The following is a 144,179-nucleotide window of genomic DNA, read 5'->3' as shown; positions in this document are numbered from 1 at the left end:
AGGGAAGTAGAGCAGTCAATGGGAGCAGAGGGAAACCTTCCCGTAGTTGGGACCCTCCTTCCAGATGGTGCTGGGGTTGCCTCTCGCACTGAGGTTGCCTCTCCGGGGGAGGGAACTCCAGTTTCTAGGAAAAGGCAGGTGTTAGTAATGGGAGATTCGATTATTAGAAATGTAGATAGCTGGGTCTGTGATGACCGGGAGAACCGTATGGTGACTTGCCTGCCTGGTGCGAAGGCTGCGGATCTCTCGAGGCATCTAGATAGACTTATGTGTAGTGCTGGGGAGGAGCCGGCGGTCGTGGTACATGTAGGTACCAATGACATAGGGAAGGGTAGGAGAGATGTCCTGGAAGCCAAATTTAGGCTGCTAGGGAAGAGACTGAAATCCAGGACCTCTATGGTGGCATTTTCAGAAATGCTCCCAGTTCCACGCGCAGGGCCAGGTAGGCAGGCAGAGCTTCAGAGTCTCAATGCGTGGATGAGACGATGGTGTAGAGAGGAGGGGTTCACGTTCATTAGGAACTGGGGAAACTTCTGGGATGGGAGGAGCCTATACAGGAAAGATGAGCTCCACCTAAACCAAAGTGGAACCAGACTGCTGGCACTAAACATTAAAAAGGTTGTAGAGCAGTTTTTAAACTAGGAGATGGGGGAAAGCCGACTGCTGCAGAGGAGCGTGTGGATCGGACACAGACTTCTCTTAGGGGAGAGTCTGATGATAGAGAATCTCCAGGTTATAGTCAGGAGCAGAGGAATGAGAAGTATAATGTAAGGGCCGGATCAGATGATAAACAGTCACATAAAAAAGAATCTGGCACATCAGAAAAAGGCAGGCTAATAAACAGAGACAAGTTTTTAAAGTGCTTGTACACAAATGCCAGAAGTCTAAATAATAAGATGGGTGAACTAGAGTGCCTTGTGATAAAGGAGGATATAGATATAATAGACATCACAGAAACCTGGTGGACTGAGAGCAATCAATGGGACACAATCATTCTGGGGTACAAAATATATCGGAAGGACAGAACAGGCCGTGCAGGGGGAGGAGTGGCACTATATGTTAAAGAAAGTGTAGATTCAAATGAAGTAAAAATCTTAAGCGAATCCACAGGTTCCATAGAGTCTCTATGGATAGAAATTTCATGCTCTAGTAAAAATATAACAGTAGGGCTCTATTATCGACCACCTGACCAGGACAGTAATAGTGATGATGAAATGCTAAGGGAAATTAGAGAGGCTATCAAAATTAAGAACCCAATAATAGTGGGGGATTTCAATTATCCCCATATTGACTGGGAACATTTCACCTCTGGACGAAATGCAGAGATAAAATTTCTCGATACTTTAAATGACTGCTTCATGGAGCAGCTGGTACGGGAACCCACAAGGGGAGAGGCGACTCTAGATTTAATCCTGAGTGGAGCGCAGGAGCTGGTCCAAGAGGTAACTATAGCAGGACCGCTTGGAAATAGTGACCATAATACAATAGCATTCAACATCCCTGTGGTGGGAAGAACATCTCAACTGCCCAACACTGTGGCCTTTAATTTCAAAAGGGGGAACTATACAAAAATGAGGGGGTTAGTTAGACAAAAGTTAAAAGGTACAGTGACTAAAGTGAAATCCCTGCAAGTTGCGTGGGCCCTTTTTAAAGACACCATAATAGAGGCCCAACTTCAATGTATACCCCAAATTAAGAAAAACAGCAAAAGAATTAAAAAAGAGCCACCGTGGCTTAACAACCATGTAAAAGAAGCAGTGAGAGATAAAAAGACTTCCTTTAAAAAGTGGAAGTCAAATCCTAGTGAGGCAAATAGAAAGGAGCACAAACACTGCCAACTTAAGTGCAAGAGTGTAATAAGAAAAGCCAAAGAGGAGTTTGAAGAACGGCTAGCCAAAAACTCCAAAGGTAATAACAAAATGTTTTTTAAGTACATCAGAAGCAGGAAGCCTGCTAAACAACCAGTGGGGCCCCTTGACGATGAAAATACAAAAGGAGCGCTTAAAGATGATAAAGTCATTGCGGAGAAACTAAATGGATTCTTTGCTTCAGTCTTCACGGCTGAGGATGTTAGGGAGATTCCCAAACCTGAGCCGGCTTTTGTAGGTGACAAATCTGAGGAACTGTCACAGATTGAAGTATCACTAGAGGAGGTTTTGGAATTAATTGATAAACTCAACATTAACAAGTCACCGGGACCAGATGGCATTCACCCAAGAGTTCTGAAAGAACGCAAATGTGAAGTTGCGGAACTATTAACTAAGGTTTGTAACCTGTCCTTTAAATCGGCTTCGGTACCCAATGACTGGAAGTTAGCTAATGTAACGCCAATATTTAAAAAGGGCTCTAGGGGTGATCCTGGCAATTACAGACCGGTAAGTTTAACGTCGGTACCGGGCAAATTAGTTGAAACAATAGTAAAGAATAAAATTGTCAGACACATAGAAAAACATAAACTCTTGAGCAATAGTCAACATGGTTTCTGTAAAGGGAAATCGTGTCTTACTAATCTATTAGAGTTCTTTGAAGGGGTCAACAAACATGTGGACAAGGGGGATCCGGTGGACATAGCGTACTTAGATTTCCAGAAAGCCTTTGACAAGGTCCCTCACCAAAGGCTCTTACGTAAATTAAGCTGTCATGGGATAAAAGGAAAGGTCCTTTCATGGATTGAGAACTGGTTAAAGGACAGGGAACAAAGGGTAGGAATTAATGGTAAATTCTCAGAATGGAGAGGTGTAACTAGTGGTGTTCCCCAAGGGTCAGTCCTCGGACCAATCCTATTCAATTTATTCATAAATGATCTGGAGAAATGGGTAAACAGTGAGGTGGCCAAGTTTGCAGATGATACTAAACTTCTCAAGATAGTTAAGACCAAAGCAGATTGTGAAGAACTTCAAAAAGATCTCACAAAACTAAGTGATTGGGCAACAAAATGGCAAATGAAATTTAATGTGGATAAATGTAAAGTAATGCACATTGGAAAAAATAACCCCAACTATACATACAACATGATGGGGGCTAATTTAGCTACAACGAGTCAGGAAAAAGATCTTGGAGTTATCGTGGATAGTTCTCTGAAGATGTCCACGCAGTGTGCAGAGGCGGTCAAAAAAGCAAACAGGATGTTAGGAATCATTAAAAAGGGGATAGAGAATAAGACTGAGGATATATTATTGCCCTTATATAAATCCATGGTACGCCCACATCTCGAATACTGTGTACAGATGTGGTCTCCTCACCTCAAAAAAGATATTCTAGCACTAGAAAAGGTTCAGAAAAGAGCAACTAAAATGATTAGGGGTTTAGAGAGGGTCCCATATGAGGAAAGATTAAAGAGGCTAGGACTCTTCAGTTTGGAAAAGAGAAGACTAAGGGGGGACATGATAGAGGTATATAAAATCATGAGTGATGTTGAGAAAGTGGATAAGGAAAAGTTATTTACTTATTCCCATAATACAAGAACTAGGGGTCACCAAATGAAATTAATAGGCAGCAGCTTTAAAACAAATAAAAGGAAGTTTCACGCAGCGCACAGTCAACTTGTGGAACTCCTTACCTGAGGAGGTTGTGAAGGCTAGGACTATAACAATGTTTAAAAGGGGACTGGATAAATTCATGGTGGCTAAGTCCATAAATGGCTATTAGCCAGAATGGGTAAGAATGGTGTCCCTAGCCTCTGTTCATCAGAGGATGGAGATGGATGGCAGGAGAGAGATCACTTGATCATTGCCTGTTAGGTTCACTCCCTCAGGGGCACCTGGCATTGGCCACTGTCGGTAGACAGATACTGGGCTAGATGGACCTTTGGTCTGACCCGGTACGGCCTTTCTTATGTTCTTATGTTGCTTAACGTATAAAAAAGAAAGTGAACAGGAAAAAGTGCAGGAGACTAAAAGGAATCACTCAGCACTTCTGACAGCTTTTAGGGCAGATGTTTTCTTCAATGCAGGAAGCCTTTTTGAAACTGGAGATAACTAGCCATGAAATAGTCTGTTTCTCCTTTGAACAGCTGCTCTAAGTGTTGAGGCTATGCACATTTCTCTTTGAACGTAAACATGCCAGTCTTGAAAGATTTTCTTGAATTAAATTTCTTTGACAACTTGGTCGCTAAATCCTTTGTAACAGAAAATATTGGAGAAAGGAAAACGAATATGTTTAATACATATAAATAGCAATGGGTAGAGCGATGCTGTAGCACTTACAACCAGAACATAGGTTTGAACTAGTTCTAACTCAAACCCAGCCCAATCCTAGAATCCCCTTTCAAGTAAGTGCCAGCCTTAGTTTTTTCCCCATCTTTGCCTTTTCCACTTTAAAAGCAGGAAGGGGATCCTTAATCGTTTCCGGTGTGGACCATTTCTTAATAGAAAGATTAACTTGTGGAACTAAAAGAACCTTCCAGGCATGAACCTGTGAAGGGAATGATCAGGGCACAGAGCTGAAGTGAAATTGAACTATTAACATGATACACTTTTAATTAATGCTGTTAATTTTATTACAGCAGGACCTAGAAACGCCACCTGAGACTGAAAAGCCATTGGACTGGTATTGTATAAACACACAGTGAGAGACTCTCCCTGCCCTGAAGAGTTTACAAACAAGGCAAAGAGAGAGAAGAGAAACAGGCACAGAGTGGCTAAGTATTTGCCTGAGGTCACACTGCAGGTTATTGGCAGAGCTGGGATTAAAATCCAGATCTCCTAACTCTTGGTTCAGTGTTCTACCCACTAGACCATGCTGTCTCTCTGAAACTCGAAGAAATAATCGAACTCTGATCCCTCTAAACGTGGGTAAGTTCAGCATGAGATCAAAACCACAATGCACAAGGAGAGAGTAGATCAAATAGATTAGATTGTTTATGCCAAGAGCGTGCATGGTTTTGCCTTATACGCTACTTTGAGCATCAGTGATTCTCTTTTTAAATGCCTGCCCTTCTCACCTACAACTGTCTCTGCTTTGCTTGCCACCGAGGCATTTCCAGTTTATCAGAGACTGATCCTGTCCACTGTGACTGTACTATCTGAGATATTGCACCCCAGAGTCTCTGCACAGTTCATGTAGGCTCCGTGCTCTAGCAGGCAAGTGTCTAAAGAATGCATCGCATGCCCATAGAGTCCAATCTGATTTTCATTGAAGTCAGTGGAGGACTTTCAACATGGGGGTCGGAGTGAAATCAGTCTCATGTTAGTTCATTTCTCAGCCTGTGGTGCGGTTTGTGAATTCAAATAATTTCATGTCAGTCAAATCCTTCTGCCTTTTCTCCTCAGGTCTCCTCGCTATTTTCCCATACAGAATCCATCTACCTTTCTTCAAAGACTCAGACTCTAAGTCATTGTTTTCTAAGTTTGTTAATGTTTTCCTGCCCATATCACAGAAGAACCTGCCAAGAGAAATATCTCAGCTGGAAAACAAAGAGGCAGAACTTGGCATGCATTCGTCCCAGTTTGGGTGGATAAATAAACAGTAGATCAAATATTGATGGGGGGGGGGGGAAACAGTGTTTATTCCTAGCGGGTTCATTTCTTACGCACACATCTCTCCCACAGCATGGGGACAAGCACGTCCTGTGGAAGTGTGCGCCACTGTACCTGGGAAAGGGCTATTGCTGTAAACTAGACAACACATTCTTACAAAGTGTGTCAGCCTCTTGGGGAAACGCTATTAGTTTGTATAGTATGGTTAAAATAGATTTAAGAAATTAAGCCAGCCAAAACACACCCTTTCAGAGTGGCATGGTGTGAGCACAAACATTACTGTATCATATGAGATAAGTAGGCCATCTATCCTTGTATCCTATCTCCAAAAGTGGCCATTGTGCCAGACATTTAACAAACACGTAACAGATAGATAGCCCCTGCCCTACACAGTCTACAATCCAAGTATAAGACAACAGGTGGATGGTGGCTTCAGACAGACAGACAGGGAGCACAAGGAAACAACGTGTGAGATAAGGAAGCAATAGCTGAGATGCTTTTACTATGCTGATGACATGTACCTCATTGGATACAGACAGTGCTATTGAATGTCATACCCAAAGGACAAGTGAGAACAAAACATTGGGGGGAGGGATAGCTCAGTGGTTTGAGCATTTGCCTGCTAAACCCAGGGTTGTGAATTCAATCCTTGAGGGGGCTATTTAGGAATTTGGGGATTGGTCCTGCTTTGAGCAGGGGGGTGGACTAGATGATTTCTTGAGGTCCCTTCCAACCCTAATGATCTATGATCCTATGGACAAGGCTAGAGGTAGCTGGCTGAAGCTCTATGCAGATGAGTCTGAGGTGATGCTGGTTGGCTGACAGTAGTAAATGGAAGATACACTGAGGAGGATGTCTTCCCTTTCTGTTGAGTGTGTGCTCCTGCCATTTGTTGCTAGCGGTCACTATCTAGGGATGGTTTGGGATTCCCAGCTGCTGATTGATTGATCATATGACAGAAGTTTCTATGAAAGCCCCCCTCCACCCACCCTCTAGAGTGTAGCCATTTCTTTCAGAAGCAGACTTTGCTACTATAATCTATGTCTTTGTCTCCTTAAACTAGACTATATTCTACTCTGCATGGGCCTACAACTTAAATCTACCTGGAAACTGCAGCTGATACAGAAAGTGACAACCCAGGGGAGAAAAATAAATCCATCCATTCTCTGAAGGGCCCTATAAGTTGACATTTCATGTAAGTCCCAGAGGAGGCCTCAGATCTGCTTGCCTAGGCAGAGGTAGGATAGCAACTTTTATCTTATTTTATACTTATGTGTAAAAGAGGTCCAAGCCCAAATTCTCAGCACACCTTTAACATGGACTTTAAAAATCATACAAAAAACTTATCCATACCGAACATCAGCTTTTCCTCACTGCCTGGCCCAAATGAAAGTTAAACTGGGACATTTTAAAAAGCAAAAGATACGCTACCAAACTCAAAAATCACTGCCCCATCTCCATTCCATAAAGGTCTGAGACACACCTCCCGTTCCAGAACCAGTTCTGGTTCCATTCCAGGCAGTGTTCTCCTCCATGTCTCTGAAACTATTTCCTTAAGCTGCTCCTCACTAGCTGAGGCATTTTCCTGCCAATGCACTTCTGACCGTGGGATGATCGAGATGTACTCACCCCTCCCCGTCCTGGGTGAGAGAAACTGCCAACTCTTTTATCCTCCAGAATCAATGATTGTTATGTGATATTTAAGAGGAGACTTCACACAACATCAGAAGGGAAGCATTTAACTTTACCATGAAGCAGCATGCTATTTGCCATGGAACTAACTACAGAGAAAGATATTGGTTAGAAAATTTAAAACCTAGTGAATGACATTATCAATTTAGAAAAACAACATAGCATGTGCCAAGCCATATATAAAACAGAAACTGCTGACAAACATGAGATCATAACAACAAATCCAGTTTAATAGATGCTAACAGCTCAATCCTGCAAGGTGCTGAATACTATGGCCTAGATCCAGTAAAACACTTAAGTGTGTTTAATTGTAAGCATAGGACTAGACCCATTGACTTAAATTGAGTCATGTGCTTAAAGATAATCACATGCTTAAGTGCTTTTCTGAATAGCCCCCAGAGGGCTCAGCTCCTTGTAGGACTTAGCAGCAGATTTTTTTGGTGCCAGATACCATGTTACAATGATGAAGACCTTAGAAATACATATATCATGTAATACTTGAGAACATACAAAGAGTATCTGAGCCATCAGCTGAGACTAGGACCTAGTAGGTATCCAGGGCCATTCAGGGTACAAAAACAGAATAGGGAGTAGTTACTCATGAGTCTTAAATCATTAGTTGAGCTTTTGAAAAATTCTGTACCTCCTTATATATGTCAAGAACTATAAATAATTAGGGGAAAAAAATCTTTTTTCAGTCAATGCTTTTACATAACTTGACCAAGGAATAATCTACAAAGCTTGACCACCCTTTCATAAAGGAGGAGATTTTGGATGTGCTAATACATTGCGGGTCTGAGAATCACCTGACCCAATGGCTGCCACTTACTATTTATATGCCATTTCCCTGGAAATGTTTAATTTTGCTATGCAGGAGGGAAAATGGCCCCAATTATTGAATGATGCTACTATTACTTTATTATGTGGTGCTCATTAGAAATCCACTGAAGGGCATCTCAAATGGAGCAAAGGCTTTGTTCATTTCAAATCTCAAGGGTCTTGCAGGACTAAAGGGTGGACATACATCACATTCATCAGGACCAGCCCAGTTATGTCTCTGGCTGCTCCACTAAAGATAGTCTTTGAAGGGAGATATTTAGCTGCCCAGTCCCACATCATTTTTTAAGGATACTGCAACTGCCACTTAATTCCTGGATTAGAAGCTATTCTACTTCTATTTGGATTCTTACCATGGTAGCTAAGTACCTCCCAGAATTAGAAAAATCAAACAACTATCTAGGCGTAGGCCAACAACAGCTGAAGATTTTCAAGGACTTCTTCTCCAGAAAGTTGAAACAGGAGGAAAGACTGAGGAATTTGATTTACTCTGAGAGCTATTTATTGGCCACTCATTTGAGAAGAACACATAACTGACCTGACCGTGGTCCACTCCATTATGTATAAAGCAGGCTGCATGCGGTAAGTAAAACTGTTGGATTGATTTTAATAAAAAGGCAGGAAAGAAACCACAAAAGGGATTTCGGTTTAGATAATCAGAATGTAATTACCCAAAATATAATACAGGCAGGGCAATAGAGTTATAATACGTGTTGTTTAATGATGTAAGTTGGTCAGGCCCTCCAGATCCAGACTTTGGGCCTGCAAAACATATGGCCGAGGGACTCCAGATTTCATTTGACAAAAGCTTCTAGGCTCTTTTATGGTGAAGCTAACCTTCAAAGCTAAATCATAAGGTTAGACGTTTGTCCAGGTGATTTCCCTTTAAATATAGTTATTCATAGTCTCTGCCGCAGTCGCCCTGCAGTCCCCCAAGTTTGCTGGACCAATTTACATGTGGGGGTGAGCCACCAACAAAGCAAGAACTGCCCTGGACTTTCTCCTGGGCAACCACCTGCTGCTAAGCCAGCATGCTGCGGAGGGAATGCAGCCACTAAACGGAAGAGCCAACTTAGCTCCAGGCAAGACAGAAACAGGAGGCGAAGTTTTCTAAAGTTACTTAGGCATACAAGTCCATTTTCACTTAGGTCCCATTGAAAGTCAGTTTTACCCAGGGTCCTCCCACCATATTCTCCTCAAGAGTAATCACTGTGGTGGGGAGGGTGGTACAAAAACAATGCAACACAGGAGGAAAGGGAGACAGAATCCAGGCCGGCCCAGCCCTTGGTAGCAGCAGCAAGCCTTCTGGCAAACCTGAGGGGTTGGCCTATTAGTTATGAATAGATCTCCAGGAAAAAAAAACATGCACAATTCCCCCCTCCCCATTTTTGGAGCCTCACAGAAAAGGCGACGCAGGAATTGAAAATTAAAGTGTGCCAAATAAAGGCTGTGTGCCACAGGAGAGAGGACAAAGCCATATGTTCTCCCCGCATCATACACAAACGATTTGGCCAAGCGCTGCTCTAAAGCGTTCCTTTCAATTTGCTCTCAAGACTCGCCAAGCCAACAGAGCAGGAAGGACAGTCAAGCAGCGTTCACACCATTAGTGGCGAGCAAAGCTGATGTCCCAATAATCACGTAGCTGAGCCCACATACCACAGACATCTCCAGCTTATGGATATTTGCACTTACTTAGTGCCAACTGGTGTCCAGTTAGTATCACTACTGGGGGGAGGGGATTTGCCATCCAGTACAAGATGTGTGCATGTCCTGCACTGAATGTCTCACTTGTGCAAGAGGAAATGCAGCTTGTTTATAGCACAGTAATGTTGACGTAGCGATCAGCACTGTAGCTTGCATGCTAGCAAGGCATGTAAGCATAGGTAGATATTCTTTCAAATAACGCAGATTCTATTCAGTTCCTTCTGTGTTCAACTTTGGGTTGGAGAATGCTAATGTTATTTTACTATAAAGCCATATATTGCCCTGGCAGCTTCTTCCTTATGTACTCCTGCTACAGTGAGTCAAACTAGTAATTACAATTTTGGCCCCATTTTAGTTAGTAAATTATTCAAGAGCCTGTTCTGATTTCCTTTGAATATATTCATTATCCATGAATATTTCCTGACTACTTTGAACTAAACACATTCAGCCTATGGGATACTCACAAACTGTCCACTGCACCTTTTCTCCATTCGCTATTCCTTTTATCTAAATCACATGATGTTTTTTCCACTCCCAGATTGGATGAAGTTATTTTTAAAACAGGAGAACGAATATCAAGTTGTGAATTACAAACACCAGGCTTTAGGGACAAGTCTCCAGACAAATAATGTTTGCTAAAATTAGTGAAACTTTTGGCATCGTAAACATTTGTGATATCTCTGAGTTCTCTTCACTAAGGTATACAAGTACCCCACAAATCATAGCTCACTGAACTTTGTACTTTTAAACTCAAAAATACTCCTCAATCACAGTTTGTTTCTCTGCCATATTTGACCTGCCATAGGTCCCGTATTGAAATATATTTTAGATCATTTGAGTTCACTTTCCACCTTCTCTGTCATGTCTTTGCTCTTTACACAACGTTAAAATGATGAGGAAATATACAGACAGGGTTGGATTCCAACTAACTGTTTACTAATTATAAAGAAACATAACGGATATATACATGGTTATTCTGGTGGCCTCTACACTAGAAGAAAAGGAGGCCACACATTTTTAAAAGAGATACTACCCAATACACTACAGCCTCACTCCAGATTGGTTTCTGGGGTTATAGAGCCATGTCAGGGTGTGCCTGACTGCCATAGCAATGGGATGACAAATGGCCCTGCCCACCACAGGATTATAGGAAAGCCAGGAAATTGGAGGTTTTAAAAACAAAATTATTAAAACACCACGAAACGCCACACACCAGTGACCCAATTATCATCTTCGTCTGTGCTCTCTTCCCTCTTTTCTCCACAGGAGTGAGGTGAGTATGTAAGAGCCCCAGTCTCCTCCCCTTTCCCCAGCACATTCAGTAGTTTGATGTAGGATAAGACCCTCTTGCAGGCCTTTCCTTGCCCCCGCTCTGACTGGTAGAGTACCTAAGTGACTTACCATGCCAAACGCTTTTCTGAATAGCCACTCTACTAGTTCCATGAGCCAGACACTCCGCCCCACCCCCTTTTCTTCTTACATAAGAGAGCACACCTATATTGGAACCTGCCCTGGTCTATTGCCTTTAGATGTGGGAACCATTCATCCTCCTAACAGTAGGAAAAAGGGGATCGTACCCCTCTCCAAAAGCTCTAATCCCAAGCCCTAATGAAACCCATCCTGGGAAAACAAGGCATGTTTGTTTACAAGGACTCTATGAGAGCTCTGCCTGGAACCCAATCACAACGAGCCCGAGTAGAGTGCGATGGGGAAACAGATTTGGTTTGTGGCAGTATTGGCATGTTAATTGTGATAAATTACAAGTAGTGGAGCAGATACATTCCAGAGGAACCCAGCTGCAGCTGGTTGGCAGGGAACAATTCAGCTGCTGCTGCTATGGCCACCATGATCTGTCGGTGATTATGTTTGTAGGGTACTTCCATCACTGTTTGAAGGGCACGTCATGCATCATTTGTCACAGCTCTTTACTGGTTATGCAAATACTATACTGAGAGTAGCATCACCAAATGATAAAGGATAAGTTGCATCCCTCTATTCTAATCTCTATTTTCCTCCTGCATCTCTGTCTTGCGCTGCAGGAGACAGCTGGTCCCAGTGACAAACAGAGATGGAGAGTAGGGCTTGAATAAGAAATTTGGTCATAGGCTAAACCTTGCTAAAATAAAACATAAAAAAGTCGGTTCAGCCTTATTAGCTCCACTCTTACACATACAGTACTGTTTATAATTGCTTAGTCTTATTTTAGGAGCATGCTTTTTCATTGCTAGCGTATACAAAATTCTCATTAAAGTCAATCCGGAAGCATGCAGGATCAGGTCCCAGTTGGGGATTGGGTCCTGACTCAGCAGTAGTAATCTGTTATGTACGCTGGTGAGTGAATTAGGAGAAGGTATGTGTATGTGAGTGGAGTTCAGTACAAGATTGGGTGGTGTGTGTCCACTTGAAGACAGTTGGTTCATTCTGCCGTGTCTCATCCTACCTGTATGTTCTTTCAAGGATTTGTATGTTTGTTGTTTGGTGACATTTTATTTTGGGATGGAATGGAGTTGTGGTTATTACAGCAACTAGCAATATATGGGAACTGAAGATGTGTCTGATCCAAAATGCTGAAGTTGAACGCACCGCAGCTTTGCAAATCCAGTTTTTGTGCCTCAGGCCATTTCCTAGTCTGAAGATATCTGCTCAGCACCTCTGTTTGTTTTGTTCAGCTTTTCCTTAATAAAAATGAATGATCAATTATTAAAACACTTTGCCAAAGATAAGTACCACTGAACTGGATCCAATCTTTGTTAGAGAAAGAAAAAAATTAACTTTTCTTCCAGTTATGTAATAGAGAACATGCGCCTATGCTAATGTTTCAGACAGGAGGCATTTTTGTTGGTTTCAATGTCTGGAGATGTTTTAAATGACAGACATTAGCATGCCACATGCTGGGTGTACTACCGCCCAAGGTAGAAAGGACAGAGGACTCAAGTAAACTTATGGAACAAATTTGCACAGGTACTAACCTCATTACCTTCTGCACCAACTGCAAAGCATAGTTCTTTGATCTGCCTCCTGTTTAGCACACACATAGTAGGGTGCACATGTAAAAAAAAAAATCTTACCAAAACAAAAACACTACACTGCACACACAATTCTCCCCTTGGGGAGAATATGAAAGACAAAGATGGTAGTCATGTCACTTAATGCACTACTGGAAGGCACTCAGATATTACAGAGATGGGGTAGGATAAGAAACTATATAGAATAGAACAGAATCAATTGCACTGAATACATTCTTTACTGAGGGTATGTCTACACTACAGGAGTAGTTCGATTTAACTTAGGTCGAATTTGTGGATTCGACCTGATGAATTCGAATTTGTGTATCCACACTAAGGACACTAATTCGACTTTGTAAGTCCACACTAACGGGGCAAGCGTCGACATTGGAAGCGGTGCATTCTGGGCAGCTATCCCACAGTTCCCGCAGTCCCCGCTTCCCATTGGAATGCTGGGTAGAGCCCCCAATGCCTTCTGGGGGAAAAATGTGTCGAGGGTGGTTTTGGGTAACTGTCATCATTCAACCGTCACTCCCGCCCTCTCTCCTTGAAAGCGCCGGCGGGAACTCTGTTCGCGCACTTTTCTGGTCAGTGACAGCGTGGACGCCACAGCACTGCGAGCATGGAGCCCGCTACGATCATCGCTGCACTTATGGCCATTGTCAACTCCTCGCACCTTATCGAATACCTCTTCCACAGTCAGCTGCTGAGAAATCGGGCGAGGAGGCTCCGGCAGCGTGGTGAGGACGTGAAGTGTGAGAGTGGCACAGACCTCTCACAAAGCACGGTACGCCACGCCATGGAGATTATGGTGGCAATGGGTCACGTTCATGCTATGGGACGGCGATTCTGGGCCCGGGAAACAAGCACGGACTGGTGGGACCGCATAGTGCTGCAGGTCTGGGATGAATCACAGTGGCTGCGAAACTTCAGGATGCGTAAGGGCACTTTCCTTAAACTATGTGACTTGCTGGCCCCTGCCCTGAAGCGCCAGGACACCCGGATGCGAGCAGCCCTGAGTGTGCAGAAATGAGTGGCCATAGCCCTCTGGAAACTTGCAACGCCAAACAGCTACCGGTCAGTAGCGAACCACTTTGGCGTGGGCAAATCTACCGTGGGGTTGCTGTGATGCAAGTAGCCCATGCAATCATTGACCTACTGCTCTCAAAGGTGGTGACCCTGGGAAACGTCCAGGTCGTCATAGACGGCTTCGCCGCGATGGGATTCCCAAACTGCAGTGGGGCTATAGATGGCACTCACATCCCTATCCTGGGACCGGCCCACCAGGCCAGCCAGTATATTAACCGAAAGGGCTACTTTTCAATGGTGCTGCAAGCACTGGTGGACCATAAGGGACGTTTTACCAACATCTACGTCTGGTGGCCGGGCAAGGTTCATGACGCGCGTGTGTTCAGGAGCTCTGGTCTGTTTAGACGCCTGCAGGAAGGTAGTTTCTTCCCGGAACACAAAGTAAGTGTTGGGGATGTGGAGATGCCTACAGTGATCCTCGGGGACCCAGCCTACCCGCTAATGCCCTGGCTCATGAAGCCCTATACAGGCGCCCTGGACAGTGACAAGGAGCTCTTCAACTACCAGTTGAGCAAGTGCAGAATGGTGGTGGAGTGTGCTTTCGGACGTCTCAAGGGGAGATGGAGGAGCTTACTCACTCGCTCGGATCTCAGCGAAACCAATATCCCCATTGTTATTGCAGCTTGCTGTGTGCTCCACAATCTCTGTGAGAGCAAGGGGGAGACCTTTATGGCGGGATGGGAGGTTGAGGCAAATCGCCTGGCTGCTGATTACGCTCAGCCAGACACCCATGCGATTAGAAAAGCCCAGCGGGAAGCGCTGTGCATCCGGGAGGCTTTGAAAGCTAGGTTCCTCAGAGAGCAGGGTAACCTATGACTGTCCAGTCTCTTTACAGAGAAGCTGAACCTGCCCCTGTTTCAGTTACTATTGTCTTTTTTCAGCGGTTACATACCCCGTTCACCAGGTTTCCCCCCTTCCAACAGACGTTTAAAAATAAAGTTATTGGAACATTTTTAATTAACAAAGTTTTCTTTACTAACGAATTCTCGTTCAAGGGTTACAACAGGGACGCAGACTGTGGTGGGTACGGTGTGCAGTGATGTACATACCGCTTCTACACTCGAGGACTGACAGGCTCCTGCTCCTACAGAGGTCTCTGGGGGGAGGACGGTTACCGGAGGGTGTGCAGGAAGGGGTGGGTTTGCAGGAAGGGGTGAGGGGTGTGTGGGAAGGGTGAGTAGGTGTGGGTGGATGATGGCTCTGGCTGGGGCTCAGGGCATCGGAGAGGTTCATGGCTAGGGTGGAAGGGCATGGTAAGGGCAGCCTGCCTTGCCATTTGTGGATGCCAGGCGCTCAGACCCTGGGGCAACATACACCTCCCAGACTGACCTGGGGCAGCAGACACCTCGCACAGTGACCCGGGTGCCTAGTGACTGCACTCTGTGTGTGACCTGCTGTTGATCCTGCCCCCATGTCTGTACCCTGTTAATGGTGGCTGTCCTATGCAATTAACAAACCCCTCCTCCACCCTTCACACAAAGTCTTCTGCAAAGAAACATGATGGAAACAGTAATGAACAGCAAACTATTTTTAATACTCAACTACACAGTTGGGGGATGAAACTGGGATTTGGGATCGGGTGAGCCAGGAAGGCAAGCAATTCTCATACTTTAGGGAATGAGAGCTGTTTGGTACATGAGCGCTCTGCTGGGGTGGAGTGACAGTTTTCACGGCCCCTAGCGCCCCTCCTTCTTGTGATTTTGGGTGAGGGGGGGACAGGACTTTGTGGCGGGGGAGGGCGGTTGCAGATACAGTTCAGGGGGGCTCTCTGCTCCTGCCTGCGGTCCTGCAGAACATCCACAAGGCGCCGGAGCGTGTCCGTTTGCTCCCTCATTAGTCCAAGCAGCGTTTGAGTCGCCTGCTGGTCTTCCTGCCGCCACCTGTCCTCCCGTTCGCTGTGTGAGCGCTGCTGCTGAGAGAGGGTCTCCCTCCACTGGCTCTGCTGGGCCGCCTCGGCTCTGGAGCTGGCCATCAGTTCAGAGAACATCTCGTCCCGAGTCTTTTTCTTTCGCCGCCTAATCTGCGCCAGCCTCTGTGAGGGGGATGCCGGGGCAGTTCGGGAAAGAGCCGCAACTGTGTGATGGGAAAAAGGAAGTGATTTCCTTCCAAAGATACATGTTTGCGAACACTGAACACAGTCTACTCAGTTTCTGTGAACAAGACCATATAGGGCACCTATCTCATGTGCTCTCAGGACAAGTTCGAATTTTCGGCATTCGCTTTCATTGCCTGGGGTCTTGCACTGGAGATCGGACAAGCGGGGCAGGACAGCAGAATCCGTGTAGCAGCCAGGCCTGGTAAGCCGGAAACTTTAGGCTGCTTAACAGTTAATGGATAGCAGGGCCCTCCTGCTGCAGGCAATCTGGAAAGCATAAAGTCTGACCCTGTTCCAGCCCCTCGCGGCTGTCCCCGGGAAAGATCCCTGTATGCTTTTCCTCTGCAGCCTACAACACGTGGCTGTTAAACGACGGTCATTGTTATGCAAAGGAAAAGTCAAGCATTCACAATAGTAACATTAAAGTAATTCCCCATATTAGATGCAGCATCTAATATGCAGTCGCCGAGCGAGATCACCCTGAGGCGGGTCTCCAGGACAAACAGAGAGCGAATGCTGTGTGAATCCCTGCACAGACCAGGGCCCTATGCTGCCATGCTGGTCGAGGCGATGCTCCCATTATACCTCCTGATGGCCTGGCGCGGAAGAGTGTGCTTCCACGGAGCACCCAACAAGGCACCTCTCCCCAGGAACCTCCTGCGGAGGCTTTTCGAGTACCTCTCAGAGAGCTTCATTGAACTGTCCCAAGAGGATTTTTGTTCGATACCTATATGCATTGACCTTCTTTTTATATAGTTTTTATTCCTGTTTTGTTAAGAAATAAATGTTTACATGTTTATAGCACTTACCGACTGATCCTTCCCCTGATTCGGAGTCCGGGTTAACGGCCGGGGAGGGTTGGTAGGGGATCTCTGTGAGGGTGATGAAGAGATCCTGGCTGTCGGGGAAAGCAGTATTGTAACCGCTGTCGCCTGCCTCGTCCTCCACAAACCCTTCCTCATCTTCCCCATCGGCGAACATCGCCGAGAAACTGCCCCTCGACACTATCCCATCCTCAGAGTCCACGGTCACTGGTGGGGCAGTGGTGGCAGACCCACCGAGAATGGCATGCAGTGCCTTGTAGAAGCGGCATGTCTGGGGCTGGGCTCCGGAGCGTCCGTTTGCCGCTTTGATTTTTTGGTAGCCTTGTCTCACGTCCTTGATTTTCACGCGGCACTGCGTTGCATCCTGGCTGTATCCTCTGAGTGCCATGGCTTTAGAGACCTTCTCGTAGGTCTTTGCATTCCGTTTTTTGGAGCGCAGCTCCGAAAGCACAGACTCATCGCCCCACACAGCGATTAGATCCAAGACTTCCCTGTCAGTCCATGCTGGGGCCCTCTTTCTACTCTGAGATTGCATGGCCTCCTCTGCTGGAGAGCTCTGCATCACTGCCAGTGCTGCTGAGCTCGCCACGACGTCCACACAGGAAATGAGATTCAAACTGGCCAGACAGGAAAAGGAATTCAAATTTTCCCGGTGCTTTTCCTGTATGGCTGATCAGAACATCTGAGCTCGGACTGCTGTCCAGAGCGTCAACAGAGTGGTGCAGTGTGGGATAGCTCCCGGAGCTAGTAAGTTCGATTTGCATCCACACCTAGCCTAATTCGACATAGCCATGTCGAATTTAGCGCTACTCCCCTCATCGGGGTGGAGTACCGAATTCGAACTAAAGAGCCCTCTAGGTCGAATTAAATGGCTTCCTGGTGTGGACGGGTGCACGGTTAATTCGAATTAACGCTGCTAAATTCGAATTAAAGTCCTAGTGTGGACCAGGCCTGAGACTCTGACACAAGCAATAATATATAGTTCTTTTTTTGACCTCCAGTTCCCAAACATACTAAACACAGTCTGTGTTGCCTAGTATCACCACATATGGTCTCCAGAAGACCTATATACGTTTAAGCAAAAGTAGAAAGTGACTTCTAATTGCATGACACTTCGGAATTGTTGGATATAGATGCCAAATATCACAAACATCAATACTTTGATTAACAAAGTGATGAATCACTAGTACAAGGTTAATAGCAGTTTTCTGAGCATTGTGAGCAAATATGGTCCTTGCTTTGAAAACAAATAACCAATATTTGAAAAGATAGGACTCCAAATTTAACAATATGACAAACATGTGGGCGAGCTCAGTTCTTCACTGGAAACCAGGAAAGAATATCTGCCTTAACAGATATAATAACAGACCCATAACTTGCAGTGGAGAGCAGAATAAATGTTGTTTAATTACCTGGGACTGCAAACTAAATTGATTAAGTAACCAGTTCCAGAGGAGCTTTGAATGTATTCAGTGCAACAGTGTTTTAAGAAGGAAGTTAATTTGTTTGCATCTGATTGTTGGCTTTTGCTGAGTTTTACCCCCTGAAACTCTAGTATTAAACAAGAGAGAAGAAATCCTCCATCAGTTGCAGCAAGTTAATATCATCACTGACACTATAAGCCTCTCCTTGAAGGGCTTTATTTGGCATTTTTAAAATAGTCCAGAGCTGCCAAGTTCAGCTCTAGATTCAAAGTCCTCTAAAGATTTGGATTTTGGTTCAATCCCCATCACTTGTTATCTCTGGTTACTTAGGTTATAACCTCTTTGGGGCATAGCCTCTTTTTCTCTTACATGCCTATCACAATAGGGTCCCAACCCCTGATTTGGGCCTCTAGTCTCCACTGCAATACAAATAAAAAATAATCTACCCTGGATAGAAATTTGACCCTTTAATTCCCAGCCTCTTGAAATTAAGTTATCAAGTATATTTGCTGAGAAATAAGATCCAGAGAAGGTGAACTGGTTGGAAACAGATGATAATTACATTGTATGGAAATCAACTGAGGAAGTTTTAACATGAGGGAAAATGGTGCCTAATAGTTAGAAATCTGCATTCATGTGATGTTAAGGTTGAGTTTTTATAACACCAGAGAAACATAGAATTGGGTTTCCCTACCAACTACAGCTACTGCTGCCCTCATATGCATTACAATAAGTTATTTCGCTGACCCTATCTACTGTAGGCACTTGACCCAAACTTCTTTGTGTGTGTGTTTGTGTCCGCAGCACTGATTAGAAGGAACTGAAGCAACTAGCTGTTGACTGAGACACATTTGAAAAAGTAAAAGATTTGGAAGAAAAGGAAAAGAGGAGCGAAAGACGCAAAGAAATATGTATTAATATGTATTAATCAGTTCACAGGATAGAGGAATAGTGCTTTGTTGTTACATTATTAAGTGCCTCTTATGTAGGTTTGGAAGAATGATATTTTTATTATAAATATCAGTAAACATCGATTTCACCGTTCACACACACATCAATGAAAAATATGTTTCCATCACTAATAATCAAAATGTGCAGACAAAGAAAGAAGAATGCTTTGCGAGAATTTATTAGAATTTGATTTAAGGCTGATTACTTTGTATACTTTAACGTGATGTTGACAATTTGTGTTTTATGGTTATAAAGCTCTAACTTTGTGAATCTCAGTGCCTAGGGTCATTAAATAATTGTCAGACCCATCCTGCATAATTTCTCACAACTGTGAAATTTGAAGCTGATAAAAATTGAAAAAAGAAAGCCTAAGACTCATAATTTTGCACAAGTGAAAATATAAATAGATACAAATGCTTAAAAACAAACATTGATATTATCAGTTGATATTACAAACATTAAAAATATCATTTTTATCAGTGCCTATGAAGACATTGACTAGTAGCAGTAGATGCTGCAAGGCCTACCATCTACATGTTCAGAGGCTGAATGAGAACACAGCAATTTTACAGCTAGAAGTTACAGGCCAAGCATTAATTTTGCCTAGACTTGAGACTTTCACAGCAAAATGTAGAGAGTTTTCATGTAACAGTACAGCTCCCTCTCTTTAAAAGTTGTAAACTGCGCTGATCTGGCTCACCTCATATTTTAATCTTCTAGATTTGTTAAATGAAGTTCACATATCTTGATGTGGGTCAGGATGCAACATTCCTTTTGAGTGATTTGCCATTCAGAAATAGTTCTGGCATGACTGTGTCAGAGCCAGAGAATGAGGAGCTGCAGAAAGTCGTCTCACAGGAGGCCCACGTTAAGCAAACATATCTGCTTCCCCTCCAAAAAAAGGTCACTATAATTTCAAGTTTAATTAGAGGGATCTTGTGAAAGCAAAAAGGACAAAAACCAGCAAAGTCTCTAGCCACATTGCTTCAAGCAACTTATCAGTGTAAACTACAAACAAATAGCATCAGCCCAAAACATAAAAAACATGCCAGTTCTTAGGTTGCCAGCACTCCTAGTCCTGGCTTCCAATCAGAAAATCCCTCTCTTCCTGACTCTCTCATGAAAGGGCAGTCCAGCCCCTCTTAAGGTGCGGAGCCTAACTCAGCACACCCTGTCACCTCATTAGGAGAGAAACTTGCTCCCTAACTGGCAGTAGGTGTGGTCATTGTTGAAGAGTTCGGAATCTGAATTACTGATGGGACAGACATGGTGTGTGCTGTGCTACTCTGAATATGGCAGGTTCTGTAGGAAGGGGCATATGAAAACATACAGCCAATTATTCCCAGCTTCTTCCAGTTGGAGATGTAATCCACCTACCTTCCCTATTTGCAGATGTCTACTTAAGGCTTAGATATCCATATAAACACTTACAGTATGTCTCACTGAGGTGCAGGTTCTTGCCAATAGAAAAGTCACTCAGCGCAGCATTCGCTTACGTTTCCTGCATTAACATACTGTGATTTCCCATGATAGCACAAGGCACATAATACCTTGCCTGGGCCTGACCCCCCCACACTTGTTTTTCTCCCCCCACTCTGCTTTTTTTGGTGGGGGGTGTCCATACAGTCATGTGTGAGACCGTTTTTTGTTGTAAGTTTCCTTGGCTGCATGACCAAGGAGGGCTTTTTTAGCGTCTGTAACAAGTTCTTGATCACACCCCTTACTCCACTTCCACTCCCCTCACAATGGTGAAACCGACAGGAAGGAAAGTGTCTCCGAAAGGGCCCCCTTATGGCATGTCTTTCTGAACATTTTGTGATTGCTGAGGGTTTGCTCTTCCTCACAAATATTCAAAAACAATCCCATCAATTCTAAGCAGTTCCAAGGCAAGGAGTTTAGCTAATGACAGTTCAGGAAAATAAGACAGACTGGTACCCTGGAGAGACAGTATAGTCTGGTGGATAGGGTGCTGGCCTGGGACTCAGAGGACCGGGGTCCTAGTGCCAGCTCTGCCACCGACCTGCTGCATGAGCATAAGCAAGTCACTGCACCTGTTTCCCCTCCTACTTTTGTCTGACCTAACTGCTTAAATTGTAACGTCTTCAAGGCTGGCCCTCCACGTGTGTACGGTGCCTGGCCCAATGGAACCCTGCTTAACCTAGGAGCTCCTGTAATACAAACAATGAGATTGATCCTGAAATCCTTAGCAATGGTACATGGCATCACCTCAGTCTATTTCCTTATCGACACAGTCTATTTCCTCATGGCACATTCTCAACAGCTGTTCATTTTTGACCCCTGCCTTGAAGAACAATATACCTAAGCATCGCCAAACGAGTGGGATCAATGGATAGTCCGAGGGGCCAATCTTGCAACTTGCAAACCTTCATGGAGCTAGAAAAAATATTTCTAATGTTGGGGATACTTGATTCTGCCCTGCTTTGTCATATACATTCATAGATTATCCAAACGATGTATGGTTTCTGTTATTCAGTGCCCTGGCTTCACTTCAGAGTTTAATCCTTCAAAAGGAATTTATTGCCTTGACTAACCCTCTGCCATTATCATTATCCCATAAATAAATAAACAAAACTGAATCAGTTTATGTTTTGATGATACAGTGTCATCAGTCTCCCTGTTCTATTAAGTAATTTGCTGTTTAAAACCTATAGGCTACTACAGTTACTACATTCTAAATGACACAGCAATCAAAAATTCTCTCCTCTAGTTGAGCAACAAGAGGGTGATTTTTCATGGCTTACTGGCAGTGTTTACATGTTTATATTTTACTGGGATGCAATCACTACACCCTGAATAGAATTATCTATGAAAAGTTAACAGTCAGAGCCGGGGAGGTGTGTGGGGGGATGTTTCTCTACTGGCTGAGACTTAACTGATTCATTTGAAATGAACAAAGGCATAATCAATTTTTTCTTAAATCCAAATTGTGTTTAAAACCTACTGGGTTTTTTGTTGTTGTTGTTTTCACTCCCATTTCCTTGAGATCACATGCTGTGTGTTTGCTCATGGCAGAGAGGGGTCAGACAGAGTTTGGTGCTAGTTTTAGAAAATTGTGTGTTTTATTTTTCCCAGCAGTCAATAAACCAATTATTCCATTTGAAGGCTGAGAGGTCAGTTCTGTCTAAAAATGGGTTCCTTAAGAGTACTTCTAGGAAATGGGCACTGAATGGGTGAAATTACAGTACAAGTATTTCCACGGTTTGGATCTACTTCACATTAGGAATGGCCCTAAAAGATGTCACCAATTAGGGTTAGACCAAAGAGGCCATTTTTGGGTTCTGGATTTGCAAAGTCAACCTTGTCATCTTTTGGTTTTGTAAAAATAAGACTAGAAGTGGTTTGGGTTGTGTTCCATTTTAGTAGTGCCACCACAATGTAAAGGGAGGTCAAATGGGTGAGGGAGTGGGTTCTTCTCTCATACTACTAGGTCATATAAGGCTCCACAGAAGTCCTGTGAGCTGGAGAACAGCAACACAGGTTGGGTTCTGCATGGGCCATTGGCATCAGAGAACAGCTAGAGCACAGTGCACTATGGCCACACTCCTTCCCTCTGACTTTGGGAGATAAGGAGAAGTGATGTAGAATCATTGCCATGAGCCAGGCAAAAACTGCCCCTGTGTTAGGGGGATTGAGCATGCTCTAGCAATGGCATAAAGGGATCAGAAAATCTCCTGAAGGTGACTCATTCTGAATGATCATTCGGTACTTTGCACGCAATGGGAGATGGCCAACAGTACTGAGCATGCACAGAACTAGAGCTCTGAATGGGAAGAGTTCTAGTCTCAGCTCTTATACTGATGTGTGTCAATTGGTCGGTGTGATTCACAGTTCTTTTCAATTGGACAAGCCCTCATAACCCTATCTTTAGTCACGCCCCTGGTGCATTTTGAGGTCTTTAATTCCATAATCATATACTATTTGTTTTATAGGGTCACTGTCACAGTCAGTGGACAGGTCAGACTGTGAATGAGGCAGAAGGTTCTAACAAGAAAAAGGACGTTCCCTTATATTCTATTCCTGGCTCTGCCACAGAGTTCTAATGTGATGCTGGGCAAGACTATTATAACACCCAATGGGGCTGAACTAAGGGTGAATGTATCAGAGGGGTAGCCGTGTTAGTCTGGTTCTGTAAAAGCAGCAAAGAATCCTGTGGCACCTTATAGACTAACAGACGTTTTGCAGCATGAGCTTTCGTGGGTGAATGCCCACTTCGTCGGATGTAAGAGTGAATGGACAGCCTTACATCTGATATTTTCTAACTTTTGAATGCTTGACTTTGCAACCTTAACATTCTTTTAACACACGTTTTAAATTATTTAACAATATGGTTTAAATAATTAACTGTTTTAGTATTGTTATGGCTGCTTGTGCCTACAGTACCTCGAAGCAGGTGGTTTCAAGTTCCATAGAAAATCACTGAGCCTCTTGGATGACCGCGGACCAGAATATTTTATAAGAGGGCAGGACACAGGAACAGAGACACAGGTAGCAGGTTCCCCTTTGCGACCATCAAGCAGGGCCCTTGGTCAGTAGCATCAGTTCTTCTACATATTGTTATCTTCACACTACAACTTCCCTCTTCATCCCTCAAACTGAACTGAACTGTGACCAGCAGGTGGAGCTTTAGGGCAACCCAAAAAGAGTTTTGCAAATCTTTGCATCAACCTGAACGTTACATTTACTGTGTATCCGCTTCCAGGCATTGAAGACAATGCTTCTGCCAGAAAAAGCAGGCCAATTCAGAAAACTGCAGCTCAAGTACTGCAATTATTACATCTCCAGACACTTAATTGATACATACGATCTAGATAAATGCCACACTTCCTGGCAGCCCATTTCATCTTCCCCATTAGATACATAGCTAGAGCACTGTTTGTCAGGAGAATTCGGAACAAAGGGACACTTTGCCTCTAAGGATTTGTTATGTTGTTCCCCTTCTTCTCCCACTCCCCCCAGACTTTGATACAGTCTGAAGTTAAGCACATATAACCCTCAACTTGATAGATCTTCACCCGTCACTGTCTCTACAGCAATAACACCAACATGGTCTTGATGCATTTTTGGTTCCTTGTGAAATAAGGAAACAGCCCACAAAAATATTTGAGCTGCCTTTGGAAAAGTGAATCAAGAATTACTGTTTAAAGTGAGAACTAATGGCCAAACACCACCCTCATCTACAGCGGTATAATTCAAGAGGGGTCAAATATGTTTGCATGCATTATCTGAAGTTGGTATTTCTGAGTCAAGTTTTGGTCCTGTTTTATTTTTAAAAGAACAGAAATCATTAAAAAAAATATTTTTTGCCTTGACCCAGTTCTTTAGGTTCCCACTCTGATGCTGTTCTATATATCAGTATTCACTACCTGTTCTATTTGTGTGTGTCTGAAGGATGGATTTTAATATAGTCGAGTACTATTTGCCAGCAATTGTTTTAGACATTAATATTTGGGTTCACTTGCTTTAATAATAACAATAATTAACAAAGTGGTATGTAGGAAATGGACTGTCAGAGTGGACAAGATGTTCCAGTGTGACTAATGATTCTAAGTGCCCAACTTGACACATCTTCAAGGGGACTGACTTTCACAACGTGCAGAGCCACCTAGTCTCTGAAAATCTGGCCCCTTTGGAAGGGTATCAAGTTAGGCACCCAAAAAATAAGGTACCCAGCACCTCTTGTTGCTTTTGGCTGTGAAAGTGTACAGCACCCAATGCATTTAGGATTTAAAAGTAAACTTGTTTCACCCAGACTTTCCATTTTCTTTTTTCAATTCAGCTCCTTGTTTCCAACCTTTCAGCTTATCAGCATTACTTTATTCAATATAAAGTAGTGAGTTTACCTTGGATCAATTATACCTTTTCCTGTGTAATTTCCACAGCTTAATATATCTGTTACTGCTCAGCCGCAGGGGCAACTTGTCCAGCTGGATCCTAAATTATTTCAACCCTTAATTCAATTGTATTTTTGCCACAGACCAGCCAATGAGCATAATTCTTTTATGGCTAGGAAGCCTCTTTAGAAATAATCCAATAGCCCATATTAAAATATAGGTCACTGCGAGAGCTGCCAAGTGGCTGACTTGTCATAACTTTGAAGATAGGCTCTGAGTCTCCTTGGGTGCTGTTGATGCTTCCAGTGCTTGCAGGCTTAATTTTAAAACAATCAGCTCAACAAAAACAATTTACTTACAACTGTCCAAACTACTCAGTGTTAGCTCAGAAGCTAATTCACTAATTTGCTACTTGGTGCTGTGGTTGGGTAAATGCTGCACTCAGGGCAACTGGAGCTTTCTTAGTACCAAGTAATTTTATAAATCTAAGCACCTATATACACCAATTGCTGTAGGATCTGAGAGAATTTGGGCCCAAGGAACTGAGTCAATACACCATGAGGTAAACATGTATATATATAAAAATGCTGAGAAGTGAAATATTTTCTGGTAGGCTGCTCTACTCCAGCTCCTCTGCTAATACTGCAAATTATATATATATTAGCATCCATTAAAATAAATAAAAAAGATTACCGGCATTTTCATCTTCGTTTAAAAAGGAGTCTACTCAGTGGGTTAATGTCTTGGGAAAATCTTCAAATATTAATTGGCTTTTCTTCCTCTTTCTTCCAGAAACAGAGCCTAATCCAAAGGTCAATGGGCTGTGGATCAGGACCTTTTTTCATATACTGGCCTATAGACACCTTTCTCCCCCCCTCCCCCCCCCGCCCCCACTGAACTGGTCTGAATGTGCCATACACAAACTGAAAGATCATCTGTAGATGTCCGAAGTGAAACTAATTTTTACAACTGTTTGTACAGTGCCTGTGCATGTACAGCATCTAGCACATAAGTCCCTGACCTGGATGGCTGTTAAGTGGTACCACAATAGAAATACTAGGTAATAGCATGAACTATAGATCTCATGCATTCTTTACTGGGGAGGCAGCTTGTTTATTTAATACAAATCACTTATTCCTGGGTTTCCTTAGCAAAGCCAAAAATGACAACAAGTATGATTTAGACAAGTGGAGTTTCTGTTTATTCCCTCTCTTCAGATATGGGTATGTAATTCCCACTGGCCATAAAGGGAACTTTGTATTTGCATCACAGGACATAATTTGACCCCAAATATTAATGTTAGTACAAATAGCAATCTCCCCCAGTGAATAATTCAGATGTTGTCATTGTTTGCTTTGGATTTAGTGAAATTAATGAGTCAGGTGCTGTTTTTCCAGTTGCGGAGAGAGTACCTTGGTGGTCCATTTTTGCCTTTGGATGTTGAACGCGAGTCTTGTTAAAGTCAATGGGCGTTGTCTCTCTACAGGTAAAGCTGACCTCGAATGTGTTTAATATTCAATGTTGTACACAATAAACTTAGGGCCTCATTCTCTCACTCTTTACACAAAGTCAAATGAACCACATTTTACGCTTGCTCCACCTTACCATAAGTATCAAAGAGAGACCTGCCTTAGTTGTTGCTTAAAGTCTCTTCAACTGGGGCTGTAACAGCTCCTAAATTCCTAATATGTTAGATTCACATTTACCAGCCAATGCTCCCTAAAGGCAACCTAGTGATAAAAAGCTACATCTAAATCTCAAGCTCATCCAAATTTCAAAGTGTCTTCATATTTATTAGACTGTAAGATCTGTGGGGTGCCCTCTCACTATGTGTTTAGGGGCCCATTTTGCTTGGCACGGTACAATCGTGGTTGGGGCCTATAGACACTAGTGTAAATGACTACTACTAATGAAGTATCTTGTGACTACCTTGATTTGGAGACACGCACATAACTCCATGAGACCCATATTTGGCCACAATTCTTACACGCAATAACAAGTTACAACACTCTTCGAGAGTTCCTCCAACAGGCACATCACAAGAGAGCCGTGCCACTAAAATAAAAGGGGAGAAGGATGAAAAAGAAGGGGCATCCAGCCACTCTATAACTCCTGGCTTAGGTATGTCCAGAACAATTCTGAGCACCTTCTGGCCTTACCAACTACCTCAATGCAAGGAAGGGTATGTTTACACAACAAAGAAAAACCTGTGACTCAGGCTCACGGGGCCCGGGCAGTGGGACTGTTCCATTGCTGTGTAGACATTCAGGCTCATACAGGAGCTTTACCTTTGGGAACCTCCAATCTCACAGGGTCTAGAGCCTGGGCTCCAGCCCGAGCCCAGAAGTCTACACAGCAATGAAACAGCCCCATAGCCAGAACCCTGCAAGCCCAAGTCAACTGGCATGGGCCCACCATGGGTGTCTAATTGCTGTGTAGACATCCTGAAATGAGAACTAAGACTAAACATTTTCAACCAGATTTCATAGACCAAATGAGGGTAGGCTTGGTTATCCTTTGAGAAGAGAAAATCAGCGAACACTCAATTGCTGTAGGAATTGATGATAAAGTAGGCATTAGTTTTCATAGTGAGTCAGAAGTGACACTACACCTCAATGACAGGGACACTGTAATGCTAGGGATGTCAGCTTTCTAGTGAAGCATGTAATGGACAACTTGATTACTTGTAGCAAGTACCACCTTTTAATGAACAGCAGGAACGTTCGTTCCAGTGTCTTGGCCAGTTCAGGAGTAGGGTGACCAGACAGCAAGTGTGAAAAATCGGGACGGGGGTGGGGAGGTAATAGGAGCCTATATAAGAAAAAGACCCAAAAATCGTGACTGTCCCTATACAATTGGGACATCTGGTCACCCTAGTTCAGGAGTGGGTTTGCTTGGTAGCCCATTTACAAAACCATAAGTAAAGTAATCTTTGCATGGTCTGAAGTGTTGTATGGTTTCTAAACTGTTGTCATGGTATCCTTCCTTTAGAGAGTCAGTGCAAGATGTCTTTTTTTGCCTAATGAGTCAATGTTTATAGGGCCAACCTTAGCCTCTTCCCCCCACCCCCCATCACCGTTCTATAAAACAATTATTCTTCCTCGTCATCTCCTTACTGAGAAATACTGCAACAGCCCTCGAAGACAGACTGATGGTCAACCCATACAAGGAAGCCTAGATCTAGCAGAAGACAAGGCTTCATCCTGGTGTGTATTACTTGTCTCCCTTGTTTCCCAGTTCCATGAGCTCTCCACTGCAGAAAGCCATTGAGATTGTGCTCAACCTCCCAAGCAGTGGATTTCTGTCTGGCTAGTGAGGAAGAGTGGGGTTTTGCCCATATAAGGGCTCCCCATATCTGTTCCCCTACAACAGATGGGAAGGAGGGAGCAGTTGGTGCCGAGTCAGGAGATCACTGCACTGCCCTTCTTGGTGACCAGAAGAGAATGGGCAATATTTATAATTCATGCAGCCCTGGAGAGGCCCTCTTTCATTGGGATCAGACAACACCCACCCATGAATTGGGTAAAAGGGCTGGACTCCCTCTTGACCCACTATGCGCATTATGCAAGTTGCCTTTTTCCTTTGGGGGGGAGGAAAGGAAGGAATTGTTCCCTCCCCACCACACAGGCAGAGGTGGGGTGGGTTTGGGTTTTTTTGTTTTTTATTTTTCATTTCCATAGCAGTTCCAGGACCTGGTAGGATGGAGTAGGCAGTGTGACGGGTTGGATCACAGAAACCCCCTTGGGAGCTGCCAACCGATGTGCCAAGACTACTTCTATCCCTGCTTTCCCTGCCAGCTCAGGACCCCAGCACCCTGATTTGCCGAGCCAGACACTCTTGTCTACTTCAACAAAGACCCAGAGTCTGAATTACCTGCCCCAAAGCTGCAGGTTTACCTGAAAACAGCTCACAGAAGTGTGCTTGTCTTTAGCACCCAGATGCCCAACTCCCAATGGGGTCTAAACCCAAATAAATCCGTTTTACCCTGTATAAAGCTTATGCAGGGTAAACTCATAAATTGTTTGCCCTCTATAACACTGATAGAGAGATATGCACAGTTGTTTGCTCCCGCAGGTATTAATACATACTCTGAGTTAATTAATAAGTAAAAAGTGATTTTATTAAATAAAGTAGGATCTAAGTGGTTCCAAGTAGTAACAGACAGAACAAAGTAAGTTACCAAGCAAAATAAAATAAAATGCGCAAATCTATGTCTAATCAAACTAAATACAGATAAGATCCTCACCAGTTCCAGAATGCTCCCTTTTATAGACTAATCTCCTTTTAGCCTGGGTCCAGCAATCACTCACACCCCCTGTAGTTACTGTCCTTTGTTTCAGTTTTCTTTAAGTATCCTGGGGGGGTGTGTGGAGAGGCTCCTTCTTTAGCCAGCTGAAGACCAAATGGAGGGGTCTCCCAGGGGTTTAAATAGACTCTCTCTTCTGGGTGGAGACCCCCTCCGCACCCTGCGTAGAATCTAGTCACAAAATGGAGATTTGGAATCACATGCCCATGCATGACTCAGGACTTGCAGGCAGCAGTCATTACCCACATGCTACCTTGAATGTCCTCAGGTAGACTTCTTATGTGGATTGAAGTCTTCCAAGCTCTTTTGTCTGTTAAATGCCTCTTGATTGAGTACATTCCTTTCCCAAGAAGTGACCAAATGTTCTAAGGCTACTTAGAAATCAAGCAATTATACAGCCAATGTTCATAACTTTGAACACACAAATGGTGCCTGCATACAACTAGGATGAACATAACCTTTACATAGATATGTTACATGGCATATGTAGCAAAACTCTATTCCAGTTATATCATACATACATTTATAAGCACCCCCACCCCATAAAGCCTTATGGGGTACATTGTCACAGGCAGGTTAGATTATAATGTCACAAGTTAAGATGCAAAACTTGTGGTGAATGTCCAGTGCAGGAACTTGGTATGGAAGAGATATGGTTATCGAAAACAATGAATTGAAAACGGAAGTAAAAAGAAAACATCCCTTAAGGGATCTGAGTAGGAGAGGGACTAAAATTCCTATGTCTCATGCAATAGGAAGCCAATCCTCCTCCTGCTTTTTTAGCACCTTAAACCTCTTAAAAGAGGAGGAGGAGGAGGTCTCACCAACAGGTTGAGATTATGTGGAAATGATGGCACTAGGTTGAGATTATGTGGAAATGATTAAGAAAATGATGATGGCCTGCACTTTACAATTTATTGCCAAATATTATCAGATATTTTAAGTTAATAAAGTTGGCCTAATGAACCTACAACTATTGCTTCCTTACTTTCTTGCAGCATAGCCAGACAATGAATGATCCAGCCCTGGGATACATTGGACCCCAGCATCTAAATGTCTCTTTGGACAGGGAATTAGAGTGACACGAAATATCCCAAAGCCCCTGCTTCATTTTTGAGGTGAGGAAGGGCTGAAGCCACCTAATACAGCCCCAAAGGCAATTAGTACTAGCTAGGAAAGGGTTAGAGTGATCAGGACATAAACTGATGTAGCATCTCTTGGGGACCCTCCTAGGTCCTAAGTTAAAATGGTCTTCCCTGAGCAGAACCCTCAAGGAATACATTGGTTTTGCCCTTCAAGACTTCAAGCTCCCCACACCCACCCTTGTTCAATCTCTTCCCAGCTTGCTATCTGTACTGATCTTTCCCCAGACATTAGCTCTATTCTGGAACACTAAACACTATTTTGTATTAGTAATTAAGTTTCAATTTATGCAATATGCTTCTTCCTTCCTGTCCTAAAATTGGTGGCTAGGGTTGCTATGTGCAACTTCAACAGCTCCTGCCTCCCATTCCAGAGGTGACTCCATTTATAGTCTGTATAAGATCAAACTTGTAAAGGAATTTAATATCTTTGGGGATGAAAGGCAATGTATACATAAGGTATTCTTATTTCTTTCGTTCCTTCACATTAATTACTTTTTATGTGTAAAAGCTTTGGTTCTAGAGTGCAGGAGACAAGCTTCATCTCCATTACAATTTTAGTTGCGGTCAGCCTTTTGATGTTATCCATTGACTACTGGCAAAGTCATGATCATTTTGGAGGTATCCAGTTTATTTTCCTAAAATGTTAGGTGGCAAGTACGTTAAATTTACACAGTGTTTGTCACGTTCTTTTTGAGCAGCTGGGCCACATGAGGGATAACAGCCTACTACTGCAGCCAGCTAATGGAGCTAGTTCTTTAACCAGGGCTTTGGAGCGGAGCCCGGAGCTGGAGCGCGGAGCAGCCTGGAGCAGTGGAGCTGCAGGTTTTTGCCTGGAGCTGGAGCGGAGCCAGAGCACAGCTCCAAAGCCCTGTCTTTAACTCCAGTGGGAGACATCTGTGCTATGTTGCTAGGCCATGGTTTCAGACCCTGCTGACAATCTACATTGGGGGCTTCACACAAGCAAATAGCCCAGCTGCCTCAGTGGAAATTTGGAAGCATAATGCTAAATCTAGACTACTTTTATGCCAACGCAAGAGGGTTTTCTCTGGTGCTCCAGCCTACTTTTAAACGTTAGAGATCTCAGGGCAATTGAACAATTAAGGCCAACTCAAAAGCAACCAAAGGCATTCACCCACCCGACGCAAACAAAACCCACCCCAAGATATGCCCTAGCTCAGAGTAACATGCAACTAACTGCCTGCCATCTTGCTCTGCCCCGCTGAGGTTTCTTACCACACTTCATATTCCCTTCTCCTGCCTGTAACTCAAAACAGCTGTCAGGCCCCATTAGGCATAACAGGATCCAGACAGATTCAAGATTAAGCAACTTTTTAAAAATCCAATTGAGACTTTCTTACCTTGAGGGTGCAGCAGATATTACATTAGCCAGATTGCCCACACTTTCCACCTAAGAGCAATTATCACATATATTGAAAATAAGCGGGGGCTTCCTGGATTCTTCCCCCTCCCCCAATCTCATAAGAACCAAGATCAATCCCCCTCCTCCCTTCCAATTCCCCTTTGTGGGGAAAAAGGTGTTCCCATCTGCTCCTAGCAAGATTTTATCTTGTTTGTCCGGAAGGGACCAGCCAGAGGGACAGTAATTCAATCACATGGAGAGAGGGGGTTAAAAAGCTCCTTGGTGGATCGCCCGCAGCTTCTGCTCCAGGAGGCATTTCCAGCCCCAAAGGAAAGAAGGACTAGTGTGGTAGACCCCAGAGAGAGCGATCCCTCCTTCATTACTGCCCCCTGCCTCCCAGCTGCCAGAACATGGGACAGAGCCCTTCTCAGGGCCATCTGGTGAGTTTGCCCGCATGTTTGCTTCTGGGTGCTGCAAGGTGGGGTGGGAGTGCAGTTTCTTTATGACTAGAATAGAAGCAGGGTTTGTTTTTAATCCTAAGGTGCAGATGCTCCTAACTGAGGGGGGAAGGGGTTGTGCACCTGCTCTGAGTGTTTTTGGAGAATGTGTGTCTAGAGCAGGTGATTGTTTCTACGGCAGCATGTGTTGATAGGTACTAGCTGTGGTGTGGTGTGTGTGTATGAAGGGCGGGGTGGTGGTTCCCAGGAATGTGTGTGTGGTATGTGCACCCGGGATGGAGCATTCACAGGGTGCGGGCCATGGAGAGGTGTGCGGGGCTAGGCTGTACTGGCATGGAGTGAATGTGCCCCTTCTGTATAGCTAGTGTGTGTGTGTAGAGGGCATTGTGAGCGTATGTAGGCTAGTTGTGTAGTATGTGTGCGCGCAGATGATGGAGTCTTTCCAGAGGGCACCTGTGCAGTAAGGTACTGCATGGGGCAGTGTGTATATCGGAAGCATGGGCAATATGTCTGGTGGGGTGTGCAGGGTGGGGAGGAGGAGTTGTGTGTGTGTGATTTATTCAGCCAGGCTGAAGGCAGGAACTACAACTATCTGGGTGCCATGTGTTCTCAGTGTGCTATAACTCTGGAGAGTTTCAGCAAGCGTTGAGATGCCATGCCTAGATCGGGGGTAGGAGCCAAGGCACAGCTGAGGATCACGTAGGTCTGGGATGAGGGATTTCCATTCCCAAACATTCTCCCTCTCCTAACCGGGCTCCTTTCTCACCCTCTAAACTCAAGGAGCCACCTGAAACCTCTCGCCGGGTCACGTTGGCATTGCCACAGTGCAGCTGGCACCGTATATTATACATCCTTTCCCAGTGCAGGAGGAGCACCCCCCTCACTGGGGGAGGCATGTACGCAAGCAAGTGGGCCTGTGACCTGACCTGAAGTTAGACAGGAGCAGGGGCAGGAGCAGGGGCAGGGGCAGGGGCTGCTTAGTGGAATCACTGGGGAAAAGGCAAAAAAGTTGGACCCTGCCATGTTTGGCCGCTACCCCCAAATTCCACTGCCTAAAGGAAGAACAAGTCTAGTCCCTGCTATGGGGGTGGGGAAGGAATCACACACACACCCCCCCAGATCCTGATGCAACAGATCAGCTCTGGAGAACCCGGTATCCCCCTGGATTCAGACAATTTCAGACCCCAGTTCCCCTAATTGTGTCCCCTAATTCTACTCCTCTTACAGGGCTTCCTCGTGCAGCAGGGCTGCGAATACCCTGACCCAGGGGCGCTGGTTCAATGGCGCTCAGCCCGGGTACCCCTGCAAGCCCGGGGGCGCGGCAGCACCCCTAGCTCCAGCCCCTGTGCCCCATCTGGCACCTGGACCCCACCGGATCCAGACAGTCCCTGGGCGAAACAGGGACCGAGTCTAACCACCCCTGCTTCGGGGAGGGGGGCGGGGGGGTCCAGCCGTCGATGCATCGTGGTGCCACAGCGCTGGCACCGTCCAGAGCCAACCCCCCCCGCCCTTGCCCTGCTCAACTACCCCGCGCTGCCGGACCGGGAGGAGCCGCCGCTGTCCGAGCTCCGGCAGCCGAAAGTTGGCGGGGAGCGCGGGCGGCGGGGAGGAGACGCGGCGGGGCCAGGCTCTGCCCGGGCGGTAGGACCGGGCGCGGGGCGGGCGGAGGTTTGACATTTTCAGGTGCGAGGGGAGTGGCTGGGGGCTGCTCCCTATTTAGCCAGCGGGACGTGGGGAGCGGGGCAGGGAGCCGGCAGCCCCTGCAGCGCCCATGCCAGGGACCCCTCGGCGGCGGCGGCGGCGGCGGGCGGCCGGGGCACGGGTCCCGCGCCTCACCTAGGCAGGGGGCGGGGGCTCGGACTCGGGCTCGCCGCGAGCCTGGCAGCCGGCTGCTGCTGCCGGAGTTGGGGACTCCAGGGACCGGCTCCGTCCCGCGCGGGATCCCCCCCGGCTCACGTGCAGCCTCCGTGCGGCTCCTCCAGCATCGCCTCCAGCGGGCAGGGCGCTTCCGTTAGCGCCTTCTCCCCCACCCCCCTCCTGAGCTCTCTCTTTCTGGCTCTTCAAGGCGAGGATGAGCAAACAGAGCCAGCCCGAGCGCAGAGTGGCGGCGGTGGCTCCCGCGCAGGACTGCTCCGGCCAGCCGCCGCCGCCGCCGAGGAAGGACGTGGAGCTGCTCCTGGTGAAGGAGCAGAATGGGGTCCAGTACACCAGCAGCAGCCTCCTGCCGGCCGCCTCCAGCCTGCCCTACAGCGCCGAGGGGCAGCCGGAGCGGGAGACCTGGGGCAAGAAGATCGATTTCCTTCTCTCGGTCATTGGATTCGCTGTGGACCTGGCCAATGTCTGGAGATTTCCCTACCTCTGCTACAAAAATGGAGGGGGTAAGCGCACAATTTTACTGGGTCTTTCCCACCCCCGGGGCTAGACCGTAGTGCAGTAGTCACTTCCCAGAGTTTTCCAGCCTTTTTATTTTGTTTTGCAGGCTGGCTGAAATCAGAGCTGCGCTGGGTCTCTCCAGCCTCTCCTGGTCAATAGCTATAGGGCACTAGGGCAGGGAGCGCTCCCTCCTCCACTCTAGAAACCCTCTTCCCTTCCTAGCAGTCTGCAGAGCATGGTTCAGAGCTCCCTTGCAGTTTATTCCACTGAAATCGATCAGATACGAATTACACACGCACCCCTCTGAGTAAAAGTTTTGAACTAATGCTACTACTGTCGGCAGCCACTTTAGTCCTTTAGAGCTGGTTTTGTGTCAGACGGGTTGTTTTGCAAAAGACCTGAGGGGAGTGTATGGGGGAAAATACCTGTGAACAGTAAAAGAGCATCTGGAAAAGTTGTAGCTTGGCCAGTGAAAAGTTTCTGAGGGAGACACTTTGGATTTGATTTCCACTATCTAGTGTGCAGTTTGAGGGGGGTTTTTTTTGGTTTTGTGTTGTCTCCAATGGGCAGAAGACTTTTCAAAAAATGAAAACCCCTTCTGCACATCAAAAACAAGTCAAAAAACCCACCTTAATTATATTCAATTCAAATAATCTAGCACATCTATAGCAAGACCTTAAACACGAGGCCTCTTTCATCCCTGTGAAATTTAAGGTGCTGCTGGTGGTGATGCTTCCCCCCCCCCCACACACACACACACTGTGCAATGGAGTAACACCATCTGCGGGTGCCTACAAATCACACATAGAACAGACCCCATCTACCAGATGGAAGACTGTTTGCCTGAACGTTCAATGCTCTGGGTAGATGGCTGGCTGGATAGAAGCATGTACTGTGAGACGCAGCTATTTATGTCTCCGTGGTGTGGTTGCTTGGTGATAAAGACTAACGGTTTCACATTTGTAGCATAAAGTCTTTCTTTCCTATGAGAAAATACATGGTGTGGGAAAATCCCATTCCATGTAGATAGCTGCAACTGAGTTGTACGGTAGGTCATTGTATCTTCACTGTCTCTTCCTTAAAACTTAAGCTGATTGCAGTAAGGGCTGGTACTTCAAAACTTAGCCTGCTTTAATACCACCAACTATTTGGAGGTGGGGGAGGGAGATCAGGTAAACCATACTCCTGCTACCCATACAGATGTGTTCCAGCTGTCAGCAACTGAAAAAAAATAACCCCCAAATATACTTTGATTCAACCCAAGATAGCTCAGACATGCCAAGATACTGTGGCGCCACACACTGCCTCTTTGTAAGGAGACAGGTAGGTGACCCTTGAGGTCTATTGCAGGTGTATCAACATCACTGTCCATGCCATTCTACCTATATCCACCATTTGGAGAGCTTCTGCTTACTTGACATTCAGTGAACAGATTGCCTCTCTCCCCCTGAAAATAAAATACATAGTCCCCCTATTTCACTGTAGAGAAACAGAAAGAGGTAAAGTCTACAATGATCATTTCCCCCCATGATTCTGAGTCACTTCCAGTCAAATTCTTCCCCTTTTCCTTAGTAGTCTGCTACTAGTTCAGGCACAGGGGGAACAGGATTCTGCATCTTCCTTTGTGTTCTGCGAGCTGCCTGTTAGCTGTTTATTGTAACTTCAGCCAGGGCAATTTAGACACAGCTAGCATGATTTTCTGGAAAAAAAGTGTGAGATGGCAGCTGGTATTTGCCTGGCTTTTTAGAGGATTCTTTCTACTGGACCAAAAACTCCCACATGACTTCTTAAAATTATATAACCCAAAAACTAAATCAGAGGGTCAACCGCACTGTTGAACTCTCGAAATATACACAGATGACAGACAGAGCTAGCGTACTCTCCCATAGAGCACCCTGTGAGCTGCCACTCGGAAGATTTCGCTCTTCCCACCAGCAGGAAAGTGAAATCAGGGTTATTGCTGAGAGGCCCCCAATGCTAAATAGATTCTTCAGAAACTCAGAGCAGCTCTGCTCATTGGTTTGGAGACTGCAAACACTATTTTGCTGCCTCTGCTCCTCCACCTTCCTCCTTCACAGTCAGCCTTCCCTTTTCCCTTAACACAGTCTTAGCAGGACAGCTCCTTCTGGCAGTTGAGGAGGTTTGTTTTTGCTGAGGAGGAAAGGATGGGTTGTCATTAGTGCTCAGGAGTGTCAGCTTCTGAGAGGAGGGCAGTCACTTAGCCAGGGCTTTTCTTTAAGTGCTGTTCTCAGCATGGAAGATAACCAGGGAAGGGCTGCCTCAGAGCCTTGCTTAAACTGCAGCGCATAATCACACCTAGATACTGAACATGACTTGTCTGGATCTATGCCGATTGCTAAACCATGGTCAGCAGCGTGTCAGCTAATAGTGTTCAGACATGGCACCGTTTCCTAGTACAGATCAGGCCCGAGGAGTGGGAAATAGAACCACAGAGTGGGCTTGACTACTATCTTCTAGATAATCTCACTCAACTACAATTATCTCTCTGGTATCTGAATGCTTTTCCATCCACCACCACCATGTTTGATGTAGGCATTGGGCTTGCTTGGTGAGGAAGTAGAAGTCTCTGTCTCAGCGAGTTGGGCAGAGGAGACTAAGAGTGAGTGAACCTGCTTTAGGTAGTTTCAAGCCAGCTCAATGCTTTGCTGGGGTGAAGTTTGGCTGCACATTTGGACATAGGAGGGTTCTGGTTCTAAAGGTGATTTCCCTGCAGCAACAGAGATGCTGAGGAGTGCAACGCAATGCAGAGAAGAGGAATGCCTTCTGGGTTTCACTCCCTTCTCTCCATCCCTGAGAACCACAGGTGTTCTCAAAGGCTTGATTTGCAAATACAGCAGCGCCTGTGAAAGTTGCTATTGTAGGCGCAAAACAATGGCAACGCTGCTTTTCTCTCACTGCTGTAGAAGAGAACCCCACTAGCATTCAAGTGAGTTTTGCTGACTCAAATTTAGTAAAGAGTTTGATCAGGGAGCATAGATATAGATAGAAAGGGTGACCAGATGTCCTGATTTTATAGGGATAGTCCTGATATTTGGGGTTTTGTCTTATATAGGTGCCTATTACCCCCCACCCCGTCCTGATTTTTCACACTTGCTGTCTGGTCACCCTAAGAATATAACCGCTGGCTTACACATCCATTCAGGAGATCTCACACACACACACACACACACACACACACACACACACACACACACGAAAAGCAACCAAAAACAGAAGTGATACAGTTATCAAAGTAGCTTTTGGTTTGGCTGCTCAGTCAGCCAGAGATGCAGTATCCGCTTGGATTCCTGGCGTTGGCAACGGCACCAATTGAACAGAATGTTCAGAGACTTTTTAAAAATAAATTTAAAAAAATCATTTAGGGTTTCTGTTCTCCTTTTTAATGTTTATAAGGGTCTTCTTAAAGGACCTGACTGTACAGGGGAAAGCGTGAAACTTTCAATACATAGTGTGCTGAGATCTACAAAGTAAATAAAGAGCTAGGGCCGGTTATAGCACTTGTAGACAAATGTGATCAAGGCTGATGTTCCTATAGTCGAGGGAGTGGCCTGCAACAAGTTCTCTCAAATGCCAAGACAGAACTAACCACTGTTATGGCTACATGTGATTTTTAGATTCAGAGTACTGTGATACATTGGTGAACAGAATTATATTCCCATTCCAAAATCTATAATCAATAAGGAAATATTAGGGGCTCACTGCACACAGGAACATCCAAGCACATGAAAGATCCTTCCTGAAAGCGTTATGTGGAAGAAAATCCCCCTATTACAATGGGAAGGGAGCAGGGCCGCCCAGAGGATTCAGGGGGCCTAGGGTCTTTGGCGGTGCCAATGACCCAGCACTTCGGCGGCAGGTCCCGGGGCAGAAGTGCCCCCCGCTGCCGAATTGCCACCAAAGACCTGGAATGGAAGAAGCTCCAGGGGCCTGGGCCCCGCAAGAGTTTTCACTCACTCCAGGGGCCCTGGAAAACTCTCATGGGGGGGCCCTTGCAGGGCCCAGGGCCTGGGGCAAATTGCTCCAGTTGTCACCCCCCCACACACACTCTGGGCAGCCCTGGAAGGGGGGTTGCTGTGTGCGTGCTGTCTGGGTTCCTATGTTACTCTGAATAGGTTAGACATTGTCAATGAAGACATGGCACACTAGAGCCTTTCCAGGCTCGTAAAGATTAAGTTGTTCATGATGTCAAAGTGAAAGCACTTGTAGGAAGCAACATGCTTTTTACAGGAGGGAAGTCTGAATACTCACCGGACTCGCCTCATTCAAAGTGGAACGTTCCAAGGATGTGTATGTATATACATACCCACCTCTTATAAGCCAGATCCTTGAGTTCCTTTGTCAGGCAAACTCCAGGGGCTTTCCTGTGTAAGAACTGGAGATATGGCCCTTTGTGGCTAGAACCTAAATTCCACAAAAAGACAATTTCCATTAGCCTGAATGGGAATAGTGCACATGCAAGGAGTGCGGGGACATACCATTGGTTGATAGTTTGTCACAATGTGCAAGTTCATAAACTGCATCACTGGTGTTAAAAATAAATAAAAATAAAAAATCTGTTTCTATTTTTACCAGCTCCCAATAAAATAACAACAACAATTTAGAATATTAAATGAATAGCTAGAAACATCTGTGTTTTTGGCATATCTTGCTGAGTTACTCCAATGGGATTTCTGCACACAGAGATAGAATGTAACCCTGCTTGAGTAACTGTAGCTCTCCAAAATATCCTTCAACAAGTCATTAAAAAGCAAAGCAAAATGAAAAAAAAACTTTAGTGAGATTTAAAAAGTCTGAGTGTTCATTTTTATTTTGCTTACCTGTGGTCACTGATTTTGCTTATCTTGCAGGTGAAGACAGCATTCAGTGTCTGCCAGAGTTACAGTTTGAAACAGGTCAAAGATTTATTTAAGAGGAACATTTCAGTTCAAATATACTGGCCCTGAGCTGGCTCTCACTGATTTCACTGAGTGCAGGACTAAGGCCATTGTATATTATTCTAAGCTAATTTACTCTGTGACCGTGAATATTACATACAGATACTGCAGCTTCTGGCGGACAGACAAAATAATACTCTAGGAGCTGGGAGGTCCTTGAATGTTTCCAAACTGGTTTGGGCTATCAGTAGTTATTATGAATTATTTGTACTTGACTAGCCTTCACAACACAAAAGAAAACTATAGCTTTCAGTAGGTAAAGTGTGAAATGCCTTGCTATCAAGTATGCCAGTTTTCACTGATTCCCTATGCTCCTAAATTCTTGAGCCTTATTATAACTAATTTCTCTCATAAACCTCTGGCAAGAAGTTGTGGGTTTTTTTTAAACGCAGTTCCTGGCTTTACTTCTGTATCTAGGGTCTGATCACTCTTCCTTAATGAGGCAATATCAACATACTTAAGTCAAGTCTGATGCCTGACTTCTTATACATTTCTCGTGAGCCTGTATTCAGTGGGATGTTTTGCGAGTGAGGATTGCCAAATAGAGCCCCAAAGAGTTCTCCAGCACATCTAGTAGCTTTAGAATTAGATTCTCAGAAACTTGGAATAGGATTTATATTAGTAGTTTAGACGGTATCTAATATCCCAAACTGATGCCAAATGAAGTTGAGCAACTACATGCTGAGTAATGACTGGTATGATTCATTAGTGTACTCCTTGTGAGTGCATGTAAGGTGATACTTTGCATTAATTAACAGAGCAATTACAACATATTCTGTTAATATTCATTCATTTTTAAATGTTTTCCTGTAGTCTGTAAACAAAATGAAATGTGACCTACCATCTAGAATATTTTGAATTCAGTTTCAAAGAGGAAAGACTTGTTACACTATCATGCACTTTTTGTGATCCAAACTATTTGGTAAGATTGATCATGTTCAAACTTTTCATTAGGAAGCATGTAATTGTCAGATTAGTCACCAGATCCTTATTATACCATAAGAGTCAAATTAAGCTTTTCATACATTCACAAAAAAAGTCAGCTACCCAAGGAACTGTTAAAATATGTATCACAATAGATATATTTTAATCTCCTCAGACACTTTTCCTCCTGTGTTTTAGACTGATTGATTTCCAGGACTGTACCTATCTACCGGTATATTTGGTTCAAAGCACAAATTCACACCAACAATCAGTACATTTTAGCAGAGAAATGCAGCACACCATTAAAAACCTGATTATCCTACTTTTTGTGTCACATGACAATAACCGATGGAATATTGTCTTCTGTATTCCCTCAAAATTATATATTCAACATCTGAAGTAATTTCAGTCAATTTCACTAAAAGCTCTACCCTAGAGTGGGCCTCACTGAGCAATAAAAAGTTTGGATTCAAATGTAGTGGTTAAGTTTGGTTTCCTAATACAGAGTATCCATTTTTATTAGCAAAGCTGTGTCAAGCCAGTGAACTCCCATAGATCCTTCAAAATGTTATGCCTGGCCCTCTCTGCAATGTGTTCATAAGCCTTTGGTCCCAATGGATCATGTAAATGGCAGATTTGAAAAAAAAAATCACAGATTAAGGGATTGCAGTGTCCCCACCACATGACAACATCCCCTTCTTTTCAGAGCCAAAGAACCACTTCTTCATTCCTCAGCCCCTGCTGGCTGGCCATCAGTCCTCTGGCATACACACAGCCAGCACTTTTCCTAGCTAACCAGCATTGCAGCTAACAGAATACCGGTCATATGCTTCTCACAATCTCCCTGCTGCTTCTCCTCCACTTGACCATCAGTCTTGCTGCCTCACCAGAATGGTGCCCCAGAATTGCAGTGTCTCAGGCCCAGGCCTTGTGGGGTTAGAGGTGAGTATAGCCCTGCTTACTTGACTTACATCAGATACTTAATAGATGTTGCCAGTATCTGAGAAGGAATAACATTCTTCCTGTCTCAAGAGATCAAAGCCCTACCTATTCTAAATTGAGTTTCTGAATTCAGGGCACTATGAAATCTCACATAAATGACAAGATGCTAATAATACAGTATTACTGACCCCAAATGTTCAAAAATCATGAGTCAGGCTAATAAAAAATCATGAGATTGGCTTTAAAATCATGATTATGTAAAAATAATAGATTTGGAGTTGTTTTTATTTGCTTTCTGCTTTTTGAGTCATTAGGGTGCGTGGGAGGAGGGGGGGTTGTCACATTTTGAAGCTTTCTCCACAGTCATGAGGACTAGACGTTTACTTTTTCCTCTAAGAATGAAGGCTGAAATCATCACGCATCCACTTGACTCCTGAAGCTTGGGCTTTAAGGAAAACAATTATCATGAGACTCGTGACAAATTCATGAGAGTTGGCAACACTGGTAATACAAACTTCCAGCTAAATTGTCTCTGAATTGAAAACTTGCATCTCCCTGAACTGCTTCCAATGGGCTGTAGTTTGATGTTCAACAGCAGGTTAATGGTAGTGAAATGTTTTAGGGCTGTATCCTATTTAGGATTATCCTGAGGTCTGTGAGACTGAGTAAGGCAGACCAGATTTGCCACTAATAAATCCTTTTTCTGATCTGTTCGGAGAGATGCCCCAATCCACACTCCCACAGAAAGAAAATAGTGGTTTTCTAGAAACTACAGTAGGTGCTTAACACCTTTCCTTAATGCAGTGCTTGCCATATAATAAACAAGGTTAGTGTTACTGTTGGCAGATTAAGCAGTTCTGCTGACAGAATGCAGATGTCCCTTTCTAACAGAGCTGAAGGGGACTGAAGGAACAGATCATGCACAATTAAGGATTAGAAATCCATTGATACAATTTCAGTAGCATCTACCACAAAGATGGGCAAAACAGCACCAAATCACAATTAAAGGTGGGTGTCGTGTGAAAGGTTTGGTTCATGTTTTCATTTTCATCCCCTTGTGCTTCTGCTGGTTTGGTGTGTAAACAGGAGTGCTGAAGTATCACCAGAAAGGCTGTTCTCATCATATTTCTAGTTTATCTGAAGAGGGAAGTTCTAAAAGTCACATTAGAAAGCCTTCTCTTGTAAGTATAGCAGCCTAGTGAAGCAGACCCAGGAGTTCAGTGTAGTTTGATTAAGAATCCTAATTTTTGGATACTTATCCAAGCTGAAATGCCAGACCCATTCTCTCACTGATCGCTGTTTAAACTCTTATTGAATTCAGTGGGAACTATAGAGGCAATGCAAAGCAGAAAAGACCCCTAATGAGAATAACCAACAGACCCTTTTCACTGCACCTGCTGAAATATTTGTAAGAGACAGCTGAGGGAGGGAATTCATGCTGATCTGCCCATAGTACTAGCCTGGTCTACACACAGTTTTTGACCAGTTTAATTATTTCAGTAAAAAATAAGTCACACCCCTAAGAGAAATAGTTATAGCTTCATCCACACTACACATTGCATTGCTGTATCAGTATAAAGATGGTTATAGCATTATAGAGTATTCTGCTTTCCATGCAGTATATTTATCTCGATAAAGCACTTTTGTACTGATATAAATGTTGGAACCCTGCATGGATACAAAATTTGTGTCCATATCCAATCTGCAAAAATGATCCGCAGATATCCACAGATTTGCAGGGTTTTAGGTATAAAATTTGGATCCGTATCCATCTGCAATCCGCAGAAATGGTCCACGGATGTGGATAGCTGCAGATATAAAGTGAATATCTGGATCTGCAGAGCTCTAATAAATTGTGTACACACGAAGGGGTGGGGGAGTGAGACTTGAGAGGGTTGTACTATTTTAACTTGTGTTTAAATAAGCCCTGATAGAAACTGTGATTAAAATCAGTCTGTCATATTCTGGTCCACTTGCTGCAAATTTTAATGCAGGCAAAAGTTTCAAAGCATTGCAAGTAGTTTAAGACGCATCACCTTTAAATGAACAGATTTAAAATAGAACATGTCTTCATCCTTCCACCACTTGGTTGAGAGTGCATTAATGGCTATCACTGCTAGTGCCTTTGCCCCAATTCACTATCTGATTAAAATGAGTAAAGAACCTTTAGGAATCTAGGGCAAAAGTACGGAATTCCCTTATTGGTTTCTTTCATAAACACCATAGCATTAACATAGCTATGGTTATTATGGACCTATTTTCTCTCAAAAGCATGGGGGGAAATGGTTTGTAACATGCACATTGATGCACGTTCCTATATTCTGAGAGGCATCAGAGTCATTGTAAAAATATTGCTCTGCAGGTTGACTAGTTCTTCCTAATTCCTAGTATTTCCCGTCTCCTACACAGCATTCGTATCATTCACACAGCAGATACAAAAACATGACATGAGATTTTCCAGGGAATCTTGCACTGAAAACAAAATCAAACCTTGTTTCTGTTACTTTGCAACTAATACCAACGCTGTCACTGGAGCACTGAGTGACAGTGAGCAATGTTGTTAGAAAGTTACTCAGGAGAAGATGAGTTAGATCTTGATCACCCTAGATGCCCACTCAAATCAATGAAGCTGCTTGTGTGAGCAGGAACAGCAGAATTTGTCCTGATTTAAAGAATCAGTCCATCTTTACTCTGGCAAAAGTCTCTATTCACATTGAAAAGATGCAAATACACTGATTTTTAATCCAAGATTTTATGATTTTCTAAAAGAAAGAGCCTAATCTAGTTAAAAAGCTGAGACTCTTCCCTTCCCAGTGATACAAGTCTCAAATTTCAAGCCAAGGTGGGTCACTGGAGCTTTAATCAGTCATGAGTCTCGTATTTAATCTTGCTGGTCCTGCATCTCAGAACTACATTTCTTTTGCGGTGGGTTGTGAGTGGGGACTTCCACATCTGGAAATGAAATGGAAACCCTTTCTCTGACAGGGTATTTAGTCCCTGTTCAGGGGGAAAATAATCTGACTGAAATGCCTTTGACCTGAGCACTGATTGAGGAAAGACTCCAGCACTGGCCCTAAGGTTGTAGTGGTGACTGCATCCTTCAGCTTTCCCTCCACATGGGGTCTGTGGTCACAGGATCCACACAGGCCACATCTGTTATCTGTGCCCCACATCTTGCCTACCCACACCACCACCTTCACCCAACCCCTATGATGTGCAAGAAGCTCTCGAGTCCTCCCTTTTCTCTCTCTCCTCCCTGCATTAGAAATGTGGTGGTTCCACTGAATCTTGGGTCTTCCATGACAGCTCAGGAAGGATTTCATCCCAAATGACTAGTGCTTCTGCATTATTCCCTAAGTTAGAATACATGTTCCACATTAAAGGCATCATGCCAACCTTTTCCAAGCTTGGCTGCTTAACAAAACAAACAAACAAATCAGGCACCTGAATCCTTATTTTAGGGACAAAATCTTATTTCTAGAGGTGCTGAACATTCACAACTCCCACTGAAATCGTTGGATAGATATGATGCTTGAGCTGCAATTGCTTAGCACCTTTAGGCTGCTTATGTGCCTGGATATAGGATTTGTCTGCCTAGCTTTAGCCTTTTGAAAGCAATGGCCTGTTCCTTAAGCAGTAGCACTAGAACCACAAGAGAGAGCATTGCCTGCATTTTGGTATGTTATTCTTTTGTTGTTTAATTTATAGCTTATGTTAGGAAGGTCACAGATGAGAACTTCTCAACTCATGTACTTTATCAGCATTATTCACTATTTTATTTTACTTTGTCCTTGTCTTCCCCCCTGTTCTGTAATTAAATATGCCTTGCAGTGTCTCTACCAAAGTATAACAGAGGTGACAGCACAATACTCTGAGATTTAGGCTACTACAGTTCTGAAGCTGAATCTGTCCAACAGAGGACTGTCCGTCTTACTCATTTTCATCCAAAATGACATTTCAAAGTTTCCAGTGGATGAAATTCCATGAAACAAAGTGACATAAAATTCAGAAGTCAGGTAGAAATGGACAGTTAATTATCTTTTGCCACCCCTTAAGCAGTTCTTTATGATCAGAGCTCTTTATTGTTGGGAGAGCGGTGAAGAAAGCTGCCTTCATTGTTGACTTGCCTTTCACTAGAAGATGCTCATTTCCAGTGCTCCCAATCTTTGTCTAAATAATCATGAACACAATCATTCACTTGCAAAAATATACACCATTGCTGATACTGTTCTCTTGCCGTGTATTAACTGGTTTGCTATCGTTTAGTTATCACTATTGTTCGAGTTCATACTCTACCTTTTAAGCATGTGTAAAATAGGAATCCATCACTATCAGACTATTATTAGACTTATATATATGCCTCACAGCCTGCTGTTATAAACTCCTTCCTTAGAACGTGCTTGTCACATCAGCATAACAAAGAAACCTTGGAGCACAAGAGCTGCCTATTGATTTGATTCTGCCCCACTGAAGTCAAAGGGAGTTTAGATTTCAGTGCTAGAAGGATCAAAGTCTCACTCCCTTATACATTTTTTTATCAGCGCTTTGGGGGAGGGGGAACAGGTGGCAAGAATAGCCCTTGATTTCCAAACACTGAAATTAGGAGCAGGGTGATTAAAGAACCACAATCTTACTACAGCATCCTTAGGCTGAGTAAGAGTTTTGTGTGTTGTTGATGTGCTGGGAGTAGAGGTGGTAGAAAACTACATAGGATTCATCTTCATGTGAGCCTGCAGAATTGTTTGAGTCCAACAGTGGGTCTTCTGGCCCATCAATGGCATGGAAAAATGTACTCTATTTAAGTTGTCAATGAGCCAATGAAATAAGCTTTTATCCTGAGCTGATCAACCCTAAAGAAAAAAAATAATCAAAGGTTTGCTCTGGACATTTTTAGAATGGGTCCAATGTGGTATTACTGAAGGGGAAATGTCCTTTTAAATGCAGGGGAAAAGGAAGAACTGGCATTTTTCTCTGATAGTCACACTGCTCTATAGAATATGAAACAGACCAAAACTTTTTTCAGACCACAAGGTGGAGCAATAAAACCTTATAAACGGATAATTAATGTAAAGTCAATGTACTGTATTTAAATAGCCAGATCATTAGGAGCTCGTCAGACAACTGTATAATAATGAAAATGGTCTTTCACAACTGGCTCTTTTTCTTGAATCTTCTGATGCACTTCATATATTAGGACATTCTAGGACTGGCACCTTTCAATGCTGCCTAATTGCACCAATGAGTTGGCTTGTGCAGTAATGGTGATGGGAACACTGCAAAAATGAGCAGCATGTTGCTCAAATTAACCTGCCATTGGTCCATTTGAAACAAGGCTAACATAAAAGTGGAGGCATATCCCTTTATTGGAAGGAAGGAAAAGGGCAGAGATGATTTCTCAGAATGGTTTAAATCTTAGAGGGCTACCTCTGCAACCTTACCGAACTGTTTTAAAAATGGACTGAACACTCCACATTTCCATATTACATTCACTACTGCAATCCTAGAACACAGAACTACATCCTGTATTTTTTTACAATATTAAAGCTTGCATCCCCCTCTCACCAGGTCTCAGTCTGATCCTGCTTGTGCATGACAATCTTTCAAACAGCTGGGGATATAAGTGAAATGTTTGCTTTGAGAGATAACAGTTAAATAAGTTGTGTGAAAATTTCTAATATTGTAATTACTCCAAGTGTTATAGAAACACAAGGATCATAAGTCACTAGCTGAATCAGAACTACATTTGTTACATGACTTTTCATCAGGACACAGGACTGCAGCTATCCATGGATGTTCAAAGAGATTGATCCTTAGGAGGCTGAAAAGCTTTTGTGCCCCACTGTTAGGAGATTAGTAATGAAATTGCTTCAAATGCACATTTTAAGATTAATGACAAAATCAAGGAATTTCATGTGCTAAGGGATGCATTTGTGTCTTATCTAAAGAGAAAGAAGTAAAAGGCACCAGTACATGAGATCACTAGGGATCATTAGTTGAGGAGAATGGGGCCCTTCAGGATTTTATTTTTGTGAAGAATTTGATAGTATGCAGCTTGTCTGTAATTTATTACTTGTACATATGTAGTTTTGTATTATTAGTTTAAAAATCCATATATCCATGTTCTTGTTCTTATTTGTAAAACAAAAGGGAGAAACCCTGGCCCCAAGGAACTCCATGCAAGATTTTCATCAGGGCCAGGATTTCATCCCACGTAGCTGACTTGGATATCTTAAGCGCTTTTGAGTAGGCAGACTTCCAGAGGAAGGCAATAGAAAAAAGTCTTGGTACTAAGCCTGTGCAGAAGATTTTCCCTTTGTAAGAGCTAGTCTTCACTCAATACTACGCCCTGTAAATAATGAACAGAGTGTTAGATTTGTATAAATTGTGGTTCTCATTAAAGGCACTAGATTTAAACTGACTCCATAAAGGTCATATTATGGCCTATGCACTCCTTTCCTGCACTGCACAGAGCTTTCTTATTACAGATCACAGCACCCCGGGGAGAGCACGGCAGCCTCCATGGGGCTACTATTTACCTACCTGGGCAGATGGGTGGGGAGTGGATGGAGTTTTGACTCTGCCCCGGTCTCCCACGTGCCAGCCAGCACAGCAGAGCCAGTGCAGGGTGAAGTAACTTGTGCAAAGTATTCAGGGTTCTAAATGATCACCATTTTATCATGAGAATTATGATGCATTAGGGATTTTACCTGGAGTCCCAGCTCACAGAGACAAGTGATTGGGAGAGACTCTCAGCTTTCATTCCAAACTACAAGAAACTTTCTAGCCCTCCTGATTGTAAAGGAAAGTCTCTGAAAATGTGAACCTAGTGTACCCGAAAGGCTCAAAAGGCCAGAAGGCAAATAAAAAGAACTCAATTTAAAAAATCTTGTGGTGTTAAGCCAAACTCCTGATTTTCTGGGACCTGATTCATACCTTTTTGAATGTTGGGAACACTGGGTATGTGGCTGGTGCAGATTACTTCTCCCCTGAAGCAAGTAGGGGAAGCCTGGGATCAGACTCTGAGTCGTAATTTGGTCCCTCCTGATTTAGTCCTGGAGTCACAATTATGCATTGCCTCTTACAAAGGGCTGGTGACAAAGACAATCTCTAACCCTAAATGAACAGATCTGGATATCTTAGAGTTCGCTTAATTGTTTTCTACTTTTGCCCTACAGTAATGAGGTATAAAGAGACTAGAAGTAATAATCAAGGAGCGGTTTCTTTTTTCTTCTGCACAACACAGTCCAAATGCTACCCAGGCAACACTGATCTACTGTAGAGTACTGTGCAGTCATAGCATAAAATTTTCCATGTAAAACTTTAGATTGGAAATACCTTGCTTTCAAATTTTATTGGGGCTTCATTTCATCTTAGCAGTGAGTTATTATGGGCCCTGAGGTCATTTTCACATTCTTAGATGGAATTTCTAGCTAAGAGGCCCTGGACACAGTGGCAGTGACAGAATGAGTATAGGTGAGTTTGGATGGAGGGAGAACTAGGCTTCTATGTTTGTTGCTAAGGGACTAATAAGAAAATCATAAGAACATAAGAAAGGCCGTACCGGGTCAGACCAAAGGTCCATCTAGCCCAGTATCTGTCTACCGACAGTGGCCAATGCCAGGTGCCCCTGAGGGAGTGAACCTAACAGGCAATGATCAAGTGATCTCTCTCCTGCCATCCCTCTCCATCCTCTGACGAACAGAGGCTAGGGACACCATTCTTACCCATCCTGGCTAATAGCCATTTATGGACTTAGCCACCATGAATTTATCCAGTCCCCTTTTAAACATTGTTATAGTCCTAGCCTTCACAACCTCCTCAGGTAAGGAGTTCCACAAGTTGACTGTGCGCTGCGTGAAGAAGAACTTCCTTTTATTTGCTTTAAACCTGCTGCCTATTAATTTCATTTGGTGACCCCTAGTTCTTGTATTATGGGAATAAGTAAATAACTTTTCCTTATCCACTTTCTCAACATCACTCATGATTTTAAATCTATTAAATAAAAACAACTGAAAAAAAACCTTTGCTTGTAGCCTAGATAAAACCCTGTGTGTCTGCTTTCTCCCCTCCCAGACCGAGTGGGCAGAGAAAGGATGAACTTTAGTGCCTAGCCATTCCAGTGCACCAGCTAGAATGATTGAGCTAATGCAGCGATTATTGTAACTTGCTGTGGTTTAGGCCAGAACCAAATTACTACCCTTAATCCCTTTGGATGTGGGGAAAGGACAGTGGCAAGAGAACTGGGCAATAGAGTTTCAGTGATCCAGTCTTCCTGCGGCAACTATTGGAGTGTTGCAGTTTACACAAGACTTTTTGCTGAGAACCATGCTGTAAGGTGCAATCTATTCCAAAGATTCTTAGCTCTTGAAGGCAGGGGCATCATCTTATAGGTGCGTTGCATCTAGCATGTTGGCAGTGCTACCCTATCATACCTAATAAATGGGGCTCCTTGAAGATTTCCAATTGTGACTGCTTTCAATAAAAATTAGCAATATTCTTGTGAAATTCTCTAGTTTCCCACACAGCTCTACTTGAAAGGTGATCAGATAAAGAATCCGCAATCAGCTGGAAGCTACTCTGATTCAGTGATTTTAAAATCCTATAGTGGTCTGAGCTGATAGTGCCTAAAATCTTTTAAAATAAATGGAGAACATCTTTGTCTTCTCTAAGGCAGTTTGGGCAACAGCAGCTGTTACTGTAATGGTAAATTTGGTGCCAGCATAATCAGTGATGAGCTGCCAAAATCTTAACAACGGGTTCCCTATAAAAAGTTCTGATTTAACAATGGGTTCCCTATAAAAAGTTCTGATTTAAGGGATGTGCGACAGCATGTATTTTTTGTACCAATAGGGTTACCATACGTCCATATTTTCCCAGGAGGTGATTAAGAACCGAAAAGCCTGACATGTCCAGGAAAATACAGATGTATTTTAATCCTACCTAAAGTTTTTTTAAAAAGATGGGGCTGAACTAGAAATGAGCTCCGTTTCACATGTGTGGGTAGTGATCAGGGACAGTCTCAATTTTTGGGTCTTATATAGGCTCCTATTACCCCTCACCCCCGTCCCAATTTTTCACACTTGCTGTCTGGTCACTCTAGGGTGTGCACATGTGTGGGTCCCAGCTGCTCCCTGCCCCCCCCCTCATTAAAGCAGGTGTGCAGGGTTACTGCCCTGGGAACTGCAGGGCACCAGTGGATGTGGGGCTGGCTGCAATAGGGGCGTGGGGCAGGGCTAGCTGGAGGCAGGGAGTGACACGGGCTGGCTATGGGCAGGTGATGCAGACGGGTGGGCTGCGGGTGGCTGTGGGCAGGGGGTGGCTGCGGGCAGAGGCTGGCTGCAGGCAGGGGGTGGCTGTGGCAGGGGCTGCAGGCAGAGGCTGGCTGCGGGCAGAGGGTGGCTGTGGCAAGGGCTGGCTGGGGGCAGAGGGCGGCTGGGGGCAGGGGCTGGCTGCGGGTGGCTGTGGGCAGGGGGTGGGGCAGAGGGCGGCTGTGGGCAGGGGCTGGCTCCGGGTGGCTGTGGGCAGGGGGTGGGGCAGAGGGCAGCTGTGGGCAGGGGCTGGCTGCGGGTGGCTGTGGGCAGGGGCTGGCTGTGGGCAGGGGCTGGCTGCGGGCAGAGGGCGGCTGTGGGCAGGGGCTGGCTGGGGGCAGGGGCGGGCTGCGGGTGGCTGTGGGTGGCTGTGGGCAGGGGTTGGCTGCGGGCGGCTGCGGGCAGGGGGTGGGGCAGGGGGGGGCTGGGGGCAGGGGTGGCTGTGGGTGGCTGGCAGGGGGTGGCAGGGGCTGGCTGTGGGCAGGGGGTGGGGCAGGGGGCGGCAGGGGCTGGCTGGGGGCAGGGGGTGGCTGTGGGTGGCTGGGGGCAGGGGGTGGCAGGGGCTGGCTGGGGGCAGGGGCACAGATACTCACACGGAGGGGGGGGGTTGGGAGCAGCAGGACGCAGCCGGGGACTCATGGGGCAGCAGCAGGAGCCCCAGAGCCAGAGGTCCAAAGAGCAGGAGCAGCAACAGGGCCAGGAGGCAGCTCACATGGCTCTCGCAGCACAGCGCAGCGCCCCCCGGCGGCCGGGAGGAGGAATTACAGGCTTCCCAGGCAGAGCCCATCAAAGCTTCCCTCCCAGGGAAGCTAGTTAACAAGCGGTTCTAAAACCGCTTCTAAATTTAACAACGGGTTCGCGCGAACCGGTGCGAACCGGCTCCAGCTCACCCCTGAGCATAATCCCTTATTTAAATCACTGCAGCCAGAGAGTGTTTACAAACAAATTTAATTAAAATATTGTACAAAGTCCTAGTTAGCCTCACTTTAGTAAGGTATTGATTATAATTAACTAGGATACTTTTCTTTACTTAAATCCAATTGCACGAGCTATGTAACATTACCTTTTATGGGTACTTAGCTCTATAACACAAAAAATAATTAAACTGCAAACGTTTTTCAATATTGTTGGCAAAAATATATGCACCATATTTGGTCTAGAGTGTGTTTCAGCAGTTGCCCATACTGGTATCAGCAAAAACATTGGTCCTGACAACTCTGCTTATAATGACTGAGAGCAAAACAGCACCTTGATTTACTGGGATTCTTACAGGTAGGAAATTATAACTATCATTCTCTACCGAGACAGAATGTATTCCTTGGCTGATAGCAGAAATTTGCAGGATTCTGCAGTACCAGGAGTGCAAGATATTTGCTGTACTAATATATTACAGATAGACCTCTAGTAAAACCTGGAAGGACAGGGGATGTTTCGGTTTGGTCATTCAGTCCAAAAATTGGACTTAAGCTAGGATTAATCACTGAACAGTAGGACAAGTTTTAAGTGTACCTCATAATGTTTATACCTGCTCTAAAACTCTGCTAGAGAAGAATCATTTACCTCCCATTGGTTTGTACATTAATCCTCTTGAAAGCTGCCTGGCACTTGTCTAGAGCTGATTTAAGATGTCTTGAGCACTTTGCTTCACTTTGGTACAGTTATGAATCTCATGCTGCCTAAAAATAGGTATTGCATGCTCCCCAGAGGGTGTTTGCATTTGGGGTAGTTTTTTTGTTTTGTCAAATAACTAAAGACAGCCTGGAAAAAAAAACAACCCAGTCTTTAAATGTGGCTGCTTCCATGTGAAGTTGTTCTGGGAAAAAGAAACTACATCACTCCTTTAAGCTTGCAGAATGGCACAGTATTAAAAATACTGTCTCTCAGCTGCATAGCTTTGTAGTGTATGTTAATGACTGTGAATCCGCTGGAGCAGATGCCCTAAGACAGAATCTGAGTGCCCTGCACATGAGCATCAAGCTCATTTGCAAACAGGGCCCAACATTTTTATCAATCATGTGGAAGTACATCAAAACTTACTGCTGATATATTTTGTGGCTGACACACAGATTGGCAGAGTAGTAAATAATGATTCAGAGAGAGCAGTAGTACAGAGCAATCTGGATCACTTGGGAAGCTAGGCCCGTTCCAACAAAATGCCTTTTAAAATCCAAAGTTTCACACCTAGGAACAAGGAATGCAGACCATTTAGAACGCAGTGACTCTGAAAACGATTTAGGGATTGTAGTGGACAAGCAACAACATGAGCTCCTGGTGCAATGCTAAAAGAACAGGAGTACTTGTGGCACCTTGGAGACTAACAAATGCTGCGGCAAAAAGGGCTAACGTCCTTTGTTGTATAAACAGGAGTTGTGAATAGGAGCAGGGAGGTGATTTTACCTCTGCATAAAGGTTCTGATCACATTTTTTTAAAGGATGTTGAAAAATTTAAGTGTGTGCAGGAAAAGAACCACAAAAATGATGTATGTATTTTTTTTTAAAAAGGCCTTATAGTGAAAGACTTAAATAGCTCAATTTGTTTAGCTTCTCAAAAGGAGGCAGAGGTGATTTGATTACAGTGTATCATGGGGGAGAAAATACCAGGTACTGAAGGGCTCCTGATCTAGTGGAGAAAGGCATAAGAACCAATGGCTAGAAGCTGGAGCCAGACAAGTTCAAATAAGACTCATTTTTAACAGCAAGGGTGATTAGCCATGGAATAAACGATCAAAGGAAGAGGTAGATTCTCCATCTCTTGATGTCTTCAAATCAAGACTGGATGCCTTACTGAACGAGACGCTTTAGCCAAACACAAGTTAAGGGGGCTCAATACAGGAGTAACTGAAATGTAATGGTCTGTGATACATAGGCTGTCAATCCCTGCTCCATCCTAGTGCCCTCATGGATGCTAACTGTGTTCTGAAGGGCTGAGCGGGGGTGGAAACCCCTTAAAGCAGCTCCCAGAGCTGGCTGGATGCAAGCTGAACTACACAGGAGCCCCCTCAGGACCAGCTCTAGCTATTGGGCAGAATTCCCGCTGCAGACATCCAGCAGCATCGTAGCTCTTCCCCACTCCCATAGCACCCTTGGGTTTGCAGTATCTCGCCCTATACATCTAGGAACCACATTTAAGTTTGCATGTTCCAGCAGAAGCCATCCCAGAAATGCAACATTGACACTCCATTCTGACCTAACAAGTAATGTTTAAAGCATCACTTTAAACTTTCCCCACAAGAGAGCGACAACAGAGAGCGGAATTTCATTCCATTTGTACTACTTGTAATTTACCTGTCATGTTCATTTTTCATAGAGAACCAAAGGTGGGATTTTCAAAAGTATCCAACGCTGGTCTAACTTGACTCCCATTGATGTCAAGGGCTAAGCTCCTAGCTACCTCAATGAGAGCAGATAGCTTTTCAAAAACTCTCATCCTTGACGTAATGGCAAATGTTTAGAGCTATGTTGTAAAGAGAATACACTAGAACCTCTCTCTGCTGTGTATAGCAGGATGCTTCAGTTTTCCAGAAATATCCATGTAATATTCTGACCAAAAGTCACACTTATTAAAAAGCTAAAACACTACTTAGGGAAGTAAAGCACTGTATTCACTCACCTCCTACCAAATTTTCAGATGCTTGCAGAGTCTCCCCCAAGGCAACTGTGCAGCTCATAAAATGGCCCACGAGTCACAGCCACATCCTTCCTCATTATGCCCTCTGTGAAATTAGTACACAAAGCCCACTGAGTAAACAGAGCATTTCAGTAGAGAAGAGGAAAGCTGACAGTCTACAGTACAGTAGTTTAGTTTACTCAATCTTCTGTAGCTTATGGAAAAAAATAGTGAGAGGTGACTTGATTAGTGTAAAAGTACATTCATAGGGAGAGAATAGCAGGTACTAAAAGGCTCTTAAATTTAGCAGAAAAAGGCATAAAAACCAAGAACCAAATGCTGGAAATTACAGCCAGACAAATTCAAAATAGAAATAAGGCACACACTTCTGACAGTGAGGGTGAGCAACCACTGGAACAAACTATCAAGGGACTTTGTGGATTTGCCATTGCTTGACATCTTCTAGATACCTTTCTGTAAGATATGCTTTAACCAAACACAAGTTATTGGCCTCCGTGCATGGTTAACTGCGTGAAATTCTACGGTCTATGATATATAGGAGGCCAGACTACATGATCTAATGGTCCCTTCGAGTCTATGAATGGTGAAAACATTCAGTCTCGATTACTCTGGATTGAGACAAACAAATAGAAATGAACAAATGGAGCCCCCCTGAGAGCAAATGAGAGAACTGTGACTAATATTCTGCCTCTGAATGGAAACAAAATGGCAGTTTCTTTAGCTCCCCTTGCAGCAAGCAGGGAACCCTCTGCATCTCGTGTTATGTACATAGCTTCCTATGGAACACCACAGACAACAACTGCTCAAGCCATCATCTTTCTAGGGAACCCTAGTTTATGAGGGTCTGGTAACGGGCCTTTTAAGAAACCTTTTAAGCCTTTTAAGAAATTGACTTCTAATATTTGCACCTGGTTACATGGATCCATGGACTGGAAAACCAGCTCTTTTCCGTTCTAATCATCCACAAATGTTTCTTATTCACATGGGGGCGGGGGGGGGGGGAACCTTGAATTTGTTGTCCTTGACACAGATTTGCTAATGTACAGGTTGACAAGTTGTTTGCCTGCTGACTTTCCAAGATGTTTGGAGCCTCATTGACTTCATTCATTTATAGATGAACTTCTCTCTTAGAGACTTTGCTGTACCGCGGGTGATTGCAAGGCTATACATCATGTTCCCACTACAGGGGCACCTATGCTAATGCAGTAAGATGATAGAATGGGGAAAACTATGCTAATAACTCTCTTGAGCCTCTAAGCATGTCCACTGTGAACTAGATGTTTTCAGAAGCCTAGCAGTCTCACTCTGAGCTGAGTTTTTAGTGCTGTGAACTTCCGTCAGCCTCCCTATCTCTTGAGTGCTAACTGAACATGAGTGATGGAAGAGAGATTTCCCTAAGGGATAGAGCTAGATGTTCTGCAGGCAGCCTTTGCTACACTTGACCTTTCGGATATTTGTGACCTGGCTAAACTGGCCAAGTCACCTGCAAAGAGTCACGGTGCCAATGGAAAAATGTGGGCATGAAAGGTGGCAGCTAGACTTTCAAGTCATTTCATTCTTGAATGTAATTGTTAGAATTGATATCAACCCACAATCTGTGCCTATAATTAAGGGGATTATGTTGTTGTGACAGTAATGCAGCTTTAAGATGGTATAATGTAGAAAACATGATCTCTGCAGCCCTGGCAAACAATATTTTGGCCTTTTTACAATCAAGTGTAGAACAGAGGGTGGAAAAGGCTTTAAACAAACACCTGGCTAGGCCCCTAAACAAGCAGCAGGGGAAGACAGTAGAAAAGGAATCAGTCTATACAGAAGTGCTGCAACTCAAGTTTTATTCTAGTATGTAAAAAGAACAGGAGTACTTGTGCCACCTTAAAGACTAAAATTTATTTTAGCTCATGCTAAAATAAATTTGTTAGTCTTTAAGGTGCCACAAGTACTCCTGTTCTTTTTGCGGATACAGACTAACACGGCTGCTACTCTGAAACCTGTCATTCTAGTATGTGTCATACTGAAACAGAGCAATGCTCCATTTAGGCAAGTGCCATGGAGCTGGCAGTGGCCTACATCTGATGCTTCAGAGGAAGGTGGGTAGGACACTAGCAGGATGTGACATGTGTAATCGTATGACAAAATGCACTACTGGAAGGCACAAATAGTATATGGTGATAAGTACAGTATAAGTATCTACACAGACTAGAATACCAGACAAGCTACACCAGTGGTCTGTTCAAGTATGGGACTTGCTGTACTTTGTGAGGAAGGAGGCTGTACCAGGCACTATTTTTCGTGTTGGCACTAGGGTGACCAGATGTCCTGATTTTATAGGCACAGTCCCAATTTTTGGGTCTTTTTCTTATGTAGGCTCCTATTACCCCTCACCCTCTGTCTCGATTTTTCACATTTGCTATCTGGTCACTCTAGTTGGTATGCTATGGAAACCAGAATTTGTACAAAGCTATTAGTCAACAGCTATGCTCAGTCATTTAAAGAGAGAATTGTTTTCTGAGTTACTTTCGCTTTCTAGCATTATGAAGTCTAAGCTGTCCTCCAAGATCTTCCATAAATATAAGTTAGATACCAGTAAAGCTACTCCCCTCTTTCCCTCCTAGACTCATCTATAAATTTTCTCTGGAGCTAGTTCCTCATTTTAAGCCTCTTCCATCTTTCCACAAACCATCTCCCTGGTAATCTAATTACTACATTGAGCCCTCCTCTACCTGAGAGAATTTCCCATTTCTGGAGAGCTCTCCATTTTCCTCCAGTGGAAAGACAGAGGAGATGACTGGATTTGACCAAGATATTTCTGCCTTTCTTCTCACACTGATGTTATCTGTGCTTTTATGACACCCCTCCTTCCCCAGCTGAGATCACTGGAGTGCATCATACATGCAGTTATGCTTGACGATCCCTCTGATGCTTCAGCTACCAGTACTCCTACCATTACCACACTGTCATCTCCACTGGCTCTTGATCCTCTTCCTGGATTGCCTATGTTTTCTCAAACTCATGCTTTCTGCTTTGATTACTCTAAAATGCTTGATGAACCAGATGGGCCTTTGCTCCCCTTTTGGCTGTTCCTGTGATTATCTCTAAATTACACACCATTGTAAAAGGTGATCTTTTCATTAATTTATGTAAATAGGACCTTACTCAATGACTTAGCTATTACTTATGAATGAATCATGCTGCTCTGAGTGGTTGGATATATTTAACTCTCTTTAATATGTTCAAAATAGCTTCTAATGGGTCTCTTTAACTCATTACTCTTGCAACAGAAAGCAGAGGAGATAACTGAGTTTGTCTGGCAGAGATGTGGTAACCCTTTCTGTTACTACCCACTGATCAGAGTTTAAAAATACACAGCCGTAAGTAACATGGCAGTGAAAGATTAGCAACAGTGTATTTAGACTTTGAAGGAGGTCAGCCAGTGAATTGCACCAAAACACTTATGGAGACTTCAGCCTGTTTATTCCCCCTTTCACTTGGGTGAAAGGAGCCCAACAATATCAGAAGTGTTAACCCAAAACTGAAAATGAGGGCATACATTGACTCACATCTAAAAACAAGCAGCATTAGATGGGGTGTAATAAGAGTGTGTCATAAGAGATGCTATAAAATTCTCATTACCATATAATTCCATTCTTTGTAGAGTGAAAGAATAAGCTTATGAGAAAAACCTATTAGCGTTCTTGGAAGGTGTTGCAATATGAAATATTACAAAGGAGTTGCTGACATTTGCAAGGTATAACACTGTGATCCTTTTTTGTTAGATGTGGACAAACTATTTACAATACAGTGTTAGTCTTAACTACTGTAACCTGCATCTATCTGTACTTGACATCATCATCATTCAAAAAGCTGTTGCTAAATCATCTTCATGGCTTGTCACTTAGATTAAGTCTCCTCCTTTTTATATTTCTCTCCCTGTAATAGGGTCACTTCCTCTGAACATCCCCTTGGGGTGTCTTTACAACATCCCTGCCTCAGTCTCCCTCTCTACTGGGCTCCTCATTGACTTCACAAAGGCTTTCTCATAGCCAACAACATCTTTACTTCCTCTGGCTTATTATCAGACAGTTTGAAAATCAGGTCCTGAGAGTACAAATCAGAAGTTCATGCTCTTTAAGGTTTACATATCATCCTTCCCCACTCTTCCTTAAGGCACACCCAGGCCTTCCTTGGCTTAGCAGGTCACTCCCAGGCCTATCTAGCTACAGTCTTTTTCCCCCCTTGGTGCCTCAGGATCTCCCCCTAGGGCTTACTAACTTCCTACAGCTCTCTCTCTCCTTCTACCTCTTTCTTCCCTAGTATCTCATAAGCTCCTATAGGTCCCTTTCTAACTCTTTACAGAAAATTTTCCCTGCTAGCTAGCCAGGCCTCTCCCTTATCCATTCCAGTCACCTGCTTGGGTCACATGACTCAGTCACATGACCATCTTCATTTTCTGCACCTGGAGAGGAGCATTGGCTCTTACAGGTGGGGCTGAGACCCACCTCCCTTTCAAGGACTAGCCAGATTGGACCACTCCCCTTCCCCTGTCTCAGGCACAAGCACCTTCACAGTGTGGCTCCACCTGCTCCACACATCAAATGCTGCCTTTGCTCTATCAACATTCTCAGTCTTCCCCACCTACTAGTGAGCTGCTCCCTCCAACACCTTTGTGCTTTCTCCCATGTTGCCCTGTGTTCAGGAAAACTGACAAAATCCAGCTAGGCACAAGTTTATCCACTTTCAGATTCTTCCTCTATGGCTACGCACGCCAGCTGGTAGAAGTTAGTCAGGCAATGAGACAGAACTAATGTTTGCTGTGCTAGGACATTCTTATATTACTGTTACCCTGTTTTCTCTGTCTGTGGTTGTCTTTTCTAACCTAGCTATCAAGATCATTAGGATTGCTTTTGAAAAATGTGTTTTGTACAGTGCCTGGCACAATAGGGTCCCAGGATCTAAGTCAGGCTCTTGGACAACAGCTTAAGAAAGATAACACAATAAAAACAATTGCATCTGACCCTCTTCAATTCACAACTGTCTGAACAGATTACACTTCCACACATTTTCTTAATTGTCTAAGCAAATATATTTCATTCTCTTATTGCTTATGAACTGTTGATACTACTTTCAGTATTCTTTAACAGTTTGAAAAAAGTCAAGCAATTTTGACTGGCCACAGAGACGAGTTTGTTTTTCAGTTTTCTGCCTGAAACACCATCATTTTTAGAATCAAGTTTCTAGCATGTATACTTGAAACACTCTTTGCTGCAAATGCCCTACAATGTTTGTTCAAAATTTGCCTGCAGCAAACTTGTTCACTAGAATATTCATGGAAAGCAAATTCAAAAGAGTCATGAATGCACCAATACAAATTGTTTTTAGGTAAGTTTGCCCAGCCTGTTATATCTGTATTCATAAATTCATTCAAAATAGGTGGCAGCTGTCATAATCACCTTGTTTTGAGCCTTATCAACTTAGAATTTTCCTTCTTTGATCTTTAAAATGGAGATAAATCTTTCTTTTAGGACTGATTGTTGAAAGACAGTTGTTTCAATTCTCTTTTGTACCCTCCAAAAAAGGCCATTTCAGAAATATTTTGAATATTGAAGCAGAATGGAAACTGTTGAAAACTTTTAGTAGATTTCACTACTATAAATGTTGTTTTGTTTTTGTCACTGGGCTCAGGGATGCTAACTGATTGTAAACTCTGGGCCATATTTTGACCAGCCTACAGGAAATCATACTTGTGAGGTTTCAGCCTGTAGTTTCCTACAGCTGGTTCTGGTGCGGGGTGGAAAGAGGTGCAAGGTTTGATCTCATGTAAAGTGAGTAGTGGAGGCATGGTTTTCTTTCATCCACAGATATTCTGAGATCTAAAAGGAAATGTCATATAGGGATCATGGCATCTGTTGTATTGACAGATGAGGCATTTATGCAGTGGTCCAGGTCTTCTGCACTAGTCTGTGTCCCCAGAAACCATGCACTCACAGGGTTTCTGCTGTTAGCCATCCAACTCCCTTCCAATATGGTGATAAAATCTGAGGAATGGGAATCTCAGCTCTACTCTCTCTTCCCAGCTACAGCTCCTACCCATGTAACACTGCCCTGGGGTGGAGTTTCTTCTGGCCTGTGTCATGGAGCCACAACATTCATATATACACACCTTCTCTCATCAGTACCTCATAGTCAAGGGTGTAGAGGGCAAAGGCAATGCAGATGAGACTGGCTTTTAGCTTTGTCATAGTCAGGCTGACACAACATGGATACAATCCTATTCTCCTTTGAAGAGTTTATAGGGTCCAGTTTAAAAGTAGGCAGCAGTCCTGTTGAACATATTAGGGATGACATACTCAACCTTCTCCATAAACTCAAACTGTGCCCGAAGCAAGCTTTTTGGAGATCAAATAGAGCTTGGTTAATTTCTTTTCCCTGTTTTTCATTATTTGTGCACCTGTGTGCTTCTGGGCTTTGGCTGGGAGTGGAAGAGGAAATGTGAGAACAGTGCCAGAAAGGCCAAACTTCTGGTGCAGCCAGCTTCAGAAAACAGCAAAAGTCTCATGAGATTTCCAGATCATTTTTGGAAACAGATACCTTTCAAATAAGGATCAGCATTTGGTTGTTTGTCCAGACTTTGAAAATTTCACCCATCACCATTATAAATATATTTACATGAAAGGGAACTCTCTGGTGTGAGATAATGCTATATCACGTAACAGCCTTTTGTTGAAAATGAAACCATAACAAATAGTGAACCTCTCCAGAAGAACCTCATTAAACCTGGGTTCACTTGCAGCCTAATGGGCTTGTTTGTTTAAGTATCATTTAAGTACAAAACACTTCAGAGTTCAATCAACATATTAGTCACACTTGGAAAACACACATTTTTAACTATGATTTAATATTTATGTGCATTACACAGCCTTTTTATTAATTGCTTCAAACAAAAACATCCCTGCTCAATATGTACTGTTCTGTTTTTTACTGTCTCTTGACATTAAAGTTAATCAAATAGCTCTTTGTGAAAACCCCTACAAGAAGTGCCTCTCCACAACATGCTAGGTTTGTGAGTCAGTTTTACTCATTGTAATACTGCCCAAAACAGAGAAGCATTGTGTTTTTGAGATCATCACTCACAAGATCTCTGAAAGTATAACACCTAATGTAATTTAGATTTTGGCCATCATGAGAACAATATATCCTATACTAGACTGTGTTTCAACACTTATTGCAATTCAGAGTTATTAGAAATCAGTGGGAGTTGGGCACCTAAATATCTTTGAAAATGGATCCCCAAATTCTTATTAAAATGTAACAGCTCACAATAGCATTACTACTAGAAAAGTACATACGATCAGCACTGAATTATTATATTTTTATTACGGTGACATGTAGGACCCCTGTCACTGAACACGACTCCTTTGTGCTAGGCACGGTACAAACACCGAACAAAAACATGGCGAAAGATATAATGTATTTCTGCTCTTATCTAGTCATGATTTGTCTGCAAACTATGTTTAAATTTATTTATTCTGTGAATATTTCTTGGTCTCTAACTGTTTCAGTTTTCAAACACTGTACTCTTGATTGCATAGCAGATTTCCTTTCCTTGGTTGGATGAGCTGCATAATCCTTTTGAATTCGATTTCTGCTGTGACTAAAAAATGTGTTTGCTTTTCCATTCGTGTTCTTCAATATTCACTTGAAATTCATTCTCTGAACACTCCTAGTTATTTTATTAGAATATTTGTGGAAAACAAACACCAAAGCCATGCAAGCTTTTTAACTATGATGGAGTATTTGCAGAAGTTTTTTTGTTTTTTGCTTTTTTAAGGTATTAAATCAGCTCTACTTATTTTCATGTTTTGGACAGTTGCACCAACACTTTAAGCTACATTATAGGGATAGATTAAACACACTTTATTCTAGGTTTTTATTTTTAGAAACTTAACATTTTGCCTTGCAAGGGAAAGGGTTTTCAAGTACACAAACTAGTACAGCAGAGCATGATGCACAGAACCAGGTTTACACCTTTCTTTTATTCCCAACAGTTTTTGTTGTTGTTGTAGTGCATAAAATCTCCACAAATGTAATTTGGATGGTTTATTTATTCTTTGATTATATGGGTCATTTAAACAGGTATCTCCCACTCACCCTAATTACACTTAGGTATATAAATTAGCCACATACTGATTAGAGAATACATTTCTTTTCCTAGGGAGAGAAGTCATTCTGGATATGTATTTACTCTGCAACCTAGTTAGTACAAGAATCCAGCTGTAATTTATTTTCACAAATTATAAAAGAATTAAAGTTTTCTGGACCTAGTTATGCAATAAAAATGAGAACCACATTTTGATAACCTCACAAGTCCATGGTCTGTGGAACACCAGGACAGAATGTATTATTAAACATGACACATGCTGTAATTGCTTTATGGCTTCACATGAGGATATCCATTCCTCTGGGAATCTTTAGTTTCTGTGGTTTAGCTATCATGGTGTGATATAGCTAAGAAATGTTCAGATCAATTCTACATTAAATTATTTACTTTTTTCCTTGGCAAAAAAAAATAATCTTTTAACATACAAATGGCTTAAAACCATTTTTATGAGTAGCACTGACACAACAGGATTTGCCATTTGTTAAGGATCTGTGTGTGCTGAGAATTTGTGGACCAATGTCCAAAATCAAGTCAGGTTAGGCACCCCATGAAGATGAACATGGGGCATGCCCTATGGCTTGTCATGTTGCGATGTAATGGAGTGATAGTCTGCTTACAAATTAAAGCAAGACAATTGTGGCCTACAGACATCCTGCATAGTGACACAGCATCAACAAGCAGTTAGGATATCCTGCCTGCCACAGCAGAGGAGCCATTTCTTAAAGGAGGATGTTTAAACAGCCACAATAACACACACACTCTTTATACTAAAAAGAACAAGGAGTACTTGTGGCACCTTAGAGACTAACAAATTTATTTGGGCATAAGCTTTCATGGGCTAAAACCCACTTTGTCGGATGCATGCAGTGGAAAATACAGTAGGAATATATAAATATATACACAGACAGAGAACATAAAAAAATGGTTGTTGCGATACCAACTATAATGAGACTAATCAATTAAGGTGGGCTATTATCAGGAGGAGAAAAAAAAAGTTTGTAGTGATAATCAGGATGGCCCATTTCCAACAGTTGACAAGAAGGTGTGAGTAACAGTAGGGGAAAAAATTAGCATGGGGTTATAATAAACCATAATAAAAGCCTAGATTTCAATGGCTGCTTGTAATTCTCTTTTTCCAGGTGCCTTTCTTATCCCCTACATCCTCTTCCTAATCATTGCTGGAATGCCCTTGTTCTACATGGAGTTAGCACTGGGACAGTACAACCGGGAAGGGGCTGCTACAGTGTGGAAAATCTGTCCAGTTTTCAAAGGTACGTGCCAGTCCTCCACTTGGTTTGAGGAGAAAGTGAGGGTTTTAAACAAGTCTGATAACAAAAATAGAAAGGGTCTATTTTCTTCTTTCTTAGATAGCGTGAAAGTTGATGGCCTATTTGATAATCTAAAGTCCTCTTGTGATGACAGAAAAAGCCCAACACGGGGAAAAAGCAGGAGAATCTTCCGGGGGGGTGGGGGAGGGAAGAGGAGAGTCTAGTTCAGACTCCTTGTTCATTGCAGTTTTAGGTCTCTGTCGAAACTCCATCAAGGGTGCCAATTAAAGCCATTTGTTGTGGCTGTTGTTTCTTATGATGTAAACCTCTCATGTTAAACCCTTTGGAAACACAGGTTTAAATCCAAGCAAGGTCCCGTGAGCCCATCACGCTTCTAACATAGATAAATCAGGTTTTACCATTCAATTTATTCTCTAAGGTTTTCTTTTTGAGACCTTGAAAGCCTGGGGGATTAAAACTGACTATGGCCCAGATCCTCAAAGGTATCTAGGTCCCTAACTCCCACTGGAGTTAGATGCCTAAATAGCTTTGAGGGTCTGGGCCTAAAGGTCTCTTCCCCCTCTCCCCCCATTGCACTGCACACTGTATACTAGGTGCTTACATTTTCTCCATCAAACAGGTGGCTGCATTCCAGTGGCATCTTTTGTGGGCGTGTAGATGTTTGTGTGGGTGTTGAGATATATAGTTCAGTGCTTGTGGCATCCTTCAGGATGTAAGATGTGATATGCTTTCAGTGTAAAATATTAATACTTTATAAGGACCCATCAAAAAAGTGCCAGCTGGCAGTGATTTTGGATTGCTCCCATCCTGTACCCAATTAGATCCATCTAGCCTCCTAGATGAAAGATTATGCAATTCAGACCTGTGTGAAATGACTGAAAACTAACCCAAACCCACAACATATGTACTCACCAGGCTTCTTGGTTCTCTTAGAAGCATAAAGGCTAGACAACATTTGTAAAACAATTGGTGAAGGGTAATGAGCTTCACACTGGCAATCTCCTCTTGGCTGAACTGGAGCTTGACTATGGGTTATCTTGAGCTAATTTTAGGCTTTTATTGTTGTGTTGAACTCTTATAGAGTTTTCCTTTTTGTGAGGGTTGGAACTCAAAACCAGGAGACAAGTGCAGTTTTACTGCATTCTGCTTTGAGATCTTGCTTTCAATTGCACCCAAAACTCATAGTGAAGTTTTGAGATGAACAGACAAGCACCGACAGACACCTAATTAAAAGTATGCATGAAACCTTTCAAAATATCACTGCTTAGTTTTGCCCATTCCTGTTATCCTGTTACTGAACCCATGAGCGATACTTCTTCCAGGGGCGGCTCTAGGTATTTTGCCACCCCAAGCACTGCAGGCAGGCTGCCCTCGGCGGCTTGAGGTCTCTGGTCCCGCGGATTCGGCAGCACGCCTGCGGGAAGTCCGTCGAAGCCACGGGACCAGCGGACCCTCCGCAGGCATGCCGCCGAAGGCAACCTGCCTGCTGCCCTCGCGGCGACCAGCAGAGCGCCCCCCACAGCTTGCCACCCCAAGCACGCGCTTGGCATGCTGGTGCCTGGAGCCGCCCCTGATTCCTCCCACCTCCAGAATTATGACATCCCTAATCAAAAAAATCTCACTGATGTTAGCTAATTTTTATTTTAATGGCAATGGGAATTTTACTTGTCAGAACTGTAAAATCTGGCTTGGAGGATCTCACAAAGTTTGATCCAAAAACCATTCAAGTCAACGAGAGTCTTTTCCCTGACTTCAGGCATGACAAGAAGATGAGAAAGGAAACTCCAGATTTATTTCATGTTTAGGATTTCATTAACAATCCAGCTGTTTTTTAAGCTGAGATTTTCAAGTCTGCCTAAGTGTGCATTAGAATCCATTGCTAAATGTTTGTATTACTGAATAGTACAATACAAGGGACATAGAATATTGGAATCTAAAAGAATAAGAAATATTGTTATATTTTAAATCCCAGCAATGGTATACGGTTAGTAAAGTTTCAATCACAGCTTCTGATAAGAGGCATAAATATATTTCAGTACTTTGTTAAATACACCAGAGTTCTTTTGATATATCTCTGGATTAACAAATCCATCACTGGCATGGTCTACCCTCAAATCAGGGCTGGCTCCAGGCACCAGCGCAGCAAGCAGGTGCTTGGGGCGGCCAAGGGGAAGTGGTCTTTGGTGGCAATTTGGCGGCGGGTCCCTCGGTCCCTCTTGGAGGGAAGTACCTGCCACTGAAGTGCCGCCGAAGAAGAAAGCAGTGCGGTGGAGCTGCTGCCAAAGTCTTTTTTTTTCTTTTTTCTTTTTTCCCCTGCCACTTGGGGCTTCAAAAACCCTGGAGCCAGCCCTGCCTCAAATTTATAATAGCTTCTCCAAATAAAAAAGCACTATAGTGCTAATTTTAGCTCTGAATAATATTGCTATGAAACCTAAGACTCTAAACTTAATGAAGCACTCCCATAAGGCAAGGGATCAAAAATGTATCTTGTAACCTTTACAGCACAGCCCATTTGCATCACAAGACTTTACAGGGTTTATATTAGCAGCCTGGGTGGGACAAAGTTAAAATAAATAAAAGGCTGGATCCAGAAACAATGGAACAGATTAATGCCTGGATTTATCCTATTGTTGTCAGTGGAGTGACCCCGGGGCTAGGTTTGGTCTAGTTCCTTTGAATTTTCACATTAAATTGAAACCATTTTCTCTACAGAACTGTGGAAACAGAATATGTGCCTGGGGTGTTTAAAAAAAAATCCCCCATTTCAATGCAGTATACAGTCTTTGTGGTGGGTATGTACATTCTAACATACAGCTAGGGAGGTTTCCACTGCTTTCTTTACTATCATTTATCAATATAGTTTCACTGCCAAAATGCAGAAGCCATCCAAGCCCCATGATTTTTAAGAGTTTCAAGTTTGTTTTCACCACTTTTTGCTACAAGTCAGAGGTAAACAAACTGATTCCTATGTAAAACATTAGTTAACTTTCTCCTGACCAACACAGAGCATGCTTGACACAATTTACTCTTAAGAGTGTTGGCTCCTAAGGAGTTGGCAGCTACTCCTTACATGAATTAAAAACCTCTTTCTATTACATAATGGAACAATAGTCTTGTGGCAGTTTCACAGACCATCTGCCCAAGTCCCTGGTACTCGATTTACAGCAAGCTGGGTCTTCCTTGGTTTGTCAAGGTGCATAAAAACCTGGTGGCATATGATTATTAGTGAGAATATCATGCCATTAGCAGCATCACATTTCGGGACTGACTAAAAGTAGAAATGAAGGCTTACACTTAGGTATTGAGATACCATAGTGATGCTGCCTGTTCAAGACTGGATAGTCTTCACTTATTAGAGATAATCCAAATGGCTTAAATGTAGCATCGTTAAACACTGCTGCCCACTGAAGAAAGAAACTGATGGCACTGGCTGAAGCAGAGCAAGCGTCTTTGCACAATTCTGAGAATGAACCTCCACTCTCACCTGCTGTTAGTACCAGAGTTCCCTCTTAAGATATGTGACCGTGATGAATTGCTTACAAGGGTCCGTTTTCATGGTGAGAACAAATGTTCACTGAAGAAAGTCTGCACCGAAACTCCAAACATACCTCGTGATATTCCAAAGAAACCCAGATCTACATGGGCCAATAGGGAATGTGCAGGGTGGAGTTCACTCCAGGCTGGAGGTCCCATACAAGGCCCTGCATACTATTTAAGGATTTAGGGTTAAATTCTGCCCTTAGTTACACTCTGCCGACCCATTGAGGTGATACAGTAGCATGGGGTGAAAGTCAGGGTAAAATTTAGCCCGAAGGTTGAAATTCACCATGGTTTGACAGGTCAGCTGAATGTCCAGGACTCACTTAAATCCCTCATTGGGGGTTCCACAGTCTCCACACACCTTGCATAATCTGAAAGGAGTTTTCATGTTAGATTCATGTAAACCAGCGCAGAGCATGGCAATGGGGATACGCCAGGAGAGAAAATCAATCTGTAGTCATAATACTGTTTGCAGGTTGGGATGGGCAGCAGCCACTACTGACGCCCACAGATGGGAACAGCAGCTGTAGGGCTACTTCACTGCAGCCCCATGCTCTCGCGTTAACTTTATGGGGAGGGAGGTGGATTACACTGAACCTGAACTTTACTCAGGTGAAATGAATCGCCCTATTAACACAGGGCTTATGGCCCTCTGCACTGCATATTTCCCCTATGAATATAGAGCTGGATCAGAGCAGAGCGTTGTCCTTTAATAGCAACATGTCTAGTTTCCAGCAAACACAATAAACTTTATTAAACACCAGTCATGGAATTATTATTTTAAACGGTCAGTTTTTGTGTCCAGCCACTATATTTATAACCCTTTGCTAAGTCCTTACAAAATGCTAGGCAAAAACAAGCTTGTGTTTAGGAACTGCTCTTATCTAAACAAACAAACAAAAAGCATGGTTTAGCTTTCAGACAATACGGCTGGAGTATATTGTGGTATGTGAAATGCAATGTATAATCTAGTTTTCCTTTGTCTTTAGGTGTAGGCTATGCCGTGATACTCATAGCTCTTTACGTGGGTTTCTACTACAACGTTATCATAGCTTGGTCTCTGTATTATCTGTTTTCATCATTCACATTTGAGCTTCCCTGGACAAACTGCGGCAACAGCTGGAATAGCCTAAACTGTACAGATCCCAAACTCTTCAACGCCTCGGTGCTTGGCAATGGCACCAAGTACTCCAAGTACAAACTCACTCCTGCTGCTGAATTTTATGAGTAAGTGTTGAGTCGCCTTTGCTGTTGCTTCAAATTTCCGGTTTAGATGAGGTGTTTATTCATATGTCTCTAAAAGTCTCTCTCTGGTGAGGGAGCATGGCCTAGGGGACAGGATCCTAGACTGCGAGTCAGGATACCTGAGTTATACACCTGGCTGTACCACTGACCTGCTGTGTGACTTTAGGCAAGTCACACTTTCCTTCTGTGCCTCAGTTTCCCCAGTTCAGCTAAGTGATGCCACTAAGTGATGTGGAGTCAGAGACAAAGCACAAAATCTCTGCCCCGCCCCCTGCCCATGTGCAGCTTTTTTTTATTCTACACCAAGGTGACACTTGTGTTAAGCAAAGGAACAATACATACAGAATAAAACTGTCTGAATAGTTTGAAACTAATCATTTACCCAACAAATTTTGCTTCTCTGCTTACCAAATATCTCTGAGCAGGTCTTTTTCCTTTGCTGTTTCAGCAGCTCAGTGAAATGGGATGAAGTGCAGCGCAGGGAGGAGATGGTAGCAGTTGCAAAACATAGGGCTTGATTCTGTTCCCATTTAAGTGAAGCTGAGTTCTGCTGTTGATGGTAACAGGATCAGAATCAGTCACATAGGCAATCATTAGGCTTTCAGACACTTCAAACTAAAAGTCCTCTTCGGGTGTGTAGTGGTAACAGGACCCATTGCAAATGGAAATACGAATGACTGATGAAAATACAAAACAAGAATGTCTGAGATAGTAGAGCATCAGTCTCACTATGAAAGATTGGGTTCTGGATCCCTCTCCTCTTCCAGGGAAAGATGTGATTGGATTAGTGAAAGGGGAGCACTGGCTGGACACCAGACTAATCTCATCAACTGCTAAATTGGTTCAGACTATTAATGAGTATTTCTGTTGTGTAATTGTAACCATGGCAATGTATATTTATCTAGTGAGCACTGACCATGTTCTCAACACTGGGAACAGTCATCATTCCTCCCACAAGCAGCCTAACCTGTTCAGTGTGGCATACCTGGCTGGACTACAGTTGGGATCTTGTGGGTATGTGGTTACTGCACTGACACATTGAGTCTTTTTTCCTCTTTAATGTTAGTACATTTGAAAAGTTGGGAGTAGCATAGAGTACAATCGATGGGCGAAGATACAGATTGGCTACACTCTATACTTTGCAAGAGTCTACTGAGTAGCTGTAATGGTATAAAGCAACAGAGTCCTGTGGCACCTTTAAGACTAACAGATGTATTGGAGGTGATGGTATAGGAACTTGATACAATGCTGAGTAATGTCAGCCAGGAAATTGGCCTCTTCCCTACAGAAAAAAAACTTTTCTCTTAGTATTGTGGTTAATTACAGCAAAAAATGCAGTAATTATTATACACTGTAGAATTGTATCACCCACTGTATTAGGGTGAAAGAAGAAGAGATCTGAATAACCTGGGAACACTTCCAAGTGGTAATTACACAACTTCTAATGTTAATGTCATTTTAGAAAAGTTTCCTTTTAAAACTTGGGTGTATTCTTGGAGTCAGATTTGTAAAGGTATTTAGGTGGGAGCTAGGCATCTAATTTGCTTTAAAAATCTGGCCCTCAGACTTGTTACAATAATCATCATAGTCATCTTACTTGCCCGGTCTACTTCTATATTGCTCACTAATTGACTAGTAACCCTTGGGTTCTATCCATTTTGCCATCACATCTTATTTAGAGTTAGGAATTGTTGTGGTTCTCTCTGAATCAAACACTCACCATTTTTCTAGGTAGTGTGATATCCGACAGCTTTCAGCCTGAGTGAACTTTTACTGCTCTATGAAACACAACTCAACTTGTGACTCTGCTAAAACACAAGACTAAAAGTCAAGAGACTTGTGTTCTCAGGTCTGCCAAGTAATGTATATTTCTGGTGGGATTTTTAAAAATGCCTAAGTGAATTAGGAACATACATGGCATTTAGCTTTTCCTGGGATTCATAGTCCTAAAACTTGGGTGTTTTTGAAATCCCAATGCCTGTAGTTACTAAGAAGTAAATTTATAAAGCTGTGAGGGGTTCCAAGTGCTTTTAGTGGTTTAAGGTTTGTTGTGTTGGCCACTGTGTGGTACAGATAATGGTAAGAACAGTTATTTAGGGCAATAGTTTTGCTGTGGGAGGTTTCAATCTCCCTTTTGTGTTTTGGTTTGTCATATGAGAAACATTGAACTCTCACTGGGGAAAATAGAAAAGAAGCAAAGATCCATTCTGTGATCGGAGCATAAACAAACAAAGCTACAACTCCTATCCAGCCTCCATATTTTTAAAGCAGGCTCTAATGAGGCTGCTGTTCTGGCACATAAAGGGGACAAACCTGGGTGTAAGCTCTACACTCTTTTGTGCCACTGCTGCCAGGGGCGGCTCTAGACATTTTGCCGCCCCAAGCACGGCGGCACGCCGCGGGGGGCGCTCTGCCGGTCGCCAGTCCCGTGGCTCCAGTGGAACTCCCGCAGGCGTGCCTGTGGAGGGTCCACTGGTCCACGGCTCCACCAAAGCCACGGGACCAGCGGACCCTCCGCAGGCATGCCGCCCTCCCGGGGAGCGGCATGCCACCCCAAGCACGCACTTGGCGTGCTGGGGCCTGGAGCTGCCCCTGACTGCTGCTTAGAATCATAGAAGCATAGAACTGGAAGGGACCTCAGTAGGTCATCCAGCCCAGTTCCCTACACTCATGCTAGAACTAAGTAGTAACTAAACCATGCCTGACAGGTGTTTGTCTAACTTGTTCTTAAAAACCTCCAGTGATGGAGATTCCACAAACTCCCTAAGCAATTTATTCCAATGCTTATCTATCCTGACAATTATGAATTTTTTACTAATGTCCAACCTAAATCTCCCTTGCTGCAATTTAAGCCTATTGCTTCTTGTCCTATCCTCAGAGGTTAAGAACAATTTTTCTCCCTCCTTCTTGTAACAACCTTTTATGTACTTGAAAACTGTTATCATGTCCCCTCTGTCTTCGCTTCTCCAGACTAAACAAACCCAATTATTTCAATCTTTCCTCATAAGTCCTATTTTCCAGATGTTTAATAATGTTTGCTCTTCTTCTCTGGACTTTCTCCAATTTGTCCACATCCTTCCTGAAATGTGGCACCTAGAACTGGATGCAATATTCCAGTTGCAGCCTTATCAGCGCAAGGTAGAGCAGAAGAATTACTACTTATGTCTTGCTTACAACATTCCTGCTAATACATCCCAGAAAGATATTTGCTTTTTTTGAAACAGTGTTACACTGTTGACTCATATTTAGCTTGTGATCCACCATGACCCCAGATCCCTTTCTGCAGTACTCCTTCCTAGGCAGTCATTTCCCATTTTTTATGTGTGCAGTAGATTGTTCCTTCGTAAGTAGAATATTTTGCATTTGTCCTTATTGCATTTCATTCTATTTACTTCAGGCCATTTCTCCAGTTTGTCCAGATCATTTTGAATTTTAATCCTACCCTCCAAAGCACTTGCAACCCCTATCAGCTTTATAAGTGTACTCTCTCTATGCCATTATCTAAATCAGTGGCTCTCAAACTTTTTTACTGGTGACCCCTTTCACACAGCAAGTCTCTGAGTACGACCCCCCCGCATATATTAAAAACACTTTTTAAAATATTTAACACCATTATAAATGCTGGAGACAAAGCAGGGTTTGGGGTGGAGATTGTCCGCTCATGACCCCCCATGTAATAATTTCATGACCCCCTAAGGGGTCCCGACCCCCAGTTAGAGAACCCCTGATCTAAATCATTGATGAAGATATTGAACAGAACTGGACCCAGAACTGATCCCTGCAGGACCCCACTCAATATGCCCTTCCAACTTGACTGTGAACCACTGATAACTACTCTCTGGGAACGGTTTTCCAAGCAGTTATGCACCCATTTAGGGTTATATTTCCCTAGTTTGTTGATGAGGAGGCCATGCAAGATGGTATCAAAAGCCTTACTAAAGTCAAGATATGCCACATCTACCATTTCCCCCATCCACAAGGCTTGTTACCTTGACAAAGAAAGCTATTAGGTTGGTTTGAAATGATTTGTTCTTGACAAATCCATGTTGACTTATTTTCTAGGTGTTTGCAAACGGATTGCTTGATTATTAGCTCCATTATCTTTCTGGGTACTGAAGTTACGCTAACTGGTGTGTAATTCCCTGGGTTGTCCTTATCCCCCTTTTTATAGATTGGCACTATATTTGCCCTCTTCCTGTCCTCTGGAATCTCTCCTGTCTCCCAAGAATGTTCAAAGATAATTGCTAATGGCTCAAATATCTCCCCAGTCAGCTTGTTGAGTAGTCTAGGATGCATTTTATCAAGCCCTGGTGACTTGAAGACATCTAACTTGTCTAAGTAATTTTTTATTTGTTCTTTCCCTATTTTAGCCTCAGATCCTGCCTCATTTTCACTGGCATTCACTGTCAGACACCAATTGCTACTAAATTTTTTATATAAACAAACAAAAAAGGGCAATTAGCATTTCCACCATTTCAACACTTTCAGTTATTGTCTTTCCCTCCTTGTGAGTAATGGTCCGACTGTGGCCTTGGTCTTCCTCTTGCTTCTAATGTATTTGTAGAATGTTTTCTTCTTACCCTTTGTCTCTAATTAGTTTAATCTTTCCTTGGCCTTTCTAATTTTGCCCCTACATGCTTGTGTTGCATGTATGCTTAGCAACAAAGCTGGCTTAAATAACTAGCTGGAGATCTGGAGTAGGGGAACCCTGCAGTCATACGACTGACAGAGCTGTCTGTATACCTTCTGCTCTTGGCTCCTCCCAGCAATGGGGCATTCCAGGGGCTGAGGTCAGAGAGCTGTACTCCAGCACCCCTAGTATGGTAGAATGGCTCCGGGGGAAGAGGGGAGGTCCTATTTTAACTGGGGTAAGTTCCAGAGCCGTGAGGCACCACTGACTTAACTGGAACTGATATGCATCTCCTGAGAATCTAGTTTAGTGGGGGGAAGCTCACACAGTTAATTGGTTTGCACAGAAACACAAGATGTCATTTCCCGGCAATACAAGTTTAGTAGATAATTTTGGTTGAACTCTCCATTTATGTCTGCTTAATACCATGTTTCATTAGACAAATTCTGGTTCCAATCCTCCAGTCTCCAAACAGGCAAAATTCCCATTGACGTCAATGGGAACTTTGCCTGAACATGGACTACGGGAATGGGCCTTCTGTAGTACCTCATTAGAGATGGTCAAAATAAATCATAACACTTATCTTGCCTGATTTTAAATGTACAAATAAGTTTATGTAATCTTCTTCTTTTATTCTTCCTATCACATGCCAGTAGTGGAGTGGTAGGGTTCACAGCTTATGTTCTGCTGCTGGGAATAATAAGTCATAAAAGAAATCCAGCTAGGAATAAAATGTCAGCCCCACATTACTTTAGAGACATGTATCACTTTAATTAATTCCTTATCCTGTGGTTTGGAATTCACCCTGGAGAATGCAAACTGCCTTTCATCCGCTTTAACTTTGTTAAAATAAGTCATAAAAAAGTTACCACTTAAGAAAGTGCCTCAGGGGAATAAAAATTGTTCCCAAACCTATCTTACTTATTCAAACATTTTATCTGAATATAGACATACTATATCTTTGTTCTCTCCCTTCTTGCTCCTTGGAAGGTTTTGTTACCAAACTGTCAGCAATGCATTGAGCTACAGCTATTTTCTCAGGCCTTTAATCCTTTTCTCCTGTGTAATAAAAAAACCCCATGTTTTACAAGCAAATTTTTATGCCCCATTCAGGGGAGCAAATTCACTGAATGTATACAAGGCTGCCCAGATATGAGTAATTAATTGTAAAATGGCTAGGTAAGCAACCACATGGAAGTTCAAACAAGCGTGAATCAACACAGTCCACATCTATTATACTTATGAATGTAGATGTATGATGCATAAAGTAACAGTTTTCTGCAGCACATTAACTCCACATCTGAGAATGTAATCACAGAAATCAAAATGGAAGTGACTTAACTTTAGTTGGCCAACTGCATGGTTAGTGGGTTGGACTGTAATTCCTAATAGGAAATGTCATAACAGATCAGCCTAGTGGGCCACATAGTCCAGTATCCTGCCTCTTGCCAGAGGCCAGTACTAGATGCTTCAGAGGAAGGTGCAGCAAACCCCAGTGTGGACAGTTATTGCATAAACTGTCTATAGGAGAGAATTTTTTCCTAATCACCATAAATCAGTAGTTTATGTAATCCCTTAAGTATGAGGGTTTATCCCTTAATTTTTGTATCCTCTTAAGTAACTGCAGATGTGTGTGTGTGTGTATATATATATATATATCACACACACACACACACAATGTCTAACCCTTTTTTTTAATCCTGCTGAATTCTTGCCCTCAATTTCTTGCCAGTGAGTTCTACTTCTTCAGCATACATTGTTTAAAATTGTGTTGGCTTGCTCTGTTGAATGTTGACTAACACAATCCTGTTAGCCTTCCATTCAATATAACAGAACAGAATTAGGTATCTCACTTAAAATTGTTTCAAGAGCAAGTGTCAGCAATTCTGGTCATAAATAAAATGACATCAGAGTGCTTAATTTGTGCCATGGCTGATTCCCGGCACCTTTGGGCTTGGCGGTTCATAGCCCTGGCAGCTCTGGGCTTGGCGCATCAGTTATGAAATAAAAAAATTGCTTGAGTCCAGGCACCTCTTTAAGCAGTGCCAACAATGAATGAAAAGGGACAGTCTGATATTCTGTTGATTATGTTCCATAAGGAGAAAAATCCTAGATGATGCTAGGTTGAAAAAGGGCAGGAGTTGTCAGCAACTTTCAGTTATATTCCAGTTTAGCAGGTAACAAGATCTAGTTCATAAGTGTGTACATCATTGTTCATGTTTGAACCTCTTAAAGAGTTTTTCCCTGATCTCCTGCTGCAGCCAGATCCAAAATACAAATCTGAGGGTTTGGTTAGGAAATAGAAAAGTCCATAATTTTTCTGGATCCCTAATTTAATCACCTCTTTGAAATGGTCATTGAAAAGGAGGGATTTCCAGATGTTTCTGACAAAGGTTAGGGCTGGGTAACACTGGGGAGTTTCTCTTCAGAGGGACTCATGCAAACACTGAGCTTGTTCTAGCTTTGTGTGCCTGCCCATGGACCTGTTCCAAATCCATTGAAGGCAATGAAAAGACTCCAATTGACTTCAGTGGGTTTTGGATCAGGCCCCATATTGAATAATGTATCCAGTGAATCTTGCCATCTTCTGCCATCGGATGAGCCATAATCAAGTTACTTCAGGTTTCTTAGCTATTCAGAAGCATTCAAGAAATATTTTAGCAAATTGTTTATAAGCCCATGAACTGACTGTGAACAGTTCTCTGTGAGTATTGTACATTTGCTATTTTAACATGTTAGACATTTTGAGACAGTCAAATAAGTCAAAGTCAGATGCTATTGATTCTTTTCTCTGGTTGGATGAGTGTGCAAGCCTTTCTGGTACAAATAGTGGCGTGCAGATTTAAAATCGCTTTCCCACAAATACTCTCATGCACAGCTGGGATATTTGTTTTCCACAAGAATTCACACCAGTAAAATTTGTTTGATGCCTACTCATAGAAAGGGGAACACAAACGAAATGTGAGTACGAAGCAAACCAAGTCATTTACATGTGCTTGCATATTCTTAGGAAACTGTTATACTTGGCTAGCTCTGTTTGAAGGGTTCACAAGCCTTAGCAAACCTGTTCTGAATGTAGATTTTATGGCAAAACCTGAAACTAGGGGACTTCGTAACATCTATGCTAGTTTAAGTTTCTAGTGGGGCTCCAAGCAATGCTATATTGCAAAGAGTCAATAGCAATAGATTACACCTGTCCTGCATGCAATACTCATTTTCCATTAACTTCTGGGAGCAATTCAAAGTGTTACTTTTCATGAATAAAGCCCTGTGTGGTTTGGTAAGAGTATCTGGCTCTCTGAGCGACTGCCCTGTAGAGGATTACAACAGCTGAAGTCAGCTCTAGAGCTCCTGTTGAGTTTCCCTAGATTTGAAATCTTGACAACCTGAGCCAGAGTCTCTGTATGTGGACTTTCCCCAGCTTAGTATTAGAGCAAACTTTAGCCATAAAATGAGGATGTGTGTGTTCATGTCCTTATCATGCAGCAGTCAAGAGCACTGGGCCCTGCTCCTGCAATGAGCTCCATACTGGCAAACCCCTGTACTTGCATTCAGCCTCACTGAAATCAGAGTGTCGCCATGCAAGCATCGGTTTACCTGTAGCGAGCTCATTGCAGGATTGGGACTTTGGTTAACTGACCTGCATGGTAAGAGTTTACAAAACTCTTAGTCAAGGAATAGTCCACTGGCAACCACAAACGATACATACATGGGAGCACATGAATTTTCCTGACGTGCCCTTGCTGCTTTGCTTCTTACTTCTAAAGAACTTGGACATAGGCTAACTTGCCTCACTTTGTGCATCTGCTATTCATTAGAGCAGCCAACGGGTTAAACCAGAGTGTTCTATTTTTATTTGCAAACCACAAGAGAGTTGGTGCAAAAATCAGATTTAACAAGCAGCTGCTTCAAAGTGCAGCGTAAACTTTAATGTGCCTAAGCATTGTACACATAACAAGGGAGGCCAGTATTAATAATTAAATGGCAACATTAAGTAGAGCAAAGACTTCCGTGGTTTGGGATTAATATTCTCTCTCTGTGAAAAGTTAAATCCCAAAGCAGCCATTTATCAGCTCAGGATTAACATTCATCAGAACCTAATACCATTTCATTTAGATCAACCAGCAGTTCATAATATACCAGCCAGGGCCATTGATAAATTACCTGTCTCTGCGTAGGTACTTCCTAGTATACATTATACATTACACATTTAAGGAAACCAGCACCAATAATTATTTAAAATTATGACCACAACCTGATGGACACACCCAGGTGACTCTTCCAATTGCAGGAATGGGCACAATGAACACATTGCAAATTGCATTATAAATGTCATTAGCAGGGAGCAGTAATTTTACTTTTTGTAGTTTACATATGGCAGTCATTCTCAACCTGCAGCCATGGGCCACTTGTGGCCCAATCAACACACATGTGCAGCCCATGTGACATCCTGAGGGCCATACAAGTAGTGTGTGTATGTGTGTGTGTGTGTATATATATATATGTGTGTGTATGTATATATATATATATATATATATATATAGTGTGGGTGCGGCCCACATAACATACAGAGGGCTGTATATGCGGCCCACAATGGTAAATAGGTTGCTAACCACTGACATACACTATATCCCGTAAGTCCCTCTAGCATCCTCTAACCAGGATGGTTGTCTGAACTTAAAAATTAAAGTGATAAAGAAATTAATCTAGATCAGAGTAGGGACTAGGACTCTTGGTTTATTCCCATCTGTCTCTCTGTTAGGTGTTTCTATTGGCCTTATTGCTCTGTGACCCTGGGAAAGTAAATTAAGCCCAAATTTTCAAAAGCAAGACCCCTAATTTTAAGTGCCACAAATTTGGGGAGGCTAACTTGACAACTCTTTAACGTCCCAATTTTGGAGGAACTGGGCCACTTGCAATCCAAGAGACATATCTATAGGTGCCTATATACCATAACCCACATACCCTAAAACTACTTGTCCTCATCAGATTTAGATGTCAAAAGTTTTCCAAACATCACGGCATCAGTTAATATCCAGAAGTTTATATTTTCTAATATAAGGGCTAGAAACATACTTCTGTTTTTAATACAAGCTTGTCAAAACAAATGACTTTTTTGCCAAAATATCAATTCATCAACAAATCGCTCTGAGGACAGATATACTTTGCCATTGAAACCTGCCTTTCTGTATATTGTGTACGTGCACGTGTGTGTAAAATTCCTGCCACTGGTCCAACACAAATGCAAACCAATACCTTTCAACTACAAAATTGAGGATGGCTGTAGCTGGTTTCACTCAGAGACTGGCAGGCCATGGCTCGACAGTCCTTCCACCCACAAAGTCCGGAGATGAATTTGCCTGGAGGTCAGCGGGTCCAGCAGTTGAGCTGTAGCCTGTCATTCCCCAGTGCTCCAGGGTTCTCCCAGTCGGATGGAAGAGGGGGGTGAATTAGGGGGACCTGGGCCCTGCCTCTCCATCCCGCTACAGACCGGGACCCAAAGGAGAGATGTGGAATGTCTCAGTCACCTCTTCCTGGTGCACCTTACTGGCATCACTTGGGCTGTTTCCTACTTCCCCCCACTCTCGCTGCAGTTTGGTGTGTGGCTGCTGCCCCCTCCCCCTCTAGCAGGGAGTTCCCAATCAGTGTCAGCAGCTCAGCTGGTCCAGCATTCCCCAACTCTCTTCCCCATGTTCATTTATTCACTCTCAGCAGGCATCGGGGGAGGGAAAAGGCTCAGGCCTTTACCCGCCCAATTGGGGTCTTACCCCCAGTCCAGACCCTTCTCCTGTGGATTGTTCTGTCCCCAGGGCTGCAAACTGGCTTCCTCCCTTCAGCCATCCTCTCCTCCACTCTCTCCCCCTGCTTGACTGTTAGAGTCCCCCTCTGAGCAGCTCATCCATTTGGAACATGTTCCACAGCTGCTGAAGGGCGGGGCCCTTTTGACCCAGTACTGCTCCTTCACTCCCTTAGTCTCTGTGTCGTCTATAAACTGCATCACAATGGCAAAACAAGCCTTTTAATTGAACTTGGAATTATCACTGGACATGGATTGGAAGCATAGCCTCCATTTTCATATACTCAAGTTGATCTGCTTGTACCCTAATCTCTTATACTTGCAAAGTACAGCACTGTGAATCTCTCAGTAAGAGTTAGTCACACAAATAAGCTACTGAGGAATCTCTCCACAGGATTTGGTTCTACAAAGAGCAATACCACTCTATCGTTTTTGTGTTTTTCTCAGACTATGGCTTAAAAATATTTGAATGCACAATCTAGTCATTTTCATATATGGATATGAAGTTTTCTTTCTATTGAGTTTGGTTTCCTTGTTATGCTTTAATACTTCAACAGTTCCATAAAGGACATGGTCTCAAAATAGCTCACAAAGGGGATATGATGGACCCAAGTCAGAGGTGACCTAATAAAAATACCTAACTATTATAATATTGCACTTTTTATCCATAGATCGCAAAGCACTTCACAAAGGGGTTAATATCACTATTCCTTTACAGATGGGGAAAGTGACAATGAAAGCTGTGAGTGTAAATGCAGGACCGGATCTTGGCTTCTTGGGATCCAGGATCTGCGATCAGAGAGAACCTAGTTGTATTATGGAGGCAGAACAGATGGGAAGGGTGTAATAAATAGCTCACTGCTGCTGGCCAGTTGTCTTCTGGTTTCAGTTGAGATGAGTGTCCTCACGTGGATGGAAATTCAAGGATTCAGATGAGGGAGGGGAAACAAGAGTCCATCCAGGAGGAAGTAGGGGAGTGAAATCTGTCCAGGAAGAGCAAGCTGAAGGGAGCAGGGCAGGTAGGAGGAGTCTGCCCATGGGGAGAACTGCTTTCCAGACACAAAATTGCCGAACGTGCTGCTTCTAAAATAACAATAAAAGGGCAAACATAAAATCTCCCTGAGAGAGACAGCGAAGTCCCTGACAGTAATATCCTCCAGCCTGAAACCCCACAGAGCCCTGCCCATCCCACCTCAGCAGATAGGCAGGAAGACTCTGCAGGCCTGATTATATAGTAGTTTATAGCCCTGACAATGCAAAGCGCCTCAAAGGTGGTGCAAATGTAATTTCTGGCCACTTTAAGGCCCATTTACATTGCCAGAGTGATGTAAAGTAGCCTTAGTGTAAATTACAAGAATTAGGCCCTTTGCATCTGCACCCCTGACAAGAAACTGGAATAGATGCACCAGTATGGCAATTCTTGTTTTCCTATCTGCAGGTTCCTCAGTCATGTTTTCATGCTGTTCCAGCTGAATACCGCTGGCCCTGAGTTCTGGGGTCAGGCTGCAATATTACAAAGCCTAAAAGTCGTACTGATTTATCAACTCTTCTTGTGTCTTGCTCAGCCTAATGTAATGAGTCCCTTATTTACTCTCTAATTGCTCTTCTCTTCCCCCGCCCCCCGGTAATAATATGGTAATGTTTTTCCTCTCTTTTGTTTTTCATCTTCCATCACTTTTTCTTAGTATTTTGTCTACCGATTTTCATTACTATCACTGGTTATTTTACTATATCTTCTGACTTTTGCCTTCCTTTGTCATCTTTCTCTTTGGCTGTCACTAATCTGACAGTTTCCTTGTTTTGCTAATGGAGTTAGAGAAATATATTATAAAACGGGAGTAGTACCGCTCTCAGCAAGTTTCACACTCCGTCCTCCATTGGGTAGTTTTAGATGTAGACCTGCTTAGACAGATTAGTGGCAAAACACACCAAATAAATGGTTGATTCCATTAATACTGTGTTTTGACAGGTTTCTGGATTAGTTGCGAATCAATTAAGGCTTTGAGAAGAGAGACAGGTGATGACAGGTATCACTTGAAAATAAATATTCTTGTTTATGGTCACTCAAGCTGATGATATTTTAAATAGGTCTGTAGGGCTTATGTTACCCCAGAACACATTAAATGACAGGCTCAAAAGCACATCTGCACAATGTTGGAGGAGATATGGGATTGTTCTTCAGTTGGTGGAGAAAGTGGTCCCTGTCCAGGAATGGACTCTGGTCATTTTGCATTACTCTCCCAGTGCCAAATGGCCATCCACCCAGATGCTTCAACCCTGGAGAATCCACCCAGATGCTTCAACCCTGTGTCAGGGAATCCTCAAATGGCCTACAGCTGCTGTGAAGTCACCTTCCTCATCCCTACAGTTGCTACAGGGAGAATGGTTAGGAGGATACCCTTAGTCCAACTGATCCCCAGCTGCCTTAACATTAAATTGCTGAGGTTTAACAAACAAACAAACGAACACCTCCCCCATGTTATGATTCTTTTTCCTGATGAAAGGAACAGACCTCTTGGAATCAAGCTTCCAACGCAACTACTTATAAACCCAAATTTGAAATAGCTCTTTTGGCAAATGTTCCTATCAGTAAGATCATTTGTGAGATTTTTCATGGAAAACAATCACCACTGAAGCATATTTGTTTAAAAATTCAAAAGAATATTTGGGAGAAATGAATATTCAATGAGAACAAGGCAGGCAGGATCAGATGTAACTTCTCTGAATATCAAAGACTTGAGGTGGGTTCCATTCATTTAAACCTTTGCTCAAAATGTGAGACTTTGTGGGTTTATTCTAAAGAAGCCCAACCTATTTATGTCCCTAAATTTGGTTGAAGAATTTTTTTTTGTTTAGCATCATAAGGAGTCTATCTGTATATTTTGTTAATGTTTCTGTAGGTCTTAGCACTCGTTCTTAAAATATAAACTAAAGCTCATCTTTTAATTTCTAAAAAAGAGAAGATTCTTGAATGGGCATCACATACATACTGATCCATGCACTTTCATTCTTTACTTGTTATTGGCCCTACAATGAAATAAAAACAGAGCAGCTACCTACTGTGACATGATACTTTTAAAAGCATTTTTCATCCAATTAAGACTGAAATTGAAGAACCAGCCAAAAGATTATGACAAATCTTTATTGGATATGATGAGCTAGCAAAACAAAACAGTTATATTATTTAACTTCCCATTTCCTCATGCTGTGGTGACCCAGATTTCTAGTTGACATTGGCCTAAGTGAAATCTAGAACTGGTCAAAAATGAGGGGAAAATATTGGTGAATATACTGTATACACATACATATGAAAATTGACATTTTTTCATCAATTTCAAAATCTGAAATATTTCAACCAGCTGTCCGGCTGGAGAATAAGGGGGTGTGGGTGTCCACGCATTCATTTTATTTTCTGTGGTTTAATCAAAATTTTAAAAAATATTAACTTTTTTGTCAATTGAAATATGCAAAATGTTGACCAGCTCTAGTAAAAACTAAATCAAGCAGAGAAGCCACTGATGTTGTCATTCAGCTTTCATGTCTACTTGCAGCCCACAGGATGAGAAGTACTAAGCAATGACCTGATGGTGGTTTTGTTTGTTTTTTTGTCTCTCTTACCCTCTTCTGTCTAGACGAGGCGTACTGCATCTGCATGAAAGTGGTGGAATCCATGACCTTGGCTCGCCCCGATGGCAGCTCTCGCTGTGCCTCTTGGTGGTAGTAATAATTCTTTTCTTTAGTCTGTGGAAAGGAGTGAAAACTTCAGGAAAGGTAGAGTTAATATTGCTCTTGTATCTCAATATTGTTCTTTGTCCTTTTTAGAAAGTGACTTTTTGGGGGGCGGAGGGTAATAGGGGTTGTAAATCATTGTACCTAAGGATGCCACTTAGACCAAAGCTGTAGATCTCTGTATATCTGTTCTACAAAGTGGAGTGGACATTTCAAATACAGCTCCTGTTTTATGACTCAACAATTATGTCATCTTTGCTCCAGTGATGTCCAGCATTGCAAAATTCTGTTACCTTTTTAACTTTAACTTTAAGTTCAGTATTAGTGGCTTGATATAAAGCCCATTAAAGTCAATGGGTCTTTCCTTTGACTTCTGTTGGCGTTGGATAAAGGTTAAAGATTGTCTCTTGTTCTCTGCAAAACTTGCTTAAAGCTTTCATTGTATTTTTTAAGGGCCTTTGCTTTTATTAAATAAACATCCATTCTAACTTAAACACTTTATCACTTCCAAAGGTTTCAGCAATTATTCTTCGAAGTACCTCAAGAGCTGAAATAAAACCACCTGGATATTTACTTACACACCATTTGGATATTTTGAAATTAAGACATTAGACCTTGACATAACTCTATTAACTTGTTTGAAAAGGAGTTTCTAGCTTCCAAAGCTTAGAATATTTTTGATTTTGATAAATTAGCTACCACCTCAACAGTTTTCATCAGCTAATGTTCACATACCGTGGTTTAATTTCAATCATGTGGTCCAATGCACAGCCTTTCTTTATTCTTTCAATGCACAGACTTTCTTTATTTGGCTTTTCAATTACAATAGCGTTAAACCACCATTTATGCCACATATTTTCAGTAAATGCCAGCATTTCCTCATTTTCATGTTGATATTTTACTTAATTGATTAGCATAAATGCAACATTTCTTGACAACGTCTGGTGAATGACTCAATCTCAACGTATTGTTTGCTTCCAGAAATCCTAGCCGTGGAAGACATCTGAGAATTCTTGCTGTCTGTGGTTGCTTTGTATATTTCTATGATATTTGCAGCAAATATCTGCTCATGTCTACTTACACCTCTGGAAATAATTCACACTGAGCTTGCTCAGAAGTTTAATATGACCATTAATAATATAGTCATTCCACTGCTGACATATAATCTCACTTGCCTAACCCATCTCATACTTTCACATACTACCTATCTTTACTTGTGGGAATTTTCCTAGTCTGTGTGACCGGTAGCTAACAGTTCTTTTGTGCTAGGACAACGTCCCTTATGATAAACAATCAAGACGTCCTCCAGAGAACAGAAGAGACAAATGCAACAAAGGGACAGCCGGATTCTCCAGTATGTTTATAAAACTTCCTGTTTGTGTAACAGTAGGTTAATTAACATTTGGTGTCTGTTTGTCCCCTGCAGGTTGTGTGGATAACAGCCACTTTGCCTTACGTTGTATTATTTGTATTGTTAATCCATGGAATCACATTGCCTGGTGCATACAATGGAATAAATGCTTACCTTCACATAGATTTCAGAAGGTTAAAAGAAGCTACGGTAAGTTCTCTCCTCCATCTTCGCTTCCTATAATGAAATAATAGCACTCACAGAACCTCCTAACTATTGTCCAAGTTAATAGAAATGGAAGCTGTTATTAAATTATTAGTGTTAGTTTCTAAAAGGATGTATTTATGTTTGTTGGCACATGAACATTACTCTAGTTTCTCTACTGTGATGAGTTTCTGGCTCTCTGATGGTGAGGAGAGCATCAGGGAGCCATATCAGGATGGATCTGTACAATTCTGGGCATTGGTGCTGGTAGAATAGTCTAGGGGCTTCTTCAGCTTATTCCTGCTTCCAGTGGTCCCTAAGAAACTGTACATGTTTTGACCACACACCCTACCTATGTCTGGCCATGGGGTGGTACAAAGGCTCTGTGCCAGTTGAGAGCTCCTGCATGCTGGGGAAATAGTTGGTAAGATCTGGTTATTTTCTGGCCCTTTATGTTGAGCAGTTGCTAGTAGAAGATAATGAGCAGAGCAGATTGAAATTTTTCCATTGAAAAATAATGTCTACAGAAAATAGCTTTTAATTGAAAATGAAAATTTTCATGGGGGAAAAATCATTTTGGATTATGTTTCCCAGTTTGAATAAAGAACAGGAGTACCTGTGGCACCTTAGAGACTAACAAATTTATTTCAGCATAAGCTTTCATGGGCTACAGCTCACTTCTTTGGATGCATAGAATGGAACACACAGACAGGAGATATTTATACAATAGATATTTGTATAAATATCTCCTGTCTGTGTGTTCCATTCTATGCATCCGAAGAAGTGAGCTGCAGCTCACGAAAGCTCATGCTAAAATAAATTTGTTAGTCTTTAAGGTGACACAAATACTCCTGTTCTTTTTGCGGATACAGACTAACACGGCTGCTACTCTGAAACCAGTTTGAATAGGCACTTGAAATTCTGGGTGAGTATCTGAACTGAGGTTTGGTACTGAATACCTTACTTGTCAGGGCCATTCCAGTGCAAGCCATTTTATTGTACTTTATAATGACTGAGACTTTCAGTAGTAAGGAATTAGCAACTTGAAGTACATATGTTTATAGCTTTTCCTTACATTGTAAGCCAGCCTAAGCAAATGTGCCCACATGAATTCAATTTGTAGTCAATATAGTCCTTAGCGCCCTGAGAACATTCAACCTACTATATATTAGAATAACTTCTGCCCTCAGCCCACAGTATTAAAGAGATGTGCAAGTCAACTCACACAAATTTGTTGTGAAATTACCAGCCTTTCCAAAGCCCCGGAGGGCAGTAATTTAGTGATCACAAACAGATTTTATCCCAGGGCTTTTTTTGTTTTTCATTTTTTTGTTTTCTACTTAGTGGAGAAAAAAGAACCAGTGCTTAAACAATGGCATCCCCTTGGTAAGACCAACTTGAAAATGTTAAGTGCTTTTCAAATAGATACAAAATAGAAAACTGGAAAAACATAAGAAGAACAAACAAACTGGCATGAAAACACTTAAAGAGAGGCCCATCACAGTTAGAAAAACTAGACAAAGTTAATAAGAAGCCTGAGTACCAAAATCCAGGACTACTACATGTGTTGTAATCAAAACAGCCTCTCCACTCCTTTTTTTTTTTTGAGGGGGGGGGAGTGGGGGGGAATGTTAATTTTATCCGCTGTGTGCAGCAGCCAATGTTCAGGGCTCCTCATTGACAGTAGGTTGCAGTATAGCACAGCACATCTTCAAATCTGAACCCACTCCACTTTGGGGTGCTTTGAATCCAGATCCAAATAGTACAGCTTGAGCCACATCTGTCACCAAAGCAATGTCACACCCATCATACGAGAAATGGACTATACAGACACACACCTGTTACTGTATACTACACAACACAGGGGAAGGGGCGTGAGTGATTTCATTTTCCTTAGTATTTTAAGTGATGTTTGGAAAACAATAAATATTCAGGGCCAGATCCTCAGCTGGAAGTAAATGGAGCTATGCTGACTTCACGCCAGCTCAGGGTCTGGTCCTCAAATTGTGTTCTACATTTGCAGACTATATTTGTGTATTGCTTTTTGGGGATTTAAGTTTACATAGCTGCTATTTGGCTAGCCACAAAGATATTTGTTTGAGACCAGGTTTTCCAGATTACTTATATAAAAGAGACAGACAGAGAGAATGCTTGCAGGATGATGAGAGATGGAAGACAACTTACAAGGAAGAGGAAAGCCAAGTTGCCTTCTTCTTTCTGCAACCCCCTGTTGAGGAGCCTGGGGCCCCTGCTGGCTCTACTGAGTGTTTGTGTGCTTAATCCTTGTTACTGGGCCTCTGGGAGATTTGACAGCTGCCCGAGTACCAGTTCAGTGTGTTTCTGAAAGAGCCTGGGACTTATGAATATTTTTTCCCTGTGAAGAACAGCAGCAAATAAAAGTCACAGATAAATTGCACTGTTCTACAATCTGCTCTGCCACTGGATCAAAAGTCCTAATGTAAAAGGCATAAGGTCCCTTCATGCCAAGAGTTTATAAGGCTCACTACTGCAAGGTGTTCAGCACCTCGTGAGAGGCTTCCATTGCCAGCAACCCCAGCACTGTGCCGGATCAGACCCATCAAGAATGCAGATAGAAATGTTGGTTTGAAGGGATCCGAAGGAAACAGGGCCTACGTGCATTCCTTGTTGAAAGTCCAGCAGCACAAAGCTTGATACTGTTGGCTCCACGGCACAAAAAGCAAGTGATTGACTTAAAAATCGGTGTAAATGGCAGCTGTACTTCTGTTCCACAAAAGGAACAGCAGAGAGTGCTTAATAAAACGGAGCCATCAGGAATTCTAGTCCAGGAAGGAGGTATTTGCTCCTTTGGACGTCATAAAAAGTTTCCTGAAAATTACATCATGTCTGGGGATTCACTTAGTATTTCCCCTTCCTCTCTGTATTGTGCAGTAATATTGAAAGTCCATACATGGAAGAGAAAGTGTAGGAACAAAAGTTAGAGTAATATAAACAGGAAGGAAGCTTGGAGTGCAAGACTGGCTACAACCTCCCAGCATTTTTGGTAATGGTAATGGTACATAAAAATTTAAATACTATAGGATACAGTTAAACTGAATCATGGCATGAGTCAGAAGTGACTCTATTGAAATTAGTAGAATAACATTGATGTAAATTGTAGACGAACTCAGCCCCATTGTCTCTGTGTTGCATCCTGTTTGTTAATAAAAGGAATATTTTGCATGGAACCTTGACTTTTAAGTGACTTGTGTCTTCTGCTGCTTACTCCTTATCTTGATCCGCAGAGCAGCTAATTGGGTTAACACAGAGGATTATTTCAATCCAAGGTTCAGATTTAGCAAGGCCCAAAAGCACATGCCTAACTCTAAGACCATGCTTAAATCCATCCCTCTACAGCATGTGCTAAAGTCATCTTACAGCCAGTGAGACTTAAGTGCTTTTGAATTAGACCAAAAATACAGAACTAGCGTAAGCAGCTACAAATCCAGTGGCAGGACACACAGTGGCAAAGAGCCAGTGACCTATCAAAAAGCAATACAAGGACCTTGGGTGGGGGGTCAATATGACATTCCCAAGTATAGTTTATTTTTAAAAATTCCTTGTGTTTAGACTTTGTACAACTTTTCCAACAAGTGGGATGCGGAGTGTTAGCAGCACCAGCAGCTGATAGCAATACATCCTAGAGTTTTTTTGCTCAACACACACCCACGGGTGTTTTAGCCTACGGCTATATTTGGCAGATTCAGCTAAACCCAAACATTCTGAGTCTGCGAGGTGCTGTGTACTCTCAGCTCCCCTTAACTTCAAAACCTCTTGAGAATGAGCCGTGAGCTTTTGATTTCTCAGTGTGACACTTGAGAGCAGAGACGTTTGAAAACCTTCATAAAACAGTTCATCTGAACTCCTCTGCCTAGTTTAAAATCCAGGCATTATCTCTGGACACGGGCTATATACAGTCTGAATAGATGAAGTGGTGGGACTTAATGACTATCATAAAAATAATTCTTGGCCCTTTAAATGAGTGAGAATTGAAAAGGAATCTCTCTTAGAAGTCCTATTCACAGCATGTCAATCAGACTCCGACCTCTGGTGGAAGAAAGCATCATATAAACTGTAATTACAGCCCCATGCAATAAACTCTCCTATGGGAAAGGAAAACATTCCATAACATCTAGCCTGTTAACTATTTTTATTTCTGACTGTGCAATCCAAATTAACCCAGCACTAGTGGGAAGTGTATTGCCACAGCACAGCAAAAAAATCAATTAATCGTTTCTGTACTCTGTGGAAGCTCAATAAGCAACCAGCTCTCCTCTAATGCCACTCTGCACATACTTAGGTTTTGCTATTGCTTTAGAGTTTGCCTCTTTGTTGAAATAGTCCAGTCCTTGACTGTATCCCATGCCTTGGTTCTTGATGGGCTGGGAAATATTTAGGGTTCCATAGTCATGGAGAGTGATCAGATATTATTTCAATAGATATCCAAAGCTAGTTCTAACAGTACAGTTCTGTCATGTCACTCAACTTTTCTCTTTTAAACTGAGCAAACACATCTAATAATTTCCATCTCTTTCTGCAGGTATGGATTGACGCAGCCACTCAGATATTTTACTCTTTAGGAGCTGGGTTTGGAGTTTTAATTGCATTTGCTAGTTATAACAAGTTTGACAACAACTGTTATAGGTAAGAGAGTCTATTTCTCATTACTGTTTGATAATGACAATTGATTTTTAAAAGCTTTGATTTCAGACTCACTTTACTTACACTCTGACACCAAGGTTCCAATAAAATACATCTCTACCCTGATATAACATGATCCAATATAACACGAATTTGGATATAACACGGTAAAGCAGCGCTCCAGGGGGGCGGGGCTGCATGTTCCAGCGGATCAAAGCAAGCTTGACATAACGCGGTTTCACCTATAACGCGGTAAGATTTTTTGGCTCCCGAGGACAGCGTTATATCGGGGTAGAGGTGTATCTGAGAAATTTGAAATATGTTTATTTCTTGATACATATTCACAATTCAAGAACTCTATTTTCATGTTAGCTTTGGATTTTTTTTACTTCTGATTTTTTATATATATATATAATGCTATCCTATATAATAAACCTATAATATAATAAAATATATCTGTTTTATATAATAGTATGTTATACAGGTAACAGGTATATTCTATTATTTATTATTATTTATTTAGCCAGTGGAACTGATAATTACAAGCTAATATGCACCAGTGTGCTTCATTCACTTAATTGTGATTTTATTATTGATAGGCATTCTGGATTTGCACGTGAGAACCAACCCAAAACTTGAACCAAACACACCCAAATTACCTCTTTGCTGGAAGTTCGGAAGTAAGAACCTGCAAAGTTATTGGCTCTCCTGTGCAAAAGTACAGGATTAATTCTAGACTTTAGACAGCTGTGTAAACTGCAATTATATTTGTCTTTCACAAGTAGCACTAGAGACAACAGAGAATATTAAATGAAATCTGATTGGTCCACAACCCCAGAGAAGCAGGAGGATGTTTCTTCCTTTGTTCAAATTTAACAGAAATGAGGGTTTTAGAGTCAAATCCTACAGGGATTTTATGTTTTGGGATTACCTATGATTTTTTTCAGTAGGCCTTGATTCAGCAAAACACATAGTTCAAATTCAACATGTGCATATGTGCTTTGCTGAATCAGGGCTATTGTGCGTAGAGGTCCCAACCAGGGCTGGAGGTCCATTGTGGGAGACACTGTACAGACAGATAGTAAGAGACAAACACTGTCACTTTACACTTTAATGTCAATCGTTTGAATATGTGTTTTAATTGTTCTATGTGTGTCTACTATGCTGCCTTATCGAAAAGACCTATAGAATGGAACTAGCTGAAAAACTTTGAATTTTGAAGGGATTTTACCAATCAAAGGGATACTTTTCTGGTACAAATTTTAATTAAAGCGACTCCCCAAGGACTCCATTATTTTGGCTAGTTTGGCTTTAAAGGACTCACCTTCTGGGGCATTTCATTTGCCTAGTGTTTGTGTGTGTGTCAGCATTTGTGGGCCAGACTGACTAGTCTCTTTGAAATGCCCTAGCTATGAGACGTGCAAAAAGCACAAAGAGTGACAAGTAAACTCTAAAATGTCATTCAGGTTTAATAATGCATTGCTTGTAAATCCAATTTAGGATTCTTTTAAAAAATATGGATTTTAATGCAGAATATTTTTAATGCAAAAAGAGAACAAAAATGGAGTTCCTCTAATATAGCCAGAGGAATAAACTGAAGTGACTGACAATACCCATAATAGAAAGCATCAGAGAACATCACTGCATGTTAGATAGCCCTGGGCTGGGCGCTAACAGTTACCTACAGTAGCTCCTTTTGAAAATACCTGTTAGTAAAAGCTAGGAAGCAAAGGGCTTGGTGGTGACTATAGAAACAGCCCTGAGTGGTGCATAAGCCACACCATCGCAGAAGGAGTGTGTTTGAGACAGACCTCTCAGTCACAATCACAGCACCACATCACTTCCCCTGCTCTAGACGGGTAGCAGCTTGCTGCTGGTATAGGCAGCACACCGAGCATCAGCTCAGCAGCAATGGGGTAGAACCAACACTCTTCCCATTTCCCACCCTTCTCCACCAGCCTGCCCAGAAGGGGAGAAAGTGGGCACGAAGCCCATGAAGTCCTTATTCCCTGCCTCAGCCAGTAGCCTAGTCACGGGTCTCACCAAAAGGGCTTGCACAGACACGCTGTGACACTTGACTGGAAAGCCTGGTTTAGAAAGATCTAACATTTGCAGGAATATAGTAGTATATATTGCCATAAAGAGGAAAATGGGCACCTACATTGCCTTTAACAAACACGCCTGTAGCAGTCTATAAAGAGCACAGCAGACCATATAGATTTTAGTTTGCTGAAATGATCTGTTAAATTTGTTCAATTCTCTGAACACAGGGCTTGATCCAAAGCCTTTTCAAGTCCACGGAGAGACTCCAATTGATTTCAATGAGCTTTGGACCAAGCCCGCTGTAACTTTAGATTCACAAGTGGGTTTCATGTTAGGTGACATTAATGTGGGTAATGCTGTAGTGAAAATGACACTTGTAATAATAGCTATTCTCCAAAGTGGCAATCATTGCATTCTACAATTAAGTTAACATTAATCTTACCGATTTCTAGGAAGCCTGGCTTTAAGACGTTTCCTACATAATTGTTTTATTCTGTATCCTGAGTAAATTTGCCATGAAACAGAAAAAGAAATACACTCTGGAACTTTAAAAAAATGCCTTCAGGCAATACCCAAAATTACATTAAACTGTGCTGAGCTTATTACACTTGTCTTATGTTGTTTACCAGAATCACTCTTGCTGTATTGTAGAGTGATCTGCAGTGTTTCTAAAATATTAGGTTTTATCTTTAATCCTATAACAAGCTTCCATTCAAAGACAATAGACACTTAAATGAATCCATTCTTTGGTAAAATAGTGTGGAGTATGTCAGTGACATCTTTATTACATTGGCAATGCTTTACTGAAGTGGAAAAAAACAAATTTAAATTAGCATTGTATTTCCAAATAAAAGGCCTGATTCACCACCACATTACTCCAATTGTTTTATGCCAGTGGAACTCCATTGAAATCAATAGTTACGCAGGTGTAAACCTGGGGCAACACAGTGGCAAATCAGAGCCAGAGAGTCTGAAGTGCTGAAGCATTGCAACACAGCATTTTGCCAACTTCTATATTTTGCATGTAAATCTGTCAGTTTAAAGGGGTAAAGTGTGCGGTCTGATCATGCAAAAGGAAAAAGCTACTTGCATGTGAATGTTCTGTAATTGAGGGAAATGGTAATGATGACCTTGGCCATAATATTTCACAGATACTTAGCAAATTTTGTCCTAAAGGATTCCAGAGAATTTCACAAGTATATAGGTCTGAGTTAGTCCTTCCTCTTATGTACACACTACTCTACAGCAATCCAGTCAAGTCTGGGATGCAGTGGGGTAATTAAATGTGACAGAGGTGGAAACTCTAGCTAAGGCAAACCCTGTCATTAACAAAAGCACTATTGTGTGAGTGGTGTCCACACACTGGAGACCGGACCTCAATTGTAAAGGTCTTCTCCAACAGTAGATTGTCTGGAACTCATTATATCTACTTCTAAAACAGATCTATTTTGACAACCCTGTTGTGGTTTGTTCCCTTTTAACCAGGGGCCCATGAAGCCTGAGTATTTCATACTTAAGGCTGAAAGCATTGAACAATCCTCTGTGGAATGGAGTTCATGACATGACTAAAGCCAATGAATCATATTACTTACCTGTTCCACAAGGCTTGTCTTTATGCCACTTGTCAGGATCATGACCAGGATGTCAGCAGTTGGGCCTATCAGTCGGAGTCATAGGGGTTGCCTGGTCTGGGGCTTAGCACAGAGCCAAACTGGAGTCAAGGATCAGTGTCAAAGGACAGCCATGGACGTAGATGGGAGCAGAGCCAAGGGTCAGACACAGGATCAGAAGAACAATGCCAGAGCCAATGGGCTAGTTGGAGACACGGTCGGGCAGCTGAGATGGGGGTCAGAGCCAAAGACGTCAAGGATGGGGAAGGGCTGGAACTGAAATGGGCACAAGAGGAGGCTGGGCATGGGCAGGCACAGGCTGGGCGGGAGAAAGAAAAGGCACAGGAAGCAGAGTCAAGCACTCTGGCCACTACTCGGCCAAGGGGTAGCTTAGCTCTGCCATCCCCTCCAGTCAGGAAGTACAGTCAATGAGGCAGGGCAGCTCCTGCTAGGGGCAGCTATGCCCAGTGTGTTGCTAGGAGACCGATCCTGCTGCAACTGGCTCCCTGATGCCACTAAACATCAAATATTCACAGTTCTGGGGAATTATCTCGCTGAGGTGGAATTTTCTCCAGTGCTCTAGGGGAGCGTATTACCATAAGTTTACACTGAAGAGCTGGCTAAACTTAAAAAAAAAAGTCTATGACGGACAAATTTGCTAGACAAAATTTGAACAGAATAGTTTACAGCAAACAGCCTGTGAGATATATTTGCAGGCTTCATTATGAAGATGACAGCTTTGCAAAAGACAATGAGGTTTATAAAATCTTGCCGTTACTGATATTTAACAATGGGGAGGAAAGGGGAAAACATTGCCAGCCTCTGACTCATGAAATATCTAACAAATTATGATCACGTTCTTCGCATTAATGTACACACCACAAATAAATGCTAGAGCTAGTGCAAAATGGGGGGTGGGGAGGAGCAATCTCCTCTTCTTGTAAACATTTGGAATGTCAACAAAAAATGTTCAGTGACATTTTGAACTTCAAAACCACATGGCCAGTTGTAAATATGTGCATTAGGATGGGGCTGGCATTCCAAATTAATGTTGACAACTGTGGCCAGATTTAATTTTGACATAAATGTACATAACTCTATTGAATTCAAAGGAGGGTTGTCTGCTTACCCCAGGGCTGAATCTGGATTTTCCTTTGCGAGTCCTGTCATTGATCTAAACCAATAGTAGATTAATAATAAAGTTATCAGCATTTTTGTCAGATTCATGACTAAACTGATGGTTACCTCATTATACTATACAATGATGATGGTTGATGATGATAGATTCCAATCTCACTGATGTCCATGGGAGTTTTGCCATTGATTTCAGTGGGAGCCAGATGAGGTCTTTCCATGCATCTTATCTGAAATGCCTGCTTAACTGGAAGGACTGATGAACAGATTCTATGCAATACCTTGAAAATGGCATCAAAGTTCACTAAAATGCATACTTGGTGTTGTCTGAAAACATTCACAAGAGTTAATAGGTATGGATTGGTATTTGCTAGTATTCATTTCCCTGTGTAGCCTTTTGTTCACGTCTGGTTACTTCCCTGTTCCATTATTGCTGCCAGCTAAGACCAACTTACAATTTAATATAGTTTTTTAAAAATTTTGAACACAGATTAATTTCAAAACAATATAGGAAATAACAGTGGGTCTGTCCCAGCACAATATGCTCGTGTAAGCTTTTGATCATCAGGATGATTACTTAATTGGCGTGTTTCTCTTTTCCATCCAGAATTTTATCATAACAGCACAATTCCTACCTACTTCCTAAACTGTTTTTCACTCAATTGTTCTTCTCTCTCTCTCATATTAGGGATGCTTTGCTGACTAGTACAATCAACTGTGTCACAAGCTTCATCTCAGGATTTGCAATTTTCTCTATACTGGGCTACATGGCTCATGAGCACAAAGTGAAAATTGAAGATGTAGCCACTGAAGGTAGGAAGTTCATTTTACTCCAGATTTACTGGAGTGCTTCACCAGTGCTGTCCTGCAAATTTGTTTATGTTCATTTCAAATTAAACAAGACAAAGAAGCCCACCTACAATGGACCCAGCTGTGGCCCTGATTCAGAAAGCTACTTAGGGTACGTCCACACTGCAGTTGGGTACATGCTTCTCAATGTGAATAGACACACACACTAGCTTTGCTTGAGCTAACACTCTCAAAATAGCAGTGTAGCTGGATGGAGCACAGGTGGTGGTTTGGGCTAGCTGCCAGGGGTTAAGGTATTCACCTGGGGTATGGGAGACCCTGATTCAATTCCTCCTTCTTCTTGGTAAGGGCAAGGGATTTGAAGGAGTTTGAGGGGTCCTTGACCTCTCAGGTGAGTGCTGTAGCCACTGCACTCAGGGATATTCTGATGTGTCTCTCTTTCAGTCTCTCTTGTTGAAAGGATTCCATTTTGCATTTAAAAAATTAAAAATTAATTGGGCCAGATAGAGTGTGAAACTGATTCTGTAGTTGCAACACCTAAGTACTTTTGTGCATCTGGACCTGAGACTAGCTTCAAAAATCTAACTGGCTTCAAGACTGAGCTTGATACATTTATGGAGGGGATGGTATGATGAGACTACCTATAATCACATGTAGCCGATCTGCAACTGCTAGCAGCAAATATCTCCAACAACTAGTAATAGGACAATAGATGGGGAGGGCTCTGAGTTATTACAGAGAATTCTTTCCCAGGTGTCTGGCTGGTAGGTCTTGAACACATGCTCAAGATCTAACTGATCACCATATTTGAGATCAGGAAGATTGGCAGAGACTCTGGGTGGGTGGGGTTTCACCTTCCTCTGCAGCATGGGTCACTTGCAGGTTTAAAGTAGTGTAAATGGTGGAGTCTCTATAACTTGAAATCTCTAAATCATGATTTGAGGATGTCAGTAACTCAGCCACAGATTATGGGTCTATTATAGGAGTGGGAGGGGTGGGTGAGGTTCTGTGGCCTGCAACATGAAGGAGGTCAGACTAGATGATCACAATGGTCCCTTCTGGCCTGAAAGTCTATGAGTCTAAGTTGTTCATATACTATGGTGAGGGACACCAATATAAGAATCTAGGTAGGTCAAATCTTATTTTCATGAACCTTTTTATAGCTTTAAAAATTTAACAAAAGCAGAAATGAGTTTTTCTTTCCTCTTGCTTTTCAGGAGCTGGATTAGTTTTCATCCTTTATCCAGAAGCCATTTCAACCCTTTCAGGATCAACATTTTGGGCAGTGGTATTCTTCATAATGCTTCTCACACTGGGCATTGACAGTTCTGTGCGTATCTTCCATGCCTGTCATTTTTCCTTTAATAATATTCTCTGGTAATAAGTACAGAGGCACCAGTCTGATTCCACTAGGTTTCAGAAGCCACATGCTGTGCTCTCAATGTATCTGTTTTCATACTTAAGGCCAATATGCCATATTGTTTAATCACAGATTTGCAGTGTGCAAAAGGCTTGGGAGGGCCAACTAGTTTACGATTCTGGGTTGGGCTCAAGCAGCAAAAGTTATTACACTTTAAGGATATGATACTGCATCACTGAAGCTAATGAGAATTTTACCATTCATTTCTACAGCAGCACACTCAGAGCCTAAAAATGAACTTGGAAAAAGCACAGGAACGAGATGCTGAATTGCCTGCCTATGGTTCAGTACTATTTTGTATCAGAGATTTGTATTTCCCACAACATCCTAAATGATACTCATGACACAAAGGCTGAGGATAGCATCTAATTATATCTTTGATTTCCTATAATATGGAACTGTATTAAGATACTTTCCTTACAACAATAGTCTCATTGTGATACTTTTTTAAAAATCAATTTCATTTACACTATTATTTTGTGTTTGTTCGGTATCTTGGCAAAAGGCAACAATGTAATCTGTACGTTGACAGATAATAGATATTTAGGAATGGTAAAAAATGAACACTAAGATGGGCTGCCTCATTTTACAATTAAATTCAGTTTTAGATTTAGTGTCTGAACTTCATTCAACATGAAGGAGGAGTATTTGTGCTGTCTACAAAGTGAAAGTATATTGTCTTGGGATAAAAAAGATGATAGAAACTTCAACCCTAGATGAAATATTCTAAGTACCCTAACACCACTTGTACCACCTTGTTCTTGCCAAAGAGGCGTCAAGATTTCCTTTTCTACTTAACATAAAAGCTAATTTTCTTCTGGAAAAAGTAAATAGGATCTTTAAAGAACAGAACTCTGAACAGTCTAGTCAGGTTCATAAGGATATTTTTACTATTCTAAAATAAAAATGGCCAAGAAGAAAGTTAACTCATTTTCAAAAATAGAAAGGGAAGGGAAAACAGAGACAAGAGAGGGAACAAAGCTCGGGGGGAAGAAGAGATCACACAAAGGAGCTTTGATAGGCATCTGCAAGTATTTGAAGGACATATTCTAGAAGGGGGCTGAGCTGTGAAGTTCAGCTCTAGCTCTGAACTCTTCCTAACTCTTTAAATTCTGGATTTCACTTCAGGCCTGTTAGCGATTAGATCAAGTTGTAAAATTGAGATGCTGGAACCTTATTCTAAAAACCTGAGGCAAAGTCAGATCTGGGATTCCAGTCTGGACCTATTTGTACTGTAAACAAACATGAAGGAAGGAGAAGAGTAGATTAGGGTGGCAAGAATGACCAGTAATAATGAGTCAAAATTAAGAAAAGTAAAATCTAGGTTGTATATTATGGGTTGAGCTCTACTAGGCCCAATCTTGCAAACATTTAGGGACTTGTTTAACTTTACCATGGTAAAGCACATGTGTACATATTTGAAGCGTCGACACCTTAAATTGTAGAATAATAATTTTTCAGTGGAAGGGGTCAAATTATTCAAAGTGGATAAACTGTGGTAAATCTAGCATTTTCTTGTTCTTGATTAGGCTTGGATGTTTGCCTATTTATTTGCTGTTCAGAATTATTTTCTCGCAGGAGAAGAGAAGGGGATTTGTCAACACTACTACACTGAACACTTATATCTTAGTGACATCCCACCACACAGTCACAGGCCTTTGAAGACACTGACATGCCACTGAGGGAAGACCAATCCAATGTGTGACTCCTTCGGTTATAGAACCTCCTGTTTCAATTGACTAGCCAGACATATAAAAGTATTTACCGCATTCAATGTCATTGCCAACTACATGCACCATCAGCAAGTCATTCATTTTATAGAGACATGCAGAGCTTTAGTTTCATCACCCTGCTATCTGAAGCACAAACATGGCCATTAAAAACAGCTGAGGAGAGGAAACAAAACAGTTTTCAGTGTCAGAAGTTACAGTGGACTCTTAACATCCATTGGTTTGATTTTTGTCAAAAACAAGGAGATATTTAGATGATCCTGGCCAGCTGCCATCTTGCACAAGTTGAGAACAAGGTGACACTGCAATGGTGGGGTCATGTGCAGAAGAAGGTATGGTTTTACGGAAGTTTTGTAGAGTTGAGGCTGAAGGAAGCAGAACACAAGGCCGATCATGAATGAAGGAGGTTGGAAGATGCAATTTTGAGGGATTTAAGAATCCTAAATCCTCCCTGTCATGAGGTGCTCTGCTCACTGCTGTGTAGTGTCCTTGTGGCCCATCTGGGGATGAGCTCACACCCAGTCTGATGCCCCCTCCTTCAGTTTCTCACCCTATGATCTCTCACTCTTTTTCTGGAGTCACTCCCTCTTCATCACATCAACCCTCCAGCCAGGTTACTATCATTTTGTCCTACCAGGGTATCAAAGTCCCATTGAATGACTGTCCCAAGCAGTCTTCTGCTCCATTGTCCAGTCTGTGCCACTTCCCCAGCCAAGGCCTGCAATATCCTAAACCTTTCTGCTGTTTCCCTGGGCTGCTTCCTGCTTTGCCGCTATCAGGCTCCTTCTTCACCCATCTCTAGGTACACCCTTCCCTCAGGCCCAGGGTCTCAGGGCTTCTATTCTCCCCTGGGTTTGCGCCTTTCCCGCTGTAAGCCCAAAGAGCAACTGCAGGCCTGCTGCACTGCAACCCTCTTCTTGCTCTCTACTTCCTGGTTTTATAGCAGCTTAGCCTTCTCCTTGCCCTGCTGGGCTTCACCATCAGCTAAAAGCTTATCAGCCCTGCCTCTCCACCAGGTGCAGCCTGTCACAGGGCTAATTGGCCCTTTTCTCTCTTGTCAGGCTTGTGTGGGATAGGCACCCCACCCCACACCCATGCTGACTCTTGCCAAAAGAAGAAGTCTTCCAGGAGACCATTCAAGATGAATTCCATTCTATGCACCACCACAGCTACATCAAGCTGCTGCCGCTCATAATTATTTATTGGTTTTATGCAAGCAACTGTGGGGTTGTTTGCAGACTGTTTCCCTTGATTACCCACTCTACATGCTGTGAGTTCGGTCACCTAGGACATGTGGTATTGTTGCTTATCCCTGATTAGAAACTGAAACAAAAACCAAAAATCAGAAAGAAAATAGAGAAATAATGCATCAACACCCTTGTTCATGAACAAAGCCCCTTATTGACATATGGAGACAGTTTTCTGGAATGCCCCCAAATGTTTATGGAAAGAGAAACTTTCTCATGAACATGTTAGTGGACAGCAAATTAAAAGGATTAGGAATTAGAATGAATGTCTGTAATGTTCTTTTCAGTATGCAGCCATCTCTACATAGGACATTAACAACGGGGATGAACAAAGCACTAGATTAGGAAGCAGTCCTGAATGAATAGATGGAGTAGAGAATCTGAAGGCTACTTTTCCACTTCTAACTTCTCTGAGTCTCTCAAAGTAGCCGTGTAGTAAATCTTTGTGACCATGAAAAAATATGAACCCATATTTAAGCAGTGCACTGAGATTTCACTGTACGATTCCTGTTGATGCTTACAAAAGTCACATGGATAAAACCCCATACTATGCTTTGACAGTTCACTCGCCTGTCAGATTAGCTAAAACAATGTTTGCCCTTCCCTCTGTAGCCCTCTGGTTTCGGAAGTGAATCATTCAGATACTACCAAGATTATTCTCAGCAACTGATTTGAAACAGAGATATTCTTCTCTCCAACCTGCTGCCCTCCCCCTCTCCCCTAACCCCCAAGTATTTGCCACATTTCTCTTCCATGTGCAGGAAATACCCTATACTGAGTCTCCCCCACTGCTTAACTGATTCTTAAGGAAATTAAGATGGCTTGTTCATCCCTAGCAGGAGCAGGGTTGGCCTTAGGGGTTGATGATCGGGTGATTGCCCGGGCCATGAGCTTCCAGGATCACCAAAGCAACAGGAGGACTGGCATGAGAGGGAGGGGGGAACCACTGCTTAGCTATTTATTTATTTATTTGGTGCTCAGCTGTGTGGGGAGTGCCAAAAATACTTTCCCACCTGGGCAGCAAAACACTGAGGGTTGGCTTGGATTCATTCTGATCTAACCCTATGAAAAAAAACCCAAAATGTTTGCGTTACAGCACAGGACATAAAGCTCATGATCAGGAACCTGTACCCTACAGCAGGATCAATGAAAGCGTGGAAAATATTTCAGCTACCACAGTCAATTTCTCCCAACAGCAAAAAATGGCTAACATATAGTGGTTACATCCAGAGGGCAAACTAAAATTCTTCTATGGTATTATCAAGAATTTGTATTACTATAAAATTCTCAGCACTAAGGGTTGTCTCTCTAGCCCCAGTATACAGAGGTAACAATGTTGTTTGATTTGCCACATTGTTTAGCTCTGCTCTCCATTTTATTGTTCCTTATCAATAAAAACAGCAGCCACCAGGTGATGGAAGTTGAGACCTATTTATTCTGATTTCTAACACTTCCACTATGTGCAAGTATGAACAACAAGAAGGAAGAATAATGCACATTTTACAGAAGGTAGAACACCTTTTAAATAAAGAGAAGAAACTCAATCAATGTCAGAGATCACAAAAGGATATAAAGATGAATTGCAAACATATTTATACCTTCTGTTTGTTTGTGGGTAAAATGTCTCTGTCATTACTGTCTCAACTAGACTCCTGTATTCCTTTTCCTTAGATGGGTGGAATGGAAGCTGTCATCACTGGGTTAGCGGATGATTTCCAAATACTGAAGCGGCACAGAAAGCTTTTCACGTTTGGTGTCTCCTTTGGCACTTTTCTGGTGGCTCTTTTTTGTATCACCAATGTAAGTACTGCAAGCGTTTCCATTAGCAAGTTAACTTAACAATGCAACTATTCCTGTAAGGTTGATCTCTTTGTGTACCGGTAAAAGCAGCAAAAGCAATCTGCTTTTACAGATCCAGACTAACACGGCTACCCCTCTGATACTTTGTGTACCTGGGAAGTTTAATTATAACCAACATTATTGTCTGAATATTATATTAATTCTTCTATAAATGATGCCTCTCCCCTCCTGTTTTTTATCTATCAATTGATCTCACAAACCTTTATTTCCATGCATTATGCTTACTTCTACTGTAGCTTCATCATCTGAAATGGGACTATGGTCACTGCTAACTTTTGTGTGTAGGGGAAAGCGTTTTGGGGACCATGCCCATAAGCATTTGAAAACTCCCTTTTTGCAACAGCACAAGATAATTATTCAATAAGAAACATTTACTTCTTGTAAAATTACACTTCAATACAGTAATCCTATCACCCTTTCCCTGAGCATGATGATAGCTTGGCAGCGTAGCAGATCATAGTTACTAATGCATTGGGTTGGATGCATTTCAGTGAAGGAACCTTCCTATTTTTGAAAATCGGGGGTATAATGCAACCTGCTCCCCTCATTACAAATATAAAGCAGAAAAATAATGGCTGCATACATGCGCTGGATGTCGGGAAAGGTTGCAGGGAACTCTTTGCACAGATGGCAGTCAGACTGTGGCTGTTTTTCCTGTCTACTTTAAAGGAGCAAGGCACTGCAAGTGCTGGCAACACAACACACCACAGAGAGGACAGGTCTGTTCTGGGCTGGCCTTGCTCTTCTCTGCATGCCAGCTAGAACCAGGAGGGTGAGTGCCGCTGCTAAGCATGCACTCCATAATGCTACCATATGCATTATACCTTATGTAGCCATAAAGAATGCACCAGTGCTGGGATCCTTTGGCCACATCCCTGTCGATCAGCATTCCACTGACTCACAGATGAACAAGTTAGCAGAGAGTTATTAAAATGGTACTAATTAATGAATTGAAAAGTTTTAAAGAAGTTTTAAAGTTAACAAAATGCATTTTCCTGGTAGTTTTTTCACTACAGTGTTCCATTAGCTAGAAAGGGTTTTCGAAGATTGAAATGGTTTATTTATGCTAATAATAAATATTGACTCTTTTTACATTTTTCAGCTCTCTCTGTCATCTAATGCAGCTGGACATACTACACCACTACCTCAATATAACGCTGTCCTCGGGAGCCAAAAAATCTTACCGCGTTATAAGTGAAACCGTGTTATATTGAACTTGCTTTGATCCACTGGAGTGCGCAGCCCCGCCCTCCCCGGAGCACTGCTTTACCACGTTATATCCGAATTCGTGTTATATCGGGGTAGAGGTGTACTTCCTTGTTCAAGGTTTCATCTGGGTTAACAATAGGCTTGGACCAATGGGTTTGAAGAAACACAATGGGTCAGATCTTTAGCTGGTCTAAATTGGTGTAACTCCATTGACTTCAACTGCGCTATGACAATTCAGATCACATGAGAATCTAGTTCAGTGTCTTTCAAATTATGCACCTCTGTGGGATTAAATTCTCAAACAAGCTAGATTGCACTGAATTGCCTTGACAGGTACCAATACATTAGTTCATGTCAAAGAAAAAGTTGATGTCACATGTGTACAAAGTAGAAATCAAATCCCCTGTGAGAACACAGAGATAAAATAATCAGTTGAATTTCTCCTTAAAAATCTTTGGGATTGATTTTCAAAGCAGTCTGTTTTTCAAACACACACATTTCATCAATCACCTTGCTGGATTTCTAAAATAAAGGCATTCAAATAATGAACAGGTGTAGAGCAGAATTTCCCACCTAAAACACTATTCAGTAAACAGTCTTTTACTTGTTGCTAAAATATTTGCCATACAGTTCGTTAGGTGCCCTATGTTAATCCAAACTTTGGCCAGATCTCCACATCTCCAGAGTTTATAACTCAGAAAAGCCTAGATAGCTCTCTCCTTTGGTTACTGTAAATAGTGACATCTCTGGTACAAAGTCTCTGTATGCTATAACAAGAGAAAAGCTAAACTATGTCTTTGTTGATTAAACAGTAAAATCATCATCAGAGCTACAAAACGAATGGTATTTAGCCTCTTTTTTAAATTGTTAAAGATACTAAAGACAAAATCCACATGAGGAGCAGGCATATTCATAGTGGGTTTGTTTATAAATAAGATTGTTAGAATCTACCCTGGCTGGAAGTTCTCTCAGCTGTTTGCATGGGATGAAATGGTAACAATGTCTTAAAACATTTTGCTTTGCTTCATTTCAAAACGATAGGGAGCTCCATATGCCAACAACCCCCCACCCCATTCTCTTCACTCCACACTAAATAAAATGAGACATTTAATAGTTCACTCAAAGTCCAATCAAATAAAACAAAGTCAAATCCAGCTCAGAGTGTCTGAAAAGCAATTTTGCAAGAATCTCGTAAATGCACCTTACAGTTCCAAATCAATGCATTTCAAGGGACGTATATTTTGGAGGAGAGGGGATATTTATGTAGGGTGAAATCCTGTCACCACACTTCAGCCACAGAAAAAGACACAAACCACAGCATAGCCAGGGCTCTCCTACTGTACTGGAGAGCAGGCAATGGAGACTTCACAACCATTTGTATGCACTGGGTCACTCTACAGGAGCATGGGAATAGGACATTGGATCCAAGACTGCAGATCCATTGGACCACAAACCTGGCTATGGGAAGAAGTGGAGTGATAGCAGCCATGACTGTGACACACCAATGCCTTGCAGCTAGTTTGAGAAGTAACTCTACGCTAGCTGTAGTTTGGGCTTAATCCTCCAAGTTGCTGAGAAGTTCTGCAAGGCTCCAACAGACCTCAATTCCAACTGAAGTTACTGGAAACTGACGGTGCTCACTAACTGTGTTTCCAGCAAAGCTGAGTAAGAATTCCATCCATTTTTCAGCTCCCATTTTGTGGGTGAAGGCTAAGCCCATTTGCAAGGGTTGTTCATTCAAACCCACCATTTTCCATGCAGACCAAGGGATGCCCAAGCTTTCCACTCCTTGGCTAAACATACTGAGATTATTATATTTCTACACATCAGACCTCTGGTACCTGGAGGATAGACCTTGAAAGTAGAAGAATTTTAACTGTTTCTTTAAGAGCTCGGATGAGCCCTGTTATTTGAAGTCTCTGAGTAGTTATTCACTTCCTGGTGCTGGGGACGAAGCTGAGCTAAGCAGAGAGATCTGGTATAAAAAGTCACTTGCTCGGCAAATTCAAAGAACAGAGGCAGCTAACAGGAGAGTTTTGTATGGAGCTGAGAGAAAGCGTACGAGAGCCTTTCCTTCCAGGTTCAGCTCTACATCTGATTTTAAGATGACCAGTAATGGAACAGTGGTGGTGACCCACAGCAGATTTGCCACATTTTCTTTCCTGCCGAAACAAGAAGGGACTTCCTGGTGCAAGAAATGCAAGTTGGTGGCTGTGCCGGAGGAAAACATTCTTGGACTGGAGGGGCAAATAGAGGTGCTACTGAGAAGCAGAGGAGTTCCTAGACAGGTCTGGGAAGCAGCCGTACCGCCAGGTTCAAGGAAGAAAGGAACTGAATGCCAAAAAGTCAGGGAAACAAGAAATCAGAGAGGAGGCCTGGCAGGTCATAACCACCAGAGGCAAGAAATCACATCAGCATTCCTCACAGCTGGAGACAGATGAGGATGATGACCAGGAGGAATTCCACACAGCTAGATGTTTCCAATCAATACCAGGTCCTCCGTATGGAAACTATAGAAGATTCCTCTCAAGATCCAGCTGGTCCCAGGGAATGGAAAGATGTCCAGGACAACCGGTACGAAAATCAAGCATATCCACAAATAGTTCTCTAACTGTCCAAGAAAGACTGATGATCCTTGTTGGATATTTTGTACTCAGAAGAATTGAAAGATCATTCTGAAAGGGACAGATGGATAACAGGATGGTGTGCTGTCTTCTTGGAGCCAAGACACAAGACCTCACTCTAAGATTGGATAGGCTTCTGAAGTCAATGGTCAAGGATCCATTCATGATTATTCACTTCAGCACTAATGACACGGCATCATGGGACATCTCACAGATAATAGATGACTTCAGGGAACTTGGAAGTATCCTGAAGAAGAATAAACGTGAAACAATCTTCTCTGGGATCCTTCCTGTCCCACAAGTGAAGGAAGACAGAAGGTAGAAGATTCTGGAAATGAATCTAGCTAGATAAGTGGTGGAGGGTTGGAGATTTTGGTTTTGTGGTACATTGGTCGACCTTCTACAGGGAGAGGGAGCAGTATAGTTTGGACTGCCTCTACCAGTAGAAGGGGAACCAATCTCCTCAGCGGTAGTCTGGCTAGAGTAGCCAGGCGAGCATTAAACTAATAACAAAAGGGGAGAGTAAAAACAGGGGAAATATGAGCACTCATTTAGCACAGAATCAAGATGTTGAAAACAAAATTAATGAAGGAACCAGAGGATATGAAGAGAAACAATTCTTTAATTGCCCATACACCCTGTGCTAGGAACCAGGATAACAAACAAGATTGAATTGTAATTGCTTATTTATGAGCATAAATTCAATCTAGTTGGTATTACTGAAACCTGGTGGGATGATGTGTAAGACTGGAATATTAAAATCAGTGGTTATAACCTATTTAGGAAGGACTGAGTGGGCAAAAGGGAAGTGGCACTCTATGTCAAAAATGGCATTATTGGTTTCTGAGTCACTCATAACTCCAAAGAAAATCATCTTGAATGCCTATGAATCAATATTCTAATGCATAAAGCACAAGATGGAGTATTAGTTGGCATTTGCTACACACCACCAAATCAAAGTAGGGAACAGGGTGACCAGCTCCTTATGCCTCTAACCATAATGTGTAGGGGGGAAGCTGCGTGATCATGGGGGACTTCAATTTGAGTGACATATGCTGGAGGTCTCATGCTGCCAGTATTAAAATATTCTTGGAATTTCTAAATATTATAGATGACAGTTTGCTAAATGAAAAGCTGTTGCATCCAACATGGGGAAATTTATATTAGATTGACTCTTGACAGATAAAGAGGAACTGATCACAGAACTAAAAACTAATCATAGCTTAGGTACAAGCAATCATGACTTGATCATATTTACCATATGGAAGCAGAATAAAGTCCAGACCAGTAATATATATGCTTGGTGCTTTAACAGGGACAGTTTCACAAAGCTGAAAACAGTTATGATCCAGATCAACTGGAAGGAAGAATTTAATCAGAAAAATCTGAATCATAATTGGGAATTGTTTAAGAACATTTAACTAGATGCCCAAAAAGTCACAATCTCATAATCGAGGAAGGCCGTATTGATTAAAAAATTGACCTGGTTTAGAGGGGAAGTGAAGGTAAATATAAAAAATAAAAATATATAACAATGGAAGAAAGGGGATGTTGATAGTAATGAATATAAATCAGAAGCTAGGAACTATAGAAACTGATAAAGGAAGAAAAGGAACACAAAGAGAAATATATGACCATCAGAGTTTACGACAAGGAGGAGTTTTAAGGATACTGGGAAGAAGAACAATCCTGACAATTCTATTGGCCCATTACTGTATGGAAATGGTAGAATTATCAGTAATAATGCAGAAAGGAAGAAGTTTTAAATATCGATATCTATTCCGTATTTTGGAGGGAAAACAGATGATATAGTCTCATATGACGACGACAACACTCTTTCCATTCCAATAGAATCATAGAATCTCAGGGTTGGAAGGGACCTCAGGAGATCATCTAGTCCAACCCCCTGCTCAAAGCAGGACCAACCCCAACTAAATCATCCCATCCAGGGCTTTGTCAAGCCTGACCTTAAAGACCTCTAAGGAAGGAGATTCCACCACCTCCCTAGGTAACACATTCCAGTTCCTCACCACCCTACTAGTGAAAACGTTTTTCCTAATGTCCAACCTAAACCTCCCCCTCTGCAATTTGAGACCATTACTCCTTGTTCTGTCATCTTCTACCACTGAGAACAGTCTAGATCCATCCTCCTTGGAATCCCCTTTCAGGTAGTTGAAAGCAGCTATCAAATCCCCCCTCATTTTTCTCTTCTGCAGGCTAAACAATCCTAGTTCCCTCAGCCGCTCCTCATAAGGCATGTGCTCCAGACCCCTAATCATTTTTGTTGCCCTCTGCTGGACTCTCTCCAATTTATCCACATCCTTCTTGTAGTGTGGGGCCCAAAACTGGACACAGTACTCCAAATGAGGCTTCACCAGTGCTGAGTAGAGGAGAATGATCACATCCCTCGATCTGCTGGAAATGCCCCTACTTATACAACTCAAAATGCCATTAGCCTTCTTGGCAACAAGGGCACACTGCTGACTCATATTCAGCTTTTCGTCCACCGTAACCCCTAGGTCCTTTTCCGCAGAACTGCTGCCCAGCCATTCGGTCCCTAGACTGTAGCAGTGCATGGGATTCTGCCGTCCCAAGTGCAGGACTCTGCACTTGTCCTTGTTGAACCTCATCATATTTCTTTTGGCCCAATCCTCTAATTTGCCTAGGTCCCTTTGTATCCTATCCCTACCCTCCAGCGTATCAACCACTCCTCCCAGTTTAGTGTCATCTGCAAACTTGCTGAGGGTGCAGTCCACACCATCCTCCAGATCGTTAATGAAGATATTGAATAAAACCGGCTCCAGCACCGACCCTTGGGGCACTCCACTTGATACCGGCTGCCAACTAGACATGGAACCATTGATCACTACCCGTTGAGCCCGACCATCTAGCCAGTTTTCTATCCACCTTACCGTCCATTCATCCAGCCCATACTTCTTTAACTTGCTGGCAAGAATACTGTGGGAGACTGTATCAAAAGCTTTGCTAAAGTCCAGAAACAGCACATCCACTGCTTTCCCCTCATCCACAGAGCCGGTTATCTCATCATAGAAGGCAATTAGGTTAATCAGGCATGACTTGCCCTTGGTGAATCCATGCTGACTGTTCCTGATCACTTTCCCCTCCTTTAAGTGGTTCAAAATTGATTCTTTGAGGACCTGCTCCATGATTTTTCCAGGGACTGAGGTGAGACTGACTGGCCTGTAGTTCCCTGGATCTTCCTTCTTCCCTTTTTTAAAGATGGGCACTACATTAGCTTTTTTCCAGTCATCCGGGACCTCCCCCAATCGCCATGATTTTTCAGAGATAATGGCCAATGGCTCTGCAATCTCATCGGCCAACTCCTTTAGCACCCTCAGATGCAGCGCATCCGGCCCCATGGACTTGTGCTCGTCCAGCTTTTCTAAATAGTCCCGAACTACTACTTTCTCCACAGAGAGCTGGTAACCTCCTCCCCGTACCGTGCTGCAGAGTGCAGCTGTCTGGGAGCTGACCTTGTCTGTGAAGACAGAGGCAAAAAAAGCATTGAATACACTAGCTTTCTCCACATCCTCTGTCACTAGGTTCCCTCCCTCATTCAGCAAGGGGCCCACACTTTCCTTGACTTTCTTCTTGTTGCTAACATACCTGAAGAAACCCTTCTTGTTACTCCTAACATCTCCGGCTAGCTGCAATTCCAAGTGTGATTTGGCCTTCCTAATTTCACTCCTGCATGCATGAGCAATACTTTTATACTCCTCCCTGGTTATTTGTCCAATCTTCCACTTCTTGTAAGCTGTTTTTTTTTGTGTTTAAGACGAGCAAGGATTTCACTGTTAAGCCAAGCTGGTCGCCTGCCATATTTACTTTTCTTCCTACACATCGGGATGGTTTGTTCCTGCAACCTCAATAAGGATTCTTTAAAATACAGCCAGCTTTCCTCGACTCCTTTCCCCGTCATGTTATTCTCCCAGGGGACCTTGCCCATCAGTTCCCTGAGGGAGTCGAAGTCTCCTTTTCTGCAGTCCAGAGTCTCTGTTCTACTGCTCGCCTTTCTTCCTTGTGTCAGGATCCTGAACTCGACCATCTCATGGTCACTGCCTCCCAGGTTCCCATCCACTATTGCTTCCTCTACTATTTCTTCCCTGTTTGTGAGCAGCAGGTCAAGAAGAGCTTTTCCCCTAGTTGGTTCCTCCAGCACTTGCACCAGGAAATTGTCTCCTACACTTTCCAGAAACTTCCTGGATTGTCTGTGCACCGCTGTATTGCTCTCCCAGCAGATATCGGGGTGATTAAAGTCACCCATGAGAACCAGGGCCTGTGATCTAGCAACTTCTGTTAGTTGCTGGAAAAAAGCCTCGTCCACCTCATCCCCCTGGTCCGGTGGTCTGTAGCAGACTCCCACCACGACATCACCCTTGTTGTTCATACTTCTAAATTTAATCCAGAGACACTCAGGTTTTTCTGCAGTTTCATACTGGAGCTCTGAGCATACTGGTATCTCAGGAGGATGTTAAACAGCAACTACTATAGTTATACATTTGTAAATCAGCAAGTCCAGATGACATGCATCCAAGAGTTTTAAAAGATCCAGCTAAGGAACCCAATGGATAGTTAATGTTGATTTTCAATGTCTTGGAACATGGGGAAAGTTCCAAAAGAAAGAAAATGTGGCAATATTTTAAAAGGCTAAATGGGATGACTCAGATAATGATAGGCCTTATAAATGGGACTCATCATCAAGTGTGTGTGTTTCAAGTGGGGTCCCACAGGAATGTGTTCTTGGCCCTACACTATTTAACATTTTTTTCAATTACCTAGAAGAAAAAACAAAATCATCCCTGATAAGTTTGCAGATGACACAAAAATTGGAGGAGTGGTAAATAATGAAAAGGACTGGTCACTGATAGTTTTAATACAGCTACATGTAAATGTGTACAGCTAGAAACAAAGAATGTTGCCCATACATACAGGATGGAGAAACTCTATTTTGGGAAGCAGTGACTCTGAAAAAGAACTGAGCGTCATGGTGGATATTTGGGGGGAACATGAGCTCCCAGTGCAATGCTGTGGCCAAAAGGCCTAATGTAGCCCTACAATGTATAAACAGGGGAAATCATGAAGGATGATGATAAATTGAGAGGGTTCAGAGAACAGACACAAGAATGATTAAAGGATTAGAAAACCTGCCTTCTAGTGATAGACTCAACAACATTAACCTATTTAGTTTAACAAAGAGAAGCTTAAGGGGTGACTTGATTACAGTCTATAAATCTCTACATGGGGAACAAATATTTAATAATGGGTTCTTCAATCTAGCAGAGAAAGGTATTACATAACCCAATGGCTGGAAATTCAAGCTAAACAAATTCAGACTGGAAATAAGGCATACATTTTTAATGTTGAGAATAATTAACCATTAGAACATTGCACCAAGGGATTGGATGTTTTTATAAAAGATCTGCTCTGGGAATAATTTGGGGGACATTCTCTGGCCCATGTTATGTAGGAGCTCAGACTACATGAGCACAGTGGTCCCTTATGGTCTTGGAATCTATGAATCTATCATACTTGTTGGATTTTTTTATGCCACAGGGTGGAATTTACGTCCTCACGCTACTGGACACATTTGCAGCTGGGACTTCAATCCTGTTTGCTGTTTTAATGGAGGCAATTGGAGTTTCCTGGTTTTATGGTAAGTGCTTTTCTCTTGTTTTTTGTGATGACAAAAAGTCTTGTAAAATGTTGGCTGTCCCCATGATATGGTGGCCCACAGCTGTAAGTAATAATGGAAGTGTGCTGTATAGCAGAAATCAGAAGAGCAGCAGTTTTAATGCGGTGATCTTCATCTGATTTACAAATAGTGACACGAATTCATATGTTCTATGGCCAAATTTTGGAGCCTTGCACAAAGCCAAAATAAACTGCTTTGGGCTGAGGATCACTGTAGGGAGAGACTCCTCCCACTCTTCCCAAGGTGTTGCTGCTGTTAATACAGCCTGTGGGTTGCAATTGTGCCTCTAAACCATGCAGAATTTCAGGCCAGTAGATTAGCCTAGTTGCGGAGACACACACACTGCCCCTACCTCCCGCAGAACCTCTCTGCTACCCACAGGGAGCGTGGAATCTTTGTGGTCTCTCCATGACCTACACAATGAACACCTGGTGGCTTGACCCTATAGGCTTGTATTCATTTCTTCCTGGGCAGTTCTTGTCTGATTTAGTAATATAGTGCATGATGAAATACTCCTGTAGCACTGAATTTTGTTTTGTTATATGCTTCAACATATGATGCCTAGTGTATGAGCATATCCATCAATGAACTGGTGAACACTAGAAATAGGACATATATATTAACATGAGGTATTATGTAGCAGTTTAGTCTCTAATGGCAGTTAGGCACCTAACTGTCCTTTGCGCCTTTAAAAAGCTCCCTCTGTAAGCATCAATTACATATATTAACAAGGATATGATAAGCCAGGCTTGGGAGCTTTCCATAGACACTAAGGTCTGTGTGAGACTGTTCCGTAAATCCAAACAGCAATCTTTCCCAATTGACACACTTTGGTAATTCTGGGAGATTTTCAAATGTGCAAAAGGAAGTTAGGTGCCCAACTCCTGCTAAAAGTCAATGACAGCTGGGCACCTAACACCTGATTGCATGTCCCCCAAAAGGGATGCATACTGTGGGTCTGGAGGGGTGTAAGGAGCCTTCCATAAGGGCAAGGCACAGTGGGAATTTAGGGATAACTCTGTTCATATTATCCCGGGGGTGCACAGCACACTCCCTTGCAGGCCAGGCTTCAGGAGATATTCTGATGGCCACTGGAACTCCCTTCATGCCAGAGTGGCTTTGCACCAACCCCAATGCAATGATATGCCAGTATACCCTAAAGGAGAATAATGCTCATACAAAGTATGGGTCCAATTCTGCTCTCAGATGCATGCACACGGCTTCCATTTACCTCCTTGGCAGTTGCACAAACAATATCTGAAAGCAGAATTTGGCCATTCGTATTTTCTGCTCCCTCAAGTATTATAAATGCAGAATGGGGCATTAAAAATACAGGACAGTTACATAAGGAAGAAGAAACAGCAAAATTGATTTTTGCTTTCCCAGTGCAAAAATAACCAAACATTGGCAGCCAGCCACTGCTCATTCTCCTCCAAACCAATATGAATGCATTTAGGTGACCTTAGCCAGAAGAACAGCAACTGTATTTAGTTTACTAATATAATGGGACACTAAATCTGGATAGACCCAGTACTTAAATGACAGGAATTTTAAACCTGGTGTAATCTTGTGGAAAATGTCCTGTGTTGTATATGTCTGCCAAGAAACAGGTGTGTCAGTGATGAAACTGTTGGAAAGCCACTTGAAATCTAAGATAACCCTGAATGCTAATTGGATTGTAGCATCTACTATTTCTAAATGTACAACTCTTCCATCTCGTTCACTGCTTTACTGTATACACGTGATCAGTTGTATCAAATCGTCCTTATGTAGAGAATTTACATTACGTAAACTGATTTTTTTTCTGACATATTTTGCTTTGGAAAATGAATTCTTTCCTTTAGTGGACTGGGTTTCAGATGGATAAAAGCTTCTTCCAGCTTAAACTTCGCAAGTGGTGCTTGCCACTTTTTGGTTTCAGGTGTCAGTGTTTTTGCCTTAGCACTTTAGACTGTGTTTCATTCTGATTTGAGAAGACACAAGGAATTATCTGTCTTAGAAAGGGCCTGAACTCCTTTTTATATTGTTGGCATGCTTTTCTATTGCTAAAATTAGAGTTTTGATTGCCTCTTGTTTGTGAGGCAGCTAGGTTGCTCCACTGTGTATCAACAATAAAATGCCACTTATTACTGTATACTAATATGATTGTGTTTATATATGCAACATAATGATCCTGTACGATTAAGTGATGACAGAGTAGACTATTTTTCTTCCTGAAGAATGGAAATGAAAACTTAAACTGTATGTTACTTGGACTAATAGGATCCTATGTACACAGGGCTCAGTTTTGCCAATTATTTGATAGCAATGGGACTACTTGATAGTAAGATAATAAACATGAGTAAAGGTGGCAGAATCAGGCCTATATTTCTTCTGTTCAGCATGTGATGATCAATGGGGTTTTTTTTAACTCTCACAGCCATTGTTCCTGAAGCATCTCATGTCTTTTCAACCCAAAGGACTAAATTTTGGGGGCTGTTAAAGAGCTGGAGCCTTAAAATTCCACCTGTTTTGTAGGAGGTTGTTTCTTTTTAAAAAAAAAACCCTGAAACTCAATGTTTGTCCAATGCAAGGAAGAATTCCAGCTGAGAAATGGAGGGTACTTTAAAGCTCCATTGGTCACTGAATCATGCTGAACACTCTGGACAGAATTTGGTCTGTATTAGACATATCATATTCCTCATATGTAATGGAAATGATACTCTATTTCTCTTGGGAGGGACTATAACATGTCTTGATCTTGTCCCTGTCAAAGCTGATGAAATTATAACAACTTCCTTCTCTGAATAGCCAAATGTTCAAAGAAATTCTGGATTCTCCCTGGGGATTCCATAATGTAACTTGAAATGAGTGTGGGAAACTATATTATGTTATAAACCTCTGGCATGTTTTTGTCCTTAAATGATCTGCTAATGTCTATTTTCACAACTATACATTAGGCAGTGTAATTCATAATACAGTGTAATGGCCTGTTTTTATTCCCAACCACCTATTCCCAAATCACCTGGTGTATTGTTGTTGTTGCGAGTTTTTCAAGATTCTCCTGCAAATAACTAATGGTCCAACTGTGGATCAAAGCTCTGAATACAACTACAATTTGCCATGTTTTTTGTAATCTCATCTGTCATGTTTCTGGCCGACTTTTCAGCCAGCATAAATGTTGAAAACATGCTTCCAAATTACTTCCCCAATGATTAGTCTGTAAATAAATGCAGCTCAGTATTGAGCTCAGATATAAGGTGCATGTAACAATTCCATTTTTCCTCTTTTAAAATACAATGCACCATCCAGGTTCCTCCTTTAATGACTTTGAGGTTACTTTGCTTATTTTTAATTTCTGTTCTGCTTTCAAGCCAGTTGTGTCCCAGTTATTGAGGACACCATCTAGGAAGACTTTTTTTTTTCAGTTCTGTCAAAGGCAGTCTAAATATTTTGGCAATTCAGTAGACCACTCAAACGATAATCGTCTGAACAATGTGATATTAATAGTAAGCCAATCTCTTTGCTCCGCCACACACTTTAGGAATATATTGAATGTCCTAAGGGTCCCATAATAAAAAATTGTACTTGGGTAAATAGTTCTTACTCATGGCAAATAGTCCTGTTTTGACAGCATCAATTCAAACCATCTATCATACCTTAAGATAGTTGCCATTAAAAAGTCAATAACATTAATCAACCTAGAGACTTTATGTGATTCATCCAAGTATATACTGAGCTAGCTGTCCTGATTACTGGTGAAATGATTCTTCTTTTCCTGACAGTCATCTTATTTTCTTTTTAGAGAAAGTGCTTTATAGCTGTCATTGTATGCTTTATAAAGTTCTCAGGTACCCTTGCTACCCATTTACCTCCCTCGGCCATCATCTCATCCCACCTGCACACATCACTTTATTTTTCTAGTTAAACTCCCAAATGGAAACTTTTGGCAAGCAAGTGATCTGAAGGGGTGACGTCCACAATTGCTGCATCTAAGGAAAGCAAAGCATGTCAAACACACAATCTTCACAATGGTAATTCTGTCCGTCAGAGGTAGCGTAAATCTCACAGGTTATAATGCTGCTTTCTTATAAAACAATTACAGCCCTCGATTTTAGAGGAAACTGCTTTTTAAGAGAGGTAAATGTGTCAAAGAGAGGGATGCTCATACTCCAATTTGGCAGCTGAGGCATAAAAATAGCATTGTTTCTTTAGTGATGAAGAGTTATCTTCTGTTATTAAAATGAGATTTACTGTGCTTCACAAGAGCTAGGCTTGGATGAAGTCCACAAAGTAAATCATCCGAGCTCAGTCAGAATTCACTTACATGTTAGAACTTCTCCCTTTGCTCATCACATCTTTCCCTCTTCCCCCCCCCCCGCCCCCCATAATTGGGAAAATGGCTATTAATTTGTCTCAAACAGCTGATAAATGTTTTTACTGACACAATAAAACCTGTTGCTCTATAAAGAACAATTTATTGCAGCCCCAGGTGCTATTTAAATCATTGACTGATTAAATCTGGCATGGTCTTGACCACTTCTTGTTTTCTGATAGACCCCAGTTGCCTTAGTGACCCAGCTGGAACATTAGCTTAGCCCAAAGGCAAACTTGACATTTTGGCACAGACCAGAAATGTGGAAATATTTAGTTCAAGTAATACCTACGTCCATTAACTGTGAAGCTTTTGTTCCAAAGATTTTTTACGGGGGGGGGGGGGGGGGCGGGGAATTGGTTTGTTTTAGCAAGTAACGATACTTTAGTTGGCATTCAGTTTTCCTTCTGTTAACATAAAGGTATGCTTTGCTTGATACACATTCTGGGAAAAGCCCCTCCCACCCCAAATTAAAATCTGTTAATTAGCATCACTGCCAGGAAAAGCTCCATGTAGGGTTTACAAGTCACAATCCCTGTCACGGCATGTTTCTGTGAAGGAATAAGCTTAATATTTGTGAAAAATGAATTCCTGCTTCCATTCCTGCCTCGCATTTTCAGTTGCTTAGAATCTTCTCAAAAAAAAATCCTTTTGGGCTGAAGCTTTCCATACTTGGGCTCAACCCATAGGTGAGTTTGTTTGGAATGTTTGAGTTAAATGGGTTGAACCATTTGGATGATGGGGAGACAAATATTAGCTAGGAACTGACTTTCAACATGATACTTTTGTTCATGCACTCATCCTTTCACACATAGATACAGGAGTGCCACTGAACAGACTGCAAAAGAGGGAGGGGAAGCAATCAAAATGGGCCAAATGTGAGTGGCATTGTAATCCCATGTGCCAGGTCACACTGCCACTCACTCAAATTTGGCCCAGCCACCACTCCATCATACCAGCAGTGAAGGGAATCTGCCATTACACCACCCAGCTCCAGTCAGAGACTAGGAGGGTGTTGACCTCAGCTGGGCCCCTGGTGAGTTCAGATTCTCAAAAGTGGGGGGGAGGCATGCCCCCTTGTTTAAAAAGTGGTGGGGGACAGTGACTCTCCTTCCCCACCTCTGGCACCCATGCATAGATACCAGTACCACCAGGAATGAAACACCTCTACAAACATTCATGTGAACAAAAACAGTCACAGAAATAGTCATAGAAAAGCAAACACAAATGGTGCAAATGTGGCTGGAATGAATAGAAATTTGGAATTAATGAATAAATTGGGGAAAATGTTCTCCACTCTTCTCCCAGCTCTAACAGAAGTGTCAATTGTGGTGGCCTCCAAACCTTCCTACACTGGCTATTCATGCGCCCTACTGCTCCTTGCGCACCTCATGAGAGTACCTCCTAACCACAGTAGTTCTTCCGTGTTGTGCTGTTGGGTGACCACATGGCTGCAGCACCCAGCACCGTGCAGAGTTGGTTCCATAGTGCAATTTTAAAGAGAGCTCCTGTAGCATCCCCCTCCATCCTCCTTCCCTCATTGCTACTCATGTCAAGTGGTGGCTCAACTGTCTGATTGAAAAATTGCTACATCTCTCATTCTTCTGTTCTCTTCCTGCTTCCTAACACCTTGCTCCTGTACATGTGACAATCAAGTGCTTCCAACATGCAAATACAAATGTCCTCCCGATACTGTCCATATCTACACAAATAAAACCTCACCTAATATTTTTCCAAACAAAACCTATGAATACACATTTGGGGGAAAATGCACAAAGAGGGTAAACATGGTTGAATTAAATCAAGATCCAATTTTAAAGATTAAGTTTGCCTGCCATTCTTTGATCAGATATGCCATTTAAATTGTGACTGATGTATATCCTCTTTGCAATTCAAAAATAACTTTAATTTGTATAAAACATAAGGTTAAAAGAGTATGGAACATGACATATTCAACATAGCAAAATGAAATAGCAGATGTGATTGTGAGATATATATATATATATGTATATATATATAACTTTAGGATTCCAGATACTGAGAACTGATCATCATGTTTTGGACACCTACCTCTTTCAGGTAAGAGAAAACAGTTTATCTCCAGGGCCAATGGACTACACAGGGGTTTATGGAGGACTTGAGTGGTCTCTGAGCCTCATGCTGGCCCTTAGCACCAGGATGATTTACTCCCTAAATGCATAACGAAGCCATAAGCAAATCACACAGCAGAGCATTGTGCAGGGGCATCTGCAGTGTATGAAATTGCATCCTGACTAAATACAGTGGTCTTCATGCAGTTGAGATGAAAGCAGAATGCTATGTTAAAGGATAATTTTCAGTTACAGCTGGGATCTATTTGTCATATTTTTTACTAAGCTGTTCTTTTATGCCTATTAATTTGATTGCCATGTCCAGAACAACTATTTATGCAAGAACCATGCCAGTGGTCATAAGTGGAGTAACAAACCATTAGTGTGGACACACTGATAAAACAGCTTTGCTGTTTATGTATTTCAGAGGTTACACTGAAATTCTCTTCAGCACTAATGTATTTCTTTAGGGTCTTTGGTCATAAAACTTAAGTTCTTCATAACTGCTTTCCCAGTGAGAAACAGAGATGAAGTTCATGCTGGCAGTCATGTATTAAAAGTGATACAGATTCTCTCAACTGGTGATTAAATCAAATGTTGGGTTTATAATACCAAATCCTGCTCATGATTGCAACAGCCACCACTATGTAGGGTTCTCCCCCTCCCCCATGTGCCACGTTATAGAAGCACAAATGAAATTGGGTGAGTGGCTTTCAAGAAACGTGAAGAAAGCGAGCAATATATATTGATAAATATAGATAGATATACACGCCTGCTATGGAGGCCCCTTTTCAAAGCTGTTACTTGAAAACAAAAATACAGCATTAAAAAGAAGCATGTTGTTTGAAAGCTACTTTTAGAGGACTTAAATGATTTAATTCAGTAGAAATGGAAATGGAATTCTGGGTTGTTCTTTGCTTTGCAAAGGGAAGCCCTCTAAGACCGGGGTAAGCTTGGAGGTATTTTTAATATTATTTCTGAAGGATTTTTAACCAAAGTATCTTGGTCACATACTTCATGCTTGAACTGGGGGGCTAGTGGAAGAGAGAGTCCACACATACTCTTTTGAATTCAATTTGATTGTATTTGTGATGCTTTCTGTGAACTTTAAAGCACCAGAATTTGACTCTAAGGGTGCAATTCATCCCTTTGCAGAGAGCCTGTCATGTTAGTGTGCTTTGTTTGGGGTGATTTTCACCCTGTCTCCGTAGTATGATTAGGGAAATGTGAAACTCAAAGCAGTTCAGGGGGTCTGTTCAGATAAGCAGCCAGAAGTTCAAATGCTTCTGACCATCTTGGGTCTGCAAGACGGGGTGATAATCTCACATGTACAGGCACTCCCATTAGATTCCCTGAACTTTCCGCTTGCTGGACCAAAAGTACCATGCCAGTAGCACCTTTCTCCATTTCGTGTGGCTTTCTGCAGCGCTCTCACTTTGGCTCCAGTCTTGTCCCTGGAAACAAGGAGGTCATGTACAAAACTGAAATGTAATTTTTTAAAATTGAGAACCAAAATTTTCTGTGTCCAAAAAATACTGTGGGTGTTCGGTTCAAGTTTTGAGCAAGAACAGGAATATGGGGAGAAGCTGGCAAAGAGAAACAGACAAGAGAAACAAAGGAGAAAGAAGGGTGTTTAGTGGGAGGGTGCCCCTTTCAACCCATGGTTTTATAAGGCCGAGTCCCTGTAAAGACTTCCTTGGCTTCAGGAGGATTTAGATGGGGTCCATAATGCTTCTGCTGTATTTATATTCACATGCCACTGCAAGCATAGCTATACCTATCCCATATCATAACTGTCCTGGCTTGTGCCCCTTGTTCTTCAATTCCACCTCCATTTTCACTGTCTCCCCTGGTGCCAAATTACATAGCATCCAGAAGGATGCCCAGTTGTGACAGTCTAGGATATGTTTTCTCCCTACACGATTGCAGTGCTGCTTTTTCATTTGTCCTGCTATTATTGTCACTAGCTGTTGAGTTGCCTGTGCCAAGTGTGAACAGAACATATCACTGAGTACCTAAGGCATCTGCATGTCCTAGCGTGGCTTGGTACTGCTTCAGAAGGCACTTTTACTCTTGTATGAATATTGGGTGTGGTGTATTCTCCCCCTTTGGTGGCCTGCCACAGGCTAACAATTTGATACAGTTAAATAACTAAATTAATTTAAATTAAATGGATATTAAATTTCCTTCCAAAAAAAAGAAAATCCAATTAAATGAATAAGTAGTTCTCAGAACTCAGTTTTACACACAATCCAAACCATAGCCTGGTTCTTCCAGCACTATTGGGTAATAACATTTTTCTGATAAATGACGTGTGTAGGCCATGGTTTACACTGTCTATCCCAATCTCCAGATGGGCCAAAAGCTAGTTAGTGGGAGTTTTGTCACTGATGCCAGAGAGAGCAGAGTTTAATCCTAAAAGACAAGGCAACTAATTGCAGCATGTATCATCACCTCTTACATTGAAAGTATATGACTCTTTTTACTTCCAAAGATTTCAGAAGCACTTCATAAACTTTACTAATTTATATTTATAGAACCTACATGCTTTGTTGTCAGGGTTGCAAAAGGTTGTTGAGGGTGTATACATCACCCATAGTAACATACAGCTGTTTTGGTGGCATGCAGCCACTGATCAACAGTACAAATCAAGATTCAAAGAATTTAGGATAGGAAGCTGGGAAGAATACTTTACCTAACTGAATTGGGCAGAATTAGGAATGTCAAATGTTAAAGTCACATGATTAAAATGGGTGAGAAGATTTTATATTATGACAATTTAAAATGTTAAAAATAAAAGCAAACTTTACAGAGTGGATAGTCAGCACAGGTTTGCAGAGTTAGTTTGAGACTGTCATATGAACAGAAATAAAAGAACAAAGAAGAATGTATTGTAACTGCACTAAAGTGGCTAGGGTGTTTTGCTGAAAAGGAATGGATTACTCCTGAGCTTAAAGTTAAGCACATGCTCAAGTATTTTGCTGAACTGGGGCCTTAAATTGCACATTTCTAAAGCACTAAGCAGCAGTATTGTCTAATGGACTCTGAGCCTGATTCTCGATCGCTCTTCTGACAATGTAAAGAGACATTGATGTAAATGAGAATCAGCTCCTACAAAATTTTAAAGCCAGCATATCAGAGTTAAACAAGTTTAATAAAATATGAGAAACAGTGCAAACAGGTGGGCTGAATCCTGTACACAGCAACATATCTTAGAAAAAAAGTCCTTCTATAGGTTAAGAATATCATGGATTTGGTATGTTCTTCATATCGACAGTGATGGAGCAGAGCTGGACTGCTATATTGAATCTGCAGTGGGGGATGTGGGGAACAAAGTTCCTTTATTTTCAGAGTTGCATAGTCATATATACCATGATCAAAAAGACTTGAGACACAAAATGCTATGCTAATCTAACCATTCTGGGAGGAAAGAATGAGTTAAATGTGGGTACTGAAGCAAAGTTATGCAAGTCAACTGGTTCCATTTGAATTGTTCCCTAAGAATAGGCATTAGTTCTGTGGTAACACCTTTCAACTCTTGCAAACAAGTTCCTATGAGAAAAGCCTTCAAACTTATGGCTCTTTGCCCATTAGTTTGGGGATGAAAACAAACCTGCAAGCTGCAACATGCAGTACTTCTCCAGTATATTAATACTTGGAGGTTCAGTATATCTACATGAGCGTGTGACTGCCTGTTGGTATGCATACTTCCACCTTTTCATGTTCTCTGTATGTATAAATATCTCCTGTCTGTGTGTTCCATTCTATGCATCCGAAGAAGTGAGCTTTAGCTCACGAAAGCTCATGCTACAATAAATTTGTTAGTCTTTAAGGTGCCACAAGTACTCCTGTTTTTTTTTTTGGTCAAAGAGAAATATTGAGCCCTGAGCCAAGAGCCCTTTTTTCTCTTGGAGATTTCTCTAATTACTTTATTTGTGTTGTCTCTAGGCTTATAAGCAAGGAATCTTTTTTATTTATGTGTTTGGTTTTTTATGGTGGTTCTGACCAGGAAATTTTTTCCAAGCTATCACAGCAGTAGTGGTCATGTAATTATAAACTCATGTGGGAAAATAGTCTTGGCACAGATTAAACTTTTGCAAAGTGATATCTCCTATTGGGAAATGCTACCAGGAGAAATTCAATTCAAGGATTTCAACAACAGATACAAAGCCAGGGCTTAGGGGGAGTAATTTCCATTCTAATCATATGGAAGGCAGACATTTAACAATTACTTTGCATAACAAATTTAAGCTGCCAGTTAATACATAAATTTATGTTCTAATAAAATATTATGGGTGGAAAGTAAGTAGTTCCAGTCAGGAATGAAGTTCAAGAAAGGTCCAAGGAATATGAGTTAGCATGATTTTTATAATTTTTTCATCCGCATACTGTGCTTTCTACAATTAGACATGTCTTTATCAGTTTGAGACTAGTTGCAATACATTTGACCTCTGTAGACTCTCAGGACCTTCAGCTAGTGCAGACTTGGGTAGTCTACTGCAGACTCTCACAGGAAGGACCTCATGCCTACACACTGGCTCCCAACTTGTTCAGCGGTGAAATTCATGGGGTTGGTTTAGAAGCCCTATGGAGCTCTTTAGGGTTTAAGTCCTGCCTACTTGAAAAAAAAACCCACATCCCTTTCCTCATGCATTGCCACAGAATATGATACGTGCGTAGGTACTCACACTAACAGACCTCTAGTTTAAATGAGCAGTGGCTGGAGGAAGGATGTTTCCTACGAGAGGTTCTCGTCTCTGGAACAAATGTCCATCCTTGGTCCCATGGAGCCTGACACCCTTCACTTAAAGAACGTGCTACAAAAATGTTTATTTTCCCAGGCTTCAGAGAAAGGGACAAGTTGAGGATGGTGTAAGTGAGGTAAACGATGGGTGCTTGCCTAGATAGGTTAGGTGGCTCCAGAAATTTTTATTTTTATGGCTTTCACTGCTGCTTATGTCTATATATCAAATATAGATACACGAGAATTTAGGTGCATTACCTAAAAGGAAATACTTGAAAATAATCACATTTCATCCTTGGCTTTATGTTCCTGGTGAGATATGGCCTTTAAAGGCCTGATTCTCCTCTCACAACAGTTTCACACTGGCACTAATTAACAACCATGATGCTATTTCAACAGAGATTCCAGAGACTGAGTCACAATGGAAGCTGAACTATACTCTGATCTTGAAGTCTCAGCCCAAATAACACTTTTTCATAGGTGCCTTAGAAAGACCTTAGGTGGACAGACACGGGGGCTTCCGCCAGTTCACTGATAGGACAGTGGGAAGAAACTTGTACTGCCACTGTGTATATTGTGTCTGGTCACAGATAGGGTTCTAGCTTTTAGTGCTGTAAACATGACACCTCTGATACGTACTATGCATGCGCACACACACACACACACACAGAAGAAGAAACGAATATGGTATTGAGAACCTCATCTATGTGATGGTTTAGATGAACACCTAAGTGCTTCAATGATAGTTTGGTTAATTTGAGAAAGTCTGTCTGCTACTCTTCCCTCCTCTCTAGTCAATGTCAGTTGCATATAAGTCTGTTCTGCTTCTCATTTTCAAGCATCCCTCTTTCCACAGAGCACAGTAACAACCATTGGATGTAGCGAACTTTCAGCTACAGTTTTTAAGTGGTGTTTGGTTATATAAGATTTGACTCACAATGAAAGTAATAGGCTCATGTATTTACAACTGCTAATACAAATTTATAAATGCTAATCAAGTGATCAAGGTGAGTCTACCATGTTTATAAACACATGTTCTATGTCATTCATTTAACATAGCAAGTTTGATTATAATTATTTAGAGTCTGATCTAGCAGTCTCATCAAGCAAACCCTCTGCCCCCAGCTGCCCAATGATTTCAACAATCAAAACTCCCAACAGTTTCCTATAATTGCTGCTTTTTACTTTTTTACACATGTGAACATGTCATTTATTTTCTAATGTATCTTCTGTGTCAGCAGTATTAAATTAGGAGATATTGACAATGTGTACAGAGATAGTGGTTTTTAGAAAAAATATTTGGTATTATTGAGTAGTTTCCAGCAATGCTTTGGGAAATCTAAACCAGGGCATTGTAGCCTTACTGTTATGTTGTTATGCTCATTAATGACCTGGAAAAGGGGGTGAACAGTGACGTTTGCAGATGCTACAAAATTATTCAAGCTATTTAAGTCCAAAGCAGACAGCAAAGAATTACACAGGGATCTCACAAAACTGGGTGACTGGGCAACAAAAGGGAAGATGAAATTCAACACTGATACGCACAAATTAATGCACAGTGGAAAAAATAATCCTAACTATACACATACAGTGATGGATTCTAAATTAGCAGTTATCACCCAGGAAAGAGATTTTGGCATTGCCGTGGATAGTTCTCTGAAAACATCAGCTCAATGCGCAGCAGCACTCAAAAAGGCCAACCGTATATTAGGAGCTAGTAGGAAATGGATAGAAAATAAGACAGAAAATATCATAATGCCACTATATAACTCTATGATGTGTCCCCACTTGAATATTGGTGGACAGTTCTGGTTGCCCCATCTAAAAAAATGATAGTGGAACTGGAAAAGGTTCAGAGAAGGGCAACAAAGATTATCAAGGGTATGGAAAGGCTTCCATAGGAAGAGACACTAAAAAGCTTACGGCTGGGCAGCTTAGAAAAGAGATGACCAAGGGAGGATATGATAGAGGTCTATAAAATCATGAATGGTGTGGAAAAAGTGAATAGAGAAGTGTTTTTACCCCTTCTCATAATACAACAACCAGGGTTGATGAAATTAATAGGCAGCAGGTTTAACACAAACAAGAGAAAGAACTTTTTCACATAATGCACAACTCAGCTGTGAAAGAGATTGCCATGAAATGTTGTGATGGCCAAAAGTATAACTGGTTTCAAAAAAGAACTGGATAAATTCGTAGGTGATAGGTCCAGCAATGGCTATTAGCTAAGTTGGTGAAGGAAACACCACCATGCTCGGGGAAACCCTAAACTAGAGCCCTGCACAGGACTATTCTTTAATCCTGCTCCCACTTGCACCTGCTATTATGGCAGTGGGTCCTGTGGAACCCACGGGATCCCAGTCTCACTGCAGGGTTCTACACTAGTCCTGCATAGGTCTCTACCCTAAACCTCTGACTATCAGAAGCTGGGAGTGGAAGACAGGAGTGGATCACTCCATAATTGCCCTGGTCTTTACAATCCCCCTGAACCTCTAGCATGGAAACAGGATATTGGGCAAGATGGACCATGGTGTGACCCAGTATGGTGGCTTATATTCTTATGTTATGGCTCCAAACTGAAAGATAAGCACCTAGGCAGACTCTAGCGAAGATTGCTGAAAGATGAAATGGCATGCATTACAAAGACAATGGGTATTTCTTCACACTGCGCTGAAAAAAGTGGAACTTGTAGCTCCTCTGAAAACTTACAAATATGTGGATTTACTTTACAATCAGCGCCTTATTTGTTTGTGGGTTTTTGTTTATGAGTATGAGTGAGTTGTGTAATTTGACTACAAAGAATAGCCCACAGCCATAATAAAAAAAATCTGTATTCATTTTGCTGCTTCGATGTTTGAAATGAGTTGTGGCTTAACTGAAAATGAAGTTCAACATGTCTTTCTTGGGTTTCAGAGCAAAAAGAACGAGGAGTACTTGTGGCACCTTAGAGACTAACAAATTTATCTGGGCATAAGCTTTTGTGGGCTAAAACCCACTTCATCAGATGCATGCAGTGAAAAATACAGTAGGAAGATATATATATATATATACAGAGAACATGGGGAAAAAATGGGGGTTGCCATACTAACTCTAACAATTATAACATTCAAAAACCAGTCAGAGAACACTTCAACCTCCCTGGCCACTCAGTCACAGACCTAAAAGTCACAATTCTTCAACAAAAAAACTTCAAAAACAGACTCCAACGAGAAACTGCAGAACTGGAATTAATTTGCAAACTGGACACCATTAAATTAGGCTTGAATAAAGACTGGGAGTGGATGGGTCATTACACAAACTAAAAACTATTTCCCCATGCTAATTTCCCCCTACTGTTACTCACATCTTCTTATCAACTGTTTGCAATGGGCCATCCTGATTATCACTACAAAAGTTTTTTTTCTCCTGCTGATAATAGCCCACCTTAATTGATTAGTCTCATTAGAGCTGGTATGGCAACCCCCATTTTTTCATGTTCTCTGTGTATATATATATATATATACAAATGAAGTTCAACATATATATATATCTTCCTACTGTATTTTCCACTGCATGCATCTGATGAAGTGGGTTTTAGCACACGAAAGCTTATGCCCAAATAAATTTGTTATGTCTTTCTCAGTAGTCATGTGATTTACAATTTGAGTATCATGTGAATAGACAATTAGGGAGAAACCCTGGCCCCTTTGAACTCAATTGCAAAATTCCTGTTAGCTAAAACGGGTCAGGATTTCATCCTTACATTATTTCTGCTTTGGAAGTAACTCACATTTTTTCTGAGACTACAAATAACAAATATGTTTGTTTTTTTGCCACCGTCTAATCATTTTTGCCAACTTGAAGTCTGTGTGTCTTCTGTTTGTGTTTAACTTGCAGGTGTGGACAGATTCAGTGAAGACATCCAACAAATGATGGGCTTCAAACCGGGCCTCTACTGGCGACTGTGTTGGAAATTTGTTAGCCCTGCTTTTTTATTGGTAAGAGGTGATTTATTTATTTAGTTTGTCCTGGAAAGAACACTCTGAGGATGCTTCCTACCAGCTTATTCATACTAAAAGCAAGATATTAAGTGGATTCATAACATTACTCGTCAGGGCCTACGCTACATGTTTTGTTGCCCAGGGCAGTATAGATTTTCAGTGCTCCCCAAACAGCTGAGCAGAACAAAACAAATTCTCTGCCCACCCAATTTTGATGCAGACACACACCCTGGATGTTAAATTTGGCATCCCCAGAACCAGGTGTCCAGAGCAACTGCCCTGATTACTGGACCCTAAGGCTGGCCCTGTTACTCGCTGTTATCCCCAGTGTTGTCAGCCAGGATAGCAGAAGCCATTTTGACTCATTTTCATATTTCCCTTAATTAATGCTTCTTTTCCTGTTTAGTGAGTTACACGATTATAGAGGTTTACAATGCAAACACTCAATATAACTTTATACCACGGGCTATAGAGGTTATAAGTGAGATCAATAATGCAGCGTCCTACAAGCATTATATAAAGTCTAACACTAAACACATTCTTATCAACTTAACATCTAATATCTATTCTGATAATGCTAACACACAGGTAAGCTAGGCTGGTTTCCAGCTATGCATTTGTAAGTGCTCAGTAAGGTCTGGGGCCTTGGCATGAGCCGCACCCTGGTCTGCCTTCATCACACCATGGTACATTTCCACCTCCTTTTGACCAGTTGTGCCTCTGGAAGCAGGTTTGATATGAGAGTGAGAGTATCTGTGGAGGCTTCTTCCCTCCCTATCTCCTCTCCATAAGCCCAAGATGGTAGTTTGTCCTAGTATTTTTGTACACAATTTTGAACGTATAAAATGATAACTTCAAATCTGTTAGTATTATCTGCAAACTGATCTGTATTATGTTTTGGGCATTTGCGGTTTCAGGGAAGTTTAATTCTGAGGACTTAAAAGCTACACAAAATGACTAGTTAAAACCAGAGAGAGAAACTTCCTGGAAGAAACGTCACCAATTTTGCCCAATTTTGATCAAAACCATTAGCTGCAATAATACTTTGTACATATTATGCATCACTTTCCATCCAAGGATCTCAATGTTCTTTACACAAAACTAAATAAGGCTCCCACAACACCCTTGACACAAGTACATATTATCTTTGTTATCCAGATAGAGAGATGGAGGCAGCGAGTGTTTATATCACATCTTCTGGATCTCAGAGAATGTCTGCGATAAAGCTGGGAAGAGAGCCAAAATCTCCTGACTCCCATTCACTGATTTTTAACCACAATATCTTTCACTTAAAGGTGAAATTGTGATTGAAACTAATGTTACCAAAGAAGTCAGAGATGTTACCAAACAAAACAAAAAAACAAAAATAACTAAAAAGCCAAAGCTAACTATACCCAGTTACTGGATGTTAAAGAAAATGCTGCAGGTACTGTCTGGAAGGAATTATAGGTGGAAACTGAATCCGATCTACCTTTGTGTATTCCGGATCCTCTGCCCATCACTGGTTGTGATTCTGTGCTTCCACTTCAAGGATAAATGTGTCTCATTATGACTTCAATGATGCCCAGCAGATGTCAAATAATTGGTTTAAAAATAACCAAAAGAACAACCCTTTCCTCCCCACAAAGAAACTTACATGGTAATAGGTACATGATTCCAGCTGTTGCCAGAGTTATACAGAACTGCAGGTTGCCCTGCATAAGGAACGAAACATAGGAATTAGGTCAAACCAAATCTAGCGTCTAGTCCAATATTCTCTCTCTAACAACAGTCAATATCAGATGCTTCAGTGGAAGATGTAAAGCCCCTGAAATACAATTTTGCAATAACTTGGCCAAGGGGAGAAATGTTTTTTTCGTAGCTGTTGGGGCTTTGGTGTTTATCTTTTGATGAGTAATGCCATTGACTGTAATTGAGTTTAGCTTTTGATAAGCAAATGCTTGGTGCAAAAATGTGAAACATAACTGGTAAAAGCAGTATCCAGTATGTTTCCTATTGATACTTCATTGATGGAGTTCAAAAGTGTAATACACACAGTACAAAGTGAAACTATTTAATGATTATACCACTGAAGCTATCATGTTTGTAACATTCAGAGCAAAATGTACAAATGCTGTCTTCCAATCAACTTAATCTCAACACAAATAACATGCTGCCAATTCAGATCCAGCCCCAAAATGTAAGATAAATAACTTGATATGGAGTGGTGATGTTTATACCTAATGTTTTAGGCAAATCAAAATATTGGGGGGGGGGGTTATTCTGTGCTAAATTTCACTCAGCCATCATTAAACAAATATGTGTCAACTAAGCACATAACTTCTTGAGGCGTTACCATTTATGTATGTGCTTGTTTTTGAATAGTAAAATCAACAATATGCACAAGAATGTGACTACATATAAAATTTTACAACTATTTGTTATATATGTACTAAAGAACATAATTCAGTTATTAGTGTATTTTTAGTTGGAGGGTATGAAGATCACAAATGTGGACTAACGCATTAGAATATGTAGGGTGCAATTACTCCAAATGGTTAGCTGTGTGACATAGAGAGGAAAGAGACACATTAAATATAGCTTGTGAGCCTTCTGACATGTATTAAGGAAAATAAACAGATGTTTCATTACATTTGAGAATTTTTTTCTCCCTGAAATGTGAAGGTAGCATTTGGTAGTTTTATGTAAAGGTTAAAGTTGGAACTAAACTGCAGTTTTATATTGGGTATTTATACATTCACTCCAGGTTATTTGTAGATCAAAAGGTCATGGTGAATATATGGAGATTTTGACATCATTGTGACCTAGGATATTTTCCGTTGCATTAAAGTTTGTGCTTTCAATATAAAATTGAAAGCAATAGCGACCTGCCAAATAGCTACATCAAATCTGGATCAGATATCGTCTCAAAGTTCAAAATTAGCTATCAAACAGTTAATGACACAAGGCATTCTTATCAAGACATATTTATGATGGGATACACCAATACATTTTTAAAAGGGAAAACATTTTAATAGCATACTTAGCATCTGATAGCATCCATTCAGTAATGAGCCAATGAAGCATACACTGAAGTCAGTCAGTCATATTTTATATTAATGTTCCATTTGTAGGTGTTTTATACAAGGTTAATAAATGATCAAAAGATGTTATAAATATGTTTCAGACATGAGGACTGTATGTTGAAGATGATTATAACCACATCAGTAGAAGGTATATAGAGATGGTTATAAATCATTGTTACATAAACAACCTATTGACTTGTTAAATGCTCTAACAATTGATTTACCATTTAGTAGCCCTTTAAACACTAGTTATAACTATAAACTTAGTATAAATTGTGGCCCTCAAGGATAGATCCTGCAACCAAATCCACACACATTTTTGGATCCAGATCCCAGTCTACAATAGTTCGAATGAAAATGCTGGATCTAGCTTTCTTGCCTACCACACTCCCTCCAACCCAACTTTTGAGAATGGGAAGCCCAGTTCTGGATTCAGTTTTACAGCATGAACCTAGCTCTAGGGAAGTAAATGAAAGATGTTCTAATGGTGTTTTCCTGGCTACCAGGCTTCATGTCAATTTTGGGTATTTGGGATGTAACCTCAGCTCTATTTTCAATCACACAATTGCTCACAGATGTCTGTGTGTAGGATTTAGGATGCAGCATAATGGTCATTGTCTTTCCAAATAAGCTTATTCTGGTATAAATATGTTACCAATTGTTCTCTAAATTATTTGGTGATGAACTGCATGGTCAGGGTTAGATAACTACCCACTTCAGTGTAGACAGGTGATAATTGGAAAGCGAATTAAAAAATAATTGCTAATCTCTCTAAAGTATATGCTTTAATATCTACTGTAAACATGAAAATATGTACCTTTCTGGATCAGTGGATGCTGCATCCTCTAGCCATGCATATAGTCCTAGAAGACTTCCAGAATTAAAGTGCAATATTGTCAATCATTGACTGAGTGTAACTACTATATATAGATACTTTCTAATACCTGTGGGGAGAGTACACACATTTTAGAGAACATTGAGTAGCTTGATTCTAATGGTCTGGGGTTTTTCAGGTGTCTTAAAAGGTTATATGGACACTGTAAGCATGATTTTAGGGGAAAAACATAGTCAATATAATTTTTATTACCTATATTGAGTTTCCATTATAAATTGTGAAAATAAAGCAATGGAAATGCTTTTTTTTGTTGTTTGTTTTAAACCAGAGGGAAAATCTGAATTGAAAAGATGTAGCAGAATTAGAGGGGGCTCAGAGACAGTGAGAAAAGAGTGGAATTGTTTAATTTACAGGATATTAATAAGAGGAGCTATAAATTATGTGGTATAATGAATGGCACAGAGAAGGTAGATCAGGAACTTCTGTTAGTTGTCTCTTATAATGAAAGAACAAGACAACAAATACAAAGCTGATTAAGGAAATAGTTTTTAACACAATGTACCCTGTGGAACTCATTGCCACATGAGATCAATGAGGCTAAGAACTTTTCAGGATTCATAAACAATTGGTCAAAAAAGATAACAAAAATAATGAGTTAGAATAGTTAAATATTTAATTTTAAAAGAATTTTGGAAGGGATGTAAACCTGAATGCTTCACAACATAAATCAGCCTCTAACAAGTGGTTTTTAAGAGAAAATTTTACTTGGGAGAAGGTTAGCCCATAATTGCCTAGTTCAGGGGTCCTTCACTTTCCTCAGAAGCATTTGGTACTGACCACTATCCAGGATAATGGATTAGAAGGCTCCCTCTTCTAATTTAGTATAGCAATTCCTATGTTCCTCAATATAAACAGGTCTTTCCATAGGATACTAGATCAAACATTTATCTTAGGAGTTTTAGATATCCACATATCTATGTTAGCATTAGGCACTGTCTTGTTGAAACATTATCCCCACATTTCTCACAGCTATTGAATGCCAGCCAAAAATATCACGAGGTGAACCAACATTTGTGAGTATATAGCATTTCTAGCATTCTTGCTGATTTGAAAAAGCTATCTCAGTAGCCTTTGACATTCTAGGCCTGGTCTACACTAGAAAATTACGTTGGCTTAACTACACACTCCTGAATGGCATAATTAAACTGACCTTAGTCCCTATGTAGACAGCATTAAGTTGATGGAAGATTTCTTCTGTTGACCTAGCTACGAACTCTTGGAGAGGTGGATTACCCCGCCTGGTGGGAGAACCCTGCCTGTCAGCATAGGTAGTGTCTACACTAAAGTGCTTCTGTAGCCCTTCAAGTGTAGAGAAGCCCTCAGTCTCTGAACATTTTAATCTGAAGTAGTTGCATGGCCCAAGGGGGAATAGCCCAGGGGACAAAAAGAAATTACCAATGTACTTTGCACATTGAGATTCTATACACATACTGATAGTCATCCAATTTATCTTCTGACAAATACAACATTTAAAGACGTTTCTGGTGACTGAGTCTATTGGTATTGTACTACAATATCTCTAACCAGGGGCGGCTCCAGGCCACAGCACGCCAAGCGCGTGCTTGGGGCAGCATGCCGCGGGGGGCGCTCTGCCAGTTGCCAGGAGGGCGGCGTCCCACGGCTCCGGTGGACCTCCCGCAGGCGTGCCTGCGGAGGGTCCGCTGGTCCCGCGGCTTCGGTGGAGCCTGCGGGAGGTCCACTGGAGCCGCGGGACCGGCGACTGGCAGAGCGCCCCCCGTGGCATGCCGCCATGCTTGGGGCAGCGAAATGTCTAGAGCCGCCCCTGTCTCTAACAAAACTCAGACATATTATACTGAATCAATAAGTAATTCAGAATATTCCTAGCCTGCATTGTATTATAAATATAACTTTCTTTCAACAGGACACACAATCCAAGGAAGATACATTTTGATGGGCATAAGAGTGGCTGAGTTTGTCAATTTTCAGTAGCTCATGTCCAACATGGAGCAGCAGCTAGAAAAAAAAATACCCTAAAGCATCTTATTTGTTTAAGTGGGATAGAAAGTGCTGCTGTACACTGAGAGAGTGGGACATCTGGCCAAGCTGTCCCAAAAATCTTTAGACAGAAGAGCTTTTTTCCCCACCAAGGCTTTTTTTCCCTAGAGCTGGGCAAGTAATGGTTTTCCTCACCCACAAACACTTTCAAAATTTCAAAACCTGTCCCACTGCAAATCCACATCAGGATGAAACTAGAAACCTTTCAGTTTTTGTCACAAAATAAAACCAGCGCGCACAGAATCCAGTCTGAGACTAGTCAATAACAGCAAATAGCCTGGTGGTGAGAGCACTCACATGCGGTGTGGGAGGCCCAAGCCCAAGTTCCTGCTCTGCCTGATTTGGAGCAGAGACTTGAATCTGGGTTTCCCACATCCATGCTGTAACCACTGGGCTAATGGCAATTCTGGGGACAGGCGGACACACACACTTGAGAAACCTTTCTAATGATATAAACTGAACATGGCCCACATTAAATGAATTAAAAACTGGCTAACTGATAGGTCTCACAATGTAATTGTAAATGGGAAACTATTGAGTGGCTGTGTTTCCAGTGGGTTCCCGCAGGGATTAGCTCTTGACCCAGTGTTGTTGAACATTTTTATCAATGTCCAGTAAGAAAACATAAAATCGTCACAGATAAAGTTTGCAGATGACACACAAAAATGGGGGAAGTGGTAAATAATGAAGAGGACAGGTCACTATGTCAGAGGGATCTGGATTACTTGGTAAACTGGGCGCAAGCAAACAATATGCATTTTAATATGAGTAAATGTACATCTAGAAACAAAGAATGTAGGTCATACTTATAGGATACAGGATTCTATCTGAAAAAGATTGGTGGCTCATGGTGTCTGAGAGCTCCCAATGTGACACTGTGGCCAAAAGAGCTAATGCCATCCTTGGATGAACAAACAGAGGAATCTCAAGTAGGAGCAGAAAGGTTATTTTACCTCTTTATTTGACAGTGGTGCAACTACTGCTGGAATAGCGTGCCCAGTTCTGATGCCCACAATTTTAAGAAAAATGTTGATAAATTAGAGAGGGTTCAGAGAAGAGCCACATGAATGATTAGAAAACTTGCCTTATAGTGATAGACTAAAAGAGCTTAATCTGTTTATTTTAACAAAGAGCAGCTTAAGGGGTGACTTGATTACAGTCTGTAAGTATCTATATGGGGAACAAATATTTAATAATAGGCTCTTCAGTCTAGCAGAGAAAAGTATATTGGGACAGTTCCATCCTTATGAAGCATTACTAGAACCCCTGGGGAAAAGGACAGAGGGATCTTGAGGAGTCCTCAGGGACCCTTTGAAAATCTCTGTCCTGGACGCATGGCTTCAGCCTTGAGAACTTCCCCATCTCTAACTCTAGTTTAAACTACAGAATAACAAGTCAGCCTCCCCTGTCTGCTTCAGAAGTAGGGGAGGAAATCCCCCTTCCACAGCAGCGTGTCGTCTGCCAGTGATGTTCACTAGTACACAGAGCAGATACAAATAGCCTGGCTGGAATTTTATGATTTTTCTGACCATTAACATCATTCGTGAGTGCCCTAAGTGGTTCCACACTGTCATCTAAAGGGACACATTGTAAATAGGCTGAAGGTAGGGCCTATTGCACAGGTCTAGGTATCCCCTTTGCACCGGGCAGCCTGCCTGATCTAACAGATGGGGCTTGTTTTCCACTTGGAGTTTTTCCAAAGGACTAAAAATTGTGGTTCTTTCTATTTTTTCTTCCTTAGTTTGTGGTGATAGTCAGTATTATAAACTTCAAACCTCTGACCTATGACGACTACACCTTCCCTCTCTGGGCAAATCGCATTGGCTGGGGAATAGCATTATCTTCAATGATCCTTGTGCCTGCCTACATTATCTATAAATTTCTGAACGTGCGTGGGACCTTTAAAGAAGTAAGTGGAGTGCTAATAAAATGTCATGAAATGTTATTATGAAATGAATGTGCTGGATTTGCGTTAACAGTTTGCTTCTCTAGCTCCCCAGACACATTACTCGTCGTGTGACCTTTCAGATCCAGCTTTCTAACCGGTTGGAATTACGAGCTGGATTTAATACACCCTATTCCAGTTTCTAGACAGAAAGTAGTCTGCCAGAATGCCCCACTGTAGTTCATAAAAGCATTTTTAATGCACGTTTTAAAGTTGAATTAGTAGATTTTTCTCAACTGTAGAAATATATATAAATGGATGCCTTCAAATACAACATCCAGAATAAAGAGTGGACCCAGTCCAGATGCTTTCCCTAGACCGCCATTTGGCCCATGATTCTCAACAGGAGTGCTGTGCCTCTCTGAAAATCTGGGCACTTCACTGAGGTGCTTAAAATAGATCAGGCCACTCCTCTGAAAATATGGTTCCAAATGTTTATTGTGTAGTTGATATTAAAAAAAAGTTGGAGGGTGGGTAATGATGGAACTAGTGACATCATCTATTGTGAACGTTGCTTGACAGTTCCCATTCATAGACCCTGTTTGCAGTTGCTTATAATTTCTTAATGCGCGGGGTCAGGCTGAATATTCTTGGAAAACTTTAGCCAAAATAGAAGAGTCATTACCAAAAACGAAGCTGTGAAAAATAAGTTCTGTTTCCCATATTAAAAAATTCTGGGGAAAATTTGAATTGTTCTAGAGCCCCCATGCTTTGGAGCGGGGACTTGGAATTTGGACGGGGGTAGACTTTGTGTCAGGAATGTGCCTTTTGCTATCCCTGTGGAAATCTGCCGAAACGTGGGCAAGTGATAAGCTTTGAAAAATGGCCATTCACATGTGCCTCAGTAAAGACTTCTTAAGGCTTGTCTACTGCTATTCAGGAATAGTGATTAAGCTTTAAATTAACACCATATCTTTATCCAAATTAACTTTCAAGTAGATTTTTGCAGCTAGATTCCCCAAAGATTCAGTCCACACTGGGTTGGAGCATATTGTTCCCCGCAATTGCAGCTCTGGGCTCCTGCAGGCTCTGCTGGGCACCTGAACTGAGAGCAGGGAGACTGTCTCTCCTGTACTCTCAATGACACCCCATGCTGGACCCAGGCAGCTGCCTGATTTGAATGCAGAGTGGCAAGAGTAGGACCTGTGAAAGAGGAAAGGGGAATAGATTGGGGAAAAGACAAGGGGGTGGGGCAAGACTGAGGCTGTGGGGGGGGGATAGGGAAGGGAAACTGGGAATGGGAGTTAGGTTGGGGTGGAGACTGGGAGTGGCTAGGGAGGGAAATGGGGAGATACCAGAGCCAGTAGGTGAGTAAAGAGTGGACAATGAGTTGGGCTGGGGGACACTAAGATTGGATGAGGACCCTTGGGAGGCAGATTGAGACTGAGATTCTGTGGGGATGGGAAACGTGCAAGTGTGTGTTTGGGGGAGGAGTAGGAATTGCTGGGCAAAGGGATTGATCCGGGGAGTCCAGAGGGGTGAGACTAGGACTTGCTGGGCACGGAGACTGGCACTTGGATGAGACTCCTGAGGAGTGGAGACTGAGATGAGGAACCAGGGATGCAGAATACACGGGGCTGAGACAGGCAGGTTGGAGGGGATGGGACAAAAGGAGTTCAAGCTTTGGTGGAAATGCACAGAGGAGTCTATGCCCACTAGACAAACTCCCCTCCGCAGCCTTGAACGGAACCCAAGATTCCCTTGTCTCACCATTCCTTTGCTAATTTCCTAACTTCTGAGTGCTTGACTTTGCTACCTTAAAAATGTTCTTTTAACGTAGTGTTATTGTGTGTAATGTTAATCTAGTGTGTTATTGTTCTGCTTAAGAGGAACCTGGTTTCTATGGTGAAAAAAATACATCTAATTATTTTTCATTACAATCTCACTGCTCTGTACTTGCCTCAAATTACCATTTCAAAATGACACAAGTTTAAGATTCACTGATCATATTAATTTTCTCATCACTGTCACTGGAAATTCTTATCCATGCTCCAAAGGAATCCACAAATAGGATTTAGAAAGTAAAGCCACCTTTAGATCTGTTTTCAGCCCTTTAAAAATACCAAACGTAGTCCTAAAACATTGACATTTTGATTCTTTTATGTTCCTTATAGTCCAGTGTTTTAAAACTCGGGCAAGCACAGTTTGAATATCATCTGGTTTATTGCAAACAGTTGGATTTCAAGCATAGTATCTATCCATAAGCTGAAAAGATGCCCCTAGGTTTGTCAAAATTCAGACTGCCACAAAGAAGCATTTTATGATTTCTCAGAAACAATTGATATAGCCAACAATTGCAACAATTTTTCCTTTCTTCTCCCCAGCAAATGACACGAACCCTTCATATTTTTCATGTGTTCTGCACGCAGACGTTCTACTTATCTCAGCAGAAGATCTGTGTGTGGAACAAGTGCAGAAAATGCACTGTGGGTCTGATGCAAAACCTGCTGAGGCCAATGGAAAGGTGCCAATTGACTTCAAAAGGTTGTGGATCAGGCCCTTTAGTTCAGGTAGAATTTAATTATCTTTTAAACCTATTATGCAAATAGAGTTGTGAGGTAACCAGGCATATTATTATAGTTCAGTCTTCTATTTCTGAGCCTCAAATTCAAATAGTCTCCTAATATGTTAAGACAAGAGAAAGGTAAGAGAGACAATTCCATAGGCTCAACTTGGGAGCCCTCTTGCATGCACAGGGGAGTAAGAGGGAGTCTGCTCCTTCTTATACCGCTGGGCAGGCTAGCTACAGTACAAGCATGGAGAAGAGAGCGACCACTGCTGGTCAGCTATTCCTTCTCCTGCTCAGATGGATGAGAGTGGGCAGGGAGCAGATAAAGACTTGACTCCACCCCACAACACACCAGGTTAATTAGCAAAATCAGTGTAGTCAGGGAGCCAGGAACCTGACTGAGGTCCTATGAGTTACAATCTGGTTCCTGCACTGCCCTTTACTCCTGCTGGTTTGTAGGGTTACGATCCAGCCCCGTGCAATCAGTGTTCTGCAAAACCTTTGGCTTTCTTTTCACTGGGGTTTGTGCAAACCCTTTATTTTGTTCAGTTCTCTTTGCAAATCCCTTTCAAGCAACACCAAAACCTCACAGCAGAATTCACTTTAGCCCACTGAGTTTCACCTGCTCGCAAAAGCTGATGACACAAAATTATAGGGCAAGCTCAGGTTTGCTCGCAAAGCTTGAACCTTAGCAATACCCCAAAATAAAAGGGCTGCAGATAAAGGGGAAGCCATGACCAAAATTCTTAATATAAGATATCAAGGGCTAAATTATGGCTATTCAGCTTGCAATAGAGGGAGAGAGGAGGGAACCTCTCTAGTAGGAGCTCCTAGCGGCATGCACACTGCCCATGGAAGTGTATGCCAGAGCGATGTTTGTGTGTGCTCCTAAATGACACTACACCCTAGGCTTTGTGGACAATATGGAGGGGCACCCTCCCATACACCTTTCTTCACCTGTTTGCCTTGTTACTAGCCTCCAGCAATCCTTGCAGTCAGGAAGTTCAAGGGCTGTGGTGCCAAACAACTCCTGGAGCCCTTTTCTCATGATGGGGGGGCGGGGAGAACCAGCTAAAATTTATCATAAACATTCTGCTGTTGCTGTGAGATTAGGACTACCATCAAGAAGCCCAAACTATAATACACTTTGGTCTCTCAATGATTATGTCCTCTCTGGGCTCAATGATATTAAAAATTAAGTCACACACTATTTCCCTGTAAACCCAGGGATAACATCCCCTATCTGCAGATCTAACCCATTTAACATGGCTAACTTTCTTTCCTGTGTGCCTCCACTCTTGTTTAGAGACTAGCTTACTGCATCACACCTGAGAACGAACACCATCTTGTGGCACAAGGGAACGTGAGGCAGTTTAAGGTGTGTATTCCTTCTCCCTACCTCCCTGCCCGCTCCCTTATCCTTTGCACCCTTAGCAAGTTTGACTGGCAAATGAAAGTGGATTTGTTTCCTTTCTGCCTTTTTGCCAGTATGTGGCTTTTGTGGGTAGGAAAATGCCATGTGCATTGGCCTTATAGGACTTTTGGTGCCTATCTTTTACCATTTTAACAATATGACCCTGTAGAGTCCCTGAGGTTATCCCACAGCAGATCTAGTTCCAAGCATTTTTGTTCATACGCAATCATGGTGAGATCTCATCAAAGAACATCTTGGCAATGATCAATTCCAGACCATCATGCAGTTTTGAAAAAATAAAGTATTATGAGATGCTTCTCACATAAGTTATTTCATAGGGATCTGGATTGATGGTTTCTACCTCAAACTCCAAATATGTGCCACCAAAGAGGCAAGCAAATATCCTGTGACAAGAACTCACTTACAAAGTGGTTATGCTGAGATGACCCGATACGGAGATGTAATAGGTTTTCCCCATATGCTGACAAGTTGAACATGTTCATTGTTTTGCATGGATGGTCTTTAAGCAACTATGACAAAGATGCTATAAGTTTCCAATGAGGCCTTCGACTTAGCAAATAAAATGAGCCTGTTGAAAAACTCTTTCCTAAAAGTGAAAAAGGATACAAATATCCCATTCTTCTCTGTTATCAACATTCATACTGTATCGTTTTTTGCCTCCATGGTTAAAAGTAACTAATAATTATGTACAATAGCTCAAAACTTGACCCCAGTTGCATTGCAGATTCAGATTCACGTACTGGTCATGAAAAATAAGGTGAAAATTTGGCTCTTTATATTTAGTTTGAAACAAAAGCAAGAACCTGAATAGGCAAAATACTATATATGAAGGAGAATTATTTCTATATATTTTAGAGTGATATAGTATATTTTCCCTTATATTTTAATACCTCAAATGTAAGTGATTATGGCTCAAGATTTCAAATGTGTGTGTTTCCATATTTTCTCTGTAATTACAGCACATGAACATGCAGACATGGGCTATATGCACATATTTCTGCACAATTCTGAACATTTGAACCCAAATCCATAATGGTATAACATAGCTTTTCCGCAGTTTTGGATTTAAATTATGGGGGTTGGGAAAATATACAAAAAGTAAAAAGGCATAGTTTGAAAAAAGCAGGAGTGGGGCTCTGACAATGGAGGTCCTGGATGATGTGTCAATCACTGAGGCCTGTGTATTGACTTAAGTTACTGTTTCCAAATAGCCAGCATCAGTAGCAGAAAAACATCATGATTATTGGACATTGTTTAAGCATTTTAACAAAACATTAAGCACTGTGCCTATCTTATGATGCAACTAGTATCTTAGTTATGTTTCCCTAATGTCCAGCTGTTGTGCATTTTAAAACTGTCCGATTATTAAATGATCGCTGTATCAGACAAGCTGGTAGTTAATAGAAACTGGGATTCTTTCTGAAAATACTGGTAGTCAATTTTTCCTGCTTTTCTGTAATTCAAGATTTGTCATCTCCGTTATTTCATACTTACTCTCATCACTATAATTTAAATCAATAATATATTATCAAATAAATGATGGCTTCTGTTTCCTTTCAGCTTCAACACTGGCTATCAATATGACAACTGACAGGTTGAGGAAAAAGCCAATACATTAAACTAAACTGGGAATAAACGAAAAGTCAAGTTCAAAGCTCTCTTGATTGTGCTTGGACCAGGCTGGCTCAGAGCTCATCTACTGATTCCTTTGAGGGAAGACAGCTTCTGCTCTCTGTTTTCTCTATTACTTGGTTTCAAATGAACTTACAGACTGGTTTTCCATTTCCTTATATCTTTCAGTGCCACGAGATCCATAATTGACCAAATTTGTGAGCTTTGATAGAGATAGAAGTGGAGGAGGGAGCAGAAAATCAGCATTAATTAAAGAAACTCTTGTCTTGGAGAAATAAACAAACATAATTCCTTTAAAAATTCCTGCCACAACATTGTTTAGAGACCAACTATATACTCAGAGATGGATGCATCTCAATTATGAGACAAGAGTGACTTTAAGTGCACATTCATGTCATTTGCTTTCTTTCAGGACTATCCTTTGGGATATAATTTTGCATCCTTCTGAAGTGAAGACTCAGTGCTTCACTTTCAGTGGTTTGTTATTAGTCTCTTCTTTTGGTGAAGAAGGTTGTCTTTGCTGTATATGTCTGTGCCATTTTCTGTGCAGTTGAACTATACACACGGAAAAGTAACAGGGATGGAATTAAATTCCTATTGTTGTGGCTATTGAGTACAGAAAGTAGTTTTAACAATACACTGTACTTAACAATGCAAACATATCCCTTTATGTCAGCTATTAAAATGGCTTTATTTATCACATGATCCATATTCTACAGACTTTGAGTTAAGCACCAAAAATATTTACAAGTAGTCAGATTTTCCTTCTACATTCTGTTATATTGTGTGACAAAGAATGTATAGTATATATAAATATATAGGAACAAAGGCAATGATTTTTAGAATAAGCCACGCTATCCAGTGGCACCAAAATATCAAATGTTGGCTTTGTGCAAGTGCACTATTATTCTAATTGTCCTCTAGGTTCAACTGCCAGAACATTTTAAGAGTTGTGTAGAACATCTTGGATGGAGGGGTCTTCTAGGCATAACTCAATTATCTAGGCCTACTCCCTCTCTTGTGTATTTCAAGCAGCTTTATGCCAGCTAGAAAATACAGAGCAATCTTAGTGTGATTGGTTGCTGTTCTGTATGGTCACTGTTTTAAAGTCATATCTTCCCAGTGATCACTAGGTTGCAGTAACTGGCCATTACTTATTACAAGAACTATTCTAAATTTTAGAGACAGCAGGTTCTCAGTTGAATCTAGTTTGGAGTTAAAGCCTTAATGCTGAATTTCTTTGCCTTTATATGTTCAATTCAGTTTCTTAATGTTTTTTTAAATATATGTAGTGTCTCCTTTTTTAATGGTTATTTATATATTTTTTTTAATTCTTCATTTTTTATATCATCATCCTGGAAGTCTGAAAATAAAAGTTTTCCCTATTGATTTTGTCCTTTTCCATTTAACAACCATTGACTTCCTTCCAACCCCCAATGTTTCTAATAGAATTCAAATATATCTGCTTCTCTTTTTTACTTTATCCTTTATGCCCCAGCATGATTGAAAAGCCAGAAAGATTTAACAGTTCTTTAAAATAGCTTCTCTTCTATTTTCATTGTCTCCTTTTCTTCTTCTTTAAAACACGGTGTTTTAAACCCAAAGGGCATTGTCAGTTTTTTACCCAAGCTAATGGACAGTAATCTGGCAGGACAGCTGTGGTAATTTATATACAAAAATCAAGGAGTTTAAAATGTTAAAATTAAAGTAGTGTAATTACCTAAGAGTCCAAACAACATCTTCTGTAAAGAGGAAAATAAGTTTAGGATTCTTTTTTAAATGGTCATTATATCGTCACTCTAATCAACATTGCTTCTTAAAATTATGCTGGGGTCCTTATTTTTGTAGATATAAATCTTACTTGGAGAATGGCATAGCTTGCACAGTCAGTGTTCTGAGGTGACCGAAAAGCTTCTCAGAATGGTTATGGCGATCAAAGTGAGAAATACCAGAGGACTGCTAAATGTGCAAATCATCAAGTCATATTCCTTTAGCTCTGCACATCAATGGTAAACTTACAGGCTAACAACCTACGGCAATGTTTACTTGTGAAAATCTGCCAACATACAGCGAAATGGCCGCCGATGTAATGCTCTCACGTCCTAAAGCCTGTGTGATTTTTCCTTCTTCTATCTAAGGGCTTGTCTGCACTGGCACTTTACAGCACTGCAATTGTCTCGCTCAGGGGTGTGAAAAACACACACACCCCTGAACGCAGCAAGTTTCAGCGCTGTAAAGCGCCAGTGTAAACAGTGCAGCAGGGCTGGGAGCCGTGCTACCTGCGCTGGGAGCTACGCCTGTTGTGGAGGTGGGTTTTAGAGCACTGGGAGAGCTCTCTCCCAGTGCTCTGCTGTGACTACACCAGCCACATTCAAGTGCTGCCGCAGCAGCGCTTTGCGTTGCCAGTGTAGACTAGCCCTAAGGGACGTTGGAGCTTGCGCCAACCAGCATGTTAGGGGCCTGATCCTGCAAATACTCACTGGGTTCTTACTATTGTAGTAATAATAATTCTTACTACTGTGAATAGTTTCCACGGGTGGCTATGCCCAAGGCTAGGGTGATTCCTCATTAAATTATTATTGATTTGTTTTGTGGTAGCACATTAGGACCCCACTTATGGAGCAGGACCCGATTGTGCTAGGCACTGTACAAACACAGAACAAGAAAATGGTCCCTGTCCAAAGAGTTTACAAACAATCTAAGGGCTCATCTACACTTGAAATGTTACAGTGGCACAACTGCATCACTTCAGTGTAGACATTCCCTATGCTGACATGAGGGTTCTCCCCTCGGCGTAGGTATTCTACCTCCTGGAGGCAGTAGCTAGGTCCTAGCACTGTCTACACCGGGGGTTAGGTCAGCTTAACTATGTTGCACAGGGGTGTGGATTTTTCACACCTCTGAGTAACATAACTGGGTCAACCTAACTTTTTAGTATAGACCAGGCCTAAGTATAAGACAAGAGATAATAGGTGGAGCGGAGAGACAGAGGAATTCTGTTGTCAGTGGGACTACTCAGGATAGTAAGTGCTTGCATGGTTGGTCCTTATTTCAGAGTGTCAGCCAGAAGGAGTCTCTCACAATTATTACAAGGCATTTCTTCTGCCCAGAGATGGAAAATGTTGTCCCTGATTCTCCATTAAATGAGGGAGCAAGATGAGTCAGTTTATCACATCTCCTGGAGGACAGAAAAGTATGTTGCTATTAGATGCGACCTCAGGGCCTGCTGAGTAATGAAATACTTTCAAGGAAGCCACGCCTGATTGTGTGAACAAGGTGCTGAAGATTCACTTTGTACTTTGTAAGGCAATATGGACAATATGTCCATCAAAGAAGCCATCAAAGTCCATCAAAAATGTCCATCAGTCAGGAATTAGAGAGATTTTGTGCCACACCCTACTCCTTTCAGGTACCATCTCCCCAGTGTGTTCCTGTGTCTCACTGAGAAAAGTAGAAAATGCCTCGCACAGAGTCAGCTTCTTTAGGCTTCAACCACAGCAGGAAGATTGCTGCAAAGCAGGCTCACCACCTTTGTGAGGTGGCTCAGCTAAATGGCTCCCACCATAACAGAACCAGTGTGTCTGACACATCCAGCCAAGCAGCAACTCACTATTTCCCCCCACACACACACGCCTGCCTGAGAGAGCAGACCCTCCCCATGCCTTGGAGCGGTCCCGTGAGACCCATTTCTGAGGGCACTGGACACTGGAGAGAAAGAGTCCATCCAGCTCCACTACATGCTTACTTAGGAAGAGGCAGAGTCTCATAAATCTCAGGATTAGCAAAGCCTAAAGTCTCTTAAATGAATGCCCCTCTTACGCCATCCCTTGTCACAGCTCAGTAATTCCTGGGACCTCTTCGCAGCCTCTGCAGAGGAATAAAAATTCCTCCCCCTCCTACTGCCTAGAAACAGACTCCCTCAGAAGAGGACTATGACTCCAAGCTCAAACTTCCGCCACTTCACTTCACTGCCCCCACCCCATATCTTCCCCCACAGATCCCAAACTCTGAAGATACCCCCACCACACACACACACAATCCCTAGTAGAGTAAGAGGTGGCATGGTAACCCATTTTCTGATAGAGGAAAGGCCTTGTTCATTTGCACCCTCAGATGCAGCATTATCTCTCCCTTAAAAATGTGCTTGTAATGTGCTTGCTAGTTCTGAAGATTGGTGAGCCAGTGCAGACACTCACCTTGGTCTGAGGGAAAGGGCAAAGTGACTATTGTAGGGAGCATAGTGGAGGGCTAAGCAGGTTTATTTGACAGCTTGGGAAGTCATTGTATGGCTACTCTGCAAAACAGATGAGTTCTTAACTCAGGTTGGCTTTACTGCATCAGCTAAGGTTAAAATAGCAGTGAAGGCTCTGCAACTCAACTTTTAAGTCAGCCCAAATTCAACCCCATCCTCCCATATAACCTTTAACTCAAGCAGCTAACATGAGTTACAAGCCAATTTGCTGTGTCTTTGTTGCTATTTTAACCCAAGGTAGCAAACACGTGTTAGCTAATCCTAGTTAAAATCACACCTTTTTAAAAAAAAATTAAACTTGTGCTCTATGACCTGTTTCAGGGCCAGCAAGGAGAGGGGCTCAGTGCCATATCTCCTGCTCCTGGGCAGTCCTTCACTGCCTGCCTGACACTGAAATTAGAGCTGGGCAAAAATTTTCATGCAAAACTTTTTTTGAAAAAAAAACAAAACAGAAATTCGCCGACACCAAAACATGTTGCAAATTCATCTCTGTTTCCCTGAAATAGTTTCACTGGAGAAAAAAATTCTGAAATTCAGTCTATCTTTTATGAAACAAAATATTTCAATTTTTTTGGTTCAAAACTACTTTTCATTTTAAAATTTCCCTTAATTTTATTTAAAAACAATAAAAAATATTTGAAAATGATCAAAATCAACATGAAACATTTATCTTTGTTGAAAATAAACATTTCATTTGACTCTAAACTCTTTTTTTCCCAATTTTTTGGAATTGCCAGTAACCAAAAAAAAATCCATTATTTGCCCAGCTCTAACTGAAATTTAGGACCCAGCCACGATCCACACTGTCTCACCAAGCCACAGAAAACCAACTAGCAGGTACGAAGAGAACTTGCTTTTCCTTCATATTCTTCTACTGCAGCTCAGCAGTAATGCTGTGAGTTTTCCAAATA

The 144,179-nt window shown here is 42.0% G+C and overlaps 1 protein-coding gene and 1 long non-coding RNA gene across 5 annotated transcripts; one reads left to right on the top strand and one right to left on the bottom strand.

Annotated features, from left to right (window-relative positions):
* Positions 1-31,956: 31,956 nt before the first annotated feature.
* SLC6A2 (solute carrier family 6 member 2) lies at positions 31,957-140,392 on the top strand. 4 transcript variants are annotated; one of them, XM_044987053.1, is made up of 15 exons: positions 31,957-32,201; positions 34,285-34,597; positions 63,647-63,778; positions 68,326-68,563; positions 82,641-82,779; positions 84,164-84,298; positions 88,851-88,954; positions 94,427-94,551; positions 95,766-95,878; positions 100,617-100,745; positions 110,213-110,312; positions 125,416-125,516; positions 133,237-133,404; positions 137,256-137,327; positions 138,945-140,392. In XM_044987053.1, the coding sequence occupies exons 1-15, from the start codon at positions 32,172-32,174 to the stop codon at positions 138,966-138,968; spliced, it is 1,923 nt and encodes a 640-aa protein (XP_044842988.1). In that variant the 5' UTR covers positions 31,957-32,171; the 3' UTR covers positions 138,969-140,392. The 4 variants fall into 4 exon arrangements, with proteins under 4 accessions (XP_044842988.1, XP_044842992.1, XP_044842991.1 ...); XM_044987056.1 differs by lacking the exon at positions 31,957-32,201 and adding an exon at positions 33,440-33,860; XM_044987054.1 differs by lacking the exon at positions 31,957-32,201 and adding an exon at positions 33,874-33,902.
* LOC123349196 lies at positions 47,396-57,163 on the bottom strand. Its single transcript, XR_006573410.1, has 3 exons — positions 57,073-57,163; positions 54,332-54,434; positions 47,396-47,759 (listed from the first exon to the last, which is right to left on the bottom strand). It is a non-coding gene; the product is annotated as an uncharacterized LOC123349196 (long non-coding RNA).
* Positions 140,393-144,179: the final 3,787 nt, after the last annotated feature.

Source organism: Mauremys mutica, chromosome 14 (assembly GCF_020497125.1).
Source record: "Mauremys mutica isolate MM-2020 ecotype Southern chromosome 14, ASM2049712v1, whole genome shotgun sequence".
NCBI lineage: Eukaryota > Metazoa > Chordata > Testudines > Geoemydidae > Mauremys > Mauremys mutica.
The sequence above is the reverse complement of the archived record's forward strand: the minus strand, read 5'-3'. Positions and strand labels throughout refer to the sequence as shown.

Excerpts from the sequence above, each read along its gene's own strand:
- SLC6A2 (XM_044987053.1), top strand. The coding sequence starts at position 32,172 with ATGGGACAGAGCCCTTCTCAGGGCCATCTG. Across the intron at positions 84,299-88,850 it reads GAAGGTTAAAAGAAGCTACG|GTATGGATTGACGCAGCCAC; the intron begins GTAAGTTCTCTC and ends CTCTTTCTGCAG. Across the intron at positions 95,879-100,616 it reads CACTGGGCATTGACAGTTCT|ATGGGTGGAATGGAAGCTGT; the intron begins GTGCGTATCTTC and ends CCTTTTCCTTAG.